General features: G+C 37.9%; 8 protein-coding genes across 11 annotated transcripts; 3 read left to right on the forward strand and 5 right to left on the reverse strand.

The window, feature by feature from the left end:
• Window positions 1-2,455: 2,455 nt before the first annotated feature.
• LOC145782890 (solute carrier family 22 member 15-like) lies at window positions 2,456-16,741 on the forward strand. The gene is made up of 11 exons (XM_082594653.1): window positions 2,456-2,767; window positions 4,380-4,538; window positions 5,295-5,398; window positions 5,738-5,892; window positions 6,222-6,411; window positions 6,574-6,700; window positions 6,800-6,947; window positions 7,442-7,618; window positions 10,100-10,208; window positions 11,245-11,344; window positions 16,220-16,741. The coding sequence occupies exons 1-11, from the start codon at window positions 2,456-2,458 to the stop codon at window positions 16,337-16,339; spliced, it is 1,701 nt and encodes a 566-aa protein (XP_082450779.1). The 3' UTR covers window positions 16,340-16,741.
• Window positions 16,742-18,588: 1,847 nt separating this feature from the next.
• LOC145782891 (growth hormone secretagogue receptor type 1-like) lies at window positions 18,589-22,988 on the reverse strand. Its single transcript, XM_082594654.1, has 7 exons — window positions 22,903-22,988; window positions 22,542-22,671; window positions 21,837-21,965; window positions 20,305-20,444; window positions 19,525-19,778; window positions 18,908-19,046; window positions 18,589-18,709 (listed from the first exon to the last, which is right to left on the reverse strand). The coding sequence occupies exons 1-7, from the start codon at window positions 22,968-22,970 to the stop codon at window positions 18,589-18,591; spliced, it is 981 nt and encodes a 326-aa protein (XP_082450780.1). The 5' UTR covers window positions 22,971-22,988.
• Window positions 22,989-36,962: 13,974 nt separating this feature from the next.
• LOC145782803 (syntenin-1-like) lies at window positions 36,963-47,523 on the forward strand. 2 transcript variants are annotated; one of them, XR_014290889.1, is made up of 9 exons: window positions 36,963-37,121; window positions 40,044-40,179; window positions 40,330-40,485; window positions 40,773-40,906; window positions 41,363-41,538; window positions 42,162-42,333; window positions 42,612-42,703; window positions 43,199-46,571; window positions 46,617-47,523. XR_014290889.1 is itself a non-coding variant. In XM_082594566.1 (8 exons), exons 1-8 carry the CDS (start codon window positions 37,071-37,073, stop codon window positions 43,248-43,250), a joined length of 969 nt encoding a protein of 322 aa, XP_082450692.1. In that variant the 5' UTR covers window positions 36,963-37,070; the 3' UTR covers window positions 43,251-47,523. The 2 variants fall into 2 exon arrangements, 1 of the variants encoding a protein (XP_082450692.1); XM_082594566.1 differs by having other exon boundaries at window positions 43,199-47,523.
• Window positions 47,524-47,907: 384 nt separating this feature from the next.
• Window positions 47,908-70,161, reverse strand: LOC145783397 (uncharacterized). 3 transcript variants are annotated; one of them, XM_082595254.1, is made up of 15 exons: window positions 69,958-70,161; window positions 69,075-69,197; window positions 58,230-58,304; window positions 56,763-56,979; window positions 56,412-56,561; window positions 55,222-55,406; window positions 54,908-55,072; window positions 53,808-54,073; window positions 52,919-53,613; window positions 52,355-52,459; window positions 51,883-52,099; window positions 50,771-50,877; window positions 50,333-50,514; window positions 49,731-49,926; window positions 47,908-49,376 (listed from the first exon to the last, which is right to left on the reverse strand). In XM_082595254.1, exons 1-15 carry the CDS (start codon window positions 70,045-70,047, stop codon window positions 48,853-48,855), a joined length of 3,297 nt encoding a protein of 1,098 aa, XP_082451380.1. In that variant the 5' UTR covers window positions 70,048-70,161; the 3' UTR covers window positions 47,908-48,852. The 3 variants fall into 3 exon arrangements, with proteins under 3 accessions (XP_082451380.1, XP_082451382.1, XP_082451383.1); XM_082595256.1 differs by having other exon boundaries at window positions 69,075-69,628; window positions 69,958-70,003; XM_082595257.1 differs by lacking the exons at window positions 69,075-69,197; window positions 69,958-70,161 and adding an exon at window positions 59,615-59,725.
• Window positions 70,162-77,983: 7,822 nt separating this feature from the next.
• Window positions 77,984-84,270, reverse strand: LOC145783199 (uncharacterized). The gene is made up of 4 exons (XM_082595000.1): window positions 84,066-84,270; window positions 82,889-83,130; window positions 79,185-79,376; window positions 77,984-78,579 (listed from the first exon to the last, which is right to left on the reverse strand). The coding sequence occupies exons 1-4, from the start codon at window positions 84,148-84,150 to the stop codon at window positions 78,205-78,207; spliced, it is 894 nt and encodes a 297-aa protein (XP_082451126.1). The 5' UTR covers window positions 84,151-84,270; the 3' UTR covers window positions 77,984-78,204.
• Window positions 84,271-86,027: 1,757 nt separating this feature from the next.
• On the reverse strand, window positions 86,028-112,990 carry LOC145782892 (C2 domain-containing protein 3-like). The gene is made up of 30 exons (XM_082594655.1): window positions 112,948-112,990; window positions 112,041-112,236; window positions 111,184-111,340; window positions 110,677-110,852; window positions 110,460-110,552; window positions 109,782-109,930; window positions 109,545-109,625; window positions 104,505-104,582; window positions 104,240-104,355; window positions 103,802-103,905; window positions 102,818-103,028; window positions 102,216-102,296; window positions 101,580-101,872; window positions 101,284-101,396; window positions 101,055-101,179; window positions 100,779-100,916; window positions 100,398-100,555; window positions 99,957-100,123; window positions 96,469-96,614; window positions 95,884-96,059; window positions 95,349-95,472; window positions 94,209-94,385; window positions 93,840-93,954; window positions 93,195-93,421; window positions 92,662-92,818; window positions 92,196-92,395; window positions 91,716-91,876; window positions 91,322-91,422; window positions 87,788-90,921; window positions 86,028-87,330 (listed from the first exon to the last, which is right to left on the reverse strand). The coding sequence occupies exons 1-30, from the start codon at window positions 112,988-112,990 to the stop codon at window positions 87,154-87,156; spliced, it is 7,374 nt and encodes a 2,457-aa protein (XP_082450781.1). The 3' UTR covers window positions 86,028-87,153.
• Window positions 112,991-118,104: 5,114 nt separating this feature from the next.
• On the reverse strand, window positions 118,105-120,226 carry LOC145783332 (multiple coagulation factor deficiency protein 2 homolog). The gene has a single exon (XM_082595180.1). It carries the CDS (start codon window positions 120,220-120,222, stop codon window positions 119,788-119,790), a length of 435 nt encoding a protein of 144 aa, XP_082451306.1. The 5' UTR covers window positions 120,223-120,226; the 3' UTR covers window positions 118,105-119,787.
• Window positions 120,227-129,153: 8,927 nt separating this feature from the next.
• On the forward strand, window positions 129,154-133,049 carry LOC145783254 (survival motor neuron protein-like). Its single transcript, XM_082595071.1, has 2 exons — window positions 129,154-129,802; window positions 131,164-133,049. The coding sequence occupies exons 1-2, from the start codon at window positions 129,478-129,480 to the stop codon at window positions 131,745-131,747; spliced, it is 909 nt and encodes a 302-aa protein (XP_082451197.1). The 5' UTR covers window positions 129,154-129,477; the 3' UTR covers window positions 131,748-133,049.
• The last annotated feature ends 4,110 nt before the right edge of the window (window positions 133,050-137,159 follow it).

The raw sequence follows: 137,159 nt of genomic DNA on the forward strand, positions 1-137,159 counted from the left end.
TTGTAATACGACCATTATTGCAGTGATCTGTCAGAAGCACTATATCTATTGTGTATGTTAAGTAGTGAATACTTGGTTAGTATCACCCTCCCTTAGCTGTAATGTTTTATTTCTACTGCTAAGTGTTAATTTATAAGGGAGGAGTGATACAGTTAGTAACGTTTATTTTGCGTTATGGTCATTGCCTAGTGCATTGCACCGGGTCACGTGCACATGATTACGTCGTGCCGCCCTGTGGCTGTGAGTAGTTGGTAATCACGGCAGCAGGACTTCTTGGTAGCTACACAATGATTTGTCCTTGGTTCATTCTAGCTCTACTCGTGTTGAGACCTCTTTTCAATTCCTTTACGTTTACCTACAAGCGTAACAATTACGAATAAAACTGATCGTCGTTGTGTGAGCCTCTAGGGCCGAGGGTCTATCTTTTTGCCTACCCAGATTCATGATGCTCCCGGACTATGCTGGAAGGCTGTTAGAAAGCAGCCAGTGTTTTGTTTCATCATCCAAGAAACGCAGACCTTCCTCTCCATTAAATAGCTTGAAGATGGTGCAATCGTTGATGATGTGGTCTACGGTCTGTTTCTCAGCACTACATTCAAAACTAGAGAAAGAAGCCATTGGTGCATGCTTGAGCGGAAAAGCCCGACGCCCGTACGGAGACAGTTAAGGCACACCCATTGAGTGCCACCCAAGCCTGTCTTTGTAGTGTCAGGCCGGTGGGACGGTCAGTAAAACTGGTGATCTAGTCCAGGGCTTCCCAAACTTTTTTGCTTGCGACCCCTTTTAATCTCCTAAAATGTTTCGCGGCCCCTTACGATTAAAACGACGAACAGTGCGAAATATACATTTGTGATATTTATTGAAAAGCTTAGATCAAATGAAAACCAAAAACAATTTATCGGCACTCAGTTCAGTTTGTTTTTATTTTTTATTTATTTCTGACCATCACAATGAAGCCTATGGATAGCCCAGTGGAAACAAAACAAAAAAGCAAACACATTTATTCAGTGTGATGGGTGTGACTGCCTTCTGCTACAAAGCAAGTCCACCCGTGGTTCAATGGTAGTTAAAGCTGGCCTCAAGACGGTTTCAATGTTGCTTAGGTTGGAACGGTAGGCGAAGTGAAAACATTTTAAATTTCAATGCAAAATATTGATGTTTTCTCCTATAAGGGACAAATAAAATTCGTTTAGTTTTTCAAGCAAATCTGACATTTGACATAATTTCAAAAGCTAGATATAGTAGGCTAGTAGTCCAGGATTTTTTGGTGCATTTTTTTCTACAGGGATCATGCCCTCGCTTACCCCCAACCTCCATGTAAAGACCGGAGTGGTCTTGATGACCGGATACCTCTGCACGACAACTAACGAGTTCGGCCAACCCGGGTTTGACTTAAGTTTTCCTTCTTGAAAGATGTTGCCATTGTAGCCGATATAGCATGTAGCTATCCTCCGCCTACGTCACCAACCTGCCTGGCACGGGCATCAATGTCAGAAGTGAGGGCAGAACTACCAACGGGACGTGTTCCTGTGCCAACGGGTCCAGACCTGGGCTAAAGTGCTACCTCTCCTCCTGACATCGAGGATGCAGTGTAATGTCATACCCAGGATGCAGTTTAATCTCATTACTCATTTGATGTTATTGAGAAAATGGTGGACAAAGACTGAATTTCATTTTGTTGGAAAAATCACAATTTCTGTTTTCGTTAATTGGCTAGCCATTTTAAAGCTTTGACTTTTGAAAGCCAACCACAGTTCACAACGCAACAGAAAAGGATTTCCTTTCACAATATCAATTTTCAAAAATACGGGCAGCCTATTGAGTGCGCGACTCTTAATAAAGTTAATAACTGTCACAGCATCTCGCACAGAAGTGTTAAATATGCAGTACCTTGTGCGAATTGGTATACTCTCTGCGACCCCTGAAGTTCGTTACGCGACCTCTTCGGGGGTCGCGACCCCCAGTTTGGGAAGCCCTGATTTAGTCCATCTCTGATTGTAGGTCTACCACGGCCCTGATAAAAGCCCCAAATGATTTTGACTCCAAACCCCACAATGATCTGAACGGCACGTCACTAACATAAGTTTCAAGACACAAAGAAAAGTTCTTTTTAACAACCAAACAGGCCATAGAAGGTAACCTTCGGATGTACAACTTTAAGACGCTTAAAAGTGATAGGTAATCTTACTGTCTATGGCATATGTTAGCGATTTATTTTTAAATCAAATGTTGGCCAAACAAGTAAACATCCGCACTCAGGATGTGCCTTGTCTTTTGTCGTGCATGTCCTCCAAACTGTTTCCTAGAAAGGATCTTGCCACTGAAGCGGTACAATATCTGCCTGATGTTACTTTGATGCACGATGTAGGCTAGTTGGGCTCGCTTACTTTCAATATTTCACTGATCGATTCTTAGATCTATTTTTTTTTCCTTGAAAAATAGATCTAAGATCATCATGCAAGCTGCTCAAAGTTCTAACAGTCATCCGAACGAACAGGAAGAAGAAGAAGTTTCTCTTTTAGTGGAAACCCCAATTGACTTTGGTGTTGTACAAAACGAAATCGGAGATCTGGGGCGATACCAAATACTTTTAGTGGCGATAGTTTATTTAGTTTGGATTCCACCAGCATTTAATATCGTCGGATCAGTATTTTTAGAAGCAACGCCACATCACTGGTGTGCATTTTCATCAAGAGAAACTCGATGCCAAAACCGAACTGCTATCCCCTTGAAAGAATATTTGATACCATTTGACAATAAAACTAAGGTAAGTTGAAGAAAAGGACAACGGAATGACACACGAAACTTGTAAGTTCTAGTCATCGAATCATTTGCTTCCATTTTAGCAGTTGATATTATTTATTGAAAGTTAGGCGAATAAATAATTTAAGTAACGTAAACTTAGTGACAATTGAATGGAGGGTATAGACTTTAGAGTCTATAGACCTTATATTATATGGCATTACAACACATTTGTGAAATCGTTTAACAAATGGAAAAAGACTTGTGATGAACAACGTAAATAATAATATAATAGAATAATATATAATAAGTGCAACGCAGGGAGGCGGAAGTCTTTGCTGCTTACGCTACTTACATCCAAATGTCTCGTGCAGTACCTTTCGTAACGAAGTGTAGCCTACACAAGCAGGTCCGGATTTAGGGGGGGGCAGAGGGTGCAGGTACTCCGGGTCCCCCTTTTGAAAGGCCGACGTAGAAAAAATGTGACTTTGTATTATTATTTTTTACTTTTTTTTAAGCCTTTAAAGTTTCTAAAAAATGCTGTGCAGTGCTGGATTAATGCTACTGTAGACGCAAAGGTGTTTTTTTGCACGGGGGGCCCCCGATCTAAAAGTGCCCGCCCCCCCCCCATTAGCTAAATCCGGCCCTGTACACAAGCACATCAGGGCAGATATCAATCCGTCATTACATTGATTTTCCAATGATGCCAACCTGGTTTGACTTCCGGCTTAAGCTGGTTGTTGATAAATACCGCCACCTCTATCAATGGTGTAGGCTAATAAATTTGGTGCAAGTAGTTGCTGCAGAAAAGTCGGCCGGGAGAAAAGTACTGGCTACCCTACTGTCGTTAGTAGGCTACTAAAGGCCAAGTAGAATAAGAACCTTATTTTTGTATTTCCGAGGGTCTGTGACTGGATATAGGACCTACCTTTATCTTCACCTATACGTTGTTATCAGGCGCGGATCTATGGGGGGGGCCAAAGGGGCCCGGGCCCCCCCGAAATTTTGTGAGAAATTGTTGAATGGCTTGATATGCTTCTAAACAGCTGATATTAGTCCCACAGCGGACTTACAACCCCCCTTTGACACGCGTGTGACGTCACGATATTGAAAACGATGTTTTCAGTCTCCATGTCTCTAAAACAAAGTTTGCCTAATTTTAAGCGAAACTGTATTAAAAGAGCGAGTTTTGCCAATACCAATCATTCAAACATCTCAGCCAGGAATTAGCAACAAGAAAACATAAAGACTTAGCTTTATTACCGAAAAAATGCCGAAGAAAACATGATTTTATCCTTTTGCTATGCCACCGGACAGCACCATTTCACAGGAATATTTATACCCATATTTTTGTTGAAAATGCTCTCAGAATGCACCAAATTCAAAGTAATTTTTCAAAATTTTCTGGGGGAGGCCCCCCAGACCACCCTCCACTGGGTGTCGCCTTTGGCGAACACGCCGTCGGGCTTCGCCCGCCGGCCGTCAAACCCTCCAAATTCCTGGCTACGCCACTGGTTGTTCATATCTGTTTTTTTCTTTTTCTTCTTTTTTAATTCATTTTCAAATTTTCTGGCCCCCCCCCAAAAAAAACTCCTAGATCCGCGCCTGGTTGTTATATTGTATTGTTGCTGTTTCAGACATTTGAGAAATGCCACCAATACAATGCCACTATTGAATCAAACCAAACTATAAGTTGCCAAAAGGAATTGTCGTCCATTCGACTGAGCGACAAAATCCCATGTCAACACGGACATGCTTTCAGTTCATCAATATTTACCAGCACTGTTGTTACTGAGGTAAGTGAAAATATAAAGTAGCCTAGATTATACTAAAATAAAAATAAGGCAACGATCATTCAAGAGTTAGAATCACGTTTTCTTTTCTTGATTTAGCAGTCTGTTCTTACGAAAGTTGTGCAAAAACCTGTTTGCACGTAGGCTATGTCATACTGTCATAGTATGGATACAACGCGTGTGGTCTAGTGTAGGTGGTGCTGTAAGCGCACCTTACCAAAACTAATTAAAAAGTAGTCGATTTGGTTTTGACACTCATTGAGAGCGAAGATCTTAGAGCTTAAAGATCGAAAAGAAGGCTGCTTTCTTGTCTAACCTTCTCCATAAACGTTTTACCATGGAGCTTTACCTAAATACGATTTTAGACACGATTTTTAACAAAAATGTCAAAAGGGAATTAGAGCATTAGCTTATATTATATTACCATTAGGCATTACCATTAGTGTCATCTCCCAAGCTATATACTCTTGCACTACCTATATGCTTACGTCTATGAATCCCTGGCTTATGTTTGTAGCCTAGTCTTTTCCCTGTACGTGTATTTTCTTTGTTTTTATATAACTTCATAGGTATGTGTATGATGTATACATATCTGAAGCAAATAAATACCGGTAATTTAATATAACGAAATCTAAAGTAGAAAAATCCCTTCATCGGATCATGTACTATGACCTGATGAAAAAGAGAAAAGCTTGCTTAATTTCGCCTACGAAAGAAAATTTCTTCAACCGTCCTATAAAAGACATCTTTTGTTTTTAGTGGAATCTTGTCTGCTCTCGGGCAGTTTTGAAAGCTGTTGCCGATTCAGTATTTTTTATGGGAATATTATGTGGAGGCATTGTTGGTGGATACCTTTCTGACAGGTAATTTTTCTTAAATAATCAAAGCGGATTTTATTTGCTTAAAAACTTCCTGAATCAAGAAATTTAAAAATTACCATCGCCTTGAACATAGACAAAATAATCCGCTTTGTTTGTGCCTTATAGCCTTAATCCATTCTGAATTGAACTCTGATCACTATCCATTGAATCAAATGGGATGAGTTCAGCTTCACGCCATGGACCAGTTTGCCCAGCAGACTTCAAATTTGGTAGCGATTGTATTTCGTCTTGCGCACAACAGCACAGATAAGTAGGCTAGGAGATATCCTATTATTTTTATTTGTAAGTTTTGTTGTTATTACAGTATATCACTATTTGCAGATTTGGAAGAGTGCCTGTAATAATAACCACTCTAGCAGGCAATGTCGCTATTGGAGTGGGCCTTTCGTTTGCACCAAGTTTTCTTGCGTATGTTCTTATTCGCTTCATTTTAGCAATTTTCATTCAAGTCAGTTTCCTGAGTGCTTTTATTTATGGTAAGTGATAACAATTGCTTGATTGAATAAAACAAGGTTTAGGGCTAGATTTTAAGCTAAAACCTATTGAGAGAAAGCATATTATGGTGTAGTTTATAAAGGCAGCACTTTTGTTTTCACAGTAGTTTATTCTGAAGAACTGCAAACTCAAATACGAAAAAAAAAAATTGCCAGACTCAAACTCGAATTAATAAAAAAATCAATTGCATTGGAGTTTATTAATTGAGCAACTTCTGAAAGTAAAAAGAGTTTGAAGACAATACTGTATACACTTATACAGTAGCCTAGGCCTACTGCAGTTTCAACATCACCAGTTTTATCCTTTTCAGTAATGGAAATTACTGGTAGCAAATGGAGGACCTTGGTGGGAATAAATATTCAAAATGTTTATGTGCTTGGAGAATGTATAGCATCGCTGGTAGCCTATATATGGCGAAATTGGAGGACCATTCAATGCTTTTTTTCTTTGTTTCCAATCTTAATAATTGGCCTTTTTATTTTTGTGCCGGAATCTCCAAGGTAACAAAGATGAAAGCTTTAATTAGTAATTTACTTTATCAAACTTTTTAATGCATTTTGAATTTACAATAATTATGCTTTGACATTTGACATTGCCTTCCCCAGTAGCAACACAGTTTGTTATATATTTCTTGCACCATTTATGATTTTTACGTTTTCTAGATGGCTTTTCAGCAGAGGAAAATACAAAAAGGGAAAATTAATCAGCGAAAAAATAGCTAAACGAAATGGCAAGTCCTTGTCAAGCAGTGTTTGGAAACGAGCAGAAGATTCATTCGAGAAAGTGAAAGTAAGCATGTCAAAAAGTGCTAGGACACCTGTAACGGCTGTAAGATCGTTAGACTGCAGCTCATGCACCGTTAACATTACCATTTTTGTTGCTGCTTAGACATCGCTTCAAGACCAAAAGTTTTACTCCGCCTTAGATTTGTTTAAGTCTCCGAATATACGATGGCTAACAATGAAGCTTGTTTTTATCTGGTTTGTGGCATGTTTAGTGTTTTATGGACTGGTTCTCAATGTTGGAACTTTAACAGGTAGGCTACCTTTCGAGGTTTATGCCCGTTGGATGATAATAATTTAAATTAAGTGGACAGGAAAGCAAGAAAGCCAGTGTCCATCTTATCGTATGCCAATGTCCTGCCAAAGGCGCAGCCGTGTGCGTTTAAGCGGTGTGGAAGCGAAGTCCTTTCTAGAGTCGTAGCCTACTACAAGTATTATTACTCTTTTTTGCATTCGACAGCCAGCATCATATAAAACGGGTTTAACAAATGTGGATGGCTTCTTACAATTGTTCATTATATTTAAGGCCTACAAGACGCGCAGTGCCACCTAAAAACTGAGGAGCGTCTGGTAGGGCTCTAGGCTGATTTAATAAGCCATCGCTTCTTACCTAACTCAGGTAACAGATTGTACTCAAAGTATTTCTTACCTACTTCTAAAGTTCCAGAATGCCTGGTTGTATATCCTATGCTTGCACAATGGCAAAGCGTTTGCTGTAACAAAATCTAACTTATTTTAAATTTTACAGGAAGCATATTTTTGGACAATACTCTTAATGCATTGATGGAAATAGTTGGATATGTTTTTATAATATTTACAGTAGACAAACTGGGACAAAAAAAACTTCTGTTTGGAACATTTTTGTTTGGAGGAGTGTGTTGTTTGATAGTCTCCTTGCTTATAGCATTTGCTGAAAGTAACAAAGGTGGCTTGCCGTCCTACGTGTACACCTATATATATACAGTATTATAATATACCATACATTGTACACTTTTATATGCCCGTGTAGACCTATAATGTGATAAGAATTATTGCAACCACAAAAACAGTGTTCGGTGTCAAGTTCAATGCTAAGCAGAACAAATTCAAGTAAAAAAAAAAAAATTACAATTAGCCATGAAACTGCGGTCTGGCCGGGATGGCCAGATTCTGAGGAGGAGTAGCCTACCAAATAATAATAAATGTACCAAGCCTAAAACTATTACACCATTTTATTTGTTTGATTAGCGAAAAAAGTTGTATATTGTACAATACACAATAAACACAAATACTGTAATTCGTTCTAAGTGTATACCAATTAGATTTAAAAATTAAAAGCTTATAAACAAAAACTACGTTTTGCACATATCAAATGTCTGAATAACGTCAAATTTCTAACTTGAGAGAAAAAAGGTTTTAATTTTAGCTAATTTGACTTATATCACCAGTAAATCAAAAATGTATCATCATTGATTACCATACCGGTGTCGCATGATATTTTATCAAATTTCATAAAATAAAAATACCTTATTGTTAGTTTAATACCGTACTTTGTTACATGAATTAGATACGAGATTAGGCTCATGTCACAATCCATATGCTGCATTCACGTTCTAGCATAGGTAAATTATTTTATTGCGTAATTCTGTTGTGGTGTTTCGACGATTACTGACCGATAGTAATATTTTTTTACGCAATCTGTTATTGTGAAATCTGCTCTAGGGATTTTGTGCACGTGACATTCTAGAAACTTCTTGTTGTTGACCAAAAGACTTGTTGACCAACTGAGTTCTTGTTATGTAATATTTTTCCTAGTCTCTGGAAGCTTCCGGTCCAAGAAAACCTGTTATAAATAGCCGGGTGATTTGATTAGAGTTGTGTGTTATGTGGATTAGAAGTGGTAATGAAAAGTATCTTGAAAACGATTGTAGAGTTCTAGCCGATATTGAATAGATTGTAAAAGTGGAAGTCATTGCCAATTGTAAAGTAGCTGTTATATTTATTTTGAAATCAACGAAGTCGTTTGCTGTTCAGAAATTTGATTTCTTTATGTGCTGGAAGTGGTGAACCATTCGTCAAGAATTTTCATCTCTCAATCCAGAAGAAAAACTATTCGATCATTTATCTGACTGTTTAATGTTTGATATCCCAAAAACTACGTCTCTTTCCAAAGTCTTTTTAGATGTACGAACTAGAAGGAATTGTGACAGTCCACTTGGATAAATCTGTCACTTACCTTCCTTTTAGTTAATAGGGATAGAGCGTAACAATATACCAACTAACTAAGAATCTCAACACAATTGTAATACAATAATTGGAAACAAAAATTATATAAAATGGTGCTGCCAAGTGTTGAGCAATTTGTGTTTGATTCATGGGTCATCAAATTTAAACTTTTTAAATATAAAACCAGCAGTTGCATTTAAGTTTGGTATGTTTTTATTATTATTTGGTTTATATCTCTCTTCAAAATTTGGCAACTCTGGCAGTCGCACAGTAGTCGGGTAGGCACTTTAACAAGCTGATATCCAATTCAACCACGAACCATCAGATCAGTGGTTTTCAACCTTTTTGGTGGAACGGAACCCAATGAAACATTCCAAAAGCTCGAGGAACCCCTGTTCATTAATTTAATTGCCTTATGCAAAAAAAATCGTTTGATTATTAAAATTAAATTAAAATACTTATGTTCAGATTTACTTATGTACAAAATTTACAATCGACAAAATTTACAATCGTAATGTCGACGAAATTTGGCGGGAAAGCAGAAAGTTAAAGGTAATTGCACCACAAGAAAACAACGAAACCTCGGGATCGCAGAGAACTTGTTAAAGTGTAGCAAATTTATTAATAGTGGCAAACCTAATCAATATTTGATTAATTATATTTAAACAATATGCATATAATAATAAAATAGACTCTCGGATTTGAATGTAAACTTGCGGAACCCCTAGACTTACTGGCGGAACCCTTGGGGTTCAACCCTGGTTGAAAACCACTGCATCAGATGTTACGTTGTCCGTCCAATTGTGACCATTCCAGCATTTAGCCAGAGAGTTGATTATTACTTTGAACTTTGTTTGGTAATTACAGAAGAAAAAAGAGCAATAGCAGTGGTGGGAAGTTGCGTTTTCCTTTGTTCCGAGAAACGCAGCCTTGATGACGTCATGAACAGCGTAGCTTCTGATTGGTTGATGATTCATGGTTGAACTGGATACCTCCTTGTTAAAGTGCCTATACTCAGTGGCGGGTCTACTGTGAATCCAGCTTAAAGCTTTGACTTGTTCGACCAGCATTTTGTCAACAATATTTAAACTTAGTGTATTTTCTTTTCTTGTGTTAATCATTGTTTTGTTTTTTGTTTCTTTTTCATACTAAGCCAAGGCTATATGGGATAAAAAAAAAGAACCATAATTTTCTTTTACAGATGCTTTGAAGGCTATCACAGCTATGAGTTTAATTGGAAAAATGGCCATCTCTGCAGCTTTTGCACTTGTCTACAATTATACTGCTGAAGTTTACCCCACAGTCATCAGGTATCATCTGTATTAAAGTTACACTATTATTATCTATAGTATGTATAGCCTACCACTTTTATTTATATCTACTGCATGGTTTACGATTGATTTAAGTGCTGTATTATAAAAATAAACTAGATTTTGCCATATAAGAGAGTTTAAGATTTATCCTTAACTGTCTTAAAATCAAGCTTGCAAATTAATTTGTTATTCATTGTTAAAGTCAGGGCTGTTAAGATAAAAATTTGTCCCGGTAAAGCCGTGTAATTTGGACCCCTTAAAGGAAAACAACAATATTTTCACAATTAACTTCAATTTTATATTTTCAATACTAGTTGGCCATATCACATACAACACTACGTACATAGTATATTTACCCAACGTCATTCAAAAATTATAAAAAAAAAACATATAAAATAGTAACAAAACAAAAAATTAAACAAGTGATCCAAATTACAAATCCTTGAATGAAATTTGGACCATGGAGTTGTATAATTTGGACCTTACAAAAATTTATGAAATCTCAAAATATAACACCATTGAAAACACTAAAGTCATGCAAAACTCTCTCAAAATTGGTCGGATGTCAACATAAACACGCGGTGTCTTCTTGAAGTTCCATGCACCCTAGAAAGGCTTTGGGCCTCTAAATTTATTCGGAACCAAGCTCAAAAGTACTTCATGTAGGCTATTCGTTTGTTAACGATGTTGGTTGCGATGCATTGTGTGGTGTAAATTTTTGTTCGAAAAAACAGTTCCAGCAGTGGCAGATTCAGAGGAGCGATTGGGGCAATCACCCCCTTAAAACATGGAAAAGTAACTTTTTTCACGGTGCATTGGCAAGGGAGAATTAATGTAGACCTACACATCATTGTGTTTGTTTAAATCGCCCCCTTTAAGATTACTAGTTGAATGTGCCCTCGGGTTGCCATATAGTGTGTATTGTGATATAATGACGTGTTTTCGGAAAAAACATATCACTACTGATTATTTCAACCATCAACTGGATTATGACACTGCAAACCTGCAAACTACTTGTGCAACTTTCATGAAGGTCCAATGGAATGGGAGTATGTGTTCTAGGAGCAAGACTTGGAGGTGTGATCACTCCATATGCCTTGTTTTTGCAGAAGTCTTACCCTTGGATGACTGGGGTAAGTTTGACTTTGAGGGCAAATATTTTTTGGGCTATTAGAAATACCCAGTGTGATCCAAAGAGCTTACTGGAAACATAGCGTGCCTACTGGGGACATTTTACGCTGAAAGCAACTTGCTGAAGTGTTATATGTTTTCACTCAGTTGGACACATTAAAATAAACGAAAAAAATTGGGTTATTTACATCCTCGCCTCGCCTCCGGTTTTGTTGACATGGGGAAGAAAACGTTAGGAATATCGTGAAACCGTGTTTAAAGGATCCATATCATTGCAATTTTGCACCTCCACACATTCGACATTTGATTATTTATCAAAATAAGACATAGTAACTTTAGCGGGTTTAGCATACTTTATTTCACACAAAATATAACATAATTAAAATAAAATAAACTCAAACGTTTTCGACACGTACGTGTGTCCTCATCAGGAATTAAATCTGCAATACATAAAATGAAAAATCGTAAGATAAATTTGACTATGCACTGTAACTGTAACGACACTCTGGACTGAAAGCACAAACTGAACAAATGATACGAGAATGATTGCGAGTAAATTATGCGGTGGGAAACAGATCACGTGAGGTGTAGACTACAGGCATTGGACAAAACAATTAGAACACACACAAAAGGAACGATGAGCCACAGGCGAATAACTGCCGGTTGAGAGATGGATTGTTATTCGCCTTGTAATAACCGGCAGTTATTTTTTTTTCCTCCCATTGTTAATAACCGGCAGTTATTCGCCTGTGGCTCATCGTTCCTTTTGTGTGTGTTCTAATTGTTTTGTCCAATGCCTGTAGTCTACACCTCACGTGATCTGTTTTCCACCGCATAATTTACTCGCAATCATTCTCGTATTATTTGTTCAGTTTGTGCTTTCAGTCCAGAGTGTCGTTACAGTTACAGTGCATAGTCAAATTTATCTTACGATTTTTCATTTTATGTATTGCAGATTTAATTCCTGATGAGGACACACGTACGTGTCGAAAACGTTTGAGTTTATTTTATTTAATTATGTTATATTTTGTGTGAAATAAAGTATGCTAAACCCGCTAAAGTTACTATGTTTTATTTCTCTATGGTTCAACAAAGCAAACTCTCTACCAAAGCTTTATTATCAAAATAAACTGTCTCCATTGCATTACAACCTTGCAAAGGCCTTTTCATTTTCTAGAGAACAAAAATTTTCACTCTTTGTTTCAAGCTGCTTACTGTAATAAGAAAATGCTGTGAATATCGTAACTATAAACTATTGACATGCTCAGTGTTGGGCGCGATAACTCATTTTTCAGTTAAGCGATAACGATAATCGATAAACGAAAAATGCCTAAAGCGATAACGATAAACAATAAATCAAAAAAAAAGTTAAGCCATAACGATAAACCATAAAATTATCGCCGATAATGTCCGATAACGATAATTTTTTTTTTCTTGATTAGCGCTGCCCCATCCCATGCAGCACAAACTGTTTTCATCAACATGACAAAAAATTGAACATAACATACTGTAAAGGGACAAACCTTTTTGTAAGTTATGCATAAATAGAATCGCAACAGCGGCAGTGGGTATCGAATCTTCAACCTCTTGATCCAGAATCAAACCACTGAGGTAACCGCCTTGCTTATAATTATACCTTCAGATACCAGTTGGATGCTTTCATCAATTGAGTTACACTGCCGCTTACATGCAGTAGGCAAAATAATTAAATCAAATGAAAATACCATAAAAAATTCTAAACTTTGTATTTTGCTTTCTGCTTAAAGGGCTGTTTACAGCAAAGTCAGCAATAATTAAAAAAAATTCAAAAAACGCAAAATGCTTGAAAATTTATCAGTAGTTAAGCGTTATTGGTAAGTTAGTAAAAATGTGCACACTATGAAACTGAAATCCATCAAGCTTGTCAAATTAGTCGTGTTTGTTTTAGAATAATAACATAAATATCGTAATTTACTGATAATTTCAGATAATTTTTTTTTTGTCTTTGTGAACACTATCATTAAAGCAATGGCAGAACGCTGAGTTGTTGAGATAAGAATTACAATAGGCACTGTATTAGTGGGAATAAAAATATTTGATTGAGGTAGGCTATGTCGCATAGGTAAATGAGAAAGGTTATACTGTATTTAGATTCAATCTGTTTTCAATTTTAGTTTCATTAACTAGGTGGCTAGTAAAAATATTACTTTTCATGGTCTTTCCACTTGTGTGTTAATCCGAAATAAAATTTATCGGCGATAATCAAATATTGCCTTTGGCGATAACGATAAACGATAACTGAAAAAATAATTGAGCAATAACGATAGGCGATAAAAATTTATCGCCGATAACACTGGTCAACAGCAAATTTTAATCGAGCTCGTGATTGATTGATTCTAAAAGCATTTTGTGCGCTGATTTCAAAAATGTCTTTATTTTTTTCCTAGCACATCATGTTTTCTAGATATTCCAATTTTAAAATATTGAAGACATGCCACATTTACAGGCAAGTAAAGCAGTTTTTTTTATTCGCAAATTAAGTGTGACGTCATAATAAAACAATGATAAGCCGTACAATTGATGAGCTGGAGCCGTACAATTTTACGGCTTCGTAATTTCGTATATCAACATTGCATGAATCGATCAAGTAATAGAAGCTAACGATCGAACGAACGATCGTTGATGGCCCCCTGTGAACTACTTGAAGTTGATGGCCCGCTGTGCTTTTGTCATGATATTGAAGAAATTTTTCACAAATTGGGAGAAGTTCACAATCCTCATGAGTGGCGATTTTTCATTGATTCTTCGAAAGAAGCCTGAAGCTGTTCTTTTACATAACGGAAATGAAAAGCCATCCATTCCCATAGCACACGCGGTGCACCTAAGGGAATCTTATGAAAACATTGAAATTCTACCCAATGCTATTAATTACAGGGATTATGAGTGGAGTATTTGTGGAGATCTGAAAATGATTGGAATCTTAATGGGGATGCAAGGGGGATTTACAAAGTACTGTTGTTTCTTGTGTCTGTGGGATAGTCGCGCTACTACTGAGCACTACCAGAAAAAGGATTGGCCAACAAGAAGCTCCTACAATCCTGGAAGAGAAAGTGTCCAAAATGTCCCGCTAGTTAATCCTGACAAAATTCTTTTGCTGCCGTGACATATTAAACTTGGCTTGATGAAGAATTTTGTGAAAGCAATGGGCAAATCAAATTCAAACGGTTTTCTGTAACTCTGTAAGAAATTTCCAAAACTAAGTCATGCAAAGCTTAAAGAAGGAATATTTGTTGGTCCACAGATTAGAGAAGTTTTAAAAGATACTGACTTTGAAAAATCACTCACTTCATCACAATGTCGAGCATGGCAATCCTTTAAATGGTTATGCTCTAACTTTTTGGGAAATTTCAAGGCTGCTTCCTTCAGAAAAGGTGTTGAAAGGTTGCTTTCAACTTACAATGACATGGGCTGCCGCATGTCCCTCAAGATTCATTTTCTTCATTCCCACCTGGACTTTTTCCCTGAGAACCTTGGTGCAGTGAGTGATGAACAAGGTGAAAGGTTTCACCAAGATATCCAAAGCATGGAAGCACGCTATCAAGGGTTCTGGAACGAAAGGATGATGGGTGGTTACTGCTGGATGCTGCATCGCGATGATCCAACATGTACACCTAAACAAAGCTCATATGCCCAGCGATTTTAATGCAGCAATGTCTAAGTGTCATTGCAACATTCTAAACACTATCTTTGGTATCATGCTGAGCGTTTTTCTTGGGTTTTTGTTTGTTGGTTATTTGATGTATGCAAGGTGTTGCAGCTGATCTTGTGTAGCTTGTTTGAAGCGCACATTCAGCGTCAACCATGACTGTTTGAAATATAATACAGGGAGCTTAAAAACCTGACACTTCAGTATTGTGCTAGCTCAAGAAATTAGTACCTCAGACAAGGTTTAGGAGGCATTTTTTGCACTCTATAGTGTCTATGCATACATATGCAACTAAATAGTGTTGAATCTGTGAAAGCAATGCACAAATCTGAAACACTCTGCTCTCTGAAGCTAATCTAACTTTGAAAATTGTAGCGACAAAATCGGTATTTGAACGCAATATTGACGTTTCTGGTCAAAAATTTTCAGACCAATAACTTTAAAACCTGATGTGCTAGAGCAAAACTAGCGCCAGATTTGAAATCAGCAGCAAATTGTGGTCTAAGAAAAGTTACTCCCATTCTCGATTAAAATTTTTTTTCAAATTTTGTTAACCTGTGTAATTATCGCCGGTAAATTATCGCCGATAATGCCCATCACTGGACAGGCTAAAAGTTGCCAAACATATAATAAGTTAAACAATTTTTTTTCAACATTTATTTACTGTAGGCTACACAAAGATACGCAAATCGCCTAATAATCAAAAAGTGTCGAAGTGAAATGGTTCAGACACCTTCTGCACGGCTTCGATTTGATGAAAGGTTAATTTCAGCTCCTAAATGTGAACGTTACTGCAGCTGCCTATGAAGAATATTAAAGTGTTTATAGGCGCTGGTGCTCTCGATATGTGATCAGTTGGAGTGTATAGGCTTTATATACCAGTGGCAGATTCAAGAGGGCAAATAGCCTCCCTAAAACTAAAAAAAAGTAGTTTTATTCAAGGTGTATTTGGAAATTCCAAAACAAAGCTTCGTTCCTAAGTTGTATTTGGAAAGTCGGATTAAAGTAGACCTACACATCATTGTTTTTTGTTAATATTGCCCCCCTCCCCAAGACTACTTGCTGGATTCACCCTTGATGTTCTTTGTTGTAATTTCATCCAATTATGGAAAATTTAGTACTGAAGCCTACACGCGTAGCTTATTCTGCATGCATCAGAGATTATGTGAGCTAAAATTCCTTTACTTTTTAGATGGTTTTTGGACTAACGAGTATTCTGGCAGCTATTACGACACTGTTTATCCCAGAGACTATGCACAGACCAATGCTCACAACGATAGAAGAAACGGAAGAGTTCCTATCAAATTCTTGAACATAAAACATCATCTGGGGAAAACCATAATTTCAACCTTAATCTCAATTTTAAATGTTGAAATATCATTTATGGTTACGATTGGTTTCAAAATGCAAGGAAGAAAGTTATGCAAGGATTAAGCAAAATATAGACTGAGCGCTGTAGCCTACTCTACATGGATGGTGGTATGATCATATGACAAGTCAAAGATTGCATTCGACAAGGACGGGAATTCTGCAGCAAAATACTGTGTTTCGTATTCTCTTGTATTTGTGCAAATAAATAACAATGATGAAAGTGCTGAGAATTTTTGAGTCATTTGAACGATTGCATGGTGTTATTTAAATGTTGCTTTAAAATATTTGTTGAAATGTTTGCATGTAAAAAGTGTAGGCTACTTTTATTTGCGGAAAACAATAAATTCACACGGCTACTATTACCACTTGCTGAAAAAAATTGACAGTTTCTAGCCTAATTTGAAAAATCTGTCACGAAACAAAAACTTCACAAATGACATAATTGCGAAGAAATGATTGCAATATACCAAATTGAGATGCACAATAGTTGCGTCACAACAAGAGGGAGGGGGGGTGAAATGACCATTCAAGGTAGTCAACTCAAGCATCAATCCTACGATATTAATATTAGGAACTCCGACAACAGTATTGGTAATTTAATATTACTTGGCCATCGTCTCTGCTGCTCAGATAGCGACGGAGTTCTCTTGTTTCCTGCCAAGATTTTTATGAGAGATGACTACAAAAGAATGCGGAACATTTATTCTGCCTAATTACTGCACAGGAACATGTAAATAAAATTATGTCTCGGAATAAAAAAAATGTGAACCTCTGAAGTTAATAAATGCGAATATAAAAATGAGCAAGCAGCTTTGAGTAACGAAAAAGGCTGTCAACGTTGGGAGTTGACAATCTGCCATATAGATAACCTCGAAATGGCAAAATAATTATACTGCACATTGTAGCCTAATCGGTTGGTAGCCTACAGCAAAGGTTGTTTGCTTGGAGTTTAGTCATAACGTAGCCTATGAAAAGACTATCTAAATATTGCATAAATATTTATGTAGCTTGAATTTAAAAATTGTACGCCACGATATCTCAATTGGTTAGCGCGTGACTTTGTGGGCGAGTAAGCATCAAGATCAAGCGTCGCAGGTTCAACTCTCGGGGTGTGCGCTTAAGCAATGCATTTCAGGACTGCTCTCCATTCAGCGGCATCTAACGGGTGGAATAATTCCCTGAAAACAACACTTCAACAATCGGAAATTTCACTCTGCCAATCTTTGTAACTGGCCCTGCATCAAAAGCCTCCACAAGTATGCGAAACTACCAGAAATAACCTATCAAGACTTTGCCAATCCGAGGATAAAGATTCAAAACCAAACTAGTTTTCATTCTATAATCTTCACCTGTAAACCTATCTCAACTTTGAACGATACCCTAAATGTCTTACACAGTTTTACACGACAGCCTATATTCATCCTTGAATTCTAATTTTATTTTACATGTTGAAGATATGTAGGCTACAGTCATCAATATGCTTTACATGATGATTACACTATAATTATCTGTACTATGTACATTACTATGTACATAACTATCATTACATTACTATGTACATTCTTTTCAGTCATTTTTCTTGACCATCGCAGCGAAAACAATACTTACTTAGCCTTCTATATAAGCCTAAGTGAAAGTGTCAAGAAGACAGACGCGACAAAATGTGAACGTCTACTCTATAGGCCTACTAAGTCATTGAGACATGCTGAAAATCTAAATACGACACCAAGTCACAAATTAAGTAAACTACAATATTCCAGCTGGCAAAGTTGTCGTTTTCTTATCGTTTAATGACGTAAATATGACAATTTTGCTAGCTGTATAATGACTTACTGTTACAACTACAGGATACAGAATAAGAACTACATACAGTACAGAAAAGGAAATATCTTAGTGCTGCTTACCACCTATCTATAACCTACTGTTTCTTGACTTTCTCTAGCAAACACGAAGAAGATTATATACAATGTACTGTTGTTCAAAAATAAATAAAGTCTCTGACCATCATCCAAAGACAAAGACAGCAGTTGTGAAATCAATTATACCATAGTGGATTTCTTTCTTCAAAATAAATTGCCGGCATAAAGGATTTTAAGTTTTAGGTGTGAGAAGAGCAAGTGAAACCATTGTTTAAACCATATTTTACCTCAGCAGGTTAGGTACGTTTAGGCTGGTATTGTCAAACTCAGATTACACTTGAGAAGACACTCTTTGAGTCACGCTTAAAATCGAAGAAGAATTGTCCGGTGATGTTTCAATGGAGCAGTTGAATAGACGTTTCAAATTGTAGATGGTTTCTTGGCGCATTTTGCTAAAAAAGCAACAAAAAAAACAATAGAAAACTTTTGTCAAAGAAGGCTGCAGGACGGATATTTGTACCACTTCAAGAAATACAAATTCATAGAAGACTTATAAAGCCGTTTGTACAGAGGCGAGAACTTCATCAAAAAATTCTATAAATTCCAAAACGTGATTCATTTTTTTTTTTACTTTCTAAAGAAATCCAAACCTGGATCCCAAGTTGTAAAATACAGGATTTAGGCATTCGCTTATTCTCAGTGTGATGTATTGTATAGTTCCGAACCACCAAAGGAAAACATGGTCTTCGTTGGTTTGGTTTGAAGCCTCGCTGGCAAATATCATATACGCTGCAAAAATTCATAAATATTTAATAAATGGCACTATTACCGCAAGGTGTGCTCAGTGTATTAAATGGCCGACCTTCTTTCCGTTGCGGAAAAGGTCGAAGCTGTCTCCGGCTCCGCCATTTCAAGCTTTCCTGATGGGTTCTGTAAAGTTTTCGATTCACACTTTTCTTGTACAGGTAACCTAGCTCGATTCTTAGCATGGCCCTTGATATATAGACTTATTGTTTAGAGTAATTAATAGTAGGCTATATTCATAATATTATGTGTATAGTGTATTTTGTAGCGTTGCATAACAGGAAAATTCAAACATTTGTCAAAACTGTCTCCGCCTCTCTCTACAGCAGTTGTTCTCAAACTTTTTTCAAATTGATAACTAAACTTATTTAAATTGAAACTGTAGCCTAGTTACTATTTTGAAACAGAAAGCAATGTTTCTCTTTCAAAGGCAATAAATATTTTATTTAAAGTGGGAAGTAACCTGTGTATGGAATATAGCCAATCATGAACGATCCAACAATTAACATAAGTTGAAAAAAAGCTTGCGTCTCTTTTTTACGTCGATAACTCTCCGCCTCATTTTTGTCCACTTTTGATGACATCCCTTCAGCACGTTTGGTTCTTTGAAGAAAGATAGCCAAACAAACCCCACCAGAAAACACAATCACCAGAAACATTGGGACGTAGAAGAAGAATATTGAACCTACTTGGTTGTATAATTGGAAATGAGGGAACCTAAAATACAATTTTTTTATTTAAACTAGACATAAGTCTAGGCTAATGGTATTGCCACATAGATTAAGTTAATATCGAGTTTTCCCAAAAAAAACACTTTATCAGGTCCAGATTTTTATCAGATTGGGCATGGATATGACCAGATCTGTACAAGATAAAGGTGACAGAGGCAACTCCTCGCTCCTGAGTGGAGTGGAGACAAAAGCTTCCCTCCTGCTTGGTTAGGTTAATCCAAGTTGGGGACAGTAGAATATCGGAATGCGCAACTACATCCGCTTTTGGCTTATCCGCAACACTAGAAGGTTTACGATTTTTTTTGATTTACAAAATAATGTACATTTTATAGGTTATATAAGAAGGATGAAGTTGGTTTTAAAGTAATTTAAGGTTTTTAGTTGAAAACAAGCGAGTAACAAAGTGTGAAAAAAATGTCAAATTGGCAATTGACCCTTCTAATGTTGGCGGAACAACGGAGTTGCGCGTCCCGTAATCTACCGTCCCTAATCCAAGTAGTTGTAGCTCATACCATTTTTCCTTGATAGTACATGAAGGCCATGGTGCTTTGTATTTGAACTTTATTCGGTCAATCTTCTGAGCGCCCATCCAAATGGCAAAAGGGGTATACCCACAACTAATCGCAATCACCCATAGTGCTGAGATGCAAACCTGAAACAAAAACACATCACACAAAAGTTAGCTGGTTTAAAAAAGTTGTGTTAAGCAATCAAGTGTATAATGTCGGTTTCATAACCAATTGGTGAGAGCTTTGGTTTGACGCTCAAAGGGGCGTCGGTTGCTGCCTGGGAAGGTTGATTTGCTGCCTGCGAAGGGTCATCAAACGTCCACATGGCGAGCTAAACAAATGAAAACTTGACGACGTGAACTACATAGTCATTCTGTTGAACACTTATCGACACGAAAGCTCTGTATTTATTCTTTTACTTGCAGTATTTTTAAAATCAACAAATTCTTAGCGATCAATTCAAGTGGCTAAGTCACCCAACTTTGGGTCGAGCCCATGTTAAAAAGAGTTGACCTATCTTAGAGATGAAAGCGTGTGAATCTTTTATTGAGAATTTTTTTTTGAACCTTCTTGTAAATGATATGCCAGTTAAAGTTATTTACTTAAACGTGCATTTTACAAGGCAGTATGTTTCATCATTTTTTCGCTTAAATGCACCGTCAGTCAACTGTCGTCGCGGATAGTCAGGCGGGAGGTTTGCAGTATGGGGACGGGGACACTTGACATATACTGTAACATGTTCGGTTCGAAAAATATCAAATACATAAAAATGCTGTTGAATGTAAATTATAGCTTATAAATACCGGAAACATTAGGAGCTCTTTATAAGCCACTGGTTTCGCTGCAGAAAAGAGACAGTTTGTTTCATGTATATGCAGTATTTCAACGTAAAATATAAGCACAACTGGGGTTATAAATACATTATCTTCTGTACCACAAATCAACTCTGTAGAGATGTTTCTACAGTTTACTTGATAAAATGAGATTTTCATCATTTATATCTTGTCAAATACGCTCGTACTTATTTTATGATGATATTTGTTGTTTGTAGGGTAAGAATGTTTGAAATACCGGTAAACATATAGTTAAGCCACATAAATGCAAGCTATGCAGATACTGTGCAAACCCGGGGACTTAGAGAGCGTTACGCTGACGTAACGTAACGCTCTCTAAGTCCCTGTGCAAACCAATAGCGAATCTATAGGGGCACTCAGTTACATGCCACCCCTCAAAAAAAATTGCAATAAGTATTTGATTGGTTATGATTGGTTCAATACAAAGTACACGTCTTGAGCAAACAATACTTTTTTAGTGTAAAATATAAAAATGACCAAAGTAAGGGTAAGTTTGTCAAAACTTTTGAGGGCAAGCCCCACTAGACCCCCTATCAATCTATTTGCTTTTTCGGACGTCAAATTTGTCATAGCCCATTTTTTCTCAAAAATTTTTGCTTTGTCGAAACTCCGGTGCCCTACAAGTGCATATTATCGATCCGCTACTGATGCAAATTGCTTTGAAGCAGTCTTGGCGCAAACCTTTGAGTGTTTTATCGATATCCGTTTGAAGAAATGAGGAAACTTGATTGCAGTAAATCTCAATCCCGAATACATAAGAATGTGCAGTGCCGTCAGCACAGAGGTAAAGTGATCATTACTCCAAAAAACCTGGACAAGCAAAAGCAACTCGTTAATTTTTAAATTAATTGCGGCCGTAGTAATGAATTTGATGTGAAGCTGGAAATCTGTATACAAAGAAGTGTTGGGTCCACCTCCAACACTATAAGCTTTAAGATATTGATCCAATGCTACACCTCAAGAGCTGTAGTTTTTTGAAAAAGTAACATAGCTTCGTTTCCATCAACGACATATAGCAAAGTATTCCGCTGATAAGTTGCAACTTCCCAAATTAGGATTTATCTGTAAATTCGATTTACTTTGTGGAAAGGAAAGTTACCTGCTTTATAAAATTATTATTCGTGTCTGAAAGATTCAACAGCAGGGAACAACGATTTCTACAATCTCACAGCCAATCAATCGTGAGAGCATGTGTGTGTGTGGACAAGGCATATAGATAACGACAACCATACCTTTTTATTTAGCCAGTTCCATCTCTTTAAGTTCGTATTATTACTTATCTTTGACTGATGAGTTCAACAGCTTAAAATTTTTCAAATGAGTTTCCAGGTAAATATAATTTATTGCCTATTGTTTCAACAGATAATTGCCTATCAAGCAACTTGCCTTGCAAAGAAAAGACGAAAGGTACCAATAATCAAAACCCCAAGTTCTTCTGTAAACAAAAAGTGGACTGTTGATCGCGGATATTAAGTCCGAGACGCACAGGCTCATCAGGAAGTAATTGAAGATTGACCTAAACAAAAAGCTTGCAACTATACCTGATTCGATTTTTCAGCAACTGCTGGATCATAGTCTCTATTATAATCAAAGACCTCATCTTGTAAAATAGATCTAATGCTTTGCTACTTGTGATTGTAGAAATTATTGAAGAGTTAAAAATCTGTGTTAACTTGCAACCGTTGCAATTCAGTTTAATACTGTACATAATTCAGCTTTGAAAACTCTAGACTGGTGGCAAACTTACTTTAGTTTTGGGGAGCAATAGATCACCCGAATTGTGAGAACATTTGCAAATATTCCAAATACTGCCATTGGCAACACAAAAGCAGCAGAAATGACGGTTGCTGTTTCGTCAAACGGTCTCCAGATATCACTGTAAAATATTATTTAGGTTTTTATAAATACATAAATGTTGATGTAGCTTACACGAAACCAGAGTTTTTCACACCCAATTTGTCAAAATTTCATTTGTTTATTTCCTGAAATGATTTTCGAGGCCCACTTGCAATCTCGACATGCTTTCGCTTACTTTGCAACTAACAGGGTCGCAGTGAAAATTCAGCCCCTTTTTTGGGTTAAGAACCACTTAGCCGATACAGATAAACAGAATAAACTAGTAGGCCTACGATGATCTTTGCATCTACAGTAGAATCTAAAGTTGGTATGGCCAGCTGTGCAGTTGATTTCACTGTGAGTTCACAAAGTATTTCTATGTCTGATTGTGATATCCAGTTGAAACTTCTCATCTTCAATTTTTCACAATTTTGGACTCGGTGATCTTCCATGTGTTCAAGGCATTTCGGCTAAAATGAGAAGTTTTCCAGATCAAGTCCTAAAAACTTCGGGGAGTTTTCGAAGTCAAAGATTTTTAGTTTTTGAAATTCATGTTGGCTTGTTTCAAAAATAACACTAGCACTACCGAACATTTACAAAATGGAAAATGTTACTTGCATCCGGATCTTAATCTCTTCTGAAGCAAGTGCTGTACTTTTGATAGCCTACAAAATATATTGAAACGGGATTCAGTCTTTTTTTCAAGCTTGATGGGAGAATTGTAGCAGTTTTGTTTTATCTATGGCATTATTGCTTTCTCAAACACATTTTATTTTGATAAGCTTTTTCTCAAATGATTAAAATTCAGTGACATAGGATACTTTTTAGTTCTTTTTTGGCACAGCTGTGAGTCGCGACACCTAGCTTAGGAAACCTGGGATATGGCGATACTCTACAATCGCTTTATTTCGTGTAACCTGGAGCTCCGAGAGAAATCAGGACTGGTCTGGAAACAATACAAAAAATAGGCCCCCAAACAAAAACAATTTTCAGCAAAAATAAAAGCAACGAATTTGTATAACTACTCGTTTTCCTTTACGATGTTATGCTATGGATTACAGTTGCCCGACTTCTCCCCCCTACTCTCAGAGCCCTTGCGCATAACTAACAATGAATCTTATTTTTATTATAATTGCTAATTGCCAATGTAATTTTAGGCTTCAACTACAAAACAATGGTTTTTACTATAGCATCCAAGTGTTTTGCATAGCACTTGGCTTACCTTTCTGTGGCAGTAAAAAGATCAGCAGAAGCATTTTCTGAAGGTGATTGTGTCGACAGCTCCATAAGTTGGTAAAAGAGCAAGTGTTTGGTAATCAAGCAGCCTAACCCCAAGCTAAACCTTTTTTACGCGGTATGCTGTGTATAGCCTATACAGCTTAGGCTACTTTCAATAACAAAATCAAACTATTTTACATCTAACCAATTAAAGACAAATACGGTACAGTAGTTTGCTGTTCAAAACGTTTGTTTCTATTGAGGACTATTTGAACTTGAGAACTATTACAAACTTGAGAACTATTTCAACCGCTATCTTTGAACGTTTTCTAACAGCACCCACTAAGAGCACCTATTGGCACGCAGACAACTGGTCAGCGCCTAGCCTAAACACATTTTGGGCATCGTCAAACGTCATCGTTTGGGCATCGTCAACGCAACACAGCCGACTGCCGATAAAGCCTATTTCACTTGAAACTCTAAGGGCAGCCAAAATACTGCACCCGGTATTTTAAGAAATGCAAATGCTCGTTGCAGCTCTACGCATGTGCAATAGCGTTGGCAGGGGAGACTAAAGGGTAGGCTACTTTGGGACCAGGGAAGACTTTAAGGGCCCGTAACTTTTCGAAGGGGTCCGTAAGCTAAGAGAAATTATCTCGTAGCCTGTTTCGGACCTGAATTTCTCATTGAGCCCGACTCATCCTTTTAACGGTTCTGCTCGTACTTAAGCTCCCTGTTCTTTTTCAATCAATGTGAGGTTCAAATCCTAATTGAAGTCTGCAACATGTTCCCATTTTTCTTCTCTAGCAAGCAATTATAAACTAAGCGAAGCCCTATTTATTTCCATCTTTTTTAAATGAAATCTGAAGAGATGTTTAAAATATTGTTTACACTTTTATGGTAGGCCTAGATGTCAAAATTGTCATATTGGATTTTACAAGTCTCTTGGATGTCCTGGTTTTATAAATGGCAACACAAGTGATGCCCTATTTGCTTTCATGTAGGAGTGAAATACAGCAAGAAAACGGCGCCCTACTGTGTATTTAAATATCCTTTCAGACTAATGTATCCAACAGGCTAAAGCAACCTGGAATGCTGCAGAACTTTACACACTAACTAACGTAACTATTTAAGCTACGTCAGACTAATACAGTAAATTGTAGACTACAACTCAAGATTTTAAAATAATCTACCCCACATGTCCACGCAAAGCACAAATAAAAAATAAAAAAAACTTGAAAAATCCGCCTTTTGTGTGTGCATTAGCCAGAGACCTTCAAAAATTGTACTATATTCAGATAAATTATTTATTCCTATTTCTGTTGTAATCCGAAAAAAACGCAATTTGGGATTGCTGGAAATGTCAGTAGGCTATTGGTTTCATCGATAATTTAATCGCAATATCTTTTTTTACCTCACAGTTTTATAAAAAAATTTATTGATAACAATAATTATTTGATGAATTTACATGTCTCAGATTGAAAAAAAGCATGTGGCACTTGAGATGGTGCAAAAATGTATTCGGTAGCTTTCGATCTAACAGCTATTTTCCCTTTTACCGCTTTGCGAAACTGCCAGAATAAAGATCTCAAAAGAAGCTTCCTCAGTCCAAAGATAAAGATTCCCACAATCAATATTAATGCAACCGTGCAGAAAATTTCTCAGGCTCTCAGAAACTAAGATAATTTCAATCAAACTGCCAGCCACTTGCTAGTTGCTAACCGTTGGTTGAACGCTTTTTAAATTTTATTCACTTTTTTCCTTCCTTTTTCCTGTTTTCCTAAGGCAACAAAAACAAAAGTGAAAAACTCTCATTTTTAGAAGATTCCAGTCAAACAGCAACCATCTTAAAAGTCTGCCAAATGTTACAAATCAGGCCCCACCTCCAAGTGGTAGGCACTTTATCAAAGCAGTAACGCAATCATGCGTAACATATGACATATAAAACAATTTTCCACATGAAACCACCTGATTGCAGACAAAGATTATTTTTGCTCTCAGTTCAGTTATAGAAGAAAAAAGAGTAAAGACAGGAGGTGGGAATCGAACCCAATCAATCAAGCAATCGAAATTACTATATCTCTTGCCTAAAGTCTACTCCACCTGGCTACGCTGGTGACGGTGATTCTTTTACTTAGTTTAGTTTGTATCAAAAATCTTTCGAGAAGAACGCTTACAATATCACCTGCTGAGTCACATGACTGCAATCAGCTGATTCGCCAAGAATCGTAGACTATGTCACGCATGATTGCGTTATTGTTTTAGGAAGGTGGAATACGTTAAAGTGCCTACCCATCCAGGTAGCCGTGCAGTAGTCCATCGGTAACTTATAGTGAGGGACCCGTAACCTTTCCAACGGCCCGGAAACTTGAAGAATCCACCGCTTATTCTTTGGATATAGGCTAAGCTAGTGCGTTTTTCTTAGAAGTGTCTTACTGTATTTTGGGATCCGAGGATCTTATTGGTACCGGTCCCAAATTATTCTCTCGACGGGCCTAGACAGTCCTTTGAAACAAAAACCTGACTGAATCATAAATGACATGTCAATCATTTACAATTCATGTCCCTGTCATCAGGGGCGCCGGAAGCGGGGGGCAGGGTCGCCCTCCTGCTCTCAATTTTTTCTGGATGGGGGGCCAAGGAGGGCAATGGTGCCCTTTTAAAGTCATGTGAGCTACTGTACATTTTTCAATATAACAATTTCTGCTATTTGCTTTAGCCTAATTACAATCTTTCATTTTTGCCTCAAAATAATATTCACACACAAAATTCTACATCACAGTAGATTACATGATGCCCTTTCGTGCCATTGTTCTTTGTATACCGGTATGTAGTTCTTGTACCATTACGGTAGGGGAAGCTCGGGTTAGTTGAGCCACTGGGTTAGTTGATCCACCCATTTTAATTCTTAAATGTGGTGAGGTAACCACATTTTATCATCACGTGATCTTAAAGTTTCTCATCTCGTGGTCTCCCGTCTGGTTTGAGTTGACGATTGAAATTATATGTGGTGCTGAAATTAAAAAGTTGTGTTTTGACCTTGGAAGGTAGATTTTGAAAATAGAGGTATGTCCAATAATATTTTTTTATACTTGGTTACTGAGACAGTTTCATTTAATTTGTTTGGTAGCTTACCAAACAAGCTACGTTCTGAATAAAAAGCGGCATGGTGTGCCTTGAAGTTTTGCTGTAGTTTTAACATTTTCATGGCAGTATAGTTAAGGTGTTAGTTGAGCCACTGCCTTCGGTGTTAGTTGAGCCAGTGTATAAAGGGCGTTATAATGCTTACGATACCTCCACACACCTTACATAGATTGCAGCCGTTGGATAAGTCTGTTTACGGTCCAATAAATATCTTTGAACTACATAAAACTCAACAAAAGCTCATAAACGTGGTCAAGCTATAATGAAATGGTGTTATTTGGATGCCGTAGCAATACCTTCATTATTTTATATGCACATTGAGTTACGAGCGACTCTTGGAACAATTGTTAACCTGTTTTCATACATTGATATTATTACTTTAAATATAAACTAAGGCTTGGAAAAGAAACGTGGTTAAATTTGTGTTTTCAAAAATAATAAATGAGGCTCAACTAACCCCAGTCTGTGGTTCAACTAACCCTTACCGTTGTGTCAGTTGAGCCATTTGGCTACTAGTTTTTAAACACCTGTGGACCCGGTTGTCGTCGTTCGATAAGGCTTGTACTTCCTACAAGTATTGTTTAATATACGCAGAACGTAGAGCACTGTGAATGAAGAAATAAAAGCAACTCATATAAAAAAAAATTGCAAAAATGCAAAAAGTGGCTCAACTAACCCGACCTTCCCCTACTCGATAATGAGCTATTCTGTAGGTCACACACATGATTTATTGAAATTCTACCACTCCTATGCTTCTTCAAGGACTTTGTCACAACTATGTTTGACGTTACTACCAGCTGTGAAAATCAAACGCCAATGATTCGAGGAACCATTAAGAACCGTTTTGCATTGCATATGACCAAAGTTAGGGCCGGATGGCTGGGATATTGTTGATGGCTGACATATGAAAAAAGAAAATGTTCCTCGTGGTCTTGGTTTTAGTGAGAAAAAAGATCTGAGGGATACAGAATTGTAGGAAAGTTAAGGAATTGTAGCCTATAAACGTCTTAGCATAGCAAAGAGTGTGAGAACGTAGAAGTTAAAAATTTTTAGAAGGAAAAGTGTAAGTAAGCCGTTATGGTATAGGGTCAAATTCCTCGGAAAGGTGAATGCTGAACGCAGTTTTAGCGCCATGAGGAGAGTAAAAATGTGCCTTCGTACCACAATGACAGATAACAGTTTAAACAACCGAATGTTTGCGACTATTCACAAACAGGTGATGGACACCATTGACTTAGAAGCTGTTGCAGATGAGCTCATTCGAGCCACCGACGCGCGTAAAATGCACTTCGGATTGGTTTGATATTTGTCTATATAGGCTACTGTATACAAATTATCCCGTAGACACATTTTATACTTTGCAGCAGATTGTGACGCTGTGAACGTGAAATTATCTTTCGTTTCTATTGTTCAAGCTATTTCAATATATTTCATTCATTTATTTTCATCTGTCTCACATGGCAATTGATATGGCTTATCGTTTTTCCCCTATTAGCCATATAAATATAAAATAAAATAAATTTATATGGCTAATAGGGGAAAAACGATTAACGAACTGCCCAGCATTATCGCTATGACTTATCTTAAAACTTAAAAATAGTGTCTTTTTTTCATAATCCTGCTCTCCCAGTCAAAAATCGTTCCGGCGCCCCTGCCTGTCATTTAAAACTCGAGTTAACACCAAAAAAAGCTCATATGTTGGCTAAAGAATAAAATCTGGTAGGCAAGCGCCGTGAAAATTCCATATGCTGTTTTGAACCTTTAGACTGTTATAAAAACTTTTTAGTCCGGTTTTGATCCTACTTTTCCGCGAAATTCATGATCCAAACAATCTTCAATAATTCTGCAGAATCCAAATGCGATCCAGTTTGGGTGTCCAATGAACATCTCTGAAGATATTTGTAAGAGATGGGGGTGCAGGAAAGGGAGTCGTCCCTATCACTCTCCTGCTACAAATAAAACTTGCAAATTTGGGCGAAAATGTCAATTTATTAAGGAAAATTGTAAATTGTTGCGTTTTTAAATATATCATAAACAGACATAACTCAGCAACAACACTACATTTAACATTATAAAAACAAAAAACAAAAAGCGAACGTTTTCGGCTAGTCATACAGCCCTTTTCAAGCCTATAAGAAAAATACATATTAAAAGAAATGCTAAAGAATCATGGAAGACGTGGCAAAGCGGACACTTTTCGTAAAAACGTAATTTCAGCAACAGTGATGGTTGGATTTAGTTAATTTCTTTTTTAATCGAAAGCCTTAGTTGGTCAGCATATTTGGTTCGAAGATCAAGCGGAATCTTTCTACTGTTATAGTACAAATCAAAAAAGAAATTTTTTTTTAAATGTCCCGCTTTGCCCCAGCAGTGGGGCAAAGCGGGACACTTCATTTTTGCATGATTTGGTACTGTTTAGCCGCTTCTCTCAAAGACAACTTCTTGCTTTTCACATCTTCTATTGCATTCTTAATATTGATAGCCTGTCCGTCCATTTACCTATGTCAGTTTTTCTCTTATAGCGACAAACCATTGTCAGAATTAAATTGTGTAGGTCTACCGGTACAATATAAATGAATGCTGATAAATATTTTACAATCTTGAAGGCTAAAAGAGGTATAAACAAAAATTCAATTTACAGAAGAACCACAGATACAATCTAGACTTCTAGAGTCTCATGTTGCCCTAATGCACTGTCCCACTTTGCCCTAATACAGCTGTCCCACTTTGCCCCAAAGTATAGCCTTTAGAAAATAACATCGCTGCTGAAACCTGTAAAGTTTTAGGTAAAAGTTGCTTTTGTTACCAAAAAATACTGTCTCAATGTCTAAGATAAAAACAAAGCTACCAACAAATTCGCTTATGCTAACGAATGTGGTAGCTACTTTTCCATTTCTTTCTTATAACAAACCATGCCAAAACACATTTTAGCCTACTTCCTCACGACACGCGTTGTGCTCTGCCAGTCGCCATTTTTTCACAGCAAATACAGTTTATAGTTGCCTAACTAGTGCTTCCGGTTAGAGGGAGCCAAAGAATACAAAACGCGAAAAATCGCGATGTCCCGCTTTTCCCGCGTCCCGCTTTGCCCCGTCTTCCCCTAGTATCACAGCAAAAATATGGTCAAATCTAAACATTTGAGAAACTGTCTCGATCATACAAAATGGTAACTGAAAATTACACAGCACAACGGGTCAAGTATTTGAGAAGTAAAAATTAATTCGTCGTCGGCTCCAGCTCGTGTCCGAGCATTGGTTTCGTCTTCAAATTGAATTTGGTTTTGGATGGTGATGTCGTATGTGGCTTTGGAGGCCCAGTCTATGATGGAATAGACGTGGGCAAAAGTCACATTGTATGGAGGGTGGGGGACGTGGTAGTTTTAGCTTTTCTTTTCTAGTGTTTCGTTTTTCTTGAGCTTTTTGTATCCTGTTTTTTTTCAAAATTTCCGTACCTTCCCTAATTCTTTTTCTCCAAAGTGATCTGTCACTAGCAAGTACTTCCCATGAATCCAGATCAATGTTGGCATGGTTGAGGGAGACTTTCAGCTGATTTTTGTATCTCATTTTTGGTCTTCCGGGGGGTCTCTTTCCTGTCTCTAGTTCACCATAAAGCATTATTCTTGGAAGCCTCGTTGGGTCCATTCGTATGACATGCCTTGTCCAGCGAAGGCGGTGTTGCGATATGGTGGCTTCTAAACTGGGCAGCCTAGCGCGATGAAGGATTGCATCGTTGGTAAGATAATCTTCCCAACGAGTACCTAGCATTTGCCTCAGTTTTCTCTGCTGGAAATTTTCAAGACGTTTGATGTCACGGCGGTATAATGTCCAAGTTTCACCAGCATAGAGAAGGGTAGATAGAACGACTGCCCGGAAGACCATAATTTTTGTGCGGATAGATATAGCATGGTTGTGGAAAACACGATGGTTAAGTCTTCCATAGGCACAGCGAGCTGCTTTTATATGTTGTTCAATATCCTTTGCACATGTTGGTGCTGTTGAAAGTATGCTACCAAGGTAAGAGAAGTAGTCTACTTCACCTAAAGGTCTTTCGTTGATATTGATCTCTGGGGAGGTGTGGTCAGGTGGCGTTTGGTTGAGTATCCTAGTTTTATCAGTGTTAACTTCCATTCCAAAATGGTCATAAGAGTTGTTGTAGATGGTGGCTATCGTTTGGAGGTCATCAGGAGTCCGAACAGGTGTGGCATTGTCATCGGCAAACTGTAACTCATGGATTGTATGAGCAGAGGTTTTCGACTTAGCACGGAAGCGAGCAAGATTGAAGAGCCCTCCGTCCATGCGACAGCGCATGTTGATACCAGGAGAAGTTTGTGGGACCTCGTTAAGCATTGCAGCCACATACAGTGAAAAACATGTAGGTGCAAGAACGCATCTTTGTTTGAGTCCACCTGTAACGGGGAATGGGTCGGAGAGGGTGTTTTGGTAACAGACTCTGCCAAGCATGCCATCATGAAGAGCACGGATGTGAGGCCGGGCTGGAGGCTTCCAGCTCTACCAAGCCTGCCCCCGTTACCCGTAATATCATCGCCATTGGGCTTTGTTCGGTCCTGGTCCAAAATTGAGACAAAGGCCATTCGCTTGTGTGGTTGTTTAAGGTGGTCGTGACTACGCGAGGGCTACGCACACACTCTTGGCCAGCTCCATGTCCACTGCGGTCCAATAAGATCGGAACGTGCAGATTCAGGGGAACCGGTTGCAACGGGCTGCCGGGTGCTCTGTTCATTGAGGCCCGCCTTACAAGATGCCTGCCCGTCAGACATTGCCCTCTTCCGCCAAAAAGAGATTGCCGTTGGGGACTTTTACGTGTGTCTATTAGCCCCAGGAGTTGCTAGGAATGAGCCTAGTTTTTAGCCTGGACTCACCTCTACACCACGTTGAGGCATCTCCATAGGATGGGGGCTGAACAAAGTCAGCTCCCTAGACACATTAATTAATTGATTGTTAAAAATTAATTAATTGTTCAGAAAAGGAATCAGGCAGAATTAGCCTACGCAAGATTGTTATGTTATGCATTGTACAAATATTGGAAAACCCTCAGTTACATGTCATCAATATACCAGATCATTTAATCTCTCAAACATACAAAATTTCTCAAATGCTCTGGAAAATATGGACATCACGTGTTGCCTAAATCAAACTGATGCTGATGAAGCTTATGAGTCATTCATAGGAGAATATACTAGTCAATTTAATAAGCATTTTCCTATACAAAAAAACACCTTTAAAAAAGAATAATTCTTGGTTTGATAGAGAACTACTACATCTATTACGAAGAAACGAGCGTTTGTTTAAAAAGTAGGCTACATAGCAAATAAAACTATTCACTCCAAAAAGAACTACACTTCTGCAAGAAACTTATACTTCCATACAGTTCAACAACAACAAAAAAGAAATTTTATAAATCTAAATTTGAAAAGCAAAAGTTTAATATGAAAGCTACTTGGCAAACAATCAACAATCTATTAGGTAAATCCCAGTCTAAGACTAACCATGGCATCAAAATAAATGATAGTACAGTCATTGACAGATTAACTATTGCAAATCACTTCAATGATCACTTTTCCTGTGCTGCCCATTCCCTTACAAAAAAAATTCCCAAATCGAATACAATATTTTCAACATATCTTGATTCTCCATGCTCTGAGACAATTTATATTTATCAAACTACTTTGAATGAAATTAACAATATTATTCATGCTATGCCAGCAAAAACTAGCAGTGGCATCAATGAAATACCATCCATAGTTGTAAAGTCAAACCCAAACAATATACTGCATGCTTTAACTCATATATTTAACTTATCTTTAACGAGTGGAAAATTCATAAATTCATTTAAGTTGGAGAAGGTGATACCTATCTTTAAAAAGGGTAGCTGCAAAGATTCAAACAACTACAGACCAGTCAGCTACCTGTTTTTTCACCTGTTTTTACCTGCTACCTGTTTTTTCAAAGATATTAGAAAGAATCATGTACAACAGATTATACTCGTTTTTAATTAGACATAAATTTTTCTATGACAATCAATTTGGTTTCAGAAACAATCATTCCACAAGCCATGCTGCTTCAATGCTAATAGAAAGTATCACCAGTATACTCAATGACAACCATCTTGCATTAGGAATCTTTCTTGATTTATCTAAAGCATTTGACACCATTGACCATAAAATATTGCTAGCTAAATTATATCATTTCGGAATAAGAGGCGTGGCCTATGACTGGTTCATGAGTTACCTGAGTAATAGAAAACAAAGAGTGGTTTTCAATGGCACACTATCTTCTAATGTTAACAACATATCTTTGGGTGTCCCACAAGGGTCTATCTTAGGCCCTCTTCTATTCTTGATTTATGTAAATGACTTTCCTAACTGCCTTCAACACGGAACTGCAATTATGTTTGCAGATGACACCACCATTAGCCTATATATAAAAATAAAACCGTTTCTACTGTATATGATATGGCAAATCAAGAGCTTGTATGCATAGATCAATGGCTATCAACAAATCGATTGTCTCTAAATGTCACCAAAACCAAACATATATTATTTTCAAGTCAAGGAAGCAAGACACTATCATGCAACCCACCCTTAAATATTCGAAAAAACAACATAGAACAAGTTACCTCAATAAAGTTTCTGGGAATAATTGTAAACGAGCATTTGTCATGGAAATCTCATATGGAAATCTTGCTTCAAAAAATAAGATCAACACTCTGCGTGACAAAAAAAATTAAGCCTTTCCTAAACAAACAAGCACTTCTCTCCATTTACCATTCTCTAGTTGAGAGTCAGATATTATATTGTATCTCAACATGGTGTCATGAAAACAAAAGTTCATTGCAAAAGCTGCAACGTACATGCAATAACTTTCTTCGTATTGTATTTGACATTGACCGCAGTGAAAGCATAAAAGGTGTAATGGAACTCAATAATTTAAAATCAATTAACCACATGAAAAATACAGAGATTGCAACTTTCATGTTTAAATATTCAAAAAACCTACTTCCCACAACATTTAATGATATGATTATGTGTAAACAATCAAATAGCCTAACAACAAGAAGTAATTCTCCTTATATTCCGATATATTGCAGAATTAACACTTGCAAACAATCAATACGGTACATGGGGCCAACAGTTTGGAACAAGCTTCCCCCTACAATAAGAAATGAATGCAAAACTGTAAAAAGCTTTAAATCAAAAATGAACAAGCTAAATCTTCCTTGAAATAATCCTATCTAAGTATAACATGGTATAACATACACCAAACTTACTAATATTTTTTTTTTTGCCCAGAAATGATAGGCAAATGTGTGTAGATTTATTAGCAAAATAGTAAGGTTGTAAGTAGGCTATTCCTACTGGCCTTCTGGTTCTTGTGTTTTTTAGTCCACAGAAGTTCTACAGAGTCTGCAGAAGTTTTTCCATCCTCTTCGACCAATCACCATCTTTCGATGAAGCGGTGGCCATGTGCTCCAACCAGTTGTTTTATATCAATATCTTGGACTGGATCGTCATGCTATTGTCTGATTGTTTATATATTTTTCTAACATGCCAAATTGGATTTTTTTTTTCACTTTTGTTATGGTTTAACGTGTAAAACATACGGTAGCTTAACCCAAATTTATCATATTACTGTGACATGCCACTACTACATCCCAGCTGGCGATGTCTGTCGTTTTTGCATTAATTCAACGTTTGCTAACGTTGGATCAGTGTGGAGGTGACGAGTTTAGCTGACTGGGGTCTAAAATTATCGCTTTATCAACGCAACTTTTATCAAAGCACGCTTGATATCTTCAAGATATAACTTCCCTGGGTATAAGTGAATTTCTGCAAGATGATGATGTTGTTTTTGCTAGTTTGTTTTATTTGTTTTTGTCATAGTTTTCCTGTCGTCAAGTTATAGCCTATCTATTTTGTGAGTCGTGCAAGGCCTATGGTGCGTTGCGCTTAAAATGGTTTTGCCCGTGGTAGGATTTCTTTGTGGGGTTTTCTTTGCCTGCCTTGCTCTTCTTTGCTATGAGCTAAACGCATCAAGACGTGTTCCCCTTACGACCATCAGCACTCTTGATAACGCACCATTGCCGATCTTCATAGCAACTGTCCATACAAATCTTAAATATATCAGCTAAAGCTATGTGGGCTAATAAAGCTATAGCCTAAATATATGTTGTTAATTTGTTTGTTTTTTTTGTAACATTTTTTTTTTTTATTTTCACTTTATATCTTAAATTTTTCTGAAGGTGTTGCGACCGTGCCAAATTTCTTTCAAATCAATAACTTACTTCGGTCACAAGCACGTTTTAACGTTCGCGTTTTGTCGCTTCTACCCTTTTCTCAACCTTTGCTATGTTGACGTGTATTGTTTTGATATGATGGTCAGAAATAAAAACAACTGAACTGAACAATTAATAATTTTTACTTCTCAAATACTTGACCCGTTGTGCTGTGTAATTTTCAGTTTCCATTTTGTGTGAGCGAGACAGTTTCTCAAATGTTTAGATTTGACCATATTTTTGCTGTGATACTATATGATTCTTTAGCATTTCTTTTAATATGTATTTTTCTTATAGGCTTGAAAAGGGCTGTATGACTAGCCGAAAACGTTCGCTTTTTGTTTTTTGTTTTTATAATGTTAAATGTAGTGTTGTTGCTGAGTTATGTCTGTTTATGGTTTAAAAGAGTTACCTATCTACTCAAATTGTATTTTAAATATATATTTGCAAAGACAAAATTTGAGCAAATTTCGTTCGCATCCCCAAAGTGTTTTATTCTCCTCCGGCTATGCCTTTGAACTGCATTGCCTGTCGTAAGTAACCTATTGTACTATTCCAAAGACAATTACTAAATTTTGATACACATTTTGAAAGTGGCTGCTGTTTCCTTATTTTGTTTTTTATCAACCTTGCTCAATCAAAAGTACTAAAGTTTTTCAAAAGCAATATTATTCCCCATTGGCCTGAAAATTTCTTCGAATTGGGATGAGATTTATTATTTGGCAACACTTTTCTCCAATTATTTTCTTTTCCACAAAACGACGTTGTTTGCGTCGTTGAAGAAAAACATTTCAAATCACGTGCAGCATTTAGTACGTCACGCGTGTGATCACGCGAAAAGTCACATGAGACAAATCAAGTCAAGTCAAGTCAAGTCAAGTCAATTTATTTTGTTTTAACAGCGCCATATATTAACAAATAATCAGAGTAAAATGTAATTGTCAAAACAATAGACACAAAAGTGTTTTATTCTCCTCCGGCTATGCCTTTGAACTGCATTGCCTGTCGTAAGTAACCTATTGTACTATTCCAAAGACAATTACTAAATTTTGATACACATTTTGAAAGTGGCTGCTGTTTCCTTATTTTGTTTTTTATCAACCTTGCTCAATCAAAAGTACTAAAGTTTTTCAAAAGCAATATTATTCCCCATTGGCCTGAAAATTTCTTCGAATTGGGCAGAACAAAAAGTCCAACGTTCGTGTTTTATAAGCAAGGCTTGATGAGAACAACAAAGAGGAAAGTTCAGTTTGCTGTGTATGTATCTGCTAGTTTGCCAGTTGCTGTGATTTATTTTGTTTTTTTGATTACAGACAAACTTAAGACGTGTTTGAAAAGCTTACCACAATTGTTAAAAGCTTCAAGTGTTAGACTTCTACTTTGAGGATACCATATCTTGTGTCAGGCCTCAAACATAAATTCAAAATGTCACTTTATCCATCTTTAGAAGACATGAAAGTTGATCAGGCCATTCGGGTAAGTTTTTTGATGATTTATGCTTATTTTAACTCTAAGAGATGGCCTGTTAAAATAAGAAACAACTTTCATGCACGTTTTAAACACTTCAAGGTTTTGCTATTTTTTACTGGACGTGTTAATAATGAAAATGAATTAAGTTTGATGACTTTCCAACACAATGAGCAGTCTTGTCTTCAGTATAACAACATTAGAGCTTTTGAATGTGTTCTTGAGTTTTTTGATGTATTCTTTTCAAATGTGTACTAGGCATAAAGTATAGACCTACAGCCCATAGCCTAGGAATAAAAATGACAGATAATTTGACTTTTGCAAATTTTGTGTATTTTATTGTGCTTGTCTTAAGGCAATATGGTTGTTTTTTTATTGTATCCAGGCATATGCCTTGCGCTTGAAGATTTGCCGATAGGCTACATTTGCTGTAGCCTATAGGAATGTTTGTGTCTAAGCAGCCCTCAAAATTAGCTTCCGTCTACGACGGCAAAAACATTGCCGTCGCCAAATCAACAAACCTTGGATTGCGACGGCAATTGCCGTATGCTTTAATCCATGGACTTCTAAATAGTAGAATCTGGATTGGAAACCGACTTCACGAAGTGTACAACAGTTGGCCAAAAAGTTACCAGTTCTTATTTTAGTGCTATTTCAGTTGCTGCCCCACCCCTTCTCATACAGTACCAGCACTGTACGAGTTAGGGTTATTCGCTAAGGGAGGTTTTAGGATACCTTAGTAACTAACCCTAAACTTGGCTGTTGTACCAACTGTTTGGCGAACTGTTGTACACTGCGTACACTACAGTCGGTTTCCAGTCCAGATTCTACTATTTAGAAGTCCATGCTTTAATCAAACGAAATTTTATGCGCTTCTTCTTCATCGTGTGTCAAACGGCGGTAGCCCAAAGCATCAGGCAAGCTATTTTATGCGCTGACAATGCTCTTGTGAACTGTAAAAAGTTTGCAACCTTACAAATACTGGCTTAATTGTTACGTAAAAGTTATTCTTTCATCGAATGCTTATTGTTTACCGGTGTCGTTGCGAATATAAAAAGTGGTACAAAATTGGATAAATGGTTCTTCGGCAGTAAAAAAAAGTAATGCTTCCGATGATATGGCATCGCGCGTTCATGAACGGGCAGTTTTGCATCTTCAAGTATTCCAGTGACGAGGCGACAACCTCATCCTCCGATGATTCCGATTCTGACTAGTTCTTTATCCAACAGACTTTGTGTTGCTCGCAGTATCCTATTTGTGCCGAAATTATGTGAGTGTATACGTAAATCGAGGCAATCTTCTCGCAGGGAGCTTTTGATTTGTTACCGGTACCTGATTGAGCAATTAACGTTATTTCATGATAATTCAACGTCGCTAGATGTCGAATTAATGTAAAACAAACATAAATTTCTTATTGGGCATTGCTGTTACGCGATATAACCCGCTGGGAAAATTAAATCGATTTGTGCTGACTCGAACGTTGAATCAACCCAAAATTAACTTACTTTTCCCCCCTCCAATGACTTATTTAACGTGAATCATCGTAACAGCGTGTGTATCGCGTTGCTCGCTTTATCGCTACTTTTGGTATTATTACATCACAACAAATCAAACAGTGCGGTCGTGGTAGACTATTTGATTATTTTTTTCTCTTCTTGTTTTGCATGTTTTGGTACAATTTTTTCGTAATAAACGTTCATAGCAATTGCCGAGGCAATTTCAACTTTTGCCGTTTGGCCTCGTCAATGTTTTTGCGAAGTAAAAATACAGTAGAACTTGGTTAATCCGGATTCGATTTGACCGGCGATTCCATCCGAATTAGGCGAAGATCCGGATTAACCGATGACGGTTCACTATCAAGCCTGACGTTACCTAGATAGAAAGGTATCGATAAAAATCACCGAAATTGAAGGCATTAGTATGGTCATCTGCCAATTCCGAGACGCGCGATCACCACATTAGTGACCCAGTGATAGAGTTCTTTTGAAATGCAGTATGCATGTAAAATGAATGTATTTGTAGACTCTGCGTCTAACGCAAGAACACACTGGCAAAAGTTACATCTTCAGACATGCGTGTCGGAATAATCTGTAGTCACTCAAAACTTTTGAAAACAGTTATCGAAGTCGAGTTTCTATGGAAAACTTACAAAAAAATCGGGCAAATCCGGATAAAGCGATAGAGAAAGCGCAACTTTTGTCCGCAATAGGCGAAGATCCGGATTAAATAATCCGGATAATCCAAAGCTGTTTCTCAAGAAAAAGCTTACAAATCATTTGTACTTCCAGTTTTATCCGGATTAGGCAAAGATCCGGATTAACCGAATCAGGATTAACCGAGTATGCTAATTTCGAAGACTGTGTGAGTGTTCACAGCAAGTAAAATAGTCCGAGGTGAGGTCTTGGTGCGATGTTTCTGCTTATTAAACTCTCGCTGCGAGTAAATCAAAGAGGAAGAAATTTTGAACAATTTTTGTCCTAATTAATTTTGTCTGCTCATTTTGCGACGGCATTTTTATTGCCGTAGCAGAATGGCCATTATGATGTTTGCGGCGGCATTTACCACGGCAATTGCCGTATGCCGCCGCTAATTTCGAGGACTGTCTAAGCATTTTATTAGCTTTACTGGAAACATATTCAGGAGGTGGTGTACAAGTCTCTGCCTTTATATTCACATGGATTTAATGGGTATATGATCCTGTTATGGGTGTTCAAACACCAAATTATACAGAGTGATGCCTTCATGATTTCAAAAATTAAAAACTAAGCCATCATAGTGTAAATCCTAAACGTTCTTATTGAGACTATATAATGGACCATTCTGCCATTAGATTTTTGATAATGTACGGTATGGAGTTTGCAATATGCCTTGGCCCAATTTCGATTTGAAAAATTTTCATTACAGTATTTCATAAAGTTTCATATATTTTAGGCTCAAACTTCACAGCATCAAGACCATGCTTTTGCTCTGCACCTGCAACAACAGGAGATGGCAGCTGCTGGGATACGGCCACCTCCAGTAATGCAACAACAGCAAGTCACAATTCAAAGTGTATCAAGCCAACCAGGTAGCTAAAGTTTTTGATACATGATCTTTGTGAAACCTCAATTGAACAGGTTGAATTAGCTGAACTTCAAAATTTAATTACAGGCTAGTTTACTTTATTTCCAATGCAAAATTGTTTACAGCACGTCTAAACCATTTCGTATAATCATAGGTAGCAGATCATCGGTGGCAAGTTTATACCCTTCGTTAGATGAATACATGGGAATGAACCTTCAATCAGATGAAGTTCGACATAATCTAGCTCTTATCCCATCTCCACAGTTTCAAGCACCTGCTTTAGTGGATCAAAGACCTTCGCAAATCACAGGTAGACTTATTGTGTAGGTATTGCAATTTGTGCACATTCAGGCTTCTTAGAGCATGGGCCACAATGACATAGTCTATTTCATTGGTTGAGGAATCCTTCTTTCAACTTATTATCTACTGGCTACATTATCACTACTTTTGTTCGATTTTTAGCTGAAGCTTGTGTTAGTTCCACTAAACTGTTGTATTGCATGTATTTTTTTGAAACCAAACCTTTTCTTTAGAAATGTGATAATGTTGTGGTTTAAACCTCACAAGCTTTGTTAAATGGAAAGTTGCTCTTTTTAGGAATGATTGCACCAGTCAGTTGTCAAGGAGAGATCGGCATGAGAAGAGCTGAAGTGAAACAAGGAATAAGAATGATTATTCTTTGCAAAGATGGAAAGGGTAAATTTGGACTGAGACTAAAGTCTGTGAACAAGGTACACGATAATATACTTTATTGTGTTTAAGTGTTGGTTGGTTGTAAGTAGTATCCATAACACCATGTTTACATGCTTTTATTTCATTATCTATACAGCTAAAAAGTTGATAGGCCTACTTGAGAATATTGAGTATAATTGGAGAAAACAGTATACACCAAGAATCACTATTTATATTTGTGCTATCTTCTATCTATATTATCGGCATGTGTTACCAAAACTTATTATATATTAGCACCACCATTGAGTCACATAATGTGATTGATTGTGATTTTATTATTGCTGTCCTTCACTGAAAGACGAACATGGAAAATTCTTACAGACAAAATGTATCAAATCAATTCTGATATGTTGCATTTTTTTTAAATTTGATTCAACATAAGCTGTGAAAAACTCCTGCCTTTGTAAAATGAGATCAAAGAAACGTACCAATTGTGAAAAACTTTTCATTTTCAGGGAATATTTGTTCAATTTGTTGACAAGGGATCCCCTGCTGCCATGGCAGGAGTGAGATTTGGAGACCAAATCTTGCAAATTGATAATGAAACTCTGGCCGGATACAGCAGCGACAAAGTAATCAAAGTCCTGAAGAAAGCAAATCCACAACGAGTTGAATTTGCCATCAGGGATAGGTTAGAATTTTTAACTTTACAATGTCATGGTGTCAAATTGTTAACAGAAAACAGATTGAACAACATTGAGTCGTTGCATGCTCGGTTAGTCTAGTAACTGAAAATTTACATCAAGTGAGCTGGAAAGCAAGGTCTATCATGTCATTGTCTTACGGAAACATTGACATGTCCGTGAGCATTTGGTGGGTGTTAAATCAACGCCCTTCCAAGATGCTCTCACAAGTCTGCCACAGGATTGCACATTGTGCTCATAATCCATACATCTCATAAAACATATTGTATTAGCAGTGGTTTGGGATGGTATTTTACCAGTTTTTAAATCTATTTCCACACTGGTAAACTGTGTTGAAGCCATCGGGTAGTGTAGTCCATGGACAGTTTAAAATCAAATGATCAACAGTTTTCCTGCTTTTTTTCGCATTTTAGACAAATTGGTGCGTTTTGATGGCCCCATCGATGAAAAAGTGGTAACATATCTGGCATAACGGGATAAAATTCTATTGTCGCTGCTACATTCACACAAGGCTTGCCCGCTTGCATAAATATTGCATTGATGTTGATCTCACAATCTATGAAGAATTCATCTTTTTTACTGTATTGTAACATCTATCACGCTCTTTTAGACCGTTTGAAAGAACGATTACTCTTCAAAAGGACAGCGCTGGCCATGTCGGGTTCATTTACAAGGACGGCAAAATTACTTCCCTTGTGAAAGATTCCTCTGCTGCACGCAATGGTCTATTGATCGAACATAACTTGTGCGAAGTGAATGGCCAGTGCGTCATCGGTCTGAAGGTAAGTTTATTGTTTACCCAGCGTTTGACGTTATTAATAAGTAACTCTTTAGTTTAACTCGCGTGATATTGTTACTGGTTACTTTTTCAGTCTTCGCCAACAAAAGTTGCCATTTTTACATGTTTTCAACGTCTATCGTCGTTGGAACGATGTAAAAGGGCTAACTTTTCTTGGGTTCTTCAATATTTAGTGCGTTTATTTAACTTGTTTCGCAATGGAGCAGATTTGTTACTATCTCAAACTTTAAAGCGAATCAGTCAGCTATTTTTTCTCTTCAGGATAAGGTCATCCAAGAAATCATGTTGAGTGGTGGAACAACTGTGACAGTCACAATCATGCCTTCCTTCGTGTTCGAACATATTATAAAAAGGTAAGCAAAAAGGGTGTAGAGCCCAGCCAGCAAATTTTTTCTGTTTAAGATCACCTCAATGCATAAAAAGTGGGCTTCACATAAGGTTTCAGTCACGCATAGCACATACTAATAGTGTAAACGGCGCTAAACGTTTTCAGCTTTACAAGCTTCTTCAATTGCCTTGCCTGAACCAGGCATCGACGGCCTCCGATGACTAATTAGATCAAGTATTCCTATGATATGTTGTATCAATGGTTGTTTCTGCCTTGTTAAATTGTTTCCGATGAGTTTGTCTTTCTTTGCATGCCAGAGGTCCGCTTTCCAAAAATTTTACCAGTTATAAAGAGATGCTCCAATTTTTGCTTTCTTATTGCATGGCAGAGACGTGATCAAGGCCTATATGAAAGGGTTAATAGCATGTCCATTGTCAATATTCTAGAGTTAGTTTTTTTAGCTTGTTTAAAAATGTTTAAGTTTCATTGGCGTCGACACATTGGTCACTTTATTTTTCAGCATGGGAAGTGGGATGTTGAAGAAACAGGACCATTCGATCCCTGACATTTAAACGACGCGTTTATGCAAAGTGCAATATTCCACGTTCAATGTCTATATTCCTAGCTGTGAGTTGAATCAACGATTCATAATCGAGCTACGATATTATCAACATACATGTTTCGACTTTGTTCCATTAATCTGTTCGTGTCGCTATGGTTCACTTCCTTTTTCCACTATTCAATTTCTCTTCATGTCATGAAGCTTTCTGATCGCTCGGTTTTGCTATCAACGATTACAGCCATTGAACTGTCACAAGCACTTACAGTAGGGTGTTTCATTTTTTCACCATTTTTGAAATTCAAAATGCCTGGGGTCCCATCTGGTGGTATTTGGGGTAAAAAGTTTAAACCCCAAATTTTTTTCAATTATGACGTCATATTGAGGTGGTCCACGAGGTTTGAAATTTTTAGGCCTCAAAATCTCGACTTTTGGCCGTATCTCCGGAACCACTCATCATAGATCGACAAAATTAATGTCAAAATGCGCAGAAGGGTCAGTTTCCTATACCTGATGTAAAGCATATTAAGATCTATCTACTTCACAAAAAAAGTTATTTCAAAAAATCTGATTTTCATTGTATTTTCTCCTGATGAACAGAAATCAGGTGATCAAGATAATAAGTTTTTCTGTATTTTTCCACTCTTGGAAGCTGCTATTGCATAATAATAGTCCTTGTTCGGTTTGCAAGAGATGAAACGTTAATAATTGAAGGTATTACTATTATAATGTTACCGTTGAAGAGATACTGTATGCTGCTCACCTGCTTTAGATTTTGATTAAGTGTCATTATGGCATTGAGGTCAAGTATTAGTAAGTTGATGCGAAACTTCAAGCAATTGGAGAGAACTGTGCTTCCCCTTAATTCAGATAGGCTACAGTCAGTCACTATTTTTACTTGAGGAAGAAAGTAGCCAAAACTAATCCTAAGTTTTTGAAGAAAATACCCCATTTGAAAGATGAACTGCTGAAAGATGTAGTTGGCAATATGGAACAAAGATGGTCTTCCAGTGCTTAGCAACCAGAGAATTAAAGCGAAGTTAAAAGGCGTGATAGAGAAGTACAATACACTAAAAAAGAAGGAAATTAAATGCAGAGGTAATGAGGTTAATCAAGAATGGTTACAGAACTTGTTCCATTTATGTGCATGCAAGTGTTCGATCTCCGAAAATCCAGTTGTTTTTCAAAAGAAAGTCTCTTGCAGCTGTGAACTCGAAAACTGAGTCCAGGAGAAAGAAATCACTTTCTTGAAAGATCAGCGAGAAGATCGAAAAAATGTTTATCGCTGGCATAGATGTCAACCATGTAGAAAAGGCTTTGGAACAGAAAAATCATACAAGGAGGAGGGAAACGAGCAGTGCAGTTGAAAAACCTTCTCAACTCAGCTTCTGCTATGCAGTTATGTTATGATGGGCGCGTTGTCAATAAAACAGATCGATACGTTTTCTTGGGTCAACTTGTTGATGATAATGGCATGAAGCACGAAAGTGTGCTTGCTGTTAAATCTTTTCCCAGAAGTGTGTCGGTCCCTGCTGAACTGATTTTTGACACCATCATCCAGGAGGCTTGCAGAGTTCACCTATCCCAAGTATATTCAGTCGTAGCTAATACGACTGCTTTCAAAACAAAAAAAGTCTGGTCAATTATTTTAATGATAAAGTTGGTCATGATATTTATACCCTTGAATGCATGTTCCACATAAACGAAATAAATTTTTCCCGTGTCATTTATTTTGTGGACGGCGCCAAGAAGGGTCCTGGAGCAATGCAAGATGGGGCTTTGCTTAACCAGATAACAAGCCAAGTAGGCCTACTTAAACCTTAACACCAACTGATCAGTTGAACGTTCCGGCAACAAGAATAGCCAGGGTTGGAAGTCGTTAGTCAAAAAGCAATGACTATTTCACTATTCGATAGTGCCCAAAAAAGCAATGACTTTTTGCTATCGATACGTTAAGCAACGAATAAGCAACGTTGCAACAAAAAAGCAACGAATAGCAATTACTAAAAATTGACTGGCCAAAAAAGCCCAAAAACAAGCAACCCGCAAACTCAAAAAAAGGTACCAAAACTCGAAAAAAAAACAATCCCAAACTTGCGAGAAAACCGCAAGGTTTGCAACACTGTTAACGGCTCTCACTGGCATGGTTTTTCTGAACTGTGTTGCCGAAAAATTGTCCTTAATCCTTTAAAGTTCGAAAACCAGAAGGGGACTAGGTCGGATAGTAATCCGAAAACCAAATCTCGTAAATTCGTTTTGACAACGAAGTAAGTGAACAACAAAAAATGATTCAGCAGTTCTCCTAAATATCGATTAGTGAAAAACGAATAATGGTTTCGTTGCTTGCATAAAAATGCAGTGAATAACGCACATTCAATATTTATTTTTAAAAGGAATGGGTATAAGCATTCGATATTCAGAAAGCAACGAATAACGCTATCGAATAGTGACAACTAGTCGTTACTTCCAACCCTGAGAATAGCTGCTGTGCATTTAAAAGCTAAGCACATATTATCTCTTCAATTCCTTAAAGTTTTGCATCGACTTACTAATGCTACTTGACTTTAATGCCATAATCATACTTAATCAAAATCTAAAGCAGGTGAGCAGCATACCTTATCCTCAACGGTTACATTATAATGGTACGGTAGCCTAATACCTTCAATTATTACCGTTTCATCTCTTGCAAAATGAACGAGGACTATTATTACGCAATAGCAGCTTCCAAGATTTGGAAAAATACAGAAAAACTGTTTATCTTGATCACCTGATCTCAGTTCGTCAGGAGAAAATAGACCGAAAATCAGATTTGGTAAAATAACTTTTTTTCTGAAGCAGATAGACCTTAATATTCTTTACACCAGATATAGGAAACCGACCCTTCTGCGCATTTTGACATTAATTTTGTCGATCTATGATGAGTGGTTCCGGAGATACGGCCAAAAGTCGAGATTTTGAGGTCTAAAAATTTCAAACCTCGTGGACCACCTCAATATGACGTCATAATTGAAAAAAATTTGGGGTTTAAACTTTTTACCCCAAATACCACCAGATGGGACCCCAGGCATTTTGAATTTCAAAAATGGTGAAAAAATGAAACACCCTAACTTACAGGCTTATCAAGACGTCGTTTGCTCCAAACGATTCATTGCCGCGTGTATAGAGCCTTGATTTCCTTCCTTGTTAGGTAGTCATACTTTTGCATTTTCTAAGTCGCTATGTGGCTTTATAAAACGTTTTTTGTGTTAACATGCTAGACCTCACGATGCTGTGTGTCAAAATACAGCTCGTCCAACATCTGATGTAGATTATGTGTGACTTCCTGTCAGTTTTTGTTTCGTTGCTTTACCAGGCAGCAAATCAGTCGTTTTCTAAAAAGCGACTGATTTGCTGCCTAGGTTACTGCGGAACCAATTCACGGTGAACTGTGTTTGTTTGTTGGCTTGAATCTTTATACTCGGTGTGAGAAAGCCTCTGGTAGGTTATTTCTTGCAGTTTCGCATATTTGTAGAGGCTTTAAACCACTGGCCCGGTTACCAAGGTTGACAGAGTGAAGATTCAACTTGTTGGCTGAATGGAAGCAGTCCTGAAATGCGGTGCTCAAGCAAGCGAGAGTCGAACCAGCGCCGCTTGATCTTGAGGTTTCTTCGTGTACAAAGTTGCGTGCTTAACCACAAGTTCGAATAATTGTGCGCTAAATTACACTCCACGTTTTCTGTTCTCATACTGCAGTTCCTTTAATTCAGTAAAACTTCATGTCTATATGAAACACGTACAGTCGTACATTCTGTGTCCAGTTATTACCCTTTTTTGTTGCCTAGTTTTGTGGTGTGGATTGTACAAAGCGTTGTTATAACTAGCAGTATAGTTGCATGAATATCACCAATTCAAGCTCTGTAAAGCAGTGGTTCTCAAGCCATGATGAAATTTTGGGCCACAGAAGGATTGAATAGGGCCGCAAAGCTTTTGATTGCATGGAATTAGAGGAAGGCTAGACTATAAGTCGCTTACGAAAGTTTTCAGCTAAAGAAAGTGAATTTTGGGCCGCGGCGAAAGGGGTTTTGAGAAACACTGCTTTAAAGAATACTTTGTGTTGCAGGCGGCTCCAGCAACTTTGTATTGTAGGATGGCTGGCAGCTGAATGAAATCATTTTTTTCTTTTAACTTCTGTTGTTTTTAGTCCTGCCGCATGGGTATCTTGAATTTTCAAGTGAAATTTTAAGTTGTAGTTAATACTCTATGCTAGTTTTTCCGCAATTATCTCGTTAATAAATATTTTTCTTTAATTAAGTTGTTGTTTCACTGCTGGCATAAGTCAAGCAGCGATTAGACTGCAAAGTATTGTTGGAGATACTGTAGTAAGTTCGTAGAACTAACATTTATTTCAAACTTGCAAAAGCGCCACAAGTTTTAGTTTTTAATTCACAAAAACGGAAAATTTAGGAAAGCCTCTAAATGTTGCAACCCCTATTCAAAATGTTCCTTGATTTAATTCTTCGGACACAATACCTCACACATTCTGTGCTTATCTCCCCTGGCCCAACAGGTAAGTTCACATCCAATCTATGACTTTGTCTCGTGTCATATTCTTAGTCACGCAAGCCACAGCACCTGTGCGTGAATTCGTGAGGCCACTGGCATTGACAAAGCTGCACGCTAATACCTCACTTTTATCAATTTTATTTAAATATGCGCTAATGGATTTGCCTCATAATACACGAAGCTTAATTGAATGTGATGAAGGAATGCAGAAACAATTGGCCTTAAACACAAGACTTGTATCTCAATTCGAATTTGATGTGAAACAGTTAATACGTCACAGCAGAACAAATACGTTGACCAAAGCAATTGCTTGACCAGCTAGCAAATCAGTCTTTTACATAGACGCAGACTCTTACATCGACGCAAGAAGGGAATGATTTTCTGGCCGGACTGAGAAGTTCACAATCATGGCTATAAAAAAACAGGCTACTTGTGAAAGGTGATGTCACAAAAATTGAATCACTTTTGCAACGTGGGGCAATGTCAAGAGGTAATTAATCTTAAACGCTTTAGAAACTACAATATAATTGAGAAAAAGCATTGCAAAGTTCACAAATTATATAAGCTTAAAAAATTAACTTACTTGAAACACATAGTTAAGCCTGTTGTAAATGGCATGAAACGACCAAACTCAAACTTCATTACTGCGCAGAGTATTTTGTGCTTCACTTACACAAGAGAGTATAGGAATAATTAATTCATGTAAAACAAAGCAATAAAATTGCCAATGGCAAAGAATGGACTTTTACATAAAAAACAATCGTAAATGACAACACTTTTATAATGAGTAACACAATGTTCAAATAGGCTGCAAGATATAAAAAAACGCACCGTCAAATCTATCAGTGTATTACTTACTGACATCACCCAATGTTTCTGGATATTTGATGAACATTCAAAAAATGAGGAAAGGTTTAAACCAAGAAGTTACGACAAGAGAAAATCGAAGCGAGTACTTTGGTTGCGGGAGAAACAATGTCATTTGACTGCAGTTGTTAAATAATATAAATAAATAGAAATAATGAGAGAATGCACTGAGAAAATTTAGCGATCTTCGGCAATTGTGGGGGTGCTCATTTTCCGTCTATGAGGTCGGTGATTAGATTGAGATTCAATTCGACGTTTGGAGAGTTCGGAGCGGGCTGCTGCAACGCGTTCATGAGATTGTTCTGTCCGCTCATAAGATTGTTTTGAGAAGAAAATCCTTGATGTGGCTGTGAAGGCATCATACTGTGATTGGAAACCATCCCAGATGTTGGGAACATACCCTGAGGATAGCTGCTTATGCCATGAGAAATCATCGAAGAGTTTTGGGGGGAGCCGGTCACTTGAGAACGGTTTATGGCAGCACAATTCTGGAGAGAGTTAGCACCTCGTAAAGAGTTGTTTGGGATGTTCATTCCCGATCTTTGAGGCATGCCTCCATAGAGACTCATATTTCCTCCTGGGACACTTGAGGAGGTCGGATTTGCGCCATAGGCTGGAAGTTTGTCTCCACTGTTCATGGCCGGAATAGACTGGCCCGAACCACTTCTGTTCCACAAGGAATTAGGTTGCTGCATAGTCATTCCATGCATGGCGCCATTCCTTGCATTTCCTGCAATAATAACCAACGAAGTAAAACCCGTGAGCCATGTTATAAAAACTTAGTTTCATAGCTGCTGGTTGAAGACTAGGCTTACATTAATGAAAGACTGATCATTCTATTCGCTTCCAAGCATGCTATCAAGACACAACTATGCGCTCTCAGTAAGTGTCGTGCCATGGTCCTTCCGTTCATCAGGAAGACCCTTTCAACACTCTGTCACGCAGTAGACACAAACCAACTGATAAAAGAAACTTACACCAGAAAAATACTTCACAACACTCATGCAGAAAGCAAATTCCAATTCTTAATTTTAATTTAGTTTCAATAAGATTTCAATAAATAGATCTTGAACTTGTCACTTACCCTGAAAAATAGCGCCTGCATTTTGACTGCCTGGCATCCCTGCTCCTGGTAAGTTCTGGGAAGGCATGATTTGCTGCTGAGGGTTTGGGATCATTGTCCTTGACATGGGACTTGGACCTCGCTGTGGTAAGGCGGCACCAGAACCAATTCCTGGCTTCTGTCCACCGCTAATCTTATATTGTTCCATCACCATTTTCTGCGGGAATACGTTACAGTTGTACCTGCTTTGTCGTTCGTTCTAAAACGCGTTTTGAGCAAAAAAAGCCGAGATCGAAGATGGAATGCAGTTGACTGAAACTACAGTAGTCAACAAAACTTTTAAACTGCAAATGTTTACAGAATTTTAGTAAATGTAAAGAGTTGCGTATGTGCTATTGCAGCAAGGATACCGACCTAACCCACCAAACGTGGCAAGGCTACCGCCTAGAACTCAATAGCGTAAACGAATTTAAAATCAGAAACACATGACTCAATCGTTAAATTGAACCCGTTTTTACATTGAATTCAAGTATAGCAACGTTGATTTATAGTTTTTTGTTCTTGGCTGACATAATTCGTGACATTCAATTTAAACTACAGAAGACCATGAAGATAACAATTACCCGTTGTTGTTGTTGAGCGAGTAGCATTTTCTGGTTGGTAGATGTTGATGCAGAGTGGTGCAGTCTCATGCTCATCCCAGCTGAAGCCCCGTTCACCACCGGATTACTAGTCATTCCTGCTCCTCCTCGAGGGTACGACTCCATTTGGTTTCCGTAGAATCCCAACATATTCGAGGCGTTGCCTGCGCGCATAAAATATTCGCTGAACAAAAGCTTGACCATTCGCTGCCAGTCAATACTGTTGTTACTTTTACATTTCCATCGTGATCACTCCGAATTATCAGCAGTGCTCACTGGTTAATTATATACGTACAAAGTATTGACCTAAAAAAGTGGAACTACTGCAGTTATAAAGCCAACTAGTGTCTACAGAGGCTTGAAACTAGGACTTGAAACTATTTTAAAACAGCAATTTACCGCCATTGCAAGCTAACTCACCAGATGTGGTATCAGTTGAGGGGCGGGTGGCTCTCATCACTTGCTGCGGGTTGTTCCGGGGAAGGTAACGGTTCTTCATCGCTTGTATTTGGTTTTGGACCGGCATTCTAAATATAAACCATGTACTTGATTCAAAATGGTGGACAAATTGGAAAGTCAAGGCAGAAATTATAAATTAAAACTTTGCCAAAAACCGAGCAAAAGCATGCAGCGCTTAAGATAGACTTAGGAAAGTAAAATGAATAGTTGGAATCGGTAAAAACCGTCGGTTATATAATTTCCATTTTTAAACCAGGGATATCTAAAGAAGGGGATACGAAGGCTTTTATTACGTCTGACAATAGAAGGGCTTTTGTTTATCGTAAATAATCTGTGTTTATCGTAAAATGACAATTGGCACCGATAGTAGTTTAATAAATTTTGTTATGATAACTTGCATTGCGCTATTAGCATCAGGCCTGGATATTCACAGCATGCTCATGGTTGCTTGTTAATTCAACTACCCATATACTTGCTTTACATCTAGCCTACTGCAAAAGCTTTTTTCAAAAACACAGCTTACTGGTAACTTTTCAACTGTCTTTGTAAGCAAGTATTCTTTAAATATGCTCTATGTAAGATTTGCTAACTGTCTCCTGTAGCTCACTGTACCAGCTGCACTACAAAACTTTCTACGATTTTAAAAAGAACCACATGTTTAAAGCACTACAAACTACCGCCCTGGTAGTGTCACGAGAATAAGGCAATCGCTGCGAGCCTTCATATCCCCTTCTCTAGATATCCCTGTTTTAAACACGTACAATTTTGAAAAATTCCTTTATTCTGAAGATCTCATTGTTATTTCTATGGCTATGTTTGTTTGTCGTATCCAGGCCTACTTCGTGACTACCTTCAGGCATGCCTTTAAGTGTCTTGCCAAAGACACATCCGCATGCTCATGAGCGGTGTCGAACCGGCGCCCTTTCGAACGTCGTTCCAAGGCTCTCACCACTCGGCAATGTAGCCGACGCTACGCTATAATCTATGGCTATGATAGAGAGTTATAAAAAAATTCGACACATAACACCATCCTCGGCATTTTAACCTCGGTAAAAAATCTACATGGTACTCACCCACGGCGAGCGTACATCTGTTTTGCGTTCATAGTCGCCTGCGACGGGTTGCCAACGTAATTTTCTTCAATGGAATAGGCAGCTTGGCGGTTCATTCCATAGGCGCCGTTGTGTTGGCGCTGGCTAGCCTCGAGAGCAGCTTGTGCTGCGGCATTGGCTGCGCTGTAGTTGTTCGGAGGTTCTGGAACGCTCATATTTGAAGCCGTGTTTGGAAAACCTGTACATAGAATAAAACTGAAAATGTCTGTCATAGCAAACATTCGCTCAGGTGCGTCTGCATACGGCTGCTTTAAATCCAAAGGTATCCTCGCAAAGCTCTTAGAGCCACGGCACCAACTTCTAGTAGGCCGTGTTAAAGTAGTGAGCATTTGCCATGGACAGAGCGTTATCTTGAAATATACAATGATGTCATTCATTATTATCTTTGCTGTTAAAAAAAACTTGATTTCACATTTGTGCTCCAAATGCATACCGGAGTACGTTTGCATGTCAGCAGACATGCGTTGATGATGCGCAGTCGCGGCGCCGTTGTAAGCCGCGCTCATAGATCCGCTTCCATTCCACTGCGCGTTCAAACCTGCAACAAGTTACAAGATGCATTGTTAAAACGTTTGTAAACGCAAATAACATCAACCTACAATACTGAATATCGCCAGATCAGCATTTCCAGAGTGAATAAAAGTAGGTCGTACACAAATTTTACCTCAGCTCTCTCAATGGACAAACCTTCGCGCTACACTCATCTACTGTATAAAACCACACAAAGCAACACGGTAACAAGACAAAAGAATATATTCACATTTACACGGATCAAACGTCAATGCAACCTGTCATCTTTCAGCTACGAAAATATTCTAACATTAAACCACGATTGAAAGCGGTAAAGTGATGCAAATATGCCACCAATTTGGAAAATCGAGGAAAGAAATTGGATTTGACAAAAAAGTTTCAGCGCAGTTGTCAGCTTCCATCGCGGCGTACAGGATAAAAGTCACTGACCTATAACATAAGAGATAAACAAGAAATATGTGCTTACCTGCAGGACGACTTTTTCCCGCTAACTCCTTCAGTTGCTGTGAGTGAGACATATCAGGATTCGAACCTTGCATTCCACTTGAATTTGCATTGGCCATGCTGTGAGCAACGTTCATTCCACTGCTAGTCCTTTGCATGGAGTTCGAAAAGTTCTGATGATAGGCTTGCGATGAATTGGGCATCTGCATGCGTTGCATAGATGGGTTTCTCATGTCCCCTACCAGGGTACTAGTGTTTGTGTGATGCATGCTCTGAGACATGCTGCCATAAAAGGAGCCGGACGTGGGACCGAGATGAGCGCCGGTCGCCATGTTAAAAGAGGAATGTGACTGGTGGGACAGGGAATACGACCCGGATGCAGGAGACACAGATTTCGCAATCCCAGGAGCGGGATGCGTCAAGCGGGGAGGAACACCTTGAGGGTGGCGAAGGGGATCCGAAGGATGTTGTTGGGTATGATGTCCAGATTGAGGGTGTTGTTGTTGCTGTTGTTGTTGTTGTTGCTGCTGTTGATGTTGTTGCTGTTGTTGTTGTTGCTGCTGTTGTTGTTGTTGTTGTTGTTGCTGCTGCTGCTGCTGCTGCTGCTGTTGATGTTGTTGTTGCTGCTGTTGTTGTTGCTGCTGTTGCTGCTGCTGTTGTTGATGTTGCTGCTGATCTTTCGAAACACCAAATTGCGAGTTCACCGAAACGTGCAGTCTATAAGTCAAGCAAAATAAGATCATACATTATAATTATCAATGGACAATAGATACGAAAAGAAAAACCATTAAATAAAACAACAGTGAACTTAGAAAGAATTACTTAATCGCTTACAACGTAGTTTAACAATAAATCATCGCAAAAGAGTACATTAAAACCATTTTTTTCTAGGACCCCTTGTCGCTACATACCGGTGAATGTGCTGGCTGGTCATGTTTGCATTGGCAGCACTTGTTGCTTGTTGTGACGTCATGTTCATTTTCTGCTGCATGTTTGCTTGAGTGTTGAATGCCGACTGCTGCTTGTCCGCCGTGAAAGACAAATTGTTTTCGGACATCACGCTGAAAGAACGAGATTGGCCGTCGTTGTGGTTGAATACTTGTTGCTTGCTTGAAGTGTCGCTGTTGAAACTCGTGAAGTCCATCTTCTCTGTCTTGCAGTGAAAGTCCTTGGTTTGCTAGAAAAGTCAAAGAAATTTGTACCCAATCAGAGAGATCATCGCGCTTCACTTCACGTTTTACAGAACCAGGGTCGTTGAGAGAATAATCTGGGCCCGGTATTAATGAGACCCATGGGCCTCAAATCGTGACACTTCTAGAAAAGAGCGCACCATATCCAAAGAATATGCGGTGGTTTCTTCAAGGTCCCGGCCCCTTAAAATTATCCCGGGCCCGGGTGTAAAAGTACCCCCTGGACCCCCTTGTCAACACTACTACTCAAAACAGATAGTAAAACAATAACAATACAAATGAGTAACTCACAATTCAAATAAACGAAAACCATGAAATGCATCTACTGAAACCTTTCAAACTGAGAGGTGATACAACTTGCCGTAACACATGATGGTTGCTAAGCACCGCAAACTTTTATTATACTGGCTTCTTTAAAACGTGAATCAGAAAAAAAAAAACTGAATGAAAGTATCCTTCGAATACTGAGTTTCAAACAAAAAGCATAAGCTAAAACGTTTGCAAATTGCTAAAAAGTGTGGCAGTATTACATCGTGGCCACTTGTCGCAGAGACCTTACTTAGCAAATGATTGGGTGTCTTTTGCAATTCACCATCTTTTGCGCAATGAAATGGATAATGCTATTATCTGGTGCGCAAATAACCGAATGTCTTTGTATTATCGGTTATCAATAAATAATAATTACATTAAAAACATAGAACATAAAAACCTACATCCCAGACAACAAAAGCCGTCATTTTTTACATTGATTCAACGTCTGCAGACGTTGTAAAACTGACAAATTTTGCTGTCTGGGATCATGCCAAGTAAACGTTGGGTACCTCTTGACTTGTGCTTGTATTAGGCGCTTGCTGTTGTTGCTGTTGGTCTTCTGATTTATTTTCTTGTGGAAGAGTTTGTTCATTGAGCGACTGGGCATCTTGAGAGAGACCAAAGCCCAAGTCGTTGTCATAGATGGGATTGTCAGCCCACTCATTGAGTAAACTCTGTAGGGAAAAATGCATCATCTTAGAACTAGATCAGATTTCGCTTCTCAATGTAAAGTAGACACGGGCTACTGTGTAGCAAAAATGTGAGCCTTATAGGCAAAAAATCTTTTAGTATAAATTTTCACTGTTTTCAACCGAATACTCACCTCCAGATCATTATCAAGGTCAAATCCTTCCCCAAGACCATTCTCACAATGCTGTTGGTCGTTTTGGCTCATTTGCTTATTCAAGCCACCCCCGTCAAAGTTTGTCTGACTTTCTTGGCTGCCATCTTGGTTTTCCATTTCCTTTTTGATGTCCTTCGCCACGTCCACGCTCACAGATTGAGAATCTACAAAGAGGGACCGAACGCATCGTGTTTACGAACTTTTGAAACTGAAAGAATCTTTTTCTGCCTACAGCAGAAGTCAGCAATTGTAACTCTTATAATGCCTGTGGTGATACCATCAAAATGACGACAATATTTCGGTAAAATCTTATGTTTTGTTTCGGTTCTTTTTAGTGTAGTTGTAATACGGAAAAAAGTTATGTAGTCGGCATGCTACTTTCCGAATATAGTGGAGCTGTACTGAAATAAATTATATATTTGATTGCTTGAAAAAAAACGTACACAATGAGATTTAAGGCAGAGCCCTAATTGACAAAATAATAGACTGCATCTTGCATCCAATAGGTGCAGAGCACCATTATAAAGCTGTTGTCTGAAGTGCATTTATAAGCTACCAACGCGGCTGTTGCGTGTGCGGGTTTTCTGGCTCCAAACAGATTTCAATGTTGGGAAAGTTATTTCAATTGTTTCAATGCTAATGGTTGTCGACACTTGTCTAAAGGCTAATGACAAGACAATACCACAGCACCATGGCGATCTACATACACAGGCCTTGACAGCGTGCGAACTGAAGGCCTGACTGAAGGCCCATATAATTTTGATTTTGAAATTTACGCTAAATTTACTTTATATTATCCCTTTGAAATGATAGTTTTGAGAGTCCAAATTGCCAAAGCGTGATAACTGAATCTCAAAACACTGCAAAACTCTTAATATTACGTTAAAAAATGACACATTTTTTCCATTTACCAGTGCTGTCAGACTCTTTTTTGATTTCCAGCACATGTGGCAAAATCTACTCCGTTATTTGAATGGCAACAAAAGCACAGAAGTAACTCAATCTATACATAAAGACTATATTTATTAATTAATATTCAAATTATCAACTTGTAGGCTACTAGCGATTCTGGCTACTAACAGATCGGCCTTCAGTCAAGTCTTAAGCTGCACGTTGTCATGGCTTGTGGAATGTATATAAAGGTCGCCAAGCACAGCACATACGCTTACCATTATTTTCTTGGCTGTTATTTGTGCTGTTCGGGTTGATGCTTGTATTAACGTTAACGGTGGTTTTGATCTGTTGCTGCTGTTCGTTGTTGAACTGCTGAACAATATGGACGGAAAGACTGGCATTGCAGTTGTTGGTACTTCCTGAGCCTAAACGATAGTGAATTAGATTGCGGATGTATCGTGACCATACAAATTGTTCGGTTGCATTGGTTTTTTTCGTCTAATAGCTTAGGTTAGTAATTTAATGTTCAAAGTAATGTAACCTACATAAGTCAATCAAAAAACGTGTTCATGTCAAACAGCGAAAATCTGTTAATATGCAATAAAGAAACGTTTGTTTGCTGCTACCTGATTGTATGGACGAGCTGCCTAGAAATTGCGGCTCCGCGTCCAGTTTCATTTTCTTGCTCTGCTCAGAGCTGTTCTCGCTGGGAAAACTGTATTGCTGAGCTCTCAGGTACCTTGGAGCTGCACCGCCAGGTGGCACACCAGCGCTACATCCATTGAAGAGGTTGTTGGGTTTGACAAGAGACCCATTATTGGTGCTTTCATAACTTCGTTTTAACTGCAAGCAAACATCAAGATGCATCAATGAAACAAAACATGAATTTTAAATTTTTTCGAAAGACTTTCGTTTCGACGCAAAAATCTTTGTTTCGACGCAAAAATCTTTGTCTTCATTTGGTTTCAAAGGACTGCAATTCAAGATGTTTTGTTTTGCGTTCGAAACGAAAGCTAACTACACGATAATTGCAGAACTCCAACAGCATTTTAAGATTCAAAGTGAGTGGCCTGGGTTTGGGTTAGCTTCGAAGCTTGAACAACTATTAGGCTATTCAGCTTCATAAGTATTCAAAAAAAACAAAAGATTTTTAACAAAACCACAGCAAGTTATAACGTTTCGTTAAGCTGTGAAACAAAACGCTGCTGTCTGGATTTCGTTTTCTTTTTTTAGATTTATTTTCTTATGAAGAGCTTCGTTTAGTTTTATTTTATTGAAAGTCCAAAGAAAACTGGTTTCAAATGTTATTTCATCAGATCACCTCAGATAATAATGATGTTTTTTCTCAATGTTTCCTTAGGCTTAGACCTACAAAATTTAAATCAGTGATTCTCGAAGTGGGGTCCCACAAAGCGCCTTTAAAAACCATGACCTACAGCGTTGGTTGGGTTATTTGAAACACCGTCGCTACTGCTGCATTACTGCACCTCAAATTTTACATTGTCTCAAATTACATTTCCTCAGCTGTTGGGTAGTTGAAACTTTGATTCCCACCCCCAAAATTTTTTCTAGTCTCGCTACTAACTTAGATCAGAAATTAGTTGAATTTGACTCATTGGCATCAGAATCGTGTTGCATAAATTACAGTAACACAGAAGAACCAGTGACAGCCAATGAGTCGTTCATCTCATTAAATTAAAGTGTGAATTGGATAAAACACTTACGCAATTGATAGGTTTGAAGAAGAGCGAAAATAAAGGTCCCTGAAACTTTGAATGAAAAGTGACGTAAAACTGTCACTTTCAAACTGTTATGTAGCCTTTTATTACGAACCAATTGAATCTTAGTTTGAACTATAAGCAGTAGCGTTGAGAGGGGAGTCTATTACTTTTAAACCCGGGATAATTTTAGGGGCCTGCAACCTTTTCAAATTCTTTGAATGTAGTGCATTTTCTTAGAGGGGTCTTAATTTAGGGGCCGAGAATCTCATTGGTACCAGGCCCAAGTTATCCCCTCAACGGCACTGCCTGTAAGGCAATGACCTACTGAAAGCTATTCAATAGCTGCATCGTTTTACATTCAAGCAAGCATACCGTATTTCTGTTCAAATCGGAAAGATCGTTTCGAGCATCCATGGCTTGATCTCCAGGTTTTGACCTGATTTGTTCCTGAAAATAAAAAGTGGGTTACTCATCAGACAAAAATATAATATGTTTGGAGGGAATACCTGGTGAAAAGTACAACAGTGTACTTTTGATTATTTTATATGATATAGAAATAGATAGAAAACACAATCATAATGAGACACTTTAGTTTTAAATTCTAGAAGCTTTTGGCATGCAATGTACTTGAAAATGCAAAAGTGACACAATCGAACTTTGTTTCTCAATAACAGCTCCAAAAAATTGTTGTTTAAATGACCGCAAATGACAAACCTTAAACAGGGAGAAAATACTCCACTGCCAAGTTAGCTGATCAATATACTGACAGTTGGTACATTAGTCAACAGCAGCGGAAAATCAGAACAAAAATATCATTCAGCACGCACACGCGCGCGCACATGCAACTCAGTATAAGACGAAGGTATCACATTGGCAGCTCAAACGTGTCTACCAATTAATTTGTAAACTAAGTGACTATGGTGTAGAAAGCGGCGAAATATGAGCTTTCAGAACACACTACCCAAGCAGTCGACCATATCTTAGTTTCCATGTTGATGTAACGCCACCAGACGTCAAATAGAGAATAAACCAGCGAAATGCTACTGGATTTTTGTCCTAATCCGCTCTGTCGTTTCACTGCCGATGATACAAGAGACAAACAAGAGAAAATGAAAGAGGGAGTGTAATAATTCTGCCGCGAGACTGGTCTGATCGAAATTCTTGCCTGACGAACGCTTGTTGAACAATCGAAAGCAAATGGCCAATGGCAGTGCTGAAATTTTCGCAGCTTTTGTTTGCTTGCGAGAATATGCCACACTCGTCAAATCAGCAAACTCCACTTAATATTCGTGCTCAATGCACGTGTGATTTTCATCATAGCACAAACGTTTCTCCACGTTGCAAAAAGGACTAACACATACCAAAATCATTAATTAAACAAATCAAAAGACCCTGATCGACAAATTACAGATTTACAGAGAAAAAAGAATTACAGTAAAAAAGTTACACAATCTGATTGAGTAGAACTGGATGTAGTTCAGCTTGAATGAATTTCTGTCATAAATGTGGGCTACATTTTCTGTGAATAAGCAGTCCGTTAAAACACAGCGGTGTACGCTTTAACTTGAAACACAAATACGCTTTAAATTCAGAACAAAAGATGTGATCTCTTCATAATGTATTTACACTAACAATATGATAACACACGCCTTGTTAAGAATGGCGATAAATGTATAGCAGTGATAAAAAAAAAACTAACATTTATAATTATATAATTAAACACATTTTGTCAGCTATAAGACACAAATTTGACTCACCAAAGCTTGCGTGTTTTGAGCAGATTGCTTTTCACATAAAGCATAGAACAATGCAGAGTTCTTAAATCAATATTTTGTACTTTTTAAACTGAGCTATGGTATGGATACCAACTAAACAATTCAAATTTAATCAAATGAATAGTGTAAGTCATAATTTTCTAGCAGCAGAAGGGCTAGCCTACTAAAGGGTGGTTACTTGTTATTTTCCTTATTCGGACAGCATTGCAAAACAGTATGTCAACGTAATCAAAACTAACATCACTTCAACATCCCCTGATGTATTAATGAACTTGAGTCACAATTTATCATACAGCAATTGCAACATGGAGACTGAGCTTGAAATTAGACCAAATAAAAGCCCGGAATAAAAAAGTTGTCAAAATGAAATGGACACTGTGAAATCAGAACTACCACTGGCAAATCGAAATACTCGAAGCCGTCGGTAAAATCAAGTAAAGCTTTGGTTGTTGCAATTGCTTGTTTATCACCAACGTATGTACCGTAATTGAACAAATACTTTTCTGTTTATTTCAAATAAACAATACTGCAACAAAAACGCTACCACTGCACTATGGCTTTTTCCTTGACTTTCTCTTATCAAAAAGATTAAGTGAGCTAGTCCACATCAAATCAAATTATTGTTATTTCCTGCAAGTATGGTAAGGTCAAAAAAATGCTGAAATGGCAAACCGGCAAAAAGAAAAGCAAATATCTTGCAATATGTTGCAAGAGTTGAAACTGCAAGATTATTCAAAGACCACCAAGAACCAATAAAACTCATTTGAACCTGGTCGATATCAGAATGCTTTTATTGACACAGTCGGCAGCGCATGACCCTAAACAAAAGTGAGGATACAGTGGCAAAGTAAGAACTAAAATAACTATTACAATTAAAATATAACTACCCAGTTAACAAAAACAACAACAGATTTATCCAGAAAAGCAGAATTTTTAAACGTCTGCAGACGCTGAATTTATGCCAAAAAGGAAGATTTGCAAGCTGGGCGGAGTTCACCAGTGGCTCACCACGTTGCGTATTCGAGTTGTGAAACGTCACAGAATTTATATCACGTGCAACAGATCTTGTAACGTCACTACGGATTAATGACATAAGCAGATAACAGTTTTGGAAAAGATGACCATTGAAACAAAAGTAAACCACTTTCTACTGCCGTATCCATGTTTTTTTTTTTATATATCGCATTTTTAATACAGTCAAATACGGGGATAAATGGAAAGAACTATGCATGAACACCTTAGCCTGAAACAATCATGATACACAAAGCAGATCTATGTTTATGCCTTGTGGTTGAAAATAAGGATTAAACAGATAGGTAGACAAAGAAGCTAATGTGCGCGTCCACACACAAGCTTATTGTGAAGCATGTTTTTTTTTCAATGCAGACGTGTGCTTTAGCCGGGAGTCGAACCGACATTCTTTCTAGATATGACAAACGCTCTTACAACATTTAACTCGCAGCTTTCTGGTGATCTCTGCACTACATTGTACTCACTTTGTTGATTGATTGAATCTTTATCTTCGGACTGGGAAAGCTTCTTGCAGAGCTTAATCCTGGCAGTTTTGCATACTTGTAGAGGCTTTGAATCACTGACGCAGGCTCGGTCACCAAGATTGACAGAGTGAAGTTTCCAATTGTTGAGGTATTGTTGCCGGGGAAATATTCCATCCATTAGATGCCGCTGAATGGAGAGCAGTCCTTAACGTGCGCTGCTCAAGCGCACATCTCGAGAGTCGAACCAGCGCCGCTATTGACCTTGAAGTTTCTTCGTTCCAGAAGTGACGCGATGACCAATTGAGCTATCGGGGCGTGTTGAATGACCAAATGGCAAGATTGAGCAAAGTTGGTTCAAATCGTTCCGTGTGCAATTGTGTGTTAATTAATTGCTATTACCGCTTGATAATTGTAAAATCGAACAGGTTGTCAACAAGGGCGTACCTGATAAGAGCGAAGCAATGCCCTGGAAACTAATGTAAAAGCTGAGTTTCTTTTAATTTTGGTTATATTTTGTCAAATTTCATCATTTCTAATAAAATTAAGCCAATTAACTAGCATTTTTAAGCATAAAACTGCAAATTATCAGCCCTGGTGTTTGGTATAACCCGGGTAATTTCTAAATCAGTGATTCAAAACCCGTATCATTCTGCACATTAAAATCAGTAAGGACAAGTTAAGGATAATTGTAAGGCCGATGTTACACAATGGTATCTAACCAGCACCAATTTCACCTTCACGTCAGACGTGTTTTAACCGGGTGTTGAACTAGAAACAGTTGTTATACGAAATAATTTTACAACATTCAGTTTTCCAGTTTTTTAAGTTATTGTGAAAACTACAAGGAAAAAACATGACAATGGTTAGAAATTAAATCGACTGACTATAAAAAACTTAAAAGCCGGTGGCCTAAAGTCAAATGCCCTTCATTTTGTCTTTTTTACTGGAGGTTTCTGCGACTTTTTATAATCTGGCTGCTGCTACTCATGCTGTATTCATTTATTCTACAACGGCCCATATGCACATTGCACACAATACACACGTCAGACGCTGTTACAGCTTACGTCACGCAAAGCAACGGTGCCTTTGTCGTGACGTCAAAAGTTATTTACAGCAAAAGAAAAACTAAATCTGGCAACGTATTAATTAGTTGATTCGTGGCTCATAACATAAACATAATATAAAAATACACAGAGCAACGTTATCATTGCTTTGAAAATCAAACGAGTGTTTGTCCTGAACTAAAAAGATCGCTTTGCTTCCTGAGAAAAAAAGAACAATTTCTTTGTCCAAAACACCGCTTTCTTGGAAGACGGATTCACTGTTATAAAAATTTGTTGAATGATTTATCAGCAAACCGATGCGCTAAAGTTGCTAAACAATTTACAAAAACAACTTCATGGACTCAAAAACTCCAATGAATACACATCTTCTCCAGCAATGGTTATGAGTAGTGTGACAAAAGGTTGCGAATAAATAACTGCATAACAGAAAACAGGCATTTTTGCTACCAAATGCTTGATGATTAGAGTTAACGACTTTAGTTTGGCTTGCTTAAATTTAACATTGTCAAACGTGATATGAGTTCTCTACGTACTCAGCCAGTAAATCAGTGTTTTGTCTACCTAGATTCAACATCTGTTTACGTTGAATCAAAGTAAAAAAAGACAGATCTGCTAGATAAGTAGTTCTTTAAAGTCAGGTAACCCACAAAAGTGTTTGTTGTTGACAAAAGTCTTGAATTAAAAATGACTCATGCCCCATACAGATCTAGGCTGGATTTACCTATCCTCCAGGTGAAAATCACTGCAATAAAGTAGCAGTAGACAGTGTTGCCTAGCTTGAAAAAGCTAGAAAACTCTTCGTGCAGTTTCAAACAAGGTTGTTGTTGTATTATCGATTTAAAAAAAATAGCGACCAAACTGATGCGATTGTAGAATGTTCGGCAATGTAAAACATCAACACCTACAGGAATTACTTAATTTGATTTTAAACGTAAATCTGTTTCAGTGACTCGTAAATCCATTTATCACATAAAAAGAAATTGTTTGTAGGTGATTCTGAGTGTTGTAATTGTAAAACAAAGCGATGAGACCTGTCGTTATGTTATACAAACTTCTTACAAGTAGCTCCGCTTTAAATTGCAAGTAAGTTACGTTTATTCAACGTCTGTTAACATTTAATCTCACTTTTATAGCAACTAGGTAAAACAGATAAAACGATTTGCTTACCGAAACAATAAGAAGTTAATTGCTGGTTAGGGTAAAGACGACGTGAGGTCAAACAGCTAGAAAATGGTCAGTTTACAGATCTATTATGCCCATCCCGAATAGCCTTAGGGAAAATCAAGTAAGCAACTCACTATAGACAATTTGCTTTTGGGCAAACAATTTGCAATCACCAAGCACAGCAGCCAATTAGAGACAAATGTCTACCTCTACACACTTCAATAAATGATAAATCCAGAAAAAGGCATTTTTTCCATTACTTCTGGTGGAAAATCGCATTGCATTGCAAATCTGCAGCTATTTCAAAAAACTTCAAAACTTGGCTTCGATACGCATACGAACATATTTACAATTTCACTACCCAACTGTCGTGATAACATTCCTGTCTGTTTAATGCAGTTTTGGCAAATGAAATAAAGGAATAACTAAATCCACACTTCACTAAAACAGAGTTGATTGAAAGACTTTCTTGCTGAGCTGCAGTGCTGTCAAGTCGTAACTGTTTATCAAGACAATGTGCTGCACACAGCTACACATTTCAGGTAGCGCTTGCTTGGAGATTTTACGTAATAATAAAATTAGCACTCCTTGGCTAGGGTTAAATTTCGTGACGTTCGTAGAGCCATAAGGTGTCACGACATATAAAACTGTCAATACTAAAGAGAATTAACTTACTGCTAAAATAATGCTTCATCCAGCCGTCGTTTTACGTTAATTCAGCGTCTGCAGACGTTCAATAAATTGAATAAGGGCTGACTTTCACACTGGGCGATGACGATGGTAACTAAATAGGGCAAACTAGCGACCACAATTGAACGCTATCATACTGGTTTAACTGCACGGTGACATCTGAAACGCGTTTTCTTTTTGTCAGAGGTTGTTAGCTTCTTTGTACTAATGACGTAACATACAAGCAATTATCGTGTTGTGGAACTACCAACTTTACACACGTCAAATCGCCAGTTCCGTGTAACTCGATTACCTATAAGGAAGCCTCGAATCACTCTAAATACTGCATTACCTAAATCACGTTTGGGTTTAAGGTACCTCGCTTCATATTAAAAAAACATAATTCCACAAACAGAACATAGACGTTGCACTGTAAATTGTAAAACACTACGCTAAAGAGTAACAAAATCTACCAACCTTTAAAAAGTTGAAAAAAAATTGTCAAGACAAGTGTAATTACTACTCAATAAGTTTCGATGAAAACTACACTACTGCTGACAAAATTTAACATTTTTCAGTTTCCATTATTCGTGAAACGCTTTTGGATTATCAGTCAAAAGTAAAGAATGAAAGATATTTTAAATCACAGTCACACTGATTAAACATTTACGTTTGTTAACTGTTTCACGATGTGCGTTGACATTAAGTTGAAGTAAAGTTTTTAAGCTGGCCTGACTGCAGTAATCAACCTAAAGTGTTTCTTGTTGGATAGCCTGATACACAGAAAAGGTCTGGTTTCGAATCCAGTGCCGGTAGCTTTGGGTTCAATTCCAGGTGTCATTTCACACTGACGGTTCGATTGTGTTTTTCCTTGCATAACGCAGTATAGATATATCGGGTAAGATGTGGTGACATTGTAAACGTGATACAAAATTAATAAAGAGAACTGTCGCTAAAATACCTTAGCTGTTGTACTCTAGTCTAGAGCGACAATAAAAAAAACACACCATTATTTATATCATTCATTCAACGTTGAAGCAACATAAACAACTTTCGCCAGCTGAGTTAGAGTCTTATAGCTTAGTTTTTCATTCACAAAATTACCTACCAAAGCTGAAAATTGAATGAGGCTGTTCACCAGGCATTAAATTAAATGATATGAGATGTTCTATTGGTGCAAATTAAGCTAAACTATCACAAGATTTCTTGTGATAGTTTAGCTTAATTTGCATCCGTAGAACATCTCATAATCTCATATCATTTACCTACCAAAGGTTAATGTAAACACAGTCTAAGTAAAATTGTGAAATGCCATGACTTAAAGTCAGCTAACAGTGGTAATAGGCTAAGGATACACATCAACAAAAACTCGCGTTTGAAAGTTTTTTATGGCCTGCTTGACAATTCACATCTTTCACTTGGACACACTCGCCAATCTGTTCTAACCTACGCTATAATGTCACAGATTTATTCAGCACTACATCAACTGATAAATTAATTATTAAAATAGCCTTGACCAACGTTTGCACACGCTTTCAAAATAGAAACTATAACTTAATGCACGCAACCAGCTTGAATCTGTCACTCAATAAATATCCTTGTTTTGAACATTGGCTGTCACTGAAACGTTTCTGGACGTAAAGGTTAGAATTTTCCTAGAAATTCGATTCATGGCGCAAAGAAAACAAGTCAGATTTTAGCGTATTGTCAAAAGCAAGTTGAAAGACAAAAAACGCCACAATGTTGAATGAGGAAATTTGTCTTCAATTTGGTGAAATTTCAAGCTCGTTGGAGACAAAAATCTGAAACTTGTGAAAACTCTTGACTACTAAAAACTAGAACGGGCTTCCAGATCTACCTTCAAAGCATGCTCAAAGTATAGCAAGTGAAGTCAGATTACGTGAGTAATCGGCGAAAAAAAAAACTTTAAAAACACGTAAAGACCTTTTTTAGAGATCACGCTTAGCTCGCTAGAACTGAGGGGTTGGTGGAAACGTGTTTGCGTTTGGAGAAGGAGCGCGGGGGAGCGAAAAAATTCAACCAGTGGAAGGTGGCAACATTGCAACGCCATTAAAAGCAAACACACAACAATGCGACAGGCACACGCACTATTTTACACAGACAAAGCGTCTCTGCTCTTCAATTCATTGTGTAAACAAGACAAACGCGTGACGGCATAAGTTCATGATATCAACACCATAAAATTTGCAAAATCAAGCAACACCAGCAAGGTAAGCTTATTTACAAGTTTGCGGTACAACCGAGACAACGAAAGTTCTTCCCGGACAGCAAACCAATCGTTTTTTACATTGGTTGGTTCAAACTTGACTAGAATCTGATGAAGAACAAGAAAGTTAACTGCATTCAGCGAGCAAAACCTGTTGTTTCTACAGTAATTCAACGCCTGTAGACGTAGAATCATTGTAGAAAAGGCCGAGGTTGTCCTTGCACGCTCCCAACCAAACTCGCATGCAGGAAAACATCACGTATCTCTTTAGCAACTGAAAAAGCAAAAACGTTTCATACGTTTTTTAACTCATTAACGCTATTTTTCTCATCAATCACAAAAACATGTTACAGTGCATTTTCTATTGGCCTAGTTGCTAGTTCTTTCATTGGGATGTGATTGTAGGGCACTTTCTTCAAAAGAAATCTGGTAATCTGGCCAAAAAATAAAGATCCCAAATGTACAAACTAAACTCATGTTCAGTTCAGCAAATGTTTCAAAAACTAAACAGTATTCATCTTCAGTGCTATGAAATAAATTGAAAATTTATCAGTGATGTCAAATAATTAATTTATAAACTATTGTAGGAAACGATGAAACAATGCTACAGTTGATGTTGATGTGTATGAATTGCGATAGCATATTAAAAATACATGTCGTTACCCATAGGTGTACATGTTGAATTATAACGCAAATGGACGTCAATTCGATGAAAATATACATGCCTCCGATGCGTATGTGTGACGCGGTAGAGCCAACTTCAGGAAACCGTCAAATAGTTTCTTGGACACTTCAATTCCCAACAAGCAAAAGTTGCCGTCATGGTTTTGTTCGCATCAAATGTTTGGTAACGTCAAAATGATGTAAAAAACAATTTTTGCCTGGATGGCTTTGCGAAGCATTCTATATTCTATACAGAAAATCTACACGCTTGCCTCACAAACAAAACTACTTGAAACTTATGACATCATCAAGAAAGATACAAGACAAAAGAAAGAGAAATGGTTGATGAACTTTCCTGACACAATTCCAGCACCGCCTACGCTGCTGGGCTAGCCAACATTCAACTTTGTTTAATCACGGTACACCAAGGACAGCAAGTTCCCACCCCACTATGGCGCAACGTAAATTTTTACAACCAAATATATCGCATGTTGCTTTGGTAGCTTTCGATTTCGCCATGTTGATGAAACAAGTGTTTATTCAGAAAGGTAAACAGCATCCGAAACCAATTGTTTCTTTCCGAAACCGATTCTTGGGTGAATTGAATTTTCAGACGGGAAAATTTTTCTTTTTTTTTGTTGGTTCACAGAACAAGTGACAAGTTCAAAAAAATTATAACTCAAGTCATTATTCAAATTTTAACCATTAAAAAGTAAAGCACCTTCAAATTAAGAATTTTTCACGAAATACCAGAGATGGTCAAAACGAAAAAAAACTGAGACAAGCGGATTTTGTGTGTAAATTTGATTTCAAAATATTTTTGTTTTGAAAAGATTAGACACAAGTTCCACAACTGAATATACGAAAATGTTTATGCTGTATATAAGGAGCAGACAGTCTAATAAATATTTATTTGGCAATAAAATGGAATTAAAATTGTGACACGATCGTTAATTTTTCCTATGTCTCTTTCATATTATCAATTAGACTTTCTTTACAATTGAGATTTTACCAGAAAAGTTTCAAATTAAACACAAGACGTGGCGAATATTTGAAAGTTAAGAATTTTTTCTACTCTTCTAGCTTTTTCTTCAGTACCCATAAAACAGATTAAGTAAAAACAGAAAAAACATTAACTGTTTTAATGGTTCACTGATGTTTTCAGCACCATGACAATGTATATCCTCCATGCTCAGACCTCATAACGTACCATATTATAAAATTAAGAACACATGTACCTCAGCATAAAAACCATTGATGTCACTCTGCGTTTACCTTCAAGTAGAACACATAGGATTACTTTCATAAAAAGTGGAATTCTACCATTCGCAGGGAAATTACGACTGATGGACTGTTTTGACCGGAAATAACATTCAGTGATTGTTGTGGGGGAATTCAACAGTTTGGCAGAACATAAACACGTAGGCTATACAACAAGTTTGAAAGAAACAAGTCTTTGGATATGATATCATCCAAAAGAGCTATCGTGGTACGCAGAGCAAATAAATCAACTTTACAAGAGCCACATGCCCATTATTTGATGTTATGTTCTGTAAAAGGAACAGTCAGAAATTGGCATGTGACCATGAAGGTGTTATGATCATAACGTCCCATCAAGAAAAGATTTCGGTGCAACTAATAGACGTTACATTCAAGCTTTTTCAAACACTGCGTATCTATCAGCGATGCGCAATGCGCATGATATCAAATATCTGTCCATTCAGCAAAAAGCTAAGAAGCTTGTTATGAACGCTATGGTAAAAAGTTTACGTTGCAAAAAACAAGCAATCAAAACACATCACATGAAATAATAAAAATGAAACTGCAACCGATTAATAAACACACAAAAGGACATCTGTTTGCGCGATTTCACAGTGACGCAGCTAGTGAGTGGAGCCAAAGAGGTATTTCCTGGGCACAGTTTCAAATATTGTTTTAAAAACTCTAAATAGTTTGTAAAACATCATAAATTACAGCTAGCACATTATCAACGTGGGGGTGTTATCATCATCGGGGGGGGGGGGGGGGGATGTAATTATCATCGGGCGTTGTAAATCCAACTACGCCATGGTGATACTAAAACGTTTCAAATCTGTAGTTTCTGCAATATGCGTAGTGTGCTTTTCAGAGTAAATTTTACGTTTTTCAGTTTTACTCACCGGTTTGTATTTTCCTTGTTTCTTGAGTTTGCCTTCTTGAGCCTTATGCAAGAGTACAGCTGTCTCTCTTCGTGTAATTTCAGCACGTGCATTTTGACTGGAGTGATATCGCGTTTGGCAATCCTAATAAAAAAAGAAAACACCTCTTCTAAAAAAAAGTAAAAATGTAAGTTCACATTTTAATGCTCAGATTATAATTATTTTAGATAAGAACTAATCGCAAAACTACTTATGCATTCACACCGCTACACTTTATTCTTGTGTCAAATACCAAAAACGTTACAGTATATCACAACTTTAATAAACCTTTTTTTGCTGAGTGGTACACAGACTGACTTTGATTGTCAAAACCTGTTCTTTTTTCATCAAAATTATGATCGCTGATGGGAACTTTATGAGTGCTTATCAGTCCCAGAAACAAGGAAAATCTCGGAGAGCACAATCCATCATTTTTATCAAGTACTTTATATTTTGATGACTGTGTCCAGCTGCTGTAGTTTGCATGGCTAGTACCCCTTCCAGTAGACTTGGGTTGGATTTTAGATCAGATCAAACTGTGGATCAAACCCAAAAGCTTGAAAAATTTCATCGATTATTATTTATGTACTTCTTTGTATAAGATAACCTTAAAAGAGAAGTAGTTTCGCAGTACCAACCACACAAATAATCGACAACATTATTCAAATATCAAAATACACTTTTAGTTAAAATAAATCAAAGCCAACCAAAACGTTTTCGGCGCAGTACAGTGCCGTCCAGAGACATCAGAAAAAAAAATACCAGTGATAGAAAACACAAAGAGATATCGTGCAACAAATATCACTTGTAGAGTTGCAAACCAATCATATATGACACTGTGTATTGTAGTTACTTTATACTTTACCTGAGTGCGTTGTTTCATGACTTGCATTCGTTTGTTCATTCGGTCGATGACCCCGACCGTAGGGTGGAGTTGTGAACATTCGCTGGGCATCTTGTTGTTACGGGGCAGTTTTTAAATATAAGTATAATTGCACGTAGTTGGAGACAATTAATTAGCAATATTAAACATATCTACGCGCAGTCGCGCATGTTATAATTTACATCAATTAGCTGAAATGAATAGCATAAAAACATTTTTTAGCCGTTTAGCGCATTGGTTGTTCGAGGTTTCTTCATACCTTCATTATATCATTCAACTGTCCAGTGCTTTGTCTAACAACTCTAAGCAAAGCATTATTAGCTCATCACGTTTCTACGCGACTAAATCACTACGCTATATCCTGCTGATAAAACATGCATACGAGTTAGCCAAAAGTGTGGAAATAGTCGATAGAATGAGCTCAATGTTGCCTGAAGCAACGTGCAATTTTTGCCACAAAAATTCGCTCTCTTTTCGTCAACCGATATTGTGTTAACGATATCATTGCAATTTATTACTCGTTTGCTTTTGACCAGACCATTTTCATGAATTATTCATCATGCGCGTGCTTTTGACTTGCGACAACGCGTGTGATTTAATATGTTGAACACTGAGGTTTATAGAAATAGTTCAATCAAGAGTATATGCAACTGAGTTGAAGTTTGTTCACAAACAAAATATCACTTCATATAAACGCAGCAGCCTGCGTGTAATAGCTCTATATTCATCACGCAATCCATACCGTCGTTTTATTGAACACTGACAAACTTCAGTAATTATGTACCATGCACTCACTCATCACATGTCATTTTAAATCTACTTAATTGTAGTTTGCAGAAATAGTACTTTCATGTTTCATCTCAGTGACCTCTACTTCTATCGAAAAGTCATTGCCTGTATAAAACGTAAAGCACTTCAAGGAGCACTTCAAGTTCAGATTTTTGAGCAAAGGTACGATTAGAATGGTTTTCTAAAACCTTCCAAACAAAATGAACGCTTTCTTCCAGCATGATAACTGTCAATTTGTAGTTCAAGAACCTCTGGTGTCCGTAACAACTGGTTCGTGGGACGTCCTTTGGTTTTTGAGTTACAAACTAAGTTCGTTCTGCTTGTTACAAATGTAATATCAATGTAATATCATAGTTAATTGCTTGTAATAAAACAACTCTGTGCAGTATTGCAACTTGCAAGCACACCCTGTATTACATACAATAAATCGGTAACGATTTTCTTTGTTACTATTTTATGCCCATTCGTTTCAAAAGATTCCAAAAATTGATTCAGGCAAATTTTCAAAAAGGCTGTAGGGCTGAAGCAGAGACCTACCAGATAAAACAGTTTTACAACACTTGACCACAGGGCTATGTATCAATTCTGACAACACTCAACAGTCTGACGACTCCTTTCTGCATTTTCCTTTACGACTAACCACTGCACACTTTGAAAATAAAAGCAAATTAAAGTATGGAATTCTACCAAGTCTACATCAGACGTGTAGAATGTTGCACAACCAACACAGACTTTGATTGGCTGTGTAAACAAAAATCTTTCTTTACGTTGCTTGCTGAGACTTGAACAGCAGAATGGTTCTATTTATTGTTGCCAGAAGGCGAACTTCTGTCAATAATTATTTTATACACTCAACAGGCGATTTTCTTTCTATCCGATAATGTAACTCAGTTGATTTATTTCAAGTGGACAACAAATCACAAATTAGCTAAGTAACCTGACGCACTGTTGACTGGAAAAGTACTACAAAACACAGTGCCACCGAATTGTCAACAAAGACGGTTCTCAACCCTTCAACAACCTTTTAAACTCAGTTTATTGTTCCAAAGCCAGCTCCTGAGCTCATGAGCACGATACCAAACCTACTGCACTCACTTTCTGCTCGTCGATTTCAAGCTAGTTTTTCGATTGCTCCTATTTTTCTCCTCAAGATGCGCTTGGAGAGTTTTTTTTTCTTTTTTAATATCCGAGAGTAACTTCTTTTTTCGATTGTCTGGACTTCTTTCTCTCTTTTGTGAAGGTCATTTTTTTCTGTTTAGCTGAACAGAGAAATCAATAGAAGCTTCCCCAATGAGGCAATGACTGTGATTGTGTCAAAATTTCACCTGTGCAACACAAAGTAGCTGTCAACTGATTGTTAATTCCTTTTTGATGAACTTTTGTTATGAGTTGAGCTTTCGACCGCCCAGATAGCTTAGTTGGTGGCCTGATTTTGTGACAAAGAAACCGCATCATCAAGCGCGCTGGTTCGACACTCGAGCTATTCGCTTTGGCAAAGACTTTTAAGGACTGCTCTCCATTCTACGACATCTAACGGATGGAATATTTCTAAGATAATAACAAGCCGATAATCGGAAACTTTACTCTGCCAATCTCAATAACCTACCTGCGTCAGTGCTTCAAAGCCTCTACAAGCCTGCAAAACTGTCAAAAATAAACTTTCAAAGGTTTTTGCAGTCCAAGGACGTACTTTGCAGGCAGGGCCGGATTTAGCTGATAGGGCGCCCGGGGAACTTTTAGATCGGGGGCCCCCGTGCAAAAACATTTTTCGCGCCTACGGCGCGAAAAACCACTTCTACGTCTTCAGTAGCATCAGTCCAGTACTGCACAGCATTTTGCAGAAACTTTAAAGGCCAAAAGGAAAAAATAACATAAAATCACATTTTTTCCACATAGGGGGCCCTTCAAAAGTCGGGGGGCCCGGGGCAACTGCCCACTCTGCCCCCCCTAAATCCGGGCCTGTTTGTAGGCCTATAACTTCAGATTGGAATGATGTAAAGCATGTGCTATAATAGCAGATTCAGAGAGGCAGTCTCGGAACATGAAACCAAACACTGGCTGCTCTCTAATAGCCATCTAGTATAATCCGGAAACATCGTAAATTTAGGATGGTAAAAAGATAGACCCTTGGCCATTGAGGCTCACACGACGAAGAATAACGTCTGCAAAAAGGAATTGATTTTCAGACCAGCAAAATTTGAAGATCTTACGTTGTTAAAAGAAAACTTTGGTTTGCTGGGTTCGTAGTTTGGTAACGACAAAAAGCGGCAGTTGGCAACAGCGAGATCAGATTTAGGGCTGCTGATATTGATGAATTCCATGTTGGCTAAATCAGCTCTCTCCACTGTTTCAGTCATTCCACAATCTCTAGTTAATGCACATAGTCCAAAGTCTTGGATTGCGCATTAAAGAACAATTATTTTCATTGGAAAAGCCTCTTCTGAGGATTAATTCAAGCCTACGACAGCTAGCACAGTATTTTGTCATAACAGCAATGAATCAGACATAAACGAAAATCAATTGCGTTTGTATCAACGTAGGCTATAAAATTTGATTTAGCTAAACTTTATTCAAAATTTTTAACTTTGTCCATCTCCAAGAAACCTTAGCAGACGAATTTATATCTTCTTTGCTAGACTGCTTGCCATCAATTTTGCTGAGTAGATTATTATCGTTGGTCTCATTTTGTGTTGCATTTACAACAGAGTAGAAAGTGGGAAGCAAAGAAAAGAAATATAAAAGACCTATCGAAATCTGCTTCTTTAATCCGTTTACACATCGAAACTTAAACAAATACATCGAAAGTGGTAAAAAAACTGGACCTTTATTGAAGAAAATTCCGAATATCACCTTCACTATTACAAAAAGTGGATTTGTGCTTTGGACTGGGAAAGGCCGGATTCAGAGAAAGAAAGGCTCTCTCTAGGACATGGAGTACTCTAGGCTACTGCCCACTTGAGGGTCCAAACCTCCACCCTAACAGCCATAGAGACGAGGAGCATTTCAAACACCCACTGATGCTATAGTAAGTTATTAGTGATGGAGAAACATGCACGCCAGCTGGGACGTCGCCAGCACAGAATTTCGAGCTAGAGGAGAAAATGAGAATTGTTGCACACGTCGGCGGGGAGTTTGAGGAACCTTCCCCAGAAAATTTTGAAAAAAGTGTCTTAAAATTGTGCATTCTGAGAGTAGGCTACTTTCAGCCCAAATCAATAGTGAAACTCTGTCAAATGCTGCTGTAACAGAGGGTAAAAAGTTTATTTTAGCTGCATAAAACCAAAACAGCTGTTCTGTTTATTTACATCATTGCGAGACCTGACTGATACTCAATCAATCAATGGTTTATTTGCCAGGAACAGTACATAGTCGAAATATGCAAATTGTATGTACATTGCAAAGGTGGCAGAAGTTTCCATACTGACAAGGAGACAACGAAACGACCATCGATCCACCAATCAATTACCACCCTACAGAAATGATAATTTTGTCACCTCAGACAAAAATGTGTAGCCTACCTGACACTGACAGTGTATCAATATCTATTGGCCAATAGCCTAGCTTAAAAGTATGTTATTCGGTGTACAGTAGGCCTATATATAAAAAAGTTTCGAGGGGGGGCAATTGCCTCCCTGACTACGCCTCTGCACGCAAGTGTTGAAATTAACTATTTGAAGATAGCTAAAGTTTGTAATTTGATTGTAAACATTTTGTGAAATATTAGGCTACTGTAAAATAGGAAATGTTAGTCAAAGAAGACAATTGACTAACATCGCTCGTTACAAACTAGCAGATAATTTTCTCAATGACTATTAATAGTCAAGCCATTTTCAAAGTAAGCCAACACCTAACAGTTAAAAATGTAACTTTTAACCTGTGTCGTAGGCGACTTCCTTTCCATAAAAAACAAACACACCAAAATGTAATTTGCATTACGACCTGTTTATACATACCTACTTTACTTTATTGGAACTGGTTGCCAGAAAATTTCACGTTATCAGCAGGTGAAAGCTTCTCCAATAGGCCATGTTTAAACGTTTTTAAATATATGTGGTACATACTAAATTTTGAGGCTCTTAAATCTTGAGGCCCTAGGCTCTAGCCTTTCTAGTGTAATGGTAAATTCGGCACTGGGACTGGAAAGGAAGGCAATTTATTTTCACTCAACTTTTCGTTTAGTTTGCGGTAGCTAATGTTTTTTTTCAATAACTACCAAAAGAAATTTTCAAACTCTTCCAAGTATACTGAAACCTTACCTAAAAAACATCGTTTCGATTGACATCCAAAATACAAACTTTTCGTCAATAAAGCAACTTGCTTAAAGCAGGGATTTAAAGTTCTAAATAGCTCTGGACTTTTTCGTTCAAGTATTGTGTTGAAGCATGTGAACTTTCTTTTAACCAATGGTGGCACACAACGTCCATGTTGTGTAAATTTGAAGCAATGTCACAAAACAACGTTTTTTTCTAATTTTTTTCTAAATTTGCAGTAGAAAACCAAAAAAACTGTCTCTTTCCATAAATAAAAGAAAGCGAAAAAATCTTGGTTTGAGTTTAACGCTAATCCTTACTGAAGCAAACATTGCAGTAATTAGATCCGCGTGAGATTTCAATTTTTATTTGGGTTTGTGGCTACTAGAACAAAAGATCGCGTGTTAGGAACTTGCAGCAAAAAAGTGGAGTCACCTCACTTCATTTATTGTTTATGTCACTCAATACTGGTTTCACTTTCGTCAAAACATGACTTAGAAGGAAACTTTTCCATATAACTAGCGTTTATGTCAAACCAGCTTGTATACGGCCATGAGTTTAATTGAAACTTATTTAGGTTATTGCAGCACGAAAAGCAACTCACTTTTCATCTTTCGGTATCTCAACCAAATATGAAATCTCTACTTTAATTGCACCCACATGACATCAGAAGAAGCCTATAGATTGCATTGCATTAATTCTTTTGGAGTTGGTCCGACTGGTGGTAGGCTAAAGGTAAAGCCAACGATTCGGAACAGTCGCGAAAAAGGCGTTTTTTTTTCAAGCCGTATAAACATAAATTTTATAACAATGCAGCCAATAGCTTCTTTTAATCAACTCACAAAAATGATAGCCTACAAAATCACTTTTAACATTTTTTGCAAATAGCCTTGCGCAGACTTTTTCCAACCTTCTTACTTCACAATACCCTTTCTTATTTTCATTGTGTTATGAAAACGTAATTTCTTGGTAATAGTGTCGAAAAAGAGAATTCAAAGAGCACTTTAAGTTTAGGCCCGAGATGATTTTAGTTTTCAAGAATTTTTCCAAAAACCAGAGAAATTGAAAAAAATATTAATCTTATCGTCATATAGCTTGATTAGCTTCGGCCAATCGGCCTACATCCGTTTCAGCTTTATTTCACCTAACTCTATATTTTTGGTGGAAAACTATTTTTTCGTGATAATTGTAGGCTACCAGTAATTTCCTCTTTCTCAAGAAGTTGAAATAGTGAAAAATTCTTGTTTTGTTTTCTAAAAACGTCTTGTTTGTGGGAGGCTGGCCTCTAATAGATGCAGTGCTTAAGTGCTGCTGGGCATCAGGAAATCTTTATCAAATTTTTCAACATTACTTGGCTTTCCGAATGAAGATTTTAAGCTGGTATGAGATGGTCTACTGCGCTTTATTCTTTTTTTTATTATGTTTATTAATATTTTTTAGATGTTAGCTTATTGTGCAAAGAAACTTGGCTTTGGATTTAACTGCGGAAATGATTCATTTTTGCTCGGTCACAGAAGCACAGGAAAAAGAATGAAGCAAGACGGAAACATTCGGCTAGTGAACAACAGCGTTGGGTTGAGTGTGCCTCATGCGCGTCATGCAGTAACTTATTTTATTGCGCATACACGTAACGTGTAGATTTTGTCTTCATACAATTGCAGAAACATACGGCAGACACTTCTTTTGCGGTAGCTCTGCAAATCACCGCGTTGCATGCTTAAAAACCTCTTTTTTGACTTAATTTTTTGTTAAAACAACGTAAGCCACTTGTTTATGAAATGGCTGTTTTACTCATTTGCTGTGTTATGCAGGTTGTTGCGTTTTTTTCTATTTTGAAATCATTGTGGTAAAAAAGCTAAGCTAACCATACTTTTGGTCTGGTTCACAGTTTGCACAAAAGGACGTTTCTTTAGGCTGTTTCGCATCTTTTATGTTTTTAGAGCAGCAAAAAATAATGAGCAGTTCCGAAAAGTAAACTGCGTCATTATGTCGAAAAGATCCACAGTTTTGAGATTTGGGCACCACAATAAAAAGAGACGACTATGTGCCTGCATATCTTGCCAGGGCACGATATTGCTATCAAACATAAAACTTTCACTTCCCGCTTTTCTCATGTTACCCAGTTACCGGTAGGCCTACCAGGTCCGGATTTACGGGGGTGGGTGCAGGTGCCCCAGGCCCCCCTTTTAAAGAGCCCCCCGACGGGGAAAAAATGTGATTTTGTGTTGTTATTTTTTTTTCTTTCTTTCAGCCTTTGAAGTCTTTGCAAAATGCTGTGCAGTGCTGGATTAATGCTACTGTGGACGTAGAGGTTGTTTTTCGCGCCAGCTGCGCGAAACTTTTTTTTGCACGGGGGCCCCCCGATCTAAAAGTGCCCGGGGCCCCCATCAGCTAAATCCGGCCCTGAGGCCTACCACACTTTTGTAGGATACTTGAATGTAACTCACTTTTAAATCGGTGTCACAAATAATGGTGTGACGTATTTACATTGTTGTCGATCTACAACAGCTTAGGTGTTTTAGTCAGCAGCATTCTTTTTCATTTTCTTATGTCATATTGACAATCTTCCAACACATTACCCGACTTATCCTCACTACGTAATGCTCGAAAGAACACAATCGGCACCGTTTTTAATGTTTTTGGCATGACCAGACCTGGATTCAAACCTAGACCTACCAGAAATAAAGCCGAAGACGATACCACTCAGCTGGTGAGGACTCATCAAGTGTGGAATCGAACCATGGTGTAACCTACCAGAAGAAAAAGTTTGGGATATTGATCAGTTGGACACTGAATTGGTCATATTTGTAATGGCCTAATTACCCAGCCAGAAAATCAGTCTTTTTTGCATTAACTCAACGTCTGCAGACACAAATGCAAAAAATGAACTGATTTCTAGCTAGGTGTTGTCAGTATCATGATTACCACAAGAATTGTTTTCTTCTTTTACAGATGCAACGACAATACAGTACGCTTTTGCCGATGGCCAGGTTTTTATTAGCTTTCAATTGATACTGACGCAACAAAATAAGCGTTTTCAATCACCCATTTTTCTAGCTTCAATGACCAAACGTAGTCTGCCTCTGGAATAAACACTCAAACTGAACCTAGTGGACGCCAAAACGTATCAAACAGAATTGTGATCGTTTCAATCAGAAGATAGATCACAAATTACTAGGATGTCGTATTATCATGTGGCCATGAAAGTTTTTACGACTGGAATCCACTTCCCTTCTTTCTTCATCGCTTCCCGCCACAAACCCGTCACATCTTCAACTTTTCCGCCGTTTTCTGCTAGCATTAAGTAATAAGTGCTGATTCTGTGAAGCCGAGCATATACTTTTGCTCCTCTCCTATACTTTTCTGACTTTTCTGTTAGTTTCAGTTTCATTTGCAATCCAGCTGCTACAGCAGTCAATGCAGCCAACACACAGCGCAGAGCTTGGAGAGAAGAAGCATTGAAGATCAGTGTCGAAAAAGGTGAGGTAATTTCTGGAACCGGTATGCCGTACCGCCTGTACAAGCCTACTCGTGGTAGAGAAAACTTGCTTGTGCTTTCTGCTTCCTGCAGTAAATGTAAAGAAAAGAATACATTATTTCACGCCTTTAATTTCAATAAATTAAAGTAAACCTTAGCCTACATTATTTAAACAAGCAAACAAACTGTTTTTAGAAAAACTTAAAAGAAAAATGTCATGCCTTCAAGGTATATAAAGCCCACAAGTGTGCACTAACAAATTTGTGCGCGATTATTTTCGATAAAGCGGTATAATTCAACATTAGCCTGCTAAAATCGGGTCTTCAAACAGCAATGCCTTGAAGGTTTGTGTAGCGTGCTCGTAACGTCTATATCTCACTGCGCTTTGGCAGAGCGGGAAATCCTTTGTCATCTCTTCACCAACTAAGCGTTTTGTGTTACATCAAGCTTGTTCTGATATTGTAATATTTTGTACCCAGGGTCACTTTTAAAAAGTTTAGGTGTCAGTAGGCTTAACGATTCTTGAAAAGGGTTCCATTATTAAATGAGGTTGGGGACCACTGCTTTAAAGTGCACTGATGTACACTTTTGCGGCTGTCGTAATAATTCTGATAGGCCTTTAGCCAGCGCCTTTAGCTTAGATTTTTATTGCGATGCGTAGATAATGCTGGGTACCGTACCGTATCACTTACCTGAACTGTTGAAGAATCCGAATGAAAGATTTCTACCAACTGATGAAAGAGCATCTGTATAATTTGCATAATAAGAATGACGAAGTTTATCCCGAAAGCCCACTTGGAATACGCGGATGCATACCGTTGCCATTTGATTTGCTTTCTCTGAAACCTCTCGTGCATGCCTCGCATGAGACCAACGTGATCAATCTGCAACAGTTAGAACATGTTTTGCGTTATAACATCGTTGGAAATTCACAAATTAAGAAAATTTACAGTCCACGCTGAGAACTCAATCAATACCATCTGCTGGCTATGTAAATGAAAAACCACGAATAGGCCTAAAGTAAAAAACGGCACATAACACTTCATTTGCAACTACAAGAGAAAAGTTTGTGATATCTCTAACTCAGGCCAGCATCAGTGGTGCAAAACTGCCATAAGTTGTCCTGTGCAAAACTGCCAGAATTAATCTCCAGAAGAGACTTTCTCTGGCTAAGGAAGAATACTTCTTCAATCACGCAATCGATTTTTGTCGATATTGAGCACAAAAAAAACGAGCGTGGGCTGCACGGTTATTAATTACTGATAAGAATTGAAAGGGGCGTTATCTGCAGGTTTGTATCTGATTCAGACTTAGGGTTCTTCTCTGTTGACAGAGAAGTTGACTAAGCTTATAACATGTATCATGTTTTTAATTAACAAACACAAATATTAAAACATTTGGCCGAAACCCATGAGAATTGCAATTTGCAAATGTGTTACAACTGTGCAAATTCAAAACCTATTATCTGCTCTCACGGAACTTAGGTCACGCTTCCTGTTAACAAATGCCACTCTTGCGTGTTATTGTTGTCGTATCCAGGCTTAGACCTGGTGTTTGAAGGTTTACATTAAGTGGACGGGAAGGCAATGAAGCCAATCTTCGTGTCCACCGTCAAGCATGCCTTAAAGTGTCCTGCCAAAGACACAGCCGCATGCTCTTAAGCGGTATCGAACCGGCGCACCTTCGAGTGCCATTTCAGGGCTCTTACCACTCGGCTATCCACTCATCATCATCATCATCGGCCATGCCTGAATAAGGCGTCGGCTACCGTGAGTCTCCACAACGATCGATTGTCCATACTTCTAATTAGTGGTTAGCGCGTTGGGCTCGCAGTCGAGAGCCTGCATGTTCGACTCCAGCCACCCGCACTTACTGTTGTTTCTCTGGGCAAGAAACTTTACGATAATTGCCTCTACCTAGTGATCGATTTCGAGTAATGGGTAGTACCAAATTTAAGTCATAAGTAGAGTAGACAACCGGAAACAGACATTGCCGTCGGCTGCAGCGTGGGTCAGGTGTATGTCGGAAGGCGTACACCGATGCATAGCGCTCAAGTCCGCTTTCCCGCAATGCAGGATAAAGATAAACAAACAAACAAACAAAAACAGGTTTTCAAAATTTGGTTTGTCCATGTTGAAAGATTTTTGAAGATTTCCAAACGTGGACGTCCCCGGTGCCTCTGACCAGGAAATCGCCCCATCATTACCGAGTGTTCAATTCCGCGTTTGCGGTAGACATGCCCGATAAATGTCATTTGCCTTTTTTTGATAGTTGTGATGAGGACGCCAGGGGTGCACCCAGAGCGTCTCCACACTTCTTCGATAGTGATTTTATCCATCCAGTTAATTCCCAGCATTCTACGAATAAACCAAATTTCAGCACTGTTGATCTTCTTCTCTATCTTCGGGCATACAGTCCAGGATTCACAGCCATATAGCAGAACTGACTAAATGTACACATGTAAAATTCTTATTCTAGTGTTTAGAGAGATTGAATTAGATTTCAGTATTTTGTCCATTTTGATGAAAGCTTGTTTGGATTGTGCAATTCTTGATTTTACGTCGCTCCAGCATCGACCATTCGAAGTGACCATAGAACCCAGATAGTTGAAACTATTTACTTGTGAGACTGTTGTATTTTGTATTTTGATAGTGCATACTGGAGTTATTTCTTTTGATGAGATGGTCATGCAGAAGGTTTTTGTTGCATTCAAATTAAGTCCAAGGTTCTCACTTTGCTTAATGACTATGTTGAGTAAATTTTGTAAACTGGAGTTTGATGTGGCGATTAGTACTGTGTCGTCTGCGTATCTTATGTTGTTGAAGTGTTGTCCGCCTACAGAGACGCCTTCTTCGTCATCTAGATGTCGTAAGATCGTTTCGCCGTAGAGTGAGAAAAGATTTTTAAAAATGTGAAACTACGCACCCCTGTCTAACACCTCTCCGAATTTGTGTCCACTTGCTCAGCTCGCCATCTATCCGGACTGCTGCTGATTGATCCCAGTAGAGATTTCTGAGAAGTCGAAGGTCTTTACCATCTGTGTCTAAGCTGTCAAGCATCTCCATGAGTGGCTCATGTCTAACGCGGTCGAAAGCTTTGCTGTAGTCCATAAAGCAGAGGTACAGGTCTTCCCTGTGTTCTATCGACCTCTCAGCAAGTGTTCTGATTAGGAATGTGGCGTTTCTAGTTCCTTTGTCTTTCACAAATCCGCATTGCACATCTGAGATTTCGGGATTGATGCATCTGCGTAGTCGATGGAGTAAAACGGTCAGAAAAATTTTGGTGACATGATATATCTATATCCACTATCCACTATCCAGCCTGAAATGCATTGCAACTGTACAAATTCAAAAAGCTAAATTCTGCTCTCATGGAATTTAGCCCACCACATTCGTATTTCTGAAGGGACATGTCTATGTAACGGTTCCGCTTTCACAAATCCCACTGCGATAGTACTGATCAAAAAGCACTACTATTTGAAATAAGGGGGGAATTGAAAAATACTCGTAACGTATATATAAAACCGAAAGGATTTCCATTTTTAAAAACAGATTTTCAAAACAGAAGAAGAACGACTCTCGAATAAAAGGAAAACCTCACAAGAGAGTGTCGCTTTTCTGACACTCGTCGCAATGAACTAAATTAAGTAAATAGGATGACTAATTTTTAATTTCCTGAGTAAGAGTTTGTAACCTTTATCATTGCAAAATACATTTAACTTTAACATACCGGACTTGTTTAAATAGTAGGAAACCATACCCTAGACAGAAACACCCTAAATTAACTTCAACTAGAGACTCAGAGTCTCTTTATCAAGCGGATAGCCTAAAAACAGAGTCACTTAACGAGCAAAAAGCCTACACTGGGGGGTCGTCCGGGAATTAGCAGCAGACCTCAACAACAAAGAGCCTACAAACTAACGACACAGTCTATCATAAAGTGTAGCCAATTCCTTTCGTCTTTACATTTACCGAAATTGCTACGGAAATCAAACCAGGTTATCCACACAAACTTGCAAAAGACAGCGCACTAAGACGTATGCATTCTTGCAAAATCCCATTCACCAGGTTTTGCAAAATAAAAGTTTGCCTTTGGCTGAATTACATTGTAAATGTTAAAATAACCGCTACGGCACCTGACCCTTCTTACTGATTTTAAACGTCTGGTTGCTCAATCAAAACTGGGAAAAGTCGTCATGGACGAAAACTGCGGTTGCACAACATAAATTTTTGTTAAAATACTGTTAAGTGATTGTTAGGCTAGCCAGATGATTTGAAGGTTTAGTCAGACTTTATAATTTTTTTTGGGTTGCTCAATCACGAGTCACGACATTGGAAACAACTTAGTTTGATCATGCTCTTACAGCTTTTCAACTACTGTTGTCCATGAATCCTACCTCATCTATGTTGGAAATATGTATCGCTTTACTGAAGAGGTCAAGCTCTTGCTCCACTTCTTCTGCATCATCAGGTGCTTCTGGATGCATTGGAGGAAGAGAAAACGATACTTCTCGCCCTTTCTTCATTTCGGGCGGCGGACAGTGTTCAGCTGGTACTATGCTTGTTTTTTCGGTGGAAGCACACGAACTGAGATTCAAGTCTTCGAATTCTTCTTCATCACTAAACACGTTATTGACACCTTGCGAAAAAAGGTTAAACGTTAGGTGTGTGAATTTGTTAGTTACCAGAATGCCATAAGGCATATGCATTTGCAAATAGCACAGGAAAGAACAGGTGGAGGAAGAGGTAGACAAAGTTGGATTGAAGAAAGAAGATGCGATGGGCAGAATGAGATGGAGAAAAGGAGACAATCGCTGCAAGGAAACAATCGGCCCGACCAGCAGGAACAAAACCGAATTTGCTTGGTGATGACGAGAATGGTCTACTACAGTGTTATCGGAATGCTTTGAAAACAATGCAAAATAAATTATAGAACCAATTGAATACAAATTCTGTTCTCAAGTCAGTAAGCATATTCAGAAAATTGATCTCAAAAAGTTTATTTGTGTTATTGGTACGATATGTAGCAGTTTTGGAACAACCCTACTGCTGAAATTGTGTAATTCAACATTATTGTTGTTTAGCAATGGATCTGTGAATGATCAGCTGTAAATCAAGCGCACTCATGCAGACATTTTGTTCACGTAATGACGTCACAGGCAACGTAGCTTATGATTGGTTGGCGGTTTCATTCTAGTCAAGTTTAGTGGCAGAATTTCGACTTGTTAAAGTAGCTACCTTTCAAAACAGCACATATTTCCTAGCATGCAGAGTTTCCAAATATAATTTACACGTATATCAGTCAGCAATTCTGTGAACAGAGAACATAAAATACATTTTGGGCACAAGAAACGCTAAGATATTTGAGAAACTTTTATGGGAGTGCTGCAGCACCGCAGCACACACTAGCGAGCCGCCCCTGGGTTCCAGAATAAAACTTGCATTAAAAATGGGTCGCGAACTGAAAAAGGTTGGGAAGCACTGGCCTACAGCAAAGCCTAGTGTTGGACAGCTGGCTCTTAATATCATGGGCCTACCTCAATTTTAAAATTGCACTTTAAAACTACTGCTTACCTCGTTTTTTGTCAGAAATTCGTTCCTTTTTGCGCAGAACCAGAGTATCTGAAGACTTGCCCCGTAATCGCAATGTAGGTACCATGATAAAGGTTATCGTCGGACTTCAAACATTCCTAAAGGCCCAACACTGCCAGCTTAGCTTATATACTTCATACGCATACAGGAACAACAGGCTAATGCCCGTGGCAGTCTATTTTACGGCAACAAGTTCAGTGAATTAGATTGAAATGGTTAGCCTTGTACGAGTGTATTAAATGGTAAATTGTGACATCACACAGAGAAAACAATATTTGCTATGATGTCACAAAGCAACATTAAACTGACCTAGCAGGTCACCCAAAAGTGGAAACTTTACCACAGGAGTGTCTAACCTTTTTGGCCAAAGGGCCACACGCGGTTGACAAATGATTGCGCGGGCCACTTGAGTGTTAACTGTTAATTTGCAATCTTTGAAATGGCTGTCTTATAATTTCTAATTAAAACCCTCGCAGTCACACCAAAGTTATAATCTTAAAAATGTGTAAAGGGTCATGTATTGTTTTTCGTTGTGATGGTCAGAAATGAAAACAAGCTGAACTGTGTATTATCCTCTTTTACAATTACAAGAACAATAAACATACTAAGATATAATAGTCAACAAAGTTTTGCTACACGTCGACATTTCAATGTGAAGTTTGGGACTGTTTTTCGTAATAAGTTTGGTAATATTCGGTGAGATGGACGATGTAGCAATGCGAAGCAAGTTTTGCATATGGCTGTCAACCAATCAATCAAGTTTATTTCGGTATAGCTCCACATTCATTTTCAATGTACACATCAGTAGATATAACAAATCGCTTTTTTGATATGGAAACTACACCATGGAGGCCTCTGCTAGACTACAAGTAGGCTACTGTAGGCTATGCCAAACTACCAGGATTAAGCTCTGCAAGAAGCTTTTCCAGTCCGAGGATAAAGATTTAATCAATCAATTTAGGAAACGTGTGGTGACGAATAGCTTAGGTTGGTTTCTCATTTTTCTGTTGTTGTTAGTCAGATTGGCCAAGTTTTCCAATCAACCATTTGTTTTTCAGATGTTTCAAGATTTTAATCTTTTTTGGGCAGTTCTGTTCTCAAGCAAGCTAAGCGAAGTCCCATCGTGTCAAGTTGGCTTTAAAATCGCCTTTTATCAGCTTGTTACACGGAATCTCGTTGCAGTGTTTCGAGTAATGACAATGGCAGTCCAAAAAAAAAAATTTGTTGAACAAAATTATTCCATTCTATGAACAGAGGTTAGAAGAAAAACGAAATATCTGGAAAGACACTTCGCAATTTTGGGAACGCTAATTAACCAACAACTCCGTTTGTGATTCGAATAGGCCTAGGCGAATACTTTCCACCAAGTAGATGACTGTTTAAGCTCCAATAAAGCAGGGCTTTTCGAATTGGGGTTCACGTAACGAACTTCAGGGTTCGCAGAGAGTATACCAATTTTACACAAAGTAGCCTACTGCACATTATACCTTGGTACTTTTCAGAACGTTACTTCAAAACGCAGTTGTTGAAACTGGTGCAAATGTTCAAAACATTATTCTTAACTGAGCTGTAGATTTCACGTAAATAGGCTTAGCCCTGGTAGTGGGACTTCGTTAATTGACAGTAGATGAACGTCTTTTTATTCGTATCACAGCTGAATGCGTAATTTGTTTTCGTCACTTTAGTTTATGACGTCATATAACTATGCTTCTGCAGAGGAGAGGCTACTTACTGAAGACACAGAATTTAAGCTTACGGACTGTGGTTGGTTAAAAAAGATCGAATGATGACAATTTCGACGATTTTTTACGAAGTGAGGCGGCCACGAGTGAGGCTATTTTGATGAGACTGTGTTGGTGTGTGTACTGAGGGAGCTAGTTTGGTTTGGAAAACTAAGTTTGGAAGCCCAGTAATAAGGTAACGACGACACGTCCATGTGCAAAGGAGACTCTTTAATATTCTTTATAAAGACACTACGTTGTATAAAGGCTCAAAAGCAAAGACATAAAAATAAATCAGATTATAAAATAACCAAAGTTACGCCAACTCACAGCAATAGCGGAACATACAAATATTTAGAGCTGCCTATCCAGAAACAACAAAGAACAATAACGAGGGTAAAACGTTGGTTGTAATAAGGTAGATATAGCATTTCAAAGAAACAGCTTGAGGAAACCACTCATAGAAAGCATGGCAACCCTTTTGTATCAAAAATCACCGATACTGGATCATATTATTGGTACATGGAGCATGACGTCAGAATGTCTTCATATTGCTTCTACTCTTTAAAGTCTTTTTGTACCATGTAAAAATACATTCTACGCCAGCAGAGTCAGTTTTGTTTCTCATGTAAAGACTATAAACTCTTTCTGGACGGTAATAAAAGGTGTAGGCCTGCTATGCTGTCAACATAGCCGTGAGCTATGCAGAATATTTAAAATCTTCCTCACAAACAAAACTGTAATTCAATTCCATTTCGATATCAAAGTCAATCTCAAACCAACCAAGCCTGGGTTAAAAAGTAACAATGAAATTAGCGTCAAAATGTTCTTAGTTGATTTTGTTTCAGGAAAAGCTGAGAATATTGTCTTGACACGACTGAGAATTGCTGCGTGCAAATGTGCGTACACATTCAGGGTTTGTCAAATAAAAGACAGGATTGGCACCATACGAGCGTTTATGTGAAAAAAAAAACAGCTAATCAAGCTACGGGTACTTATAGTAACTTACATAGTATTATCTTACACTCAACGCTCTACAATGTAAAATTCACAAAAGGAAACGATCATAAAGTAGTTTAGTAACGTAGAACTACTGTAATATTTATATAAAAGTCAACACACACTGCTAAGACAATAAAACTTTTATGCTATTACTCAAACAGCATTACAAAAAACTTACTTGCAGTACTAACTTTTACGATATGTTGCATAAATAATGGCACATCTTCATCATAAGAACTACAATTAACACAGCAGAACAATACATTTTCAAGCTTGCAAAATAAAATAAAATAAAACAGGACCGACTAGTCATGGTGTTAAAACGTGTACAAGATGAATCTGTTGCGTCAGGTTTCTGGGTCTGCCGAGTTGTATTTTGTTTTGAATATTCGCGCTAAACGCTTCGTCTGCTCTGCGGAGTGTGGAGGAGACTTTCCGGCTCTTCTTCTTGGGTGTTGGAGGAAAGTTGATGTGGTCGGGGAGTTCTCTTTATCAATGCCGGAGTGCTTTTGAAGCAGTTTGTGCTGCAAGGATACAACATAGGAAGACGAAAGTTAGAGCGGGAGTCGTTTTAAAGAGCAAGTTTAAATATCATACGACGCCCTCGGAGGGGAGAGTGAAGAAAATGGCGTCACATAATATCTAAAAACTGGCTATGAATCATACTAACTGTAAAAAACTTTCCTGAGCAGGATTTTATACGAAAAACTTCTGCTTTAATATATTCAGTCGCAGTACGAAGCACTGACGAAGAATGGTATATGTTTGTATGCACTATTTTGATAACTTTATTTTATATAAAAAAGTTTAAAAACAGAATTTCTATTTGAGCAAGATTATTCACGACACTCCTTCTCAGAGCCGAAAGCTTTAACCTCAATTCGGTATTAAAGTTGCTCAACCATTTATTTAACTGATACATACAGGTATATTGTTCATAGAACAATTTATTGTGTTTTGATATGATTGCGCACATAATACCTTTTGTTCGTTTGTGACCGCCTGTAAGGTCTTCATGGACTCAATAAGATCTTGGTGGCAAGGGAAGAAGGTAGGGATTTGCAATAATTCATCACATGGGCAAGGGACACAAGAAGACGTTTGCTCGACAAGAGTTCTTGTCGATGAGACCGAACTTACAGACGAAGTGCTGCTTCTTTCGACTGTAACTTCTTCACAAACTCGCATCGGATGTGAATGGAACGTTGCCAACGTAGATGGGTGATGAGGGTCGACTTGGACTGGACTTGAGGATAGATGATGAGGATTAGACTTGACTCTTTGGAAGTCATCCGACCCAGGCTGATGACTTTCACAGAAAGGTGACTCGCTGTGGTGGAGTCGAGGGCTGTGAAGACCTTGTACCCTCCGCTGTTCCGTCTCCAACAAGTCGCTTTCTTGTCTGTTTCGAAGCGTTTTTCTTTTATGATCTTTTTCGTGATCTTCAGAGTCCGAAGAAGATTCTGTCCGAGTGCTCGTTGAAGAAGTGGTCAAGCGGTTGGATCCCTCGATGGAAGATGGACCACTGGATTCAACGGAAGTCGCATGTACATTATCAACCATTGGAGACTCGACGACATTGGTGATTACTTGTGACAAGTCTGACGAAACAGGATTGTCATGTGAGGGCAACAGCGGTTGATTTGGATGAGTTTCGTTCTCGTCGCTGAAGGCTTCTGTGCTGACGTTACCCATTTTGGACGTTGAAGCGGAGAGCCACAGACTGGTGTTGTTCAAATCCGATGCGTCCGCCTTGGAGGAGCTTGGAGAGATGTTATCCAGGGATGCTGCCATCCGGCTTTCTTCAACGGTGGAAGAGGAGGATTGACTTTCACTGATCTTGTAGCATCCACCATCTGGAGCTTTAGCGTTAACTTCCGAGAAGACAATACTCTGATCGTTCAAGTTCTTCGGGCTTACAAATTCAACGTCGGACAATTCATTGTCGCTCAAAGCGCCACCATCAAAGTCGGCGGATAGATTTCTTTCCGTTTTGAAAAGGGACATATGAACGGTCGAGTTCTTTGATTGGGGAGTGCTGAAGCTTAACTTGGCAAGCAATTTATCTGTTTGCAATTCCCGGGGGTGTGTAGAACAAGACTCGGAGTCAGAGGTTACTACATTGACAGACATGTGTGATGTGGTATAGATCGGATGAGATGGTGAAGAAGATGAAGAGTCAATTGACAGTGAACTTGGATAAGGTGCTGGAGTAGTTGTAGTCGCTATAATGGACGGTATTTCTGTTGGAGGCAGCTGGGAAGATATTTTTTCGTTGGAATGCTGGGATGAGGTAGTTGATGATATGCGGATTTCAACTGAAGGTTGTTGTTCTTGTGTGAAGTCGTTTGTCTCTATTTGCCTCTTTGCTGTGAATTTCTTTTGTTGAAAGTTTTCTTTGATTCTGTCAAGTTCTTTCATCTGGCGCTGCAAGGTGCCAAGCAAGCATTCCTTTTCATCGTGTTTGAACATGGCTCGAGATGGTATTGACGGCACAGCGTCTATGTGAACGTGCGTTGGGTGAAACAAAACCGACCGATCGTTGTGTTGAGTAACCGTTTGGTCGCGGGAAGATGCAGCGCGGTTTACACTTGACATGCAAGTCGATCCAACCGTCTGCTGGGAGCTTGACACGCCGGGATAGTATAAACTTCCTGATGGAGTTTGAATCGGGCAAAGCAAAGGAACGGAGTGGAGAATACCTTTGCTTGGTGAACTGGGTGAAGCCGCATGTTGACGACTTGGTTTGTCCGAGACGTATTCTTCAGTTCCAATCACGATCTCTGTTGGTGTGACGGCCACTTTGATCTGGCCCTGGCAGTTGCCATGAATATCGAGTATGTTGTACCAACCGTTGACTGCCCTGAAGCCAGAGTTTAACACTGAAATATCCACAGTGGCAAAGCCAATCATCTGGTCACCTGGCCTCTGTGCGGTGGTCGCATCACCGGAGAGTTCTGTTTCGTCTCTCTGCCACACTCGGAACAAGAGACTTCCATTTTCTTTACTGAGATACTTCCTATCCAACCTGACCTCCGTCGCGCTGTCCCACACGGGACACGGCGAACAGACGACGGTTGACGTTGTTTCAACCGACCTGCCATCTATTTCAGTGATCGGGAAAGTGACGTAGCAAGTTCGTCTGCGTGAGTGATCGCTGCTGGTCGACGATGTCGCGGCAGCAGGCATTGTTGTTAAATGCATGGCTCTTTCAACAGACACCATCGCAGAGAAACTGCAGTCACTCGTTGGCTGTTGAGTTTCCTTGTCTGTGACGGTGATTTCTAACTTGTCTTCCAAAACATTGTCCGTGCTTGAAGACAAAGTGGCGGTTGTATCGTCTAAGCTGTCCAACTCGTAAGGGGTTGTATGGTCTCCTGGGTTTACGCTTAAGTAAACCCGCACGGAAGCACCACACATATCATCAGTACCTGCTTTAAACAAAGGGTACAGACCACTGATGTGCTGTTGCTTATGAAGACCGCCAACTAACACTGAGGCCATATCGATTTGCGCCGTCCCGAGCAGCTTGTCAGAGTCAAACGGTCTTTTGCTTGTTCGGCTGCTTCGAGAGTGGGAAAACCAAACTTGAATTTCAAGGAACTCCTCGCGGAGATGCCAGACGAATGGCTGGGTGGGCCGGCATAAGAACGACTTTCTGTGCGCCAGCTTAACCGGCAAAACGGCATGGTCTTTAAACGTCTTTCGACCGCTAGCACCAAGAATGGGGCACATGCTTGAAGTGACCGAATCTTTGTCGTAGAACTTATAATGCAAATAAACGTGGGCGTGCTTATTGATTTCGTCCGTGCCGGGCAGAGAAACAAATTTCCTTGGCAGCCAGGCATTGGTCACAGTCACGCAAGCTGTTACGTAATCATCAGACACATCAGCTTCGTCCACTGGCTTAAGAACCCCTGATGAATCAGGGGAGAGTAGGTGATTGAGGTCGGCTTTAAAATGAGGCTTCCAAGCAACTGCTTTGGCCGCTCTCAAGATCAATTCCAAATCGTTGCGACAAGAAAAGGATATGGCGAGCTCAACAGCACCAACAGTAGCTGACGATGACTTGGCCAGTGATTCCAGCGTCGTGATTGGATACCATCCGTTGCAGCCTGTGACGTAAAACATACCAATAATTAAAAAATATGAAAAAATTGGTTTCCTTCAAGTAATGAAATAGTAAAACAAAACAGTCTAGTAACAAACACAGCCAAGCTCATACGGGCCACACGTTAGGATAAAGCTAAGCTGGTGCGATAAAGCGGGCAAACCCCCTGGGGCAAACCAGTCCAACGGAGTGAAATTGGGCCACAAATGGATTTTGGTAAGAGGTATGACCAAGATAATATTACAACTAAACTTGAACCGATTAAAGGTTGTATAACAGTACACTGATATAAATTGAATGTACTAAAATCTAGGTTACAATATCCTAAAACGATGCATGATTTCTAGAATTTTCAATATAAATAATAAAATCCACCTTGCCTCTTGGTTCGAAAGGCGACTTACCAGTTGTGCGAGACAAGAGGTCACATGTACGAACAGTCACCTTCCCAAGTAATATGTCTTTCGCGGTTTTTGTTCTTATAGTTTCATCATCAGGTATCGGCCTGCACATCACAATGACAAAAATTAAACAATCTTCCTATTTTTTTTTGTCTTCATAAACTACGTGTAACCGTGTATGGTCTAAATTGAAAGTATTGCCAATAGTAGAACGGCATGGTATTAGTATCTTTAGCATAAAACGTGTGATGTCACAACCTGAAGACGCATTGTTGATGATACTTTTACCTCGTAGATAAAACGTCTAATTCCTAAAGCCAGCCATCCTTACAACAGATGCTCGTGCGGTTCAAAACTCTCATGCCGCGTAGACAATACAAAAAAAAGCTTGCAGTACTTGTGCCAGACTTCCAATTCAATCATGCCGCTGGCAAAAAGCTCAGCGAGCGAGATAGGAGTGACGCCTTTGTGATAAGACACGACGGGGCAGGTTAGTTCAAAGTGGTGGTTGTAATCCGGCGTGAAGGAGCGCGCGATGCAACGCGTTCGTCTCTGCGTCTGGAAAGGAAATAATGAAGATGTAACGAAAACGCTGGCGATGAAACGGATTGTAGGTTCGAAAATACGTAGATTAAATCACAAAGTTCAACATATGTTAAAGTAATTCTGGTAGAGTGCTTGGATTTTGTCGTCACGATATATAGAATACACTGCAAAGTATATTGCGAAAAATGCCCGCATAAGCTAGTTGTAAAAACTTACAAAGAAAGTTAAAATTCCAATTGCGAAAACATAAAGCAACATATCAAGAATCAGCAAGCCTTTCTGCTCGTGTTTATATTTAATCTCTCAAGCGTACAGCTCCGTCCATCCTTACGCCATTTGGAAGAAACGATGTCTTGACTGCCACGTAACTGTTGACGCCAACTTCAGCGCAATATTCCAGGTCGTTGTCGGGTACGAGAGAAGACGCCAGCTTAGCGGCAGCCTTCAGACCGCACGCTCTTAACACAGCGACTTCTAATTTCACATTCTTGCAAAACGGCAAAGGTGGTTGTGTCGACTCTAACGTTGCACCTGCATTGAAAAGACGTTGCATTTTTGGATTTCAAATAAGTTGTGTTGATGCTGTGACGACGTAACCACTTAACAAAGGTTGTCTATTTTACGTCGTTTCAACATCGGTAGATATTAATAATGATATCACTGGATTAAAACTGGACTATTACTATACACAAATACTGGGGTGCAAAAGTTGCCTTTCCGACATCCCTTCAATTTCTAACGATGTTTAAACAACGTAAAAAAGCGGCTTTTGATGACCGGGTAACAACATGGTTCACCTGAAGTGTAATACTTTACAGACAAGCGCAAATCCCCCGCTGATACGACACCAGGCTCAGGGTCGACAAATTCCAAGGGGACTTGGTATTTTTGTTCGGATGACTTTCCTTTCTTCATGGACACTAGAGCGCATAGTTTAGCCGCAGGCAGGCAACCCTGAAAAGCAGTAACAGCCCAAGTCAAAACAAAACTTCCGAAACAGTTTTCTGCCAAAACGTTAAAATCCATAAATATGTCGTGGAACGAACAGCATCATGTTCAACACCCTAGGACAGCAAAATCGGTTATTTTTGAATTCTAAGTGTTACGTCTACAGACGTTGAATCAATGTAAAAACGACGGATTTTGCAGTTTGGAACTGTTCCAGATAAAATTTTGATCATATTTCTTTAAAACGAATAAACCTACCAGTAATGCACAGAATTTTTTTCTCGAATGTAAAAACGGGAGCATGGGTTCAACACAGCCAGCAAATATGTGAGAAACTGCACATGAACAGAAATGTAGCGCGCATCACAATTAAATAACTTACTTTTGCAAGCAGCTGATCCCTGACGTTTGGGTAATAGAACCTTGACCATATTTCGAAAGGGATTCCACCGCCAGGGTACTTCCCTATATTTGAGCACGTGGACAGAATGACCCGTTGGACTGGGACCGACGGAGGCGGGTGAAATTTGTGTTTCTTGGTGAAGCCAAACTGTGGGTTGGGGACACACAGAGTGGTGTCGGTTCTGCACGAGTGCATCGTTGCTAAAGCTGAAACGAAAACATTTCTTGTAAAATCATTTGCGACTTTCAAACACAGCACTAACTATTGCGGTATGCCTTTAAGAATTATGTCTTCATTATGCCTTTGAGAATTCATTTTAAAACAGCAAATAGTCCAACCTGACAATATATTGACAAATGCAAAAAAACAGAAAGTGTTATTATGTTTTTACTTGATACTATGACAATACGACATATTATCCCGTTATCGATAAACAAGCAGATTGTTCTAAATGTCTTTTCGTCTAAACTCTAAAAAGAAACCTACGTAGCAGTACTCTCCTTCCCAATAACAATCGATTCCTGTTCGGTGAAACATTCGTTTCTAATTTTTTTTAAAAAAAACTTCATTTCCAATAAACTGTCGAGTCACAGAATGACGTAAGCGAGCGAGAAAACAGCTTACTCATTGGTTCCTCGTCGGCACAACAGTTAACTTGTCCTTGCTCATCGTTGTCACACCGCATAGGTGTTTGGGTGGGAAAGCTGTACTGGACGAAGCAGTCGGTCTCTCCCCAAACCTGAATGTGGAATTAAGTTCAGCTTTATGAATTTGAATAATTCCTTCACGAAATCCGATAATCCCAATTGACCAAGTATTTGCTATAAACTTGAGCTTTAGGCTGCGTAAGATACCCAGTCAGCAAATCATCTCTTTTTTACATTGATTCTGCAGACGTTGAATCAATGTAAAAAAGAGATGATTTGCTGGCTGGGAGATGGATCAAAAGGTTGAAAAATAGTGGCGAAAAACTGCGTTCAAAGTCAGCCAGACCTGTGTGTTGTGAGGCTTGAAACCACACAAGCCATGAATGGTTAGTTCGAAGGTGTGCTGCATCGGGCCTTTCTGGTCCGTCTGATCGTCTTCCGTCATGGTGGACTCGTCCAAATGATGGCCATCGTACCTCGAGTGTGGCTCGTCGGCATTCTTGGCTTTCCTCAACGCAGCAACCTGATAAGAAAAGTAAAACGCTCGCAATCGGTTCTTTATCTCTTTTTTAGATGTGGATGCTTTTGAGAGGTTGGTTTATACTTTTTTTCGACTGTGCATTGGCTTTGTAGTGTGTATCGACATAACCAGGATGGAAGATTGCCAACAATTTATGGAATTGAATGATATGAAGACTGGTCAGGACTGAACTACAAAACTGCAGTAGAAAAATCTTACAACAGAGAAACTTGGCGTCTCATTGCCTCCAACCCTCGACGAGAGGAAGGAACTTAATGATGATGATGAATGATATTATTCAAAAGAATACAATAAACAAAGAAACTAACATACATATCGAACTCAAACGTTTTCAGTGAAATTCTATGCCATGGTCTCATTAGGAAATAGTCTAATTAACTCCAGCATTAACCTAAGTATTGAAAAAGGAGAGAGAGAGAGAGAGAGAGAAAGAGAGTTCCAGTATTGATTAATCTGAAAACAATCTAATGAATCCAATCCCATTAATTTGTCATTGATCATCTGTGCGTGGTATTCCAAAACTGCTGCTCTCCCAAAGCTAGTTTTGTGAAAATTCTACGAGGAAACTACTTAAAACCATTCCCTTTCCCACAACAGTATGCCCCTCTTCAATGTAAGCATAGTTTCCATGAATCATAAAGCAAAAATCGTTTTCGATGAACTGTCGGGTCACAGTTCAATTGAGGATACGTAGTCTGGAAGAGAGCAGCTGTTTTTGGTTTTAAAACAGCGGATTGATTCACTGATCGCTAACCATCCATCAATCAAGATTCAACAGTATTTTCTGGGCTACATCAGTCTCTTGGACAGTATAAAAAAAAACAAAAAACGTGTCAATGTTGAATTGCCCGCATGGAATGCCTTGTATAAAGCACGTGGGAAATTGTTCTTGGACATGTGCATTGTGCACTGTTCTCACTGCCATTGTGCTTGTTCGCTACTAACCTGCGCCTGTGTGCCAAGTGCAAGGAGAAGATGAAGTTTGCCCCGTTCATGGCCGGAAAACACATCGACGATTGGCTGGAAACCGTCCACAGATACCAGCGGGAAGTCTGACTTCAACACGGCTCTGCAGATATAAAAATGTCATCAGAAATTTCACGTGATCGTAATCATCATCATCATAATCCATCGTCGGTTTGTTCCCCACTAGTGGGGGTGGCCGATTGTTTCCGCGCAGCAATTGTCTTAATCCCTTTTCTCCATTTCACCCTGTCCCTTGCATCTTCCTCCTTTCCTCTTTCACCCTGCCCCTTGCATCCTTCATCAACTCCTTGCGAAAGCTTTAAGCGTTTCTTTGAGTGAGTGAGTTTTTTTTGAGTGATTAAACTCAAACTTATAACAATAGAAATATCAATGTTAACATAGCGGACAAAGAAATTAATGCTGTTTAGATAAAAAATAAATAAAAAGTAAAACATATCATGTTTTGACTCTGCTGTATCACCACTAAAGTTATACAACATACATGACTTATTACCTTGCTATTTCGGGATCTTTCAACGACTGATAAAAAAGTTGCAAGGAAATCTTGACCAGTCCCATGAGCTTGTCGGTGAAAGTGTTGCCAGATGGAACTTTGGTCCAGACTTCTACCACAATGTAGTTATCTCGCATACGAAGAAAAAGTTGGTTGTCTATTTTCACAGGCAGCACCTACAGCAGTGATTAGAGACAACATGAAAGATTCAAACCTCACATTGAAACACTGTCAAGCATAAAGGTGTAGTCAGCAAGTCAAACGCGAATACGCCTCCATTTTAATTCAATGATAGCATAGGCAACTTTATGTATACGAACCAACTTCACAAAATTGTTTGTCTGACGCAACAACTTTCAACTTCGAATTTAGGGTAACGTACAAAGCAAAATATTATGTCTCTCGGTTGAACTTATTTTTCATCAATTCTTTAGTAGTTTGGTTCAATTATCGTTATGACGCCACATATCATTACGTCACACGAGCTCATCGAGATGACGCCATGTAAACTCGTGACGCCATCTACTACTGAACTCTTGGAACAAATTGATTAAGCAAAGATCGTGAAGAGAACAAACAAGCTACCTGGGTGAAATTAAACTGAGGATTGTTGCTACTCCAAGCCACGCTGGTCTTGGACGCTTCGTCGGAGGCAAAGGTCCTAGAGACCAAGTAGACGTTCGGAGGACACGATTTTCGGCAGCATCCGGATCCGGACTGCATCCTTGTCGCTGCAAGAACATTTTTTTTATTTTTTAAGGTTTTTGGATGAAATTTAGCAAAATCTAAAAAAGTGCAGCTAGGATTGGTCTTGAAGCCGTAACATCGCCGGCTCTTAGCTGGTTGATGTAAATTGCAGGGGTCCCACTCAAGATTTTCCTATTTTTTTTATGATTTTATGCCAAAAAAGTCAAAAATTTTATGATTTTTTATGATTTGTTTTGGCTATTTTATGCTTTTTTTATGATTTTTCATCAAAATTTTATGCTTTTTTTATGATTTTACATCAGAGCTAACTGTTTTGTTAAATTTAATTTTTTTAAGTTTTTTTTTTACATTTTAAGCATAAGAAGCGATTACGGAAAAACAATCAATGCAAGTCATCACGTCAAAGCAAACATAGGCTACAGCTTTTGAGTAGAAGTAGGAAACATAATATACTCTAAGCTTGTTATACTTTACATTGTTTCAATATGGTCAAATATGGATGACGCTGTCAACAACATCCTTGCATTTAAAACAAAGTTACAACACAAAGCGATTGATCAACTGTTGTGCCAACAAACGATACGGGTACAGTATTCCATGTATTAGCACATTGGCAGGGTCACATAATATCTGACTTTGATCATAATTATAGAAGACAATTTAAGTCTACCAATATCAGCCCGAACTTTGATCATACAGTATAATATTGTTTAAAATTCAGATACCGGTATTGAAAAACAACTGAATAGTGAATCCCGATATTTTTATTAATTTTGCAATATAAAAAATACTGTGCTGACATCAACTGCCTTGAGTAATTCACCATGTAAAGAAAATTTATTGTACTGTATCATAAAAGAAAGGTTTGGATGGGTGGTGGCACAAATTAATCCTGTAATTGCAATTTACGTATCTATATTAACCCTGTGTCTTGATCGCATACAGTTCAAAATTGTTCATTCTTGGAAGATGTAAAACCATCTTGTAGCTAATTATAAAATTTAAAAAGTGGCTATTGTTACATGACCATATCAAAGGCCGTAACGCCGCTTGTTTTTCTTGACGGGCAAAAGTTAGGATTAGGTGAACAGTTATGATTGGGTACAATAAGTTTAGGTTAAGGGAAGATTAGAGTTTTGGTTAGGGGTAGATTAGGGTTTGGGCTAGACTGCAGTGCTTCCCAATCTTTTTCAGTTCGCGACCCACTTTTAATGCAAGTTTTATTGTGCGACCCACAATGAGATACGACGTCTTTATTATGGCATCTTTACTACTGGAGTACGTACTGAAATATTTAATGCGACACAACACATGTAATTGTTACATGTTTGTTGCATAATTGTTACGTAGCCTAATGATAATGCAATAATTTTCCGATCCAATAGAAAACAGGGTGCACAATTCATGAAAATGGAAAGTCAACAAATGAAGTGAAGATAAGAGTAGCAATGGCGAAGGCGCAGTACTGTTCAAGACCAAACTGAAATGCTTCGCGGCCCACCTGAAATAGCTTCGCGACCCACCGGTTGGAAAGCACTGGGCTAGAGGATAGAGTTAGTGTTAAAAATATTTCAAATTTCTAAATTCGCGTTAAAATGTAGTAGGTACAGTAACACACTGCTTGCAAATGGGCTCTATTCTATAGTTTCCTTGCCTAGCCCCGCGTTTTTCCCAAAACATTGCAGTCAAGTTATCCCTTCACCATTCTCCCACAATAACTGCAATGTCTTGAAATCTTGTCAGTGTCTACTTGTCTATGTCTCATGACGTTTAAAACATGCAATGAAAGTATCTAGGTACGCTCCTTTTCTAATTCACAGCTCCACAGGCAACGCTGGACTTGATTAAGCAACCACATGTTATCCTAAATCAGCGCATTCCACAGACGGCGTCACAATCGGTACACAAATAATTATGCTGTCATCATGGCTGAAAACCTCACAACTAGGGGAAGGCGGGGCAAGTTGTGCAAAGGGGCAAGTTGTGCAAGTCCCTGTTTGAAAGGAAATAAAGAGCGTAATGAATCTTTAACGCCATTACTATATTTTACCTACAATGCCTTTGAAGCATGTGAATCGCAGTTATCAGTTTTTTGGGCAGGTTAGGCTTGATCAAAGATATAAGGTGTTTAGGTCTTAGGATCTAAATTCGGATGCAAATGAAATTTTGATTTTTTGGATGCACAGTAGAACTAGTCAAACTTTAGCAGTAGGGGTCAGTAGACATATGATGTAGTTGTATTTTCGCAGGTAAAATTTTGTCGTACATTTGTTAGTTTTCTTGAAATTTTTTGTTCTTTAAAAAATGTGTGAATGGGGCAAGTTGTGCAATTGGTGACGCCGACGGGGCAAGTTGTGCAACTGTTCCTGTAAACCGCCTTTGTTAATTTACAAATGTTGTAGCCTATTAGCCATTTTTACATACGGTAGTTTTAAAAGTCTGGAGATAGTGAATGAATATAAAAATAGCTGATTTGTTAAATTGTCTGTACTTTTGCTGGCCGTAACATGTTGCTCAACTTGCCCCTAGTGTTGCTCAACTTACCCCATAGTGCTACACAGTTTGCCCCATGGTGCTGCACAACTTGCCCCGAAAAAATAATCCGGGGCAAGTTGTGCAATCGTTACTAAAACTTGAATACAGTGCAAAATAATAAATAAAACCAGTTTTTGTTTTAAAACTTGGTTTTTGAAATGCAATATTTGAGTCTTCGAAAAAGTTAGTGAAATAAAAAAAAATTAGATTTAAAAAAAAAAACTTGCTCAACTTGCCCCGCCTTCCCCTATTACACATTAACACTAATACAAAATTTTTGATTTTTACATGCTCAGTTTTCCATCACAACTAAATTTTATGATTTTTTATGATTGTGTCTAAATTTTATGCTATTTCATGATTTTTTCCAAATCAAGCAAAATTTTATGATTTTTTATGATTTTATGCCGAGTGGGACCCTTGAAATTGTAAAGGAAAAAAAAATACATTCGTCTTTCTGTAAAGGAATAGATGATTACCGAAAGAATGACAGCACTTTCCATGAAAGCGTGTCTATACAAAAAAAATGAACAATTTCTTTAATCTGAATATTAGATTTACAAAACATTCTATCTAGCTGCCGTTGGACATGTCAAAAATAGTGAGAAATGGAGGAGACGTCCCAGACAACTGGTAATCCTGATGGGTTCTGGATGAAGATCAGTCTTCTTTGAACAAAATGGAGAGAAAATTAAAGTCAGTGAATAATTACAAACACCCGGAATCCCAGATAGCAAATCAGCCGTTTTTTACATTGATAACGTTATAAAAAACGACCGAGTTGCTGTCTGGGCACTGATTCATCAAACACACAGCCAACGCCAGCTCACCAGGGATGTCTTTCGCTTTGTTAAGCATGACGTAGAGATACAACACCGTCGACGCAATCCTGGGACACACGTCATTGTCAGATGACCCGCGACTGATCTCATCGGTGGCGATGCACACCCGAGGACTTTCTTGAACGCGCTTCGGATCAGTTTCTTCCTCATCGGAGCTAAGCATAGAAATAAGATGAGTGACCAACGGATGACGATATTGTCAATACGATTGAGGTCTTGTGGAGATTTCTTAGATAAGATGTGATCAGTGAGCACTCGACAAGAGTTCGATACCGGGCTGAATTATACTAAAAGTTTTCTAGCCATTGTTAACAGTGGACCCGATTTCGCCTATGCAGCGAAACTATGCGCTCCGTACAGGACGATACAGAGAACCAATGGCTATGTTTAATATAGATCACGATGGAAAAGATTTATTTGTATACTTACTTGTTGGTGGTGTCGGGCTTTTGTGCTCGCTCCAAAGAACTTGATTTGACCAGTTCCGTCACTGTGTAGCTATCCGGCACTTTAACCTTAGTTGGGGTTTTGGTCGGAGACATTTCAACCGTCAAGTCTTTGCTGTCCTCGACCAAATCGATAGATAGCTGGAAACAAGAATTATTAATCCGCATGATGGGCGCAAGAAGTCACACAAAATAAAACACATATTTTTTTAAAGCATTTAAGAAGGCGATAAACTAAAACTCTAACAAGCAATGCCTCGTTTTAAGACTTACAGTGCGTAATGATAGTGAAATCAAAACTCTTGACAGCAAACAACAACGTTTAATTTTAATATCAAAGCTTGAACGGTGACACAAACTGTACCTTCAGAGCTCCGATATGTCTTGAAGAAAACGGGCTGCTTTCATGCTTCTGCGTGACGTGGATGCAATCCGAGAAAGAAAAGCTTTGACTGTCTATGACGTCACTTAACGGCACACTGGCCGTTCCTAAGACTGATGCCTGAAAAACAATCCAAGTCCACAAATGCATCGTTCTGACAAAAAAGTGGTAAATACTTGATAAAATAGTGTTAAATACCATGTTGAATCACCAAAAATTTACAGACAGCAAACAAATAAAAAGAAATAAAGAAATTACTTTTTTGTCTTTCGTTTTCCGCTGGTAGATAGTGAACTCCAAGTTTTCTGAGCACCATTTTGTCACTGTAGCCGGATTGAACCGAATGTTGAAGACGGAATGCTGATCAAACCGGACAAAACCGCCTTCGAAAGTAGAAACCAAACTTGAGACCGGAAATCAACCAGATTTTACATTGATGCAACGTCTGCAGACCCCAGCCCGAAAAATGAAGTAAATATGCACAAACCTTTGGAAACTTTGCGTGATGCCAATCTTGTCATCTCATGAGTTGACGTAGTTGCTGCTATGGACCGGTAGTTAGCAACTGTGGTGGGAAACTTGTATTCCACGAAGAAAGTTCTGCGGTGATTATCAATAAAGACAATTACTACTGGTCGCAAAATGAATAAAAAACTTATAAATTAACTCTGTTTAAACAGACTGATTTTTTCCCATAAAGCAAAGTTCAGCCCACTCTTGAAACGATAAAAAAAAGTCAAACAAAGATTTTGTAAAATGTCAAATGACGCGTTGTCAGTTTACCTTTTAGAAGCAAGAGACTTTGGGACGGGTGGTTTCGTTTTGTTGTCTCTGTCTGGATCCATGTTTCTTGAGGTATCATGCTTCTTGGTTCGAAAGATCTCTTCAAGTATCCCGGATGTGTTCAGCTGGAGACCGTGGATGGTCACACGAGCAAGATTGACTTCCGATAACTTGCGAATTTTATCTTTTGTCCTTTCCAAGCCTGACTTGTCGCTCGGGCGATTGGGGAGAACTTTAGTAGTCTCGCTGGAAAGCTTCTGATTCCGAGGTGAACTCCTTGACGCATATTCAGCCTGAAAACCAATGAAAAAAAGCACATTAAAGACGAACGGTATTATTTCGTTGTTTTGGATAGGGACAGTTTTGTCTGATACAAATAATAAGTGCAAATACGAACAACTTTACAACGATATTAAAACATTAAGCGATTAATATCTCTTTGTGGTGGGCCAAATATTAGGCACAGTAGTCTCTCTCTTTATTTTTCTTCAAAGAAACCTGGTATTCATCCCGAAACATCAGGGTCGCTCAGTTGTCTGCAGTGACTGTTCCATGTCATATACATTGTACGTACTGCAGTAGTACATGTCGCTTTAAAACAACATTCAAACATTAGGCCTATGTCGGTTGCCTAACCTGAGCGGCTTTTGTTGCTTGTCGTGGTGACGGCGCAGTATCGGGTGTTGCTCGATGGGCGGTCACATCACTTGCCTCGCTCTGTTGGAAAGCGTTTGTTAATTATCCAGCAGTTGGAGTTAATATAATTCTAATTGATTAAGCCTTGCTGGATTAGAGGAAGAAACCAGTTTGATGCCACAGTTAGCTGATTTATCTTTGAAATAAAAAAACTTTTTTGAAGTTCAATACTGGCGGTTTCGTATTCTTTCAAGTTGGAGACTAAAGAGTTTTGAAAAAAATAGCCTTCAAATCCAGCCTACCAATCTGGGACGTGAACCTCCACTGACCAGCTGGTTGCCGGCCCCAAACCGGGAATATGGGGAGAGTCGACAGCAGGAAGGGCATTCGGTCGTAAAACCTATGCCAAAACCCAAATGACTGTGACTTAAGATATGGAAACAGTAGAAGTGCAAGAAGATGCTGCTAATAAAGTGATGTGGAAGACTGCAAGCTGCACCGGTGACTCCACTTGAAGTGGATATAAAGCCAGAAGAGAATAAACCATTCCAAATACGATCAGAATGTCTAATTTAAGCAATTTATAACTCTAGTTTGTACACTTCGTTGATCCTAGCAGTGTTTGAGCGCCTCACCGTTTGGTTGTAAAATAAATGTTGCAGAATTGACTCGTCATGCAGAGGGTCGTCGATCTCCGAGACGATGCTGTGCAAAGGCGAACTCACGCCTGACATGTCAGGTGTGGCCAAAGTATCAGTCGTCATACCCTTCGCTTTCAGTATCAAGTCGACAATTCGCAACTCAGTGTCGGCCCTAAAAATGACAATTATTGATAACGTGATGCGTGGTTTAGGAAGTAAATATTACGTCAAAATCTATTTGGATCTGTTGCACTGATGAGTCCTAATGAATAAAAACCGGTTCTACGTCAAATTTTATTGAAATACTGTTGTGAGTGATAGCCTAGCTAGGTGATTTTAAGATTTAAACTAGGTCTTGATATAGTTTTATGGTTCGGCAGACGAGATTAATGTACTTGGTTTAAAAACACCGATTTGATTGTTCGATGATGATATAACAACAATTGACATATACAACCAAGCAACCACACGGCATTTAACATAATGGATTAAAATTGAACATAAACTATAAGCTACAAACGTTTTCGGCCATACACACGTTAGCCCTTATCAAGTAACAAAAAATAACTGCTTATCATATCTACAATGAAAATGAATGACTGATCTAAACACTGAATTGAAAAACGAAATGCAAATTAACAATGCAAATATTGTCAAATGCAAATATTGTCGATGCAATTATTGTCGATGCAAATATTGTCGATGCAAATATTGTCGACTTACCAAAATTGTATAACAACAATTGGTTACCAAATCATGCAAAAAAGCAGTTTCTTTTCAATTTTAGCCTATCTCGGTTTAGTAAACCAACATATAAAGTAGCGAGGCATTGCAAGAGAAGTTTCAAGTAACAACGCGCGAAAGCACATTAATATGCTACTGTCAAAGTCTACACAAAAAACAATCGCAGATGTGCAGCTACTATCCCTCTCGCAGATAACATACTTATGCTGTTGGACTTGAGGACGGGTATGAGGAGGAGAGCGATGATGTGGATCCATGGTGGGATCAGAGGAGGAAGAGCGAGGAGGTGCTGAGAGACTTGGATTCTGGAACAAAAAAAATCTTCTTTTTTTACGGTACATATGGTTGGGTTTGGAATAAAGCAATGAAATAAAATGTAAAAATGAGATGATAAAAAACCGAGCAGATGCATTTCAACACCATAAAAAAACTCGTATTTGTTTGGAAGAAAATCAAAATTTAAAACATGAACGACAAACTACCACCGGTGCGTGCACACGACAGTTCTTATATCGGTGGGATGCAAACTCTTAAAAATAAGTGGACCCGAGAAGGTCAGATCAAATAGACGTGTCAAGATTGTCGCCATTATAACTGTTTGGTGTGCTTGTAAAAATCAATGCCTGAACAAAGTCTGACTTGTTGAAGAGAAGGAGGATGTCGTAGTGGTGAGTGAGGTGGACTGGATGCAAATGGAGCAGGAACGGAAGATTGAGAAATTTCATCTCGTAATTTCTTTCCTCTTTTCAGTAGTTCTGCATGACAAATACAAAAGACTCATTTAGACAAACTACAGATTTTGTGAAAATCGAAGAAAAGCAATGGACGGCGTGGACTAGTGCATTATTGGAACATGATTGTTTATCACACAAAGCAATGATATAATGATACTGCTAATACCAACCGCCTATAGCGTCAAAGTGGATGTTTTCACTTGTATTCGTCGGTCCAGAAACAGTGGTTGGTATGTGGACAGTCTTGCCTAAAAATAAAACAAGTTAAAAACGTTACTCATCTACCGGGGTCTGCTACTATTCGGCTAGTCCGATTGGGCTGATCCGATTCGGCTAGTCCGATTCGGCTATTACCCTTTTCGGCTACAGCCCGATTCGGCTAGTCCGATTTGGCTGATCCGATTCGGCTAGTTCCCTATTGGGCTACAGTCTTTAGCGGTTAGTTCCCTATTCGGCAATTTTTTTGAAAATCCAACGATAATCCTTCTGTAATCCAACATCGTTTCTTTTGCATTCCGACAAAGAAAAACAAATTGAAATGAAATTTAGCGAAAAATGTTTGAACTATTAAATTTAACTGTTTGCTCACATAAAATGGACAACGACGTCTTCTGTTTATTTAAAGAATGTTGTAATATCGCTTCTTTTATAGTTGAAATCATCGAAGCTTTAGATGAGTGGGGTTTAGACCTAACCATTGAGATCTTAAAACTAAAAAACGAATTAAATTTATTTTTGAACTATCAATGTTTGCTCAGATAAAATTGACGTGTATCATGCATCGCCGTCTGCATGCAAACTTAGAATATATTAGAATCCTCAACTATTACAAAATTCTAAATCCAACGACGCCTTCTGTTTATTTGCAGTAGAGAATTTTGTATTTTATTCCACAATAGTTGATCTCGAAGCTTTAGATGAGTGGAGTCAAGACCTAACCACTGAGATCATAAATCATATTTATGACACCGGTTACATCCCCAGTGATATGGTACGTTCCATATTCATAACTTTACCAAAAAAAACCGGAGCAACAGAATGGTCACTCCACAGAACAATTAGCCTTGTGAATTACGTAACAAACAGCTCACTCCGAATCATGTTGATGAGATTGAGACCAAAACTACAATCGGAAATTTCAACAGCACAGTTTTTATTTGTTTCAGACAAAGGGACCACAAAAGGAATTTTTACATTAAAAATGATAACAGAGAAATGTATGTCCGGTTCTTCTGTTTATTTAGAGGATTTTGTATTTTAATTCGACAATATGGTATCTTTTGCATTCTTGCATTTTATCCAGTGTTTACCTTTGAGTGCTTTCCCAGACGGCAAAATCCGTCATTTTTACATTCATTCAACGTCTGCAGACGTTGAATCAATGTAAAAATGACGAGTTTTGATGTCTGGGTTCGTTCAAAATATGTGTTTTACATGAAAATAACAGTTTTCATGATTACCAATAGGGGTTAATGAGACGAAGTCTCAGCCAAAACGTGTCAACGAAAAAAAGACAGTTGCCAAATAGCGTTTGCCATAAAAGATGAAGTTAAAACCTAAGTGGCAGTTTAGAGTAAACCTGGGTTTCGGCGTTACATGACCTGAAATTCCTTTGGTTAGTTCCTTCGTTAGACTCTCAGTTGATGTTACTTGATCATGGCAGAGGAATCGATTAGTACGCAGCGCAAAGGTGAGGTTTTTCTACATGATGGCTACATGTTTCAACTAGCTCAATATAGTCCAGACGGGCTTAAGAAATACTGGCGTTGTTCCCGACGTGATGAGAAATGCAAGGCTCGCATCCACACTTGTGTGGCAACAAATCAGGTAATAATGTGTGTTATGATGACTATATTTTGATCATTTGAGAAAATGTGCCAAGAAATGTCAAGTACTTGAATTGTAATAATCGCAACCATTGTTCACCTGCATTGACGTTGGACCTGGGAATGCACCACGGACTGGCCTACCCTAATAATTACAACTGCTTTGATAGTGACGTTGTGCTAATACTTATTACTAGGGCCATTTTTTTTACCTAAAAAATTGAAAAATATGACTTTATTTTTTGAAATATATGATAATATATGACTTTGTTTTAAAGCATCAAATTTATGCTAATCTCTAATTAATAACTCGTATGTAAGTTTTTACATGTATTTTGAACAATAACACACTCGAACAACTAACAAAACACTTCTGTTTCGCTTGAAAATCATTACAAAAATGCAAATGTCTAATGCATCCACTGGCGCCGACTTACGGGGTGGCCAGCCACACCACCCCATAACCTCTATGGCATGATGGCAGCCACCCCGTTTAGGTTACATTACTTACTGCAAATAAATGTAATTTGAACGGACGTTTAAATCTTTTTTTGATCATTGGTTTTCGCTTCAAGTCAACGTAAAGCAAGAGGTGAACCAATACAGTATTGCGAAGAAAATGATTGTTTTTGTCACAAGCATGATACTCGCGTAACATCAAGCAAGCTACGTGAAGATTACGCAACACGTGGCTACGAGTTTTTTCCTTGTTGTTGTTGCGATCGTTTTATTTGTTACTTGTCATAAGTCATTGTTACATTTGTTAGGTTTACAATGGGATTTATTAATCAATAAAATACGATCTTTCCATTGCCTCCCTCAAAAATCTTTTTTGAAAAATTTTAAACTGCTCATAATATCGCTATAAATTATGCCAGCTATAAAATACTTGGAAATAAAATTATCTCGATGATTTATAGCTCCACCCCCTAAATGAATATCTATTTTCAAATTTCATTTAAAAAAAATGCAATTTTCGAAACTTTTTGAGTTTTTATTTAAAAAGTGCACCTAGTAAAGTAGCAGTTTTAACGTTCTGCAAATTTACACGTTTACATGATTCTATTCGAGGAAAGCTACACCCCCTGCCAATTTCCAATAATGAAAGCAACCTTTTTCAATTAGTCAAGATTTTGCATTTTGAATTATTTTCCGATTTCAATTGGAGTGTACTGTCATCTACTTCTTGCTTTAATTTCTGCTTTGTTATCTACTTCATGCAGTAATAATGTAATATTGCGTGTCAATGCGTGACAAATTGTGAGGCGGGAATTTATTGGTCTTACATAGGAGTTGCTTGTTACATCATAGAAAAAATTACGAAAAGTTGTCCTGTAAAAGTTTGAGGAGGGAATTTGTTGGTCTGACATAAGTTAGGAGTTGCTTGTTACATCATAGAAAAAATTACAAAAAGTCGTCCAGTAAAAGTTTTCCCCGACATTCCAGTTTTATTCAGCTTAAAGATGCCACCGAAAAAGCGTTCAACTGTCGCAACTGTTTGATCTATTTGCAAGCAATGAAACAAGATCATTAATGCTTCCAAACGTGGTCTGCATTGTGAAAATATACTTATCGTTGCCTTCCACCACCTGCGAGGCGGAGCGATCGTTTAGTAGTGCACTCAGGCGCATAAAAACCTACTTGTGATCTACCATGACGCAACAGCGATAGAACCACATCCTAATTTTAAATGTTTATCAAGCTGAAGCTTAACGGTTACAACTTGACCAGTTGATTAACAGTTGGATTGACAGAGCTGCCGTTCGCAAAAATACTTTTGCCAAATGTTAAATGTCGGAGCGACAACGTAACAATAAAATTCACGACATACTTCCTGTGGTTTGTTGTAAAGTTGTTTTGTAAATAATCGAGCTACAAATCAGGTGTGAAAAGACAATTGCATCTACGAAACACGCTTAGTAAAAAAACAAAAACATGCAGTTTGAAAGTTTTTAGGTTGCCATATTGTGCTATCCGCCACCCCGTGCAAAATTAAAAGTCGGCGCCTATGCCGGTGTCATAAATATGATTTATGATCTCAGTGGTTAGGTCTAAACCCCACTCATCTAAAGCTTCGAGATCAAAATACAAAATTCTCTACTGTAAATAAACAGAAGGCGTCGTTGGATTTAGAATTTTGTAATAGTTGAGGATTCTAATATATTCTAAGTTTGCATGCAGACGGCGACGCATGATGCATGTCAATTTCATCTGAGCAAACATTAATAGTTCAAAAATAAATTTAATTTGCTTTTTAGTTTTAAGATCTCAATGGTTAGGTCAAAACCCCACTCATCTAAAGCTTCGATAATTTCAACTATAAAAGAAATTTAATAATTCAAACATTTTTCGCTAAATTTGTCGGAATGCAAAAGAAACGATGTTGGATTTTGTTGGATTACAGAAGGATTATCGTTGGATTTTCAAAAAAATGCCGAATAGGGAACTAACCGCTAAAGACTAGCCCAATAGGGAACTAGCCGAATCGGATCAGCCAAATCGGACTAGCCGAATCGGATCAGCCCAATCGGACTAGCCGAAACGGGCCATTCCGCATCTACCGAAATACGTTAACAAGTGACTGTCACAATCAATAGGTATATAGCCCAGACGGCAGGCTACATTACAGCATGTTCTTGAAAAAGTGTGCTATTTGAACTGTGCAATACTTGTGAGGTGTTATTGTCGGTTACTGTCCTAAAGTAACCTTTAATAACGCATCCTTTTATTGCAAAACTTGGTTCAAGAAAATTTTGCGTTTGTGCGATTCTGAAAACGTTTTTGACGAGGAACATTCTGACGCATTGCATGCTGTTATGATTATAACGTCACAAACGTAATTACGTTTAACAAACGTTGATCGTAATGATGAGTTCTTGTGATGCACCACTACCGTAGTTTCTGGTCAAAGCACACCTGCTGTAAATAACCGCGTGATGTGAGTATGATTTTTAGAATTAATGATTGTAGGCCGTGTTGTGGAGATTAGAAGTTGTAATGAAAAGTATATTGAAGAGGATTGTAGAGTTCTAGCTGATATTGAATAGTTTGTAAAACTGGAAGTTATTGCAAAAATTGTGAAGTTGCTGTTGCAAGTAGGCTACAGTAGCAGCGCATATCTATTATGAAGTCGACGAAGAAGTTTGCCGTTCAGAATTTGATTAGTTTATTTGTTGAAAGTGTTGAACCATTTGTTTAATCCTTCAAGGATTTTTTGAAGCAATCTACAACCTCAAAAGTAGAACTATTCGACATTTAATTGACTGCTTAACGTTTGATATCCCAGTGAACTACGTCATCAATCTTTCCAAAGTCTCTTTATGTGTAAGAGATAGAAGGAACAGTGAGTGGAGTGACCAACAGCCTTAATCCACTTAAACGTACCTTTCTTTTTCCTGGTTAAGTCGTACAGATCGTGACCGTTTTGTTCTAAAAGAGCGTCGATTCCACGTGGCGTTGGTATATCTGTGCAGCAAAGAACTTAGGTTTGAAATCATTTTTATAGGACGAAAGCCTCATAAATACGACTGTTACCGAACAAAACCTGATTGGTCTCAAATTTCACATCGTTTCATTCTCTACCAAAAACTCAGTACGCGCAATCATATGTAAATTTCTCACCAGTTTTTGAACCGAGTGAAGCAGCTGAAGCTTTTGAGTCGTTGGAACCGCTCCGACTGCGGCGTCTGAGCCCGGCGCGTGTCTGCGAATCCGAGCGTTTCACGGGACCACTTTTGCTTCGGCTCCTGCCTCTGATCTTAGTGTGGCCTCTAAAGCATGACAATGACAAATAACGACAAGAATCACAAACAGGAAAATCAAGTTACACAATAGACATAAGGTAAATAGAATTATGTGGTTGCCTTAAATGATGTATATATATATGATTGTATATTCAACATTCCATCAAAAACATTGGTGGTGTGCCACTACTACTTCTACATTGTACAGTGTACACTGTACTGTAATCTCGAGCTTTTAAAAACTATCAAAAGTAGAGAAGATTTAAGGCAAAGACTTTTTCCCCAAAGCCATCAAATACAAATAGATATAAATCGTTTTCATAAATTTGTAATTAATATGGCTTGTTCTACTGTTGATGAGGTATTTTGGAAACTTCACACCAAAGAAACAACCGTTCTTGCAATTGGTGTCAAACTTTTTAAGTTTTCATATTTTTGTCCAGAACTTTTACATATGAAAACAACAGAAACTGTCCTTTGTATCATATTCAAAAAACTCATATTTTGTCCTTTTTAGTGTGCCGAAATATCAAAACCGCTGTGAACATCGTCATACCCGCTGCTGCTGCTTCTTGACTTTGCTGATCCAACGCTGGACCGTCGAGATCTGCTATTTCTTCTACTGCCGCCTGCACTTGTTGGGCGTGATCTGGAAGAATAAGATTGTATAACTTTCCAGACTGTAAATCAACCGTTTTTTGCATGATAATAATAATACTTTTAGTTTGCCAAAACTCAGCTTTGCTGCGAAGTATTTCCGTTGGTGTTCACACCTGCTTGAGTACGATCCATCTGTGGCGGCAGCATCACTGGTATCATCATAAGCAGCTCGCAATGGTTTGAAAGAAATCGACAGTTGAAGTTCCCCAAGTTTTCTTGAAGATGCAGATATTATTGGAAAAGAGCCACGAATAGGATTGTTGGAAGTTAGTGACGAAACCCCAGGGACCTTGGTAGAAGTAAAAACAATACAAAATACAATGTGCTATTGAAGTGCTCTATATTGAGTACTTAACTGAAGGAAGCATTAAAAAAATAGACAAACTCCCATCTTTCAATACGAACTATACAATTCAACCTCAAATGGAAAGTGCTATCTATTGTAAAGACACAACAAATTTTACCAAACAAATTGAGAAACACATTCTCTAGACTTGTTAGCAAGTTTGTCTCAATTTGAACAAAATTAAACGCAAAAAAAAAAAACAATACGTTTCCTAAATCTTGTTGTGACAAATAAATTCACACAACACTACAGGTCGAAAACAATCAAAACTTACCTGCACACGACCTATAGGTAAACTGTTGGGACTTGACAAAACATCAAATGTTGCTGAGCCCATGTCGTTGAAATATGCAGCAATTTGCTTTGGTCCCGATCGAATCCCAAATTGAGCACGTGATTTTATCAGACGGCCATTTTTGTGCATTAACGGTCTAAAATACAATTTATATAGACCTTGTAATTACATTTACAGTACCGTATCAGTGAATGTCCTTAACTTGAAAGTTTTTGATTCTTTAAATTAACTTTTAGATGGATTGAAAGTGAAGCTAACTTTCCAAGATCTATTACAAAATAGGCAATAATCACAAGCTCTACATCTACAATTAAAAAATAAAAGTTTGTCACAGAAAAAACCAAGGCTACATAAAAATGATTACACCACCAGGTAAATGCACAACATTATTATAATAAAACAATGAAAACTATTAATACTACAAAAAGTGCTCAATGCTAAGCAAAAATGCAAAGCAGAGCAAATTAAATCAAATATAGTTATTACTATCTGAAGCCTTTACAAATTGTTTCACCTAACGGATCATCAGAAGGTCTTATTCAAATAGAATAATATAATATAATAACATTATTATAATATATGTAAATGTTTGTTGAGTATAAAAATCTTCTCAAAACAAAACTATATGAGATTCTGGCTTCTTAAGTGATGTGGAAAACTCTACTACATTTGGTAATATAGTGATTGTGGGGTCTGTGATCTGTATTAACTCCACCACAAAGGAAAAAATACTACTCTCCATTAGTGCGTCATTAAACAGAAATATGCAGTGATAAGAACAGCGCCAAATATATACAAATATATAAATTGTTTCTTATGACAATATGACATATAACCTGAAATTAGTTCCATTAGTTGCTTCCCCCCACCAGCGTAGCCTGATGTGAGCAGGTGAGGCAGGGGGGACTTTGCCTTTCGCATGTGCAGAAGGGCCCCATGATAGCTCTCCAATGGTAACAAATATGAAGCAGCGTAGTTCCCCCTCAACCAGTGGTGGAAGGTCAGTAGAAGTAATAACATCATCGTAAACAACTAAAAATATTTATTTTCCTGAAATCAGTAACTTGAAATGAAAGTAATAATAATGGTGTTGCAAGCACAGTAGTGCTTTTTCACCTTCATGATAACTTACGTAGCAATATTAAATAAAGAAAAGAACGCAATAGAATACCAACAAGGAAGTCATAAACAAGAGAAAAAACACCAAGAAAAACGAGTCTATACTACCTACCCTACAGCATAAACATCATATAAAGTTGTGTTTTGATCAGCTGTGAATTGCATGTTCTCAAAGTAAACCTTGACTGAAAATGAATTTATCCTGCATTTAAAAAGCATGAAATCTGTATAGGCTAATCACGAAGTCCGACCTAACCTATATAATATAAATAATTGTGGTAAACAGTTTTCTGCTTATAATCGCAAGTAACTTTACTGATATAGCATTTATAGGCCTTAAAAGGCTTAACAAGTTATCTGTAAAGCAATACTAACCACGGACATTTTTTTAAGTAAGGATAGCAATGAATAATCACTAATGGCACACTACTTTAATTTGAAAGACTTGCAATAACAACTCAATAAAGACATACAGTATGCAATGAACAAGGTGCAAACTTGCAAGAAAGCAACACCATTGCAATCAACTCAAAGTTTTTGGCACAACAAAACTTAACAACATGTGTCTGATATATGGTGAATAATAGCGATTTGATGAATCAATCAAACTGTGAACAAACTTACTATTCTTTTTAACTTTTCTCTGGCGACCTCGTGGTTTTTCCATTACAAAAAAATACAAACTTATTTTTTTTAAGTTCAATAGTTAGTTCCTATTTACAAATTTACTTAAAACATCTTGACTATGATATAAGTTCTATCTGTAAAAAGATTGTTAAGTAGGCCTTAGTAGTTGACAAACTGTAAAGCATTTTGGAGATGATAAACCTGAGAAAATATGAGTTTATCTATTGTTTCTACAGCTAGTAATTTTTGAAACTAAAGACATAAAGTTATTTGCAAAGCTTTATTTGTGAAGATTGAAATGTGATATTATTACGGTAACTCTTTTAAGAAATTACACAAACGCTTATCATTAATAAAAAACATGTTATCAACAAAATTTGAAGCATGCATAAGAGTCCCCCCCCCCCCCCCTTGGTAACTCATGACAAAGAGGAATTTACCAAAACATGTGGATTGAATTGTGTGAACAGTAAAGCAAAGGTAAAGTAGTTTCACCCTACTATATGTTTGGTAGAGTCCTGTCTTTGTCATGAGTTACCAAGGGGGGGGGGGACTTGTATACCAGCTCCCAGAATTTATATCAGCTTTGCTATTTATGAACATCAACAAAGTCACCTCATTTGCGAACAAACTTGCTCAGAGGTTTAGTTTTCGTATGTGAACAAAGTCATCCCACTGGTGAGGTGAGTTTGTTCACACACTAACCATTTCTGCCAGCAGAGCTATGACAACAAGTAATGTTTGGTTGGATAGGTTAGACCACAAGTGTTGTGATTGTGATCTAACGAGACAAACTCCGCATTTCCATCAGTTGCAGTTCAAAATTCATAAAACAAAAATTGGGAATTATGAACTGTTTGACGGTACATTTTTGAAAAGTAACATGGCAGACAAAAGTTTTCTTTTCTGTGACAAGAATTCTTCTATTTAAATTTCGAAATTAGGCTTTCTACAAATGCCTGAGTAGCCTACTGTATAAAACAAACATACGTAACTCAGCAACAACACTACATTTAACATTATAAAACAATTACAATTGTTTTATAATGTTACAATTGTTTTACAATGTTTTATAGTTGTTACAGTTGTTTTATAATGTTAAATGTAGTGTTGTTGCTGAGTTATGTTTGTTTATGGTTCAAAAGAGCTACCTCTCTACCCAAATTGTACTGTATAAAAGGTCTGAGTTTCTAATGGTCGGTACACAGTTTCACACTGGCCTAGCCTAGTCTGTGGTTGACTGGTTGTTCTTCAGGTCAGTTGATTGCTGTTTCACAATGCAATCGGAAAATTTCAATAAAACCACACATACTTAGACATTTTGTACTCCAAAACTGTTTTGGACCGGTACCTCTATGTTTAGACCTCTGTTTTTCGTGCACCCCTATGTTTATTCCTCAAACTTTCACTTGCTTCTTGCCTATTAACAGTTTCTTTCATGCGTACTCGTTTATTTCTTATTTTATTTTAAGAAAACATACCAAAGTGAAACTCTAGTGGTGCCAAAATCAGCGATAAAATATACACCCTACTTGTCACTATTTTTCTAAAAAAATGTATATAATCAATTTAACGCAAGCAATGGCGAAACTTCAGATAGCTGAATGCAGATTTTCAAAATTAAAGCACAGTTGCGCGAATGCTGGTATTTACAGTTTACTTAGAGGGCGCTCAAGTGTCAAAGGCGATTGTAAACTCTACAGAATCAGCAAGGAGTTTATCGATAACATATTTAGGCTACCGTAAACCGGGGCTACATTGAACGCTTTTTGACTTCAAAATGAAGTGCATTAGCGGTTTCTTAACCAATCCGCGCTAAATTTCAATATGTTAGGGGGACCAACTAGGTCTCTCAATAGCACAAACAACATTCAGTTTTAATCTCTATCTTAACCGCTTTTTTTTAGAAAATTGTCGGTGTTCAAAGTAACCCCGTAATCGGGGTTACTTTAAACAGACGTGAATTGTTTACGTTTGTTCAAATTTGGCTCTATAAGAGGTTACTTTAAACACATTGACAGTTTTTAAAAAACATTTTTGATATCGGTACCGTAGTATATTGACAATAAGCAACATATTTCACTGAAGAGAACATATTTACACGAACTGGTACACAAATTGGCAATAGCAATTAGGATGCTGCAAGAAAACATGAAATATGGCTCAAAACAGTTTATATTAGCATCAGTTTTGTAACTACTTGCCCCACATGTATTCTAAGTCAGGAAATCGAAGAATATTTCTGTTATTGAGAGGAATGGCTTTGGGCTGTACTTTGACAATATCATCCCACTCATAGAGCATCTCATCTTTGGTTTGGGGCCATCTCCATCCGCTTCGATTGCACTTTGTCAATGTCGATACCACCGTTCCTTCGCTCTCAACACTTGTCACTTTACCGGGAAACTGTTGCCCTTCGTACTTAACAATTTGCCTATGTAGCCTACTCCCCAAGTGCAATATCGTTTTGTTAGATCCTTCTGCTTCATTTTTTTCAACATCACCATCAGAAACCGTAGCCTACCATCCTGTGATGAAGCACCATCTTCTATGCTTTCGTCCTCATACGACTTATCGCTTTCTGATTTATCTTCATCGTCCGTACCGTTAACTGCAGTTTCACTTTTAGATGTGCCTGCAAAAATATTTATTTAGATCAGCAGTGCAACGAAATCGTAGCTTTTTGCAAATGCTAATGAAATTGTTAATGATGTGCTTTAATAGCAGAAATATTTTAGACACCAATACCAGTACTGTAGGCTACATAAAATTAAGTTATTTAACCTTTGCAATAAAACTAAAAAAACAGAGGGTTCTAGAAATAAAAGAATGGTTACCAGTCTGTGCTCTGGTGCTCACCTGCTTCTGCTATCTCATCACATGTGATGTTTTTTCCTGGAATGACATTGATCTTCTTCTCTTCTTTGGTCTGTCCTCATCCACACCTACATCATTCTGAGCACTCTAAGAACTGCATCTGAAACTCTGCGAGCTGTGTCGGTACCGATACTGGCATCGCCATTTTCATTCAAATCATAGTCTGGAAGCCGTTCCAACACTTTTTGCAGATAGAAAGGAAGAATACCGCATTTTCGAAATCCACTTTTGACGTTCAAAGTACCGTAACCCCAGAATACTGTTCAAAGTAACCCCATCTAGCATATGACCCAAGCTTTCCAAAACTACTACAAAAAACTCGATATGCATATTGATATAGCCTGCTTATGACTTACCCTGCAATTAATAAAAAGGTCTTGCCCAAAAGCGTTAAAACCACTTAGACACACAATGAAGTATTCTTACCATGCCAAAACTGATTATTTTCCTCAAAATCGAGGCTGAAAGCAAAATAGTCTCAAAGCAGCAATTTTCTTTTTTTTCGAACAGAAAGGGTTTTCAGACATAGTTTACCAGACACTATTTACAAATTGACTGCTAAACAGAAAAATAAAATAAGCGAAGATACGTTTTTAGGCAAACATACAATGAACAAACAAAATAAAAAAAAATGTTCAAAGTTACCCTGGCGTTCAAAGTAGCCCCGGTTTACGGTACAAAATAGGAACATCAATGATTGACAGTAGAAATCTTGATCTTTGCACCAAAATTATTTGAAAGTATCATCCTGACAGTTTCGCATACTTGTATAAAGTTTAAACTAGGTATTGCCACAGGCCGGTCACCAAGATTGATAGAGTGAAGTTTTCTTGTCTGTGAATTAGGCTATTCCAATACTGGGCGTAAATGAATCGAGCACAATCTTTGAAATACGTTACTTAAACGCAGGGGCAGATTTAGCTGATGGGGGGACCGGGGAACTTTTAGATTGGGGGGCCCCGGTGCAAAAAACCACCTCCACATCTACAGTACCATTAATCCAGCACTGCACTGCACCGCATTTTGCAGAAACTTCAAAGGCTGAAAAAAACACAAAATCACATTTTTTCCACGTTGGGAAGCCCAGGGCATCTGCAGTCTCTACCCCCCTGAATCCGGGCCCGCTTAAACGTAGGCTATGCCCCAAGAGCCGAATCAGCGCTGCTTGATTTTGGACAACAGTTTTTCAGTAGCAGATAAATCACATTGATAGCCATCAGGGTTTCAAGTTTCAACAAAGCTAAAATTTGAAAAAAAGCAGTGTAAACTATGAGAACATTTTTACTAATTCTACCTTGTTTTGATTACTTTTTTCGTGTGTTGTGACCCAATAATTTCACAGACTCAAGATCACGCGGCACTAGTTCGGCTCTCGGGATGTGCGCTTGAGCAACACATTTCAAGACTCCTCTTCATTCAGCGGCACCTAATGGATGAAATATTTTCCCGGTAGCAATATTTTATTTTATACAATCGAAAAACTTCACTCTGCCAATCTCGGTTAGGCTACCGGCCCTGTGTCAAAAGCCTCTCCAAGTATGCGAAACTACCAGGAATCTAATCTGTCAAGGCTTTGTCAGTCCAAGGATAAAGATTCAAAAACCAACCAACCGAAAGAGATAAAGAGAAGAATGGCACTGAGAAGGAATGCATTTGTTGAAATGAATAGTATTTGCAAGAGCTAAGATGTCAACTTAGAAACATATGTTGATTAAAAGTACAAAATTTCCAATTACGGATGCGAAACAGGGACGATGAACAAAACTGACAGAAAGGCGATTTTTTTCTTAAAGAATTGAGGAAATCCTCACCCGCTGACTAAGAAAGCTTCCTTGAGAGCTTAATCCTCGCAGATTCGCATGTGAAACTTTGAATCACTGACGCAGACCCGGTCACTGAGTTTTACCAAGTGAAGTTTCGGATGGTTGTCTTTGAGTTATTCCATCCATTGTGCCGCTGATTGGAGAGCTATCCTTGATAAGCGTTGATCAATTATTATTTTTCTCTTGTAAGCTTATTTTAAATGGCAAAATCGTAATTTCCGTAGGGTGGCAATTGACTAGTAGACCGTATGGTCGTCTCGTTGTCTCCCTGTCGGTATGGGAACTTGTGTAACTTTTGTACTGTGTATATTGCATATTTCAAACATGTACCTATGTTCCTGTTACTGACAAATAAAACATTGATTGATTGATTGAAATAACATCTGAAGCTTACTAGACTGCCCTGCCTTTAAAACTTCATAAAGAGACATTAGGGCGATCAATATAAGTTGACATGTGCTTTTGTTTAATTGCGCAAATCTTTAAACTATTTATACGCATAGGCAGCATGTATGTGGCAACTCTTCGAAGCACATTATGAAGTCTACACATGGAACAAAAATTTGGAAGACAAAAATTACTAGTATATACTATTATAACACCAAAAAGGCGACAATGCGATTCACTGCAACATTTGCACGGTACTTATACACTGTGTCACACGATCAATAAGCAGTTTATTTGCTATTCAAGTTACAGTATACTGTACGTATAAACAATTTGAAACCGATCACGGTACCATATTGACAACTTTGGAAATGCTTCAAACTAACTGTATCTTCATTCACGTTTAAAACAAACACTTTATCATGCAACAAACTCTATCAGAAATATAGACGTACAGCGACTTTGAGCTTTAAAATATTGTCACTTGTTTCCATGCGGTTCTCGTTTTTAAATGCATGACAAAATGTCTGTTTTCATGGGATGAATGTTATGTGTCTGAGGTCTCCAACTTTCCTCCTTCTTGCAACTCAGTGTCGTCATTTGAACGGAAGTGCATTTGACACAAAACGAAAATGATTTCTTGGATTTTGAAAAGATCTGACGTGAAACAACAACGATATTGCAACTGAGTGTGGATCTGCACAACTATGTTAAAACATAATAAAATAACAATTAACTAATACAATGATGCAGAAATTAGCCTACTTGGGTTAATTCTGACAAAAGCAAAGGAGGTACGTGTCCATGTAAAAGTACAGTTACAGTTTTTAAAAAGGCTTCCTAAATGTGGGCAAAAACATAATCAAAATCTAAACTCATGAAAAAAAAACTATTGAAACATGTATTAGCATGTGATTGTTAAATTTTTACTTTTAATTGTAATAGTAACATAGTGGCTTGGTAAAATTATTTTTAACTTTCTGAAGTGAGAGCGTGGAAGCAAAACAATCTCAAGGTAGAATTAGTGAGACCAAAAAAACGTTCAGATGTATTTCTAACACATATTTTCAGAAGATGAGCATTAGAGATTGTTGTATTCACTAATAAATGAATTTACAAGTCAAATGTGAATAATAATAGTTGCAAGTAACGAGTGAATCAATTGGTGGGATCATATAATACTTTCTATAATACCATCGGCAGATACATGAAAATAAATGAACCGAAATGAACAATGGATGACACTTCGATTAATCTCAACATTTAAGCTATTTCATTATATACAGTATTCTTTGCTTCAAATGATTGCAGTAACACACAAGAAAAGCAATAAATATCTACACTTAAAGGCAATGATTAATAAAACTAACACCTAAATATCACTAATATTATAGCCAAAGTATTTATAATACAAGAATATTTTATTGGCAATATCAAACTAAATTTGTTAGAAAATAACATAACTGCTATCAAAGAGGAGGTAAAATGATTTTGTGTAATGGCACATACATCCTATAATTGTTCATTTACTGCTACTAAAACAAAAATTACAACTTTTTTTTTGAACACCCGTAATAATATATCTCATAAAAGGCAAAAACTAAAAATTGTAATTACTTGTGAAATAATTAGACAACTGCACAATGCATATTGCACATGTACTGTAAATTGATGCATTCAACAAAGCACATGTAGTGTTATCAGCCTGAGTAAGCCAAAATGATTGTCACCTGTAACAATAAGTTAAAGATTAAGGATTTGGACTTGGTGAATCTCCTGTTTGTTGACTATAAGGAGATATATATTCTTGGAATGATACTTTGCCATCATCATTCTTGTCCTGATGCTTTAAAACTTCATCAACAATTGCACTGAGTTGTTCATCACTTTGTGGTGGGAATGACCCATCTCCAGTGGTTTTAGTGTGGTGAATAATTGACATAACAATTTCATTTCCGTCAAGTGCATTGTCTCCATCATAGTCATGCTGATGAAAGTAGTGAAACTGCAGTTCTTCGGGAGACATCTCGTCAGGTGACTTTCCAATAACACCATCGAGATCTTCTTTTAAATGTTCTTTATTGTGGTCAGTACGTGGGTCCAGTCTTTCTTGTAACTCATCGCACAAGGCAGAATGTAAGAGAAAAAATGTAACAAATAAAAAAAAGTTAATCGCATGAAACATTTTAGAAATATGCTAATGTCAACTGAAACAAAATAATAAAAGAATTATTGCAAATCTATCAATTTCTCCCAAGCATTTTGAATGAACTGGTTGATTGCATTAGTACCGGTGTAGATTACTTTTTATTACAATGGTAGCTTTACCACTAGTCAAAAATCCAAAACATCATGAGAATAGTTGTACTTGTTGATCTTGGCAAAAATAAACATGATCAGACAAACTTGTTCTGCAACACTTAAATTGGAGCAGGCAGTGTATAATTTGCTCTTCCCAAATTAGTATAAAGTTTATATGATTGTTAATGGAGCAATGTGTCTCAGCTTGAATGCTCTTACAGAGACCTTTGCAAGCTGTTTTTTCAAATTAAAAATTTGAGTAAAATTCCGTTGAAATCGCTCTTCAAGAGTTACACCAAAATAGTGTGAAATTTTCTCAAGGATTTCCATACTTTTAAATTTGATATGATTGCTAGCTTTTGTGACATTAGCCTTTACTCAACAATAAATAATTTTACCATTGTAAAGAGTGAAGACTCGACTGAAGATACCAACTAACCAAACATCTAAGTCTCCAATTTTGATGAACACGTAACCCACGACAAACCAGTGTTGCCACTCTTCTTGTCTCCAAATAAATTGCTTCAACTTTTTAGTGTAGTGTTGAGTTCAATTCAATTTATTTTTCTTTGTGGGAAAACAAGACCAATGATAAAGTTACTAATAGTTTATCATTTTTGAGTTATTTTTTATTCCACCATATCAGACAAAAATAAAATTGCAGGCCAACATCCTGACTTTGGAAATTCAGGTAGGCTATCCAAACTAAAACAAAATTTATTCTTCATTTCTTGAGCTCAAGTTCTGTAAAATTGTTTGGTTTGTAGGCTATAGATTACAGTAGGCTATGGGTGACAACGAGGAGTGAGGGTTGGGATTCGCCTCCCAGGCAGTATGTGAACTTGTTCAAATTTTGCAGTGTATAGGCTATGCAGCTTGTAGGCCTATATTTCGATTGTGTAGTTAGCTCAGTGGTAACGCGGCCGGCTCAAGATCACGCTGCGCAAATTCGACTCTCGGGGTGTGCACTTGAGCAACGCATTTCAGGACTGCTCTACATTCAGCGGCATCTAGTGATTAGTGAATGAAATAACTCTCCGGCAACAACACTTCAACAATCGGAAAACTTCACTCTGCCAATCTCGGCAACCGGCCGTGTGTCAAGAGCCTCTACAAGTATGAGAAACTACCAGGAATAACCAGAGATGTACGTATACGCCGCAAATTCTACGCCGTAGACTTACGGCGTAGACTTTTTGTTTGCGCTAACGCTAACGGCCACATTTTTTTGGATAGTTGTCGCTTGAGGCTACGCCGTAAAGTTTTCGCGGTTTTTTAGCGCATAGCGTCAACGCATACTTTTTAATGGATTTTTTTTTGTTACAACACGCCAATATCTTCCAGCGCTGCAGTTGAAAGAATGTTTTCAATGGGCAAAGAAATATTGGAACCAAAACGCAGCAAAATGTCAGATGAACACTTTCAGATGCTTGTGTTTCTTTGTGAAAATTCAAAATAAAACTTGTTTGTTTCGAGTGGTTTATACCGTGTGAATGTTTGGCACCTAGCAAACAAAATGAGTTTACGCTAGTGTATGCGCTGACGCTGACGCCGCCAACTTTTTTACAAGTTACGTTGACGCATACGGCGTATGTTTTTTCGAACGTTTGCGTTTACGCTGACGGCGTCAAGATTTTTTGTATGGGCATACATCACTGGGAATAACCAATCAAGGCTTCGTCAGTCCGAGGATAAAGATTCAAAACCAACCAAACCATTGATTGAAATTATGGTCTGACAAACCTTGAAAACTTATCTTACTTTCTGAAAATGCAGCAATCCCCGACGGGTACCTTTAATTTTTATATATAGCCTACCCATTGTCAACGTTGCAAGATGTTATCAATATTATGTTTGTACCGTAATATAAATAAAATGGTATATATTCTATTGAATTTGGTTCGCAATAAAAAAAATCAACAGTGCAACAACTTGCAACTGCTAAAATTTTCTCGTAATTTAGTAACAAAACTATCCTTGTTTTGCCAGTGAAAACTGGGAAAGAAACTGACAACTCTGAAAAATTGTCGGGTATTGTCAATGTCAGGTCACGCTTTGCTGGGCATTTTAACTTCTCATTCAGGCCAGACATTTCAAGTAACTTTCTAAAGCACCTTTAGTCAGTGGCGCCGGCAGGGGGGGTAGGGGGAGCAGGCGGGGCAGCTGCCCCCCAATGTTTTGGGCATCATCTTTCTAATTTTTTTTTTTTATTAATACATATTAATATAATTTTTTTAATATTTGGATCCCAACCTCAAGTAAGTCAACTCAAGTTGCAAGGGGGGGGGGTAAAAGCTCTCTTTAAAAAAAGTATGGAAAACCTTGATGACTAAATTGTACAGTTACAGTAGATAAAAAGATTTTCTACAGAAGTAAAGATATAGACTTTTTAAAGTTTTGACTTACGTCACATATTGATGTAGAAAAATAACAACTTGTTAAATTTTTGATACCTCACACTCCTATGACTTCTTCCGCGCGCATTTTGGCATTGGTTGCTTGCAGTGATTCTTTCACTTAAACAAAACGTTTTGTTTCAGCAGTTTTGAGTTGTTCGATTCCTAAGTTGTAAAGGAGACTCAATTTCTCCAATATTTATCATTTATGTTTCTTCTTTAATCTCAGCAGAGTATAAAACTTGTAAAAGTTTTTCATCCATACGACGTCATGAATGAAATTACAAATCGGCGTAATGACGTGACATCATCTAAACATTTTACCGAATAATAAATTAACAAATTCGATCGTCAAAAGTGGTTTGGTGGTGGTAAATATTACGTAATGAAAAAAATGTGATAAGGTTTGAAGACACCTACGTCATGTATTTTCAATACAAATATAAAGTTTAAAATGTATTCTTTTGTTCATAGTCGTATTCGTAATCCACCTTTAAAGCGGTACTACAAAGAACAATTTTCGATAAGGGGGGCATCAAGAATAAGTCGACATGACTTTTAACCCTTAGAAGGTTGGGCTCCTGGAGTCTTGCTCAGTTTGGGGGGGAGGGGAGCTGTCAATTCTTCTTATGCTTTAGGAGTGATATCTCTGTTATTTTGGCACGGTTTCAAAATTTGGGATTCACTTTGTAAAATTATTCACGCTGAGCATATCCGAAAATTAAAACTATGTGAATTTTAGAACTGGTCATAGGCCTATACGTTGAAGTGTTGAGGCCACTTATGAGTGTAATTTGCATAGTAATGTTGTGATTAATTTTTTTTACATTATTTTACATACAGCCAATGCCCTTCACGCTGTGAAACAGTTAGGATTAACGAGACATGGGCCAAATTAATTACTTTCATCCAGCTGGTGGGAAAATATTTCAGAGGATGTGCTAAGAAATGCCTTATATCTTTCAATTTATAAACTTCATTCGCTCAAAGTTTAAGCTCAATAAAGGTGAATAAAAGTTAGGAAAAGTCAAGAAATCTCGTAGTCGCAGCCTCAGTGGTTTTAGAAATACAACTGTTGATACAAAAAAGTTGAATTGACAGCCCCCCCCACCCCCCAACTTTCAAAGAGTTTGAATTGAGTCAACAGAATATGCCTTAAGGCAGGGGTCGGCAACCTTTCTTCAGTCGCGGGCCAAAACAAAACTGCGCAGATGTCAACGGGCCGTACAGGTTTTCCATTTGCACTTCCGTTTTCTTTACTTTTCATAATATTGTTAAAATTGGCGTTCTTATCAGAGTATCTCCATATTTAGCTACTATAGGCTTATATAGATTAATATAAAGAAAATTAGTAACAATTGGTAACGAAAAACACCAAGTACTTTATTTATTGACAGCACAACATTAATGTGATATTTGATGTTGTTTCCTGCTAGAAAGTTTCTGAAGGTCAGGTGATAGGTTGGATGAGGCAAGAATCATAACATCTTACAAGTGGTCATCAGTAAGTTGTGTTCTCAACTTGCCGTTAAATATACGGTTAATTGACTATTACTAACGCAACTCATGTAGCCTGCAACTAGCATGCAGTAAATAGGCTAATATAACCGGACTTCAAGGTGAAACTGCCAAGTACCTTGATGCTACCTTCTGCAAGCTTAAGCTAAATTTTGCCCCAAACCTAGTTTACTATAACAAAGCGACCCGTGATCGATAGGTCGCGGGTACAAAGGCGCTTTGTGATAATTTCCTATGCTTGGTGGATTCTAACAAGCAGCAAATTCTTCAAAGACAAGAATCACTTGTTGAAAAAAACGGAAAAATGGAACTGGGAGTAAATTATAACTCTAAAAAATAAAGTAATTTAAAAGTCTGGACCGGCTGTCACTAAAAAGGCCAATTCCTGCTTCCTAAGCTACACATATTTCTAAATTATCAATCTTCAAACAAACTAATTCTTAAAACTTCAAATCTATCAAACTATCTGTCAGGCCTGCAACGTCGCTCTCTCTAAAATGCAGTTCGCAGAGAAAGAATATCAAGGAAATTCAAAATGGCGACAATGCCCTAACTAAGCATTGTTGCGGCATAAGTACACAGGCTACGTGATTACAAGTGAGCGTTACGGATAAATATGGAAAAGTAAAAATTGCGAAAGTTTTACATAACATTTAGTAATCTTAATTCTGTTATGTAAAACCAAATGGCAGCATAAAATAATGGGATGTTCGTTTTGGCCCGCCAACTACAATTTGCAAAAATGCTGCGGGCCGGATAATTTTGCTTGGCGGGCCGGATCCGGCCCGCGGGCCGTAGGTTGCCGACCCCTGCCTTAAGGTTTACATCAGCTCTGGAGATCAGTAAAATATAAGGTTGTCATCTTCAGTGCAACAAGACTATTGATTGATTGGTTTAGTGAGGATTCGTAGTCCCATTGCTTTCAGTTTGAGTGATTATACTGATTTTCAATTTATTCCTACAAGACGTTACATAATGAAAAAATATATAACTAAGGTTGGAAGACATTACGTCATGTCTTTTCAATTCAAAATGAAGTTTAAAATTTATTTTTTTGTTCATTGTCATAATCCTCCTTCAAAGCGGTATTACAAAGAACAATTTTCGATAAGGGGGGCATCAAGAATATGTCGACATGACTTTTAAGGTTTACGTCAGCTCCGGAGATCAGTAAAATATAAGGTTCTCATTATATATATCGTGATTGTAAGCCGCGGGAAATTTTTTCTCTAAAAAACAGATTCCCGAGAAGCTAAACATTTTTTCCAGCCCTGGTAGAAAACAAGAGAAATTAAATAATATACCACTGTCTTGCACCAGTGGCGTAGCCAAGGGAGGGGGGTTCGGGGGTTTCAACCTTTGAAATTGAATTTACGGATGTTCTACATTGTTTACAAGAAAAGTTTTAGCTTATGATGTACTTTCTCGTCAAACTGTGCAAGGATGCAAGCCATCTGCAACTGCTGAGATCGCTTGTTCGATCTAGATTAACATCTAAACAGCTATTCGTTATACAAAACTTGAATATATCAGAAATAGCCTAAAGTAACTTCATTGTCTCAAAGCTTTTCGTTTGACACTCATCAAGATGTATGACCTCTATGACGTTACATTTTCTAAACTTTGGGTTGACTTCAGAGCATAAAAGTTAGTGACTTACCGGAATAAGACTGTTTTTTGAATCAACCAAGGAGAAAATTGATAAATAATAAAACTGTAATAATCTCGCAAAAAAAAGCAATCAACCTATGTCTCTAAAACAAAGTTTGCCTAATTTTAAACCAAACTGCATTAAAAGAGCGAGTTTTGCCAATACCAAACATTCAAATATCTCAGTCTGGAATTAGCAACAAGAAAACAGAGAGACTTAGCTTTATTTCCGAAAAATGCCGAAGAAAACATGATCTTATCCTTTTGCTATGCCACCGGACAGCACCATTTCACAGAAGTATTCATACCCACAATTTTGTTGAAAATGCTCTTAGAATGCACCAAACTGAAAGTAATTTTTCAAAATTTTCTGGGGGAGGCCCCCCAGACCCCCCGCCGCTAAGTGTCGCCTTCAGCAAACACGCCATCGGGTTTCGCCCGCTGGCTGTCAACAACCCCCCTTTCAAAATTTTTGACTATGCTACTGTCTTGCACTGTCAATATTTTGCCCCCCCAATGTTGAAGGTCTGGCGGCGCCACTGCCTTTAGTTCGGTTTGTTTTTATTTCTGACCTTCACAACGAAAAATAATGTATGTACTTTTTTAATTATTGCTGGTTGTACCGGCTTTTATGCTCGATCTATTTAATTCTCTGTTTCATTCCACTAAGGGATTCATGGGACCACAATCTCAATCCTCATCATGATTTGCATAACTAGTCTGATCAGAACGGGGTAACTTTGACAATGTTTACAAATAGGCACTAATGCACAATTTGTAAGAGTTGCATGTTTTGCGTTTTTTCGTCCATGAAACAAGGCTAGTTTTGCTTTCCAGTTGCTGGAAATAATTAGTATAAATCGTTGATTCGCTTCTTTTGTTTTTTTTATTTCGAACTTTACTAAGCCTAAAACAGATCAATTTTGCCTAAAAATATTCTTCACCAGTAACACTGGGTATTTAGGGGTACTCGGCCCTCATCATAACCTGCTCGGATTTTATTGTTAATGACAATAATTACTGTGACGTTTTAATGAAGTACGCCCCTATACCGCAGTTGGTTATCGCGTCACTTCTGGAACGAAGAAGCTTCAAGATCAAGTGGCGCTGGTTCGACTCTCGAGGTGTGTGCTTGAGCAATGCACGTTAAGGGCTGCTCTCCATCTAATGGATGGAATCTAATGGCATCTAATGGATGGAATAATTCCCCGACAACATGACTTCAACAATCGGAAACTTCACTCTGTCAATCTCGGTGACCGTGCTTGCGTCAGTGATTCAAAGCCTCTACATTCTACAAGTATGCGAAACTGCCAGGATTAAGCTCTGCCAGAAGCTTTCCCAGTCCGAGGATAAAGATTCAATCAATCGACTGTCAAGCTTAAAAAGCAGCTTTGAAAATTTTGTTGAAGTAGCCTATCACATATACGTCCCACATGCTGTTGTTATTGATCGTAGGTATGCTAACAAGGTAGGAGAAGTAGTCTACTTCACTTAGAAGCAGCAGTGGCCGAGTGGCTAGCGCGTTGGGCTCGCAGTCGAGAGCCTGCATGTTCGATTCCAGCCACCCGCACTGCTGTTGTTTCTCTGGGCAAGAAACTTTACGATAATTGCCTCTACCCAGTGATCGATTTCGAGTAATGGGTAGTACCAAATTTAAGTCATAAGCAGAGTAAACAACCGGAAACAGACATTGCCGTCGGCTGCAGCGTGGGTCAGGTGTACGTCGGAAGGCGTACACCGCTGCATAGCGCTCAAGTCCGCTTTCCCGCAATGCAGGATAAAGATAAACAAACAAACAAACAAACAAACAAGGGTTGCAAAATTCCCGGGAATTTTCAGAGACGAAACTTTCCATGGAAATTTTGGGAATTAATGGGAATTTTGGGAAACTTTCAAAACAATCTTAATTTGATGTTGAAACAGGAAAATAATGGCCTGATACTGTTTAGAATAAAAGTAGCCTACTATGTGTATAACTAAAATACTTAAGAACATACAAACACATGGTTTAGTTTAATAACTCCAAAAATGAATCATCACCAATCTGTTTTTGTACAATGAAAAACAATACTGAGTCAGTTACAAAGTCGTTGTTGTAGTTGCTGCCGGTTAGCATCTCCTCCTGCTCGGCTTCTTTAGATGATGTTCTAATGACTGTTCTGGCAGCGTCATCGACTTCAGAGTCAACTTCAACTTGAGTTGACTTGTCTTCACACGGCTCAAACAATGCCAAGTTTGACCTGGCTGATACTACTTTTTTCCGCCCTTTCATACTTTGCGAGCTTATTGCAGACCTTGGTGTGAGTGTTCCCGAATATGATCAGTATTTTTTTAAATATTGAAAAAGTATGCATAAGCCTCATTCTTAATTAACACCAAATTAGTGTTTATAATAATTAAAGAAAATAAGAAATGCTTAAGATAGGTTTTTGAAATTTTTTTCTAATTGATGAAATATTTAACAAATGTTTTAAACATAGTAAATGCCAAATGAAAATTCACAATATTCCAAATATTTCCGGGTCCTTCAAAATTCTCGGAAAGTTTCCAGGAAAGTTTCCAAAATTCCCGGAAACTTTCTACCCCTTTACCACCCTACTTAGAATTATTTTGTTGACATTATTATTGATTTCCATGAAAGTGAGATCGGTAGGTGATGGTTGAATAGGCTATTTTACTTTCATCAGTGTTAACTTCCATCTCAAAAATGCTCATAAGAATCGTTGTAGTGGCCAACTGCAGTTTATGGATAGTATGAGTAAAGGTATTCGACAACTGACTACACCTATTCTCACCATATATAATAGACGAAGTCTTTGAGGCTATGGTCACAAGTTTGGTATATTTTTTTGCTCACTTTTCAACAATAAGGTTGGGTTTAATACTTAATAGTCTCTTTACTTGTTTTCATTGTCAATTTTGATGGCTCATTATTTCAACGAGCTACATTACATAAGACCGTGGTTTGACACAACTCAGAATTGCTTTGAAAATAGTGCATTTTTGCTGCTTCCAACTTTGTTTTGTGTCACATCTTTATGTATTTGTGCTTATGTTTTCACAATGGGCATCAACTAAAGTCATTATTAATTTATTATTTCATTTTATGTTTTTTAAATGAAGCTTGTTTTTATTCCTTTTGTAAATTGTGAGCAATAAGTTTTAACTTTTAAAGTTTTTCAATTGTGTTCAAACTTGAACATTTTCTTGAGTATGATAAATTTTCCTTTGCTAGATGGAGATGTGCCCATGCTTGCCATGAAAAATTTATGTGATCTTTGCCATATATAATTATTTGCTCTAATTGTCTCAATCAAATGTGTTTCAATATTGTTGCTTAGTTTTGCGAAACAACTGATTTTCTGCATTACATTTTTACTATGAATCGGTAGGTTTAATGGCTACTCCAATTACTGATTTCTAAAAGAAGAGTTTCATTAATCTTTATTTTTAACTTGTTTGGTTTGCCTTTTTTTTATTTTATAAAGATATGATTAAATTAAGTAACAATTGAAATATTTTTCTTATTTTGTAAGTGTACTAACTTGTGTTGGTACATTAATCCAAGTTAAATGTCTGTAAAAAGTGTAATATTTCATCGAACTAAGGCTGGATTTGAAAATTGTGATCCTGATGCTTGGGACGATTTTGCTGTTGTAAGTGCATATGACCTGGCCGTTTCTTCGACTCCTGTCATCACAAAGGAGATTATCCCTTCACATTCACCTGGTGTTGGTGTAAACAACGAATTGCCAATTATGACGACAAAAAATGAAGAGAGCCCTAATTTTGGGGAAGTTGTTTGGAGCAGATCACCTGGTGTGGAAGTTATGACACAACCAAATAATGACAGTATTAGCAAGGTTGGAAAAAAGAAAAAGAGAAATAATAGATTTGGTAATGTAATGGTTATATTTTTGTTTTTTTCATACGAGTTATATAACTAAGCAAAATTTGGAGTAGGCTATGCTAAAAAGTCATATTTACATAGCTCTATGAAATTAGTTTTGTATGTTGTTTGTGTGTTTCAGTTCTGAGTTTGTTTTTTTTTGTGTTTGAATTGAGATAAAAAGTTGTGATGCCTTATGCCTGATTAGATTATTTAATTTTTTCTGTTTGATTGGCGTGGGAATTGATGAGCTGTAACTTGTAATGTTCATTCAGTGCTGTCACTTTTAGAGCTTTTTACCTTTTGATCCTATTCCATAGATTTGAGATGTGGACTGTGGAGAACAATTCTAAGAAATTGAGGCCTGTCAAAGTATAAATAAGCCTAATGATGAATGGTGATGCACTGACGCATTCACATCACTTGGTTTAATGAGGAGAAGTTTGCAAAAATGTTAATGAAATTGTTCATAACTTAAAATGCAATTTAGACTACAACCCCACAACAACAAACATTGGATGCAGCTAACTAGCTTGGAAAAATATGATATGCACTGGAGCACTGCTAAACTTCAATGCATGATTTTATTATCACATTGTTTAAGTAATATAATAGCATACTACAGAACAATTCAACATATTAGTGTCATAAATATAGAATAGGTGGTTAAGTACTGCTAGTCAAAATGTGACAAATCATGCTGCAACTCCAGGGAGCCATAGTTGGAATGGCCCGTTTCGGCGAGTCCAATTCGGCTAGTCCAATTCGGCGAGTTCCCTATTCGGCGATTTTTTGAATTTTTTTTTAAATTATTGGGTACCGTAGCCTAATTATCATTGCCGTTTTAAGGGTTGGGGTTAGAGGTTAGGGTTGGAGTTAGGTTGGGGTCAGGGGTTAGGGTTGGAGTTAGGGGTTAAGGGCTAGAGAGTTAACGGTTAGGGGGTTATTTGAATGTTTAGCGACGTTAAAACGATGTAAAAGCGGCAATGATAATCAGGCTACGGTACCCAATAATTTTTAAAAAAATCGAAAAAATTGCCAAATAGGGAACTTGCCGAAAAGGGCTCTCGTCGAATAGGGCACTCGCCGAATAGTAGCATACCCAGCCATTGTGTTTCCTATGAGATTTTTCCCATACATGCTATGGTCTTTGTTTTTATTTGGCAAATATCAAGTTAACTTCGAAACTTTTTTAAAGTTGAGAAACATCCATATATATGTCAAAACTAGACTCAAGTAAAGAAACGGGTGTCATTTCCGCCCTCAGCAACCCAAAATTGCCCAGAAACAAATTAAACTATCTTTGACAGTCAAAAAACGAGTTTTTTATTGGCTAGTGTAATAATATCTACCGAATTTTTTGTTTCAGCAAAGCGACGAAAACAAGCATCTAAGAGTCAATGGAAAGTTGGAGACACATGTATGGCCGTATATCAAGAGGACCAACTGTTTTATAAAGCCACTATAAAAGAAGTCCACAATAAAGAAGGAACTGTTGTTGTAAACTATACTGAGTATGGGGAAGATGAAGTCTTGGCTGTCAGAGATATATACCCTGAAAGCTTATGGACGGAAGCGGATAAGGCATTGGAAAATGAACAGAATTCAGTTTCGGAACATTTATCTACCACCAGCGCAAACAACACGCCAGCAAGAAAACATAAAAGAAAGCGACAACGTTTAAATCAAAACACCCGTGACTCTCATGCTCAAGGCAATGTTGCTTCAATGCCACACAAACAAAATGAAAGTGCTTCAGTTTTCCCACCACCCCCCTTTTTTCCTACGTCAAATGGCTTAAATATAGACGTCTCTGCTGCAAATATAAACAATCTTTCAATGAATGCAAGCAGTCTTTCAAAAGATGCACTTTCGTCAATGCTGGTAAGCTGGTATATGGCGGGTTATCACACTGGCTATTATCGAGGTCTCACAAACTCTTCTGACCAGTGATTTAAATTTTTTTTCTTGCACCACGTCCACTACAAATTGGGACTAATAAAATTTTGGAGTTATAGCCTCTGTGTCCCATGCGTCTTATCCACTGCCACCTACAGCAGGAACACTACAGCTTTAAATTTGTTCAAATGAATGATTTATTTTTGACATACCGGAAGTTATGGGATCAGTGACAGCGCGGCTTGAGTTTCGTGGGCTGAGTCTCTGTCGTATTGCCCACAAGCAGGTGAAAGTTCTCATTTGAGCTCCATCGAATTGTTTATGTTTTGAAGACGGTTCAGCCGTTTAAAAGTAGTCATCGTTAACCTTTCGAGCATTTATTTCTTACCAGAACTTGTTTTTGGACATTATTACATTGACTTTTTTGCTAGAATCGACAAGCAAACATTTTGTGCTGTTTTTGTTAACAATTTTCGCCTTTTATTAATGGTTTCTTTCGGTTGAAGCCATTTTTTTGTGGTCACTTGGTCCGCCCCCGCTTCTTTCTTTTGTAAGCCTGATTATTCCTTTTCTAGACGTGAGAATATTCTGGATTGCTGCTTAAGGAAATTCGCCAATTTATGTGATAACAATTCGCTTTTCAATAAATCGTTTTGTTCGTGATAAAAAAATTAAACGTTTGTATTGTAATTATGTATATCCATTTCCTCTTCGTCAAGTAGCCGCTTGTGGGCGTGCTCACACGACGTCTGAAGGAGTTGAGTATTTTTCGTTTAGCCTGGCCCATTGTATGCAACACTGCAATGATCTATTCGAGCCTTCAACCAGTAATTCTTCAATAGAGAGGAAGGAAAGTGCTATGTACTTTTTAGCTGTGCTTAATTTCGTGCAGGTTATAAAAAGACGAATTTTCCAGTCCATATAAGAGAATCAATAAGATTTCAAACAAATCCTTGGTGCTTTTCTTCGTTCTCAGATTATGGGTAAAATGATTATGGGCCTGAGTTCAAAAGTACCCTTGGAGACCCCCCCCCCCTTTTCAACGCTACTGAATCTCATTGGCCCACTATCCACACAAGATCAGAACTTGGTTAGATACAGCAGAAAAAAAATGCTGATTTGTGTTTTATGCATGCAAGGTAAATGGTTCCGCTTGATTGCACTGTTAAGGTTTGAGTGTTCACTTGTGATTCAATCCTATTTCGGAAGTAATTTGACAAAGCTGACCTTATTTGGGTTTGTAAAAGCTATATGTTTTCTTACACTGCGAAGTTTTCTTGGTAAACAAAATTTTCTTGCTTTCCACCAACTGGAAGTGATTGTTGAACCATCAGGACTTCAGTTTTATTGCTTGCAGTTTAGTGATTTTAGATTCGCTTTTGTTGTGATAAGCTCTAGAAAAACAGGCTAGGCTACTATCGTTTTCTTGCAAAATTATAAATAGGCTCAGCCACAAAACAAACCAACCGTTTATTGTTAAATGAAAAATGATTTTGTTGTTAGCCTATCCTTATTCTTTGAATTCAAGAGCTAATTATGCTTTTCAGACAGGCTAAAACTAAGCTTTTCTTTTCAATAGTAATAGATTAGGCTGTAGCACCAGGGCCCGATTAACCACGAGGCACAGGCCTCAGGCCCCCTGGTTTTGGAGGCCCCCAATTTTTTTTACATTAATACCGTAGGCGTCAATACTTTTATAGGTTTCAAGCAGTGTCGTGTCAAGGGGGCCCGGATCCCAGGCCCACCATCTCAAGGGGCCCACAAATAATAGATTTTTGCATTTCAGAAAAGTGTTTTTTGAGTTGCTAAAGTTCACTGCATGTACTTGTCCATTAAGAAGATGATGTAGGCCCTTATTCTACTAAAACATCTCAAATTTGGGGCCTATTTTACAAATTTGGGCCCTAACTACACTGAAACATCTCTAAAAACACCATTGCTATCTAAAAACAAAATGCGATAAAGTTAATAACATGTTCTGCAGAAATGTATTGGATGCAATTGAATATATGAATTCAAAAAGGGCCCAATTGCCACAAAGCGTTTTTGGCACAACTGTTTTAATTATTTTGGTCATTTACTTTTGTGGTGAAACTTCGATAATGATTACATGCTTAAACATACTGGTAAGAAGCATCATACCTAAAAAGTTCACTCATTGAGGATTCTGTGGAGAAACTATAGAGAAGTTGAAGTGCAATTGCTGTAGTTGGGCCCATTTCAAAATCAACAGAAAAATTTATAGAGTATTTTTTATGTGTTTACCAATATGTTTGAAAAATCTGGCTGTTTTTTTTAAGTATCATTTAGAAGACATTGAAAGAAATTGGAAAGCACAAATAGTGAAACAAAAAAAAAAAAAACTGGAGGGCCCTTTTGAATTCACATATTCAGATTCTTTTCATCAATAAAAGTGCTTTGTTTTAAAAAATTGTAAGCTGTAAGCAAAATAGCATTTCAGATAGTTTAATTATCATTTCAATTTTAACATTTACAATACCATAATTATAAATATCCTTGACTAGTGATGTTGCGAGCAGGAAAAACCTGTCCTGTACTTTTAGCAGAAACGTTCTTCTGTATTTACTTTTTCTGAATATATGCACATGAAATTGCTCAATTATTTTCAAATACCTTATAAGCCTGGCATATCACATGTTGTACGGTACAAAACAAAAATCATTTTTAACACAAGGGACCTGTTTATTCTTGCCACTAACTTAGGCTACCATACCCTAAAAACTTTAATTAACTTGAATACCTACATAAAATTATGAAAGCTTTGCCTTGGAATGAAATAATGTTGAATAAAAATAATTGAACACCTGATCCTCAAAACGCTTTACACTGCTTATGTTTACAAGTTACCGTACAATCACAATGTTTTCACCTTGGTTGACAGAACAAGTAATGTTGCCAGATAAAACATAAAAATAGTGAAAAACAATAATGTTATCAGATGACCAAATCTGAATGGAAATTAATAATTTCTACAGATTTGGTTTTATCCCCAGATTTTATCTGCGCGGTACCGGGCGGCAAAGCAGGGCAAAGTTAAAACAGTCAAAATTTTGTGTGGTACGATGGTATGACCGCGTCGTGATCGATAATGTTCCATTGCCAGTATTGGAGCTGGTATATAAGTCCCCCCCCCCACCCCCCTTGGCAACTCATGACAAAGACAGGACTCAACCAAACATATAGGGTGAAATTACTTTACCTTTGCTTTACTGTTCACACACTTCCATCCACATGTTTTGGTCAATTCCTTTTTATCATGAGTTGCCAAGGGTGGGGGGACTTGTGTACTAGCTCCCCAGTATTTTTTTTTTATTAGAAATTGTTAACACTTTTGGCTTTCATTCCTAGCAAAGGTGTAGCTTAGAAATGATAGACCTGTGTTTGCGGTTACTTACACTTGTGTTGTTTTCTAAACTGGTGAGAAAGTCTATTGAAATGAACCACATTTCCATGTCGATGCAGTGAAAATATACACAATATTATAGGTCTGCTTGACGATAGAGGGCCCAAAATTATTCTGGCCCCGGGGCCCACAAAAGGTTTAACACACCACTGGTTTCAAGGAACCATTAATAAACTCTGCTAGTTCAAATTCAAATGTAGCCTATATTTTGCTAGTGTTTCCTGTATGAAATTAAAATGAGCTCAATTGCCAACCTGTTAGAGAGATTTTTCATCCAATAATTTTTGTAATAAGTATAAAAGTGTTCATACTGTTAGAAAGTTGTAGGTAAATTGGCTAAATTAATATGTATGAAGTTATAGTTTTGCTTGAACTATTTTTTAGCCCATATTTCATCATTCGCAGAGACTACATGGCATTGCTTTGAAAGCGATTGCCAACAGGGGCCCCTAAACTTAGCTGTGCCTCGGGCCCCCATGAGCCTTAATCAGGCCCTGTGTAGCACAGAAGCATTTTTTTTGTAGCTTAAAACGATGAATTAGTTTTTCAATAAATTTAGGCTCATTCTTTTTGTACGAAAATGTTTCTTGGACGAATATATCTTTCTGCTTCAGATCATCCCAGTAAAGAAGTTTAAGAATATGAAAACGCTACATTGTTTTAGAAAGATTCATTCAACTCTCTCATCTATTCTGCTCATAGCAATATTAGTAGCAACTGACGTCAGTCGCCAAGGATGCCTAACCAACAGTTTGTCAACGCTTTCTGGAACAAAAAAATCGTACGCTTTTCATTAATTGATTGAATCTTTATTCTCCAGTTGCTTAAGCACCTGACTTCAGGAACAAGAAACTTCAAGATCAAGCGGTGCTGGTTCGACTCTCGGGGTGTGCACTTGAGTAGCGCATGTCAAGGCATCTCTCCATTCAACTGCATCCTGTGTATGAAATAACTCACAGACAACAGCACTTCAACAATCGGAAACTTCACTCTGCCAATCTCGGTGACCGGGTCTGCGTCAGTAGTTCGAAGCCTCTACAAGTATGCGAAACTGCCAGGATTAAGCTGTCAAAGAAGCTTTCCCAGTCCGAGAATAAAGATGCCTTCAATCAAACAAAATGTTTCTTTAAAGATATTGTTCTCTTTTTCTTTAGAACTCCTGATGTCTTATTTTAAGATTACAACCTATCTTGGCAAAGATTTTTTTCAAAATGTGGTATAGTCTATGCTAAAACTGTCAGGATCTTAGCGTCTTTTCAAGGCTTCTGAAAAGCCCATGCTAGTATGATAAACTTAACAATGTTTTGCTACCTTTATCTATTGGTGTGTTGATATGCCATAACTGTGACGTAGCTGATAATCTCGTTGGTCACAACGGTAAACCATAATCTCTTCGTTGGAAAATTGTAACTTAAGATTCCCGGATCCGTTCGTCTGTATGTAATGACCGAAGAAACACTCTTTTGAAACCGTCTATTCAAAATTGTATTTCTGTAAAATTAGCCACCTGGCTGTCGAAATTGGGATGCAACACCGTACACCACTAAAACTTGTCACTACAACAAACTACTTAGATAAAAGACGGAAATTTTGGCCAGCACTAAGCAAACAGTTAAATATGCGGCCAACTTTCAAGCAACCATTTTACGAATGACTAGAATAATTTGCGATATCTCAAACTCACGTAAACAGTAACTGTGACGCAATAATGAAAAACATTGTCACGCAATTCAAACAGGTGTTCAAAGGCGATGATGCAATGTTTCATCAGGTCTTACGAACGATGGTGCAATATTTGGACACTTCCAGCAACTTCCATGACGCAAGATGCCAGCTAGGTTAAGCAGACCATAACGGTTTTTATATGACGTTTGATTTGGTGAAAATTGTTCGTAACACTCGTGTAGGGGAGAGTGGGGCACAATTGGACAAAAAATAGTAAAATAGAAGTCCCGTCTATATTAAAAGTCTAACAAATTCCAACTTTTGCACAATAACAAAGTATCACACTGTTAACAAAATGAGACAGTGAAACAACACTT

This window comes from Aplidium turbinatum, chromosome 14 (assembly GCF_918807975.1).
Source record: "Aplidium turbinatum chromosome 14, kaAplTurb1.1, whole genome shotgun sequence".
Lineage (NCBI taxonomy): Eukaryota > Metazoa > Chordata > Ascidiacea > Aplousobranchia > Polyclinidae > Aplidium > Aplidium turbinatum.

Bases quoted from the DNA above. Each gene is read 5' to 3' on its own strand.
- LOC145782890 (XM_082594653.1), top strand. From the start codon at position 2,456: ATGCAAGCTGCTCAAAGTTCTAACAGTCATCCGAACGAACAGGAAGAA. The intron at 2,768-4,379 runs GTAAGTTGAAGA...TTGCTGTTTCAG, and splicing joins CATTTGACAATAAAACTAAG to ACATTTGAGAAATGCCACCA. The intron at 4,539-5,294 runs GTAAGTGAAAAT...TTTTGTTTTTAG, and splicing joins CCAGCACTGTTGTTACTGAG to TGGAATCTTGTCTGCTCTCG.
- LOC145782891 (XM_082594654.1), bottom strand. From the start codon at position 22,970: ATGGCAGTATTTGGAATATTTGCAAATGTTCTCACAATTCGGGTGATC. The intron at 19,779-20,304 runs GTATGAGCTACA...ATTGTATTTTAG, and splicing joins TGTACTATCAAGGAAAAATG to GTTCCCTCATTTCCAATTAT. The intron at 18,710-18,907 runs GTTTGGATTTCT...TTGCTTTTTTAG, and splicing joins TTTTACAACTTGGGATCCAG to CAAAATGCGCCAAGAAACCA.
- LOC145782803 (XM_082594566.1), top strand. From the start codon at position 37,071: ATGTCACTTTATCCATCTTTAGAAGACATGAAAGTTGATCAGGCCATT. The intron at 37,122-40,043 runs GTAAGTTTTTTG...CATATATTTTAG, and splicing joins AAGTTGATCAGGCCATTCGG to GCTCAAACTTCACAGCATCA. The intron at 40,486-40,772 runs GTAGACTTATTG...TGCTCTTTTTAG, and splicing joins AAGACCTTCGCAAATCACAG to GAATGATTGCACCAGTCAGT.
- LOC145783397 (XM_082595254.1), bottom strand. From the start codon at position 70,047: ATGCCCAGCGAATGTTCACAACTCCACCCTACGGTCGGGGTCATCGAC. The intron at 55,073-55,221 runs GTGAGTATTCGG...TTTTCCCTACAG, and splicing joins ACCTTGATAATGATCTGGAG to AGTTTACTCAATGAGTGGGC. The intron at 52,100-52,354 runs GTATGCATTTGG...TTCTATGTACAG, and splicing joins TGACATGCAAACGTACTCCG to GTTTTCCAAACACGGCTTCA.
- LOC145783199 (XM_082595000.1), bottom strand. From the start codon at position 84,150: ATGGTACCTACATTGCGATTACGGGGCAAGTCTTCAGATACTCTGGTT. The intron at 79,377-82,888 runs GTAGGATTCATG...TAACTGTTGCAG, and splicing joins ATATTTCCAACATAGATGAG to ATTGATCACGTTGGTCTCAT. The intron at 78,580-79,184 runs GTAAGTGATACG...CATTTACTGCAG, and splicing joins CGGATTCTTCAACAGTTCAG to GAAGCAGAAAGCACAAGCAA.
- LOC145782892 (XM_082594655.1), bottom strand. From the start codon at position 112,990: ATGGAAAAACCACGAGGTCGCCAGAGAAAAGTTAAAAAGAATA. The intron at 111,341-112,040 runs GTTATATGTCAT...ATTGTATTTTAG, and splicing joins ACTAATGGAACTAATTTCAG to ACCGTTAATGCACAAAAATG. The intron at 104,583-109,544 runs GTACGTTTAAGT...TTTTATTTTTAG, and splicing joins CTTAACCAGGAAAAAGAAAG to GCAAGACTGTCCACATACCA.
- LOC145783332 (XM_082595180.1), bottom strand. From the start codon at position 120,222: ATGTTTCATGCGATTAACTTTTTTTTATTTGTTACATTTTTTCTCTTA.
- LOC145783254 (XM_082595071.1), top strand. From the start codon at position 129,478: ATGTCTGTAAAAAGTGTAATATTTCATCGAACTAAGGCTGGATTTGAA. The intron at 129,803-131,163 runs GTAATGTAATGG...TTTTTGTTTCAG, and splicing joins AAAGAGAAATAATAGATTTG to CAAAGCGACGAAAACAAGCA.